The sequence below is a fragment of the Pelophylax lessonae genome (genome assembly GCF_965119305.1).
Source record: "Pelophylax lessonae genome assembly, chromosome: 2".
Taxonomy (NCBI): Eukaryota; Metazoa; Chordata; class Amphibia; order Anura; family Ranidae; genus Pelophylax; species Pelophylax lessonae.
This window is the reverse complement of record NC_138769.1, coordinates 559,541,339-559,685,517: the sequence shown is the minus strand read 5'-3', so window position 1 is coordinate 559,685,517 and position 144,179 is coordinate 559,541,339. Positions and strand designations below refer to the sequence as shown.

The following is a 144,179-nucleotide window of genomic DNA, read 5'->3' as shown; positions in this document are numbered from 1 at the left end:
CAGTGTGAACGGGGGCTCAGGCCACAATTTAGTCTGCTACATTTATTTGGTAAAAATATCCTCAACCAGTGTTTATTGTTTAGTCTGTGTGAAAGTTGTAGAGTCTACAAACTTAGAAACAGTGTGCATTTCTGGAAGATCAACAGGAATTTGTTTTTCTTGCAGGATGCTTAAAGAGACAAACAACTGAGAAACATGCATGAATTGCAGAAACGTACTGCGCGTGATTTTTTTTTTTTTTTTGTCGTGACATTCTGTAAACCTCAAAATGGGGCGAGGTGGGGAGCATGATCAAGTTGCAATACTGAGTAATGTCCAGTGGATGGCAGAGTTGAGCATGCAGATTCAACAAGCAAGGTTTTCTATGGGTTGGAGAACTTGGCACTCACATTCTGTAAATGTGTGCAACTTAAAGAGGAAGTAAAGTCTGCACTTTTTTTTTCGTACCTGCAAAGTAAATGCAAAATGTGCTAGTATGCGTCCCACATAGCTCCCAACTGTCCCTGATTTTGAGGGACTGTCCCTGATTTGAAACAAAGTCCCTCTGTCCCTCTGTCCCTCTTTCCTCCTCATTTGTCCCTCATTTTGGTCTAATCTTTATAGTTGTATATAAAATTCACTAGTTTATCTGTCAAAAAGTATTTTACAGTGCTCAAATTTAATCCAATTTCTAAATGACTCAATTTGTAAATTTCAAAAGCCAATATAAAGGAATAGTACTGGTAAAAAAAAAAAGCACATGTGGGCTTAATTAATATTTTTTTGTATAATTCTCTTTTAAGGGGGGCATGGCAGGGGGTGTGTCCTATGTGTGCATACTTTTGCTATATATAGGTGTCCCTCGTTTCCATCTCAGAAAGTTGGGAGGTATGCATCGCATACTAGTCCATTATGTGACAACACTTAAAGAGGATGTAAACTCCCCCAACAAAAATGAAAGAAAAAAAAAACCTGTAAGACAAAGGCATAATGAGCTAGTATGCATTGCATACTAGCTCATTATGAAATACTTACCTTAAAACAAAGCCCCCGCAGTGCCGTCCGCTCAGCTACAGGATTGGCCAGAGACGCGATTATATCACTCCCGCGCATGCGCACGGGAGCTGCCGTTCACGGCACAGGGCTCTGAAGGAAGGGCACGGGTGGTCGTTCCTTCAGAGCGCATGCGCCGATGACGTCATCGCCTGCATGCACTGTAAATATCTCCTAAATGGTGCATGTTTAGGAGATATTTATAGAACCTATAGGTAAGCCTTAATATAGGCTTACCTATAGGTAAAAGTGAGTTTACAACCACTTTAACAGCAAACAAAGCTGCGTCGTCCCTGCTGGAGGCCGCATCCATCTTCCCCCGTCTTCCTTCCGGGTCCGCGGACTTCTGCTGTACTACTGGCCGGAGCTGCGTGACGTCACTCCTGGGCATGCGCGCAGGAGCTGCCGGTCACAGCACAGGGCTCTGAAGAAACGGCACAGGCGGCCATTCTTTTGAAGTCATTGGCTGCATGCTATGAAAATATCTCCTACACGGTGCAAGTTTAGGAGATATTTACAGTACCTATATGTAAGCCTTATCATAGGCTTTCCTATAGGTACAAATTATAAAGGTAAGTTTACAACCACTTTAGGTGGATCATTTCATGAGCATATCAGTTTGACGACTCCAGTAAGGAGTCAGACTTTATAAATTTGTTTTTTATTTTTGTATTTGCACAGAACTCCGTATTCTTCTACAGTAGTGCAAACAAGTCGATTGCCTGGGAGTTCCTTCTAGAATGAGAATGAAGAAAGACTTTCCAAGTTTACCTAAGAACCAATATCAACTATGTTTATGGACTGTAAATGCTTTCTAGAACCATTGCTCAAGTGCCTTCTAAGTGTAGATCTTTGTTCACGAAATCAATAAAGTAATTCAAGCTGCTGCAGATCTGTTCTCATTTTCACGGCTAAAATTTAGCTTCTTTTCTTTTTTTTTCTAATACATGGTCTTTTGCTGCCATGTAATGCTTTATGTATTTTTTAGTGCATTTTCAGTTTTGCAGAAACACACTACAGTCCATTGAACATGGTTTCCTATGGGTCACGTTCACATCTGTGCATTTTATGGAAGGAACCTGGGACTTTTTTCTGGTTTTTGGTTCCTCGACGTCCTCACAAACAGTGCAGGGCTATGAACCCTGCTCTGATCTTGATGACATCATTACAATAGACCAGTGGAGTGTGGGGGAGCAGAAATTTTAGGGCCTGGTTTATCTGCGAGGGGGGGGGGGGGAGATGATCAATTAAGAAAATCTCCTTTTATTTTTCTCCTAGGCGTAAATGAGCAACTAACTGTCGTAGTGCGGGCACAGCCCCATTGCAAGGGATACATTTTTGAATGTTTTTATCCAGGGCTGGGCTTTCAGGGCCTATTAAAAGTGAATGGTCTTAACATAATGCACATAAACACACACATAGGTATTGTGAGGTGAATACAGAATGTAGCCTGTCACACAAATGGCACACTTGCCATTTAGCCATAGCTTCTAACTGTCCCTGATTTCGAGGGACTGTCCCTAATATGGAACAGTCCTGCTTTCCTCCTCATTTGTCCCTTATTTTGGTCTGATCTGTAAAGTTGTAAATAAAATGTACTTTTTATCTTTCAAAAAGTGTTTCCCAGTGCAAAACCTTTCATCCAATTTCTAAATTACTGAATGTGTACATTTTCAAAGCCAATATAAAGGTATATTGGGTGTACAAAAAAGCACTTATGGGTTTAACATTTTTTTTGCATAAAGGGGGTGTGTCCTATGCCTAACTAGTTTTGCTGATAGGTGTCTCTCGTTCCTCTCTCAAAAAGTTGGGAGGTATGGTTTAGCTTCTGTGCATGGAGCTCTGGCATTTATTCAGGCCCGGCGCTACCAGTAAGGAAAATTAAGCAGCCGCCTAGGGAGCCCTGCCGCTGGTTTCCCTACTCAGTCCCCCTCTCCCGAGTCCCGCCGCCTGTGCTGTGCAGCCACCCTGGACCATCACTAAGTGTAGGCGCCGTGGCAGCACTGAGGAACAGACCTGATGTCACGGTCTCCCGAGTCCTGACAGTCTCCGGACAGTGACAGAACAAAGGTGGTCCGCGCCTCTATGATCAGTGACAGACAGGTCACAGTATTTGACCTGTCTGTCTCTCTCGCAAGAAACTCTCTAGTGCCAGTCCAGCTTTGGAAGTGGTAATCGTCTGATTCGTCCATCCCTGGCCGGTCCTTCCCATCAGCTCTGCCCTTTTCCCCTCCCCAGCAGCAGAGCAGAGTCACGTAATGTGACATTCCGATCAGTGGTGCGGGGTCATTACCTGGCTGGAGGTTGTGTGTGTGTCAGCTGGAGCCTGGAGGACTTTGAGCCTGGACTGGAGACACCACTGAGGCAGGCAGGGTTTGTGCTTGGAGAGTGGAGACAGAGAGAGAACCCTTGGCAGCAGAGCCCTGGTGTTGAGTGAACAGTAAAGAACACAGTAAGTTTCTTAAACTGACTGTATAGTGTGTATACTCCTCAAATGTGTGATGTTATCTCATCCCCCCCCTTCCTTCATTCCCCCCTCCCTTCCTCCTCCTCCCTCCCCTCCTCCTTCTCTACCCCCTCCTCCTTCTCCCCCCTCCTCCTCCTCCTCCTCCTTCCTCCCCCCCCCCTCCTCCTCCTTCCTCTCCCTCCCTCCTCCTCCTTCCTCTACCTCCCTCCTCCTCCTTCCTCTCCCTCCCTCCTCCCCTCCTCCTTCCTCTCCCCCCTCCTCCTCCTCCCCTCCTCCTTCCTCTCAGCAAAGACACAGTGCTTCTGAGCTGTTTAAATAAGGCAGCCTGTTTGCCAATTACTGCAATTAGTGTGCTCTAGGTTAACCCTTTAGATTGCAGATTCATGACAGCACATTAGGGTGCTCAGGAAGCATTCCTAACATTGCCCCCCCCCCTTAAGGGCAACCTCCGGGTGCCCAACAAACTGCTTTTCTGAGGATGGGCAAGAAAAAACGCCTGGATCAGGTCTGCGGCATGAATGTTACTCTCAGGTTCCCAGGAATTCTCTTCCGGCCCATAACCCTTCCATTTAATAAGGGACTGAAACTGGTTACCTCTTTTACGGCAATCAAGTACAGCCTCAACTTCGTACTCCATGTCGCCATCCACCATCACTGGTTCCGGAGGTTCAGGGCTTCTGCCGGGGAAAGCGTCGGGAACCACGGGTTTTAAAAGAGTGACATGGAACACAGGATGGATCCGTAGGGTATCAGGTAAGGATAACTCATAGGACACGGCATTGAGTCTTCTTTTAACGGGGAATGGGCCGATAAACCTGGGAGCCAACTTCTTGGATGGGCAGGCCAAGCGGAGGTTAGCTGTGGATAAAAAGACCTGGTCACCTGGTTGGAGAATCAGTTCTCCCCTCTTTTTCCCATCAAAGATTCTTTTGGACGCTATCTGAGCCTTGACCAAGGTGTCCTGCAGAAGTTTGTTGTTACTCGTGAAGACGTCAATGGTGACCTGAACTGCGGGCACTCCGGAATCAGATGGGAAGTCGGGCAGAAAGGAAGGATGAAAACCATAATTGGCAAAGAAGGGAGATTGCCCGGTAACGGAATGTCGTGAATTATTAAAGGCAAATTCCGCAAATGGTAGTAATGCTACCCAGTCGTCCTGGACGAAGGTGGTAAAGCACCGGAGATATTGTTCCAGGGTCTGGTTCGTCCTCTCTGTTTGCCCGTTCATCTGCGGGTGGTAATCTGAGGACATAGATAATTAAATTTTTAGTAGCTTACACAAGGCCCTCCTAAAGTGAGACGTGAACTGTACCCCTCTGTCCGAGATAATGTTCGTGGGTACCCCGTGGAGTCGCACGATCTCCCTAATGAAGACTTCTGCAGTTTCTTTAGCAGAGGGGGTACCTTTGAGGGGTAGAAAGCGGGCCATCTTAGTAAGCCGGTCTACAACCACAAAAATGGCGGAGCACCCGGCCGAAGGTGGAAGTTCCACGATAAAGTCCATGGCGATAGTTTGCCAGGGCCGGTCAGGGATTGGGAGTGGTCTGAGGAGACCCCACGCCTTACATCTGGTGGTTTTACTCCTGGAGCAAGAAACACAGGAAGACACATAACTTCTGCAGTCTTTTTCCATCTCAGGCCACCAGAAGGTGCATTGCATGAGGTCAAGGGTCCTATGAACGCCAAAATGGCCAGCCAGAGGGTGGTAATGGCAGGCAGCTAGAACCGAAACTCTGACTCCCTCCGGGACAAAGATTTTGTCCTTAGCCCACAACAAACCATCCTTGCGTGACAGGGGTATCCCAGGTGGACCGGAAATGTTGGCAGAGGCTTGCTCAAGATGGGATTTCAGGCTAGTGAGCAGGAGCAGGAAGTTTTTCTCTGACAGGGTAGTGTCAGGTACCAAATCTTCTTTAGGATTATCAAACATCCGGGACAGGGCATCCGGTTTGACATTTTTCGACCGGGGCCGATAGGCGATATGGAACGAGAATCTGGAGAAGAAGAGTGCCCATCGGGCCTGGCGGGGTCTAAGACGCTTTGCAGATCTTAAGTACTCAAGGTTCTTATGATCGGTAAATATAAGAATCGGGTGTGATGCTCCTTCCAGTAGATATCTCCACTCTTTGAGAGCGGCTTTGATAGCCAGGAGTTCCCGGTCCCCGACATCATAGTTTTTCTCCGCGGGAGAGTTTCCGGGAAAAGAAGCTATTGGGTGAGTTAAGTCTCTAGTTCCCTGTCTTTGGGAGATGACTGCCCCGACCGCAACTTCCGATGCGTCTACCTCCAGGAGATAGGGTAAGGCAGGATCCGGGTGACTCAAGATAGGGGCAAAATGGTAAAGAGGTAAAATGTTTTTTAAGAACCGAGAAGGCAGACTGAGCTTCTGGGGTCCACTGGAAGCGGACGTTCTTCTTAGTAAGGTGAGTAATAGGGGCTATGATGTTAGAGAACCCCTTAATGAACCTCCTATAAAAATTGGCATAGCCAACGAAGCGCTGTACTCCCTTTTTGTCTGATGGAGGTGGCCAGTCCAGAATGGCAGAGACCTTCTGAGGATCCATCTCTATTCCTTCTGTGGAAATTATTAACCCCAGAAACGGGATACTGTTCTGCTCAAAAACGCACTTCTCGGCCTTGGCGTAGAGACCATGCTGGCGAAGGCGACCGAGGACATTTCGAACGTGCTGCTCTAGGGATGTTGAGAAGATTATAATGTCATCCAAGTATACGATGACGAAGATATCCAACCAATCCCTGAAGATGTCGTTCACAAAGTGTTGGAACGTGGCAGGAGCATTACAAAGGCCAAATGGCATTACCAGGTATTCGAAATGTCCGAATCTAGTGCGGAAAGCAGTCTTCCATTCTTCGCCCTCTCGGATGCGCACCAAGTTGTACGCCCCACGAAGATCCAGCTTAGTAAACAGGATGGCAGATCTGAGTCTCTGAAACAGTTTGGTGACTAGAGGAAGGGGATAACGGTTTTTAATAGTAACTTTATTTAAATCCCTATAATCGATGCAGGGACGGAGGGTGTGATCCTTCTTCTCTACGAAGAAGATACCTGCCCCTGCTGGAGAGGTAGAGGGACGGATGAACCCCTTCTTCAGACTTTCGTCTACATAGTCCTTTAGGACGTCCAGCTCACGTTCAGAAAATGGGTAAATCCGGCCGAACGGGATTTCGGCTCCTGGGAGCAAGTCGATGTGGCAGTCATATGGACGGTGGGGGGGCAAGGTCTCTGCTCCCCGTTTGCTGAATACATCCAGAAAATCATGGTATGCTTTGGGCACCACAGAACATACATCAGGTTCAGATTCAAGACAGAACAGAGTCTTGGGGAATTCAGGAGGAGCGGGTAGACAGGAATTCTTGCAGTAAAGAGATGGGAACTGGATGGTGCCTGTGATCCAATTGACTTGCGGGTTATGTGCTTGCAACCACAGTAATCCCAGGATAATGGGAAATAAGGGGGATGTGATAACATCCAGGCTAATCAGTTCCTTATGGCCGGAGGAGGAGACCATAGGAAGGGGAAAAGTTTCTTGGGTCACGGGCCCGGATTTGATGTGAGAGCCATCAGCCAGGAAGATGGTGAGGTCCTGGGTCTTGAGCCGGAGAGGTACGCCATGTTGCAGGGCAAGTGAGCGATCAATGAAACAACGGCAGGCTCCCGAGTCAATGATTGCGGTAACTGGGATGGGTGCTTCCGGAAGCTGTAATGACACAGGAAAGGCTAGGTGGGAGGAACTGGCAACAGATGCCACACAACTGGATGGTGAGGCCGGCATGAACTTATGGTATTTTGCCGGGCAGGAGCGCACATAGTGGCCAGCTTCACCACAATACAGGCACAGGTTACCCAACTGGCGACGTTGTCTCTCCTCCGGGGACAAAGCAGGCAGTATGATCCCAAGTTGTATAGGTTCAGGCCTATCTGAGGCGACTCCAGCGGGAGCGGGGTTGGTAGGAGCTGACCCAGCAGAAGAAAAGTATGCAGGAGGAGCAACTTGTGGTAGCGTCCAGGCTGGTCTGAACTGCTGCAGAGATCGTTCTGCTCTGCGATCCCGTAGCCACTGGTCGATTTGAATGGCCTGGGAAATCAAATCTTCCAAGGCGTCGGGGACACCTACCCGCGCCAGCTCGTCCTTCAGTCCTTCCGACAAGCCGAGACGGAACTGATACCGGAGTGCTGCTTCGTTCCAGGACGTATCGGAACTGAGGCGGCAGAAGTCAGTGACGTAGTCTTCTACAGGCCTGCGACCCTGCTGAAGAACATGAAGCGCAGCTTCTGCGGTGGAGGTCATCATAGAGCTGTGCCATGGCCTCAAAAAAGGACCGTAAGGAGTTTAAATGGGGGCTGCCCTCTTCAAGGAGCCGATGAGCCCAGGACTGGGGTTCGCCTAGGAGCAGGGAGATAACAAACCCCACCTTGGTGGTCTCCAAAGAAAAGGTTTGAGGCTGCAGGGAGAAATACAGCTGGCAGGCGTTGCGAAAGGCGCGGAATTTACCGCGATCCCCGGAATATTTTTCGGGAGCAGGAACTCGAGGTTCTGGTGGCAGCATCACTACGGTAGGGCCAGAAGCAGGTCCAGAGGGTGCTGCAGCAGGAGAGGAAGCAGATAATACAGGAGGATCCCCCTGAAGTGTCGTAGAGCGCAGCTGTTCCTCTAGCTGTGTGTAGCCGTCTTGAAGCGACTTTACGGTTTGAGACAGGGATGCGAGGTGTTGGCAGATCTCTTCCAACGGTGAGCCCGCACTGGATTTGCATGTTTTCCGCATCGCACCAGTGTGAACTGAGCCTAGTGTGTATTGCTGCGCATTTTATTCCAAAAAGTTTAAATTAATTGTTTAATGTACTGCAACACAACACCTGTCAACATGTGACAATATATGTGTTGCAGTGTGCAGTGTTGTGAATAGGCCCTTACATATATAGATTGATTTTTAAAATGCCATTCAGTTTCAATTGCAGTTCACATATGGAATTGTCTGATGTCAATGAGCCTTGTAGTGAAAGGGTGTGAGAATGAAAAGCTGGAATCTTCACAGCTGGACTTCTGGTCTATTCAGAGCTCCACGAGCTTCGATTGAGAAATTGAAAACCAGCAACCAAGTTAAAAAAAGATTGCATCCAATCAGCTGCAGCCACATTTTTGGAATTCTGGCTAGGTTTACATCTATGCGTTTTGTAGTGCATTTGAAGATCTGCCGAAATGCTCTTTGGTTCATTCACCTTGTTTCCTACGGGTCTCATTCACATCTGTGCAGTTCCCTCCAATTCAGGGATTCCCAAACTACGGCCCTGCAGCTGTTGCAGAACTACACATCCCATGAGGCATTGTAAAACTCTGACATTCAAATGCATGACTAGGCATGATGGGAATTGTAGTTCCTAGAGGGCTGTAGTTTGGGAATCCCTGCGGGAGTCCAATATATTTTCTGGAAAGGTGCAGGGACATTTTTTACACGCAGCACAGTGCATTTTTGGCTTCATAGACTTCAATGGAATTACATCAAAAACACATATACCTGCATTTATTTTTTTTGGGGGGGGTTTGCTTTGCTTTCCCGCATGACAACAGACATCTCCTCCGAGCAACAGCAACACATAACTTTCCATTGGCCAAAATGCAAAAAGCATTAAAAGCTAAACAGAAACGCATATAACACATGCAAAACAAGCCACAGAAAGTTATCACCTGCACATGCATAGATGCAATCCTAACCTGAGAGAATTCAGATTCATAATACTTTATTAATCCCAAAGGAAAATGTTTGCGACACGGCCACACTCAACAAAGACAACACAAGATCACAGCAATAAACAGACATGACACAACAAAATTACCAATAACAACAATTAGAACCAATAAACTATTAAAACTATACTCCAATAAACCATCCATACTATTAAAATACAACATAGAATAAATAACACTGATTAAAAAATAACAGAAAATCTAACTACCAAAATGCAAAAAATTACCCCAAATAATAATAAACATAATTACAATGTACTATAAAATGTGTGTATTCGTATGTATTTGCGTGCATTGAGGCTTAAATTACTGACCAAAAATGCAGATTTTTATATTTTGTTCTTACTGAACAATGCACAGCGCTTGTTTACGCGCCTGTGTGCACAGGCACATTACAATTAACCACTTTACCGCTGCTCACTGGAGCTCTACTGCGGCAAAGTGGCTCGATAACGTCTGGCGACGTAGACCTACGTCGCCAGACATTCCCCTCTCTTGGCGGTGCGCGCGTCGCCGGAGGCTAGCTCCCGCTGTATTCAGTCACAGCGGGAGTCGGGCCAGGGGAGGAGCGGCGGTGATCACCGCCGCTCTTCCCCGATCGTCGGGGAATCGAGTGTGGAGATCCGCCCGCTTGTGTAAACAAAGCGGGCGGATCTCCTAAGTGACAGACAGGGTCAGATTGCAAGGTTCAGCATAGCTGAACCTGCGATCTGTCCCTGTGTCACTCAGTCCCCTCCCCCACACATGTCAGTAAGCACCAGGCATACATTAACCCCTTGATCACCAATAAAAATTAACCCCTTCCCTGCCAGTGTCATTTTTACAGTAACAGTGCATATGTATAGCACTGATTACTGTAGTAATGTCACTGGTACCCCCAAAAGTGTCAAAAATGTCAGTCAAGGGTCCGATCTGTCCGCCGCAATGTCGCAGTCCCGCAAAAAAAATCGCAGATCGCCGCCATTACTCGTTAAAAAAAAAAACCACCAAAAACGACAGAAATCTTTCCCTTAGTTAGTAAACGCAATAACTTTTGCGCAAACCAATCAAAATACGCTTATTGCGATTTTTTTTACCAAAAATATGTAGCAGAAAACAAATTGGCCTAAAATGATAAAAAATTTAGATTTTTACATTTTTTTGGGGGGGGGGGAATTTCATATAAAAAAATGTGAAAAATATTGTTATTTTTTCAAAATTGTCGCTCTTTTTTTGTTTATAGTGCAAAAAGTAAAAATCGCACAGGTGATCAAATACCACCAAAAGAAAGCTCTGTTTGTGGGGAAAAAAGGACGTAAATTTAGTTTGGGTACGGCGTTGCATGACCGTGCAATTGTCAGTTAAAGTCGCACAGTGCCGAATCGCAAAAAGTGGCCCAGACGTAAGACAGCAAAATCCTCCGGTGGTAAAGTGGTTAATGGGCTGTATTTTAGCTCATAAAAAAAAAAAAAAAAAAAAAAAAACTGTACTGAGCTTTTATCGTGTGCAAGAGGCCTAAACCAGATAGCGAGAATCTCTGGTCGCTGGATACTTTTGAACACCCGCCTTATACCCCTGTGTGGGGTGGGTGTTTCTGGTGAGTGAGTTTTTTTACCAGAAGGATCACCCAGCACCTCACCGTCCAGCACGGGTCACTCCTTAAAGCTATTTTTAGAGTGTTGTCACTTACTATTTATTTTTTGGGATTTTTTGGGATTTTTTCACATTGTATTTAGTCACTGCATGTGGCATAGAGACATTTAATCGACATTGGACTGTCTATGAATATATCCGTTGTATTTTTTATCTTATATTTGATTGGCACTTTATTGCACCTAAATACCACAGTGTGTGGTATAGTTGGGAGATTTCACGTGCACTCTAGCACTTTTTTTGATATGCACTTTTAGAATTGCACTATTATAGTCAATAATATTTGTTTTATTCTTGATTCTTCTATAGATCCTAATCGAATATTTATCTGCACTTGTCACTTTATATGTTAAAGAGGAAGTAAACCCTCCTCAGGAAGTTGTACCTATAGGTAAGCCTATGTTAAGGCTTACCTATAGGTACTGTAAATATCTCCTAAACATGTACCGTTTAGGAGATATTTACATTTGATGCAGCCAGTGACGTCACTGGCGCATGCGCTCTGAAGGAACGGCAGATGCCGTTCCTTCAGAGCCCTGTGCCGTGACCGTCGGCTCCCGCGCGCGTGCGCGGGAGTGACGTCACCGCGGCTCCGGCCAATCAAATGGCCGGATGCCGCGATCCCGGAAGACGGGCGACTGTACATGTCGCCCATCATAGAGGTAAGAGAGCGGCGCGGCGAGGGCTCGTTCTAAGGTAAGTATTTGATAATGAGCTAGTATGCGATGCATACTAGCTCATTATGTCTTTATCTTTCAGGATGTAAAGAAAAGAAAAAAAAAATTATCGGTTTACAACCTCTTTAAATACTTTTATATATTGAGTTTTATCACTGATATTTTATCACATTATATTTATATTTCTTAGCATTTTCTAATTTTAGGCAGCGCCACCACCCTACCTTCCTAAACCAGATTTAAATCGTCACCTCCTGCCCTCACAGAGGGCTCTTTATGTGTGTTACTAAGTATCAAAAATATATCCTGGCTAGGGTTGAGCGAACACCTAGATGTCCGTGTTCGACGGGTTCGGCCGAACTTTAAAAAAAAGTCCGGGTCCGTGTCCCGGACTTTTACCGAACTTTTCCCGGACACCGAACCCCATTGAAGTCAATGGGGACCCGAACTTTAAGGCACTAAAATGGCTCTAAAACACCAAAGGAAAGGGCTAGAGTGCTGCAAATGGCAGCAAAACGTAATTAAGAGCATGGCAAGTGCTCTGCAAACAAATGTGGATAGGGAAATAACTTAAAACAACAAAAAAAAAACAGAAAAATAAAACAATGTTCTTCTTCATCTCTGAAGGACGAGGCCCATATGGAGTAGGAGGGAGGTTGAGGTGGTGGTGGATGTGGCGGTGACATAGGCGTGCGCACAGGGTGTGCTGGGTGTGCCTGGGCACACCCTAATCACCTAGGGCACATAGCATTGCCAGTGAGGAGATGGGAAAGATCTCCCTGGGACCTGCTCTGCTCTATTTCTCCTTGCCTACAGGTACATGGCCCCGATACATTACTCTCCCTGCTGGCAAACACATGCATGTGTATTTCAACTTTGGGGTGCACACCTTAATGCAATAGGCTGCGCACACCTATGGGCGGTGTAGGTGGAAGCGGCGGTGGAGGAGGACCAGGGCCGGATTAACAGCATCATGGGCTTGGTGCTGAGGATTTTGAAGGGCCTTAAGGGCCATGCCTTGCCATGCACCCAGAGGAGGAAGGGTGCAGCCATGCATGCCTAATTCAACATGGGATGCTGTCTCTGAAGCCCATAAACACATCCATGCATCGCCAACTGTCCCTCCTTGTCCGGCCTTCACGCTGTGTGGGGAGGTTCTGAGGGTGCTGCCTGGGGAAGCGAGCATAGAAGCCAGACTTCTGTGTTTACAAGTGACAGAAGAGCGGTAACAGTGAATATGGCCAACCCGGGGCCTATATAAAAGGTAGGGGCCTGGAGCTGCAGCTCCAATAGCCCCTACATTAATCTGGCCCTGAGGAGGAGGACGAGGTAGCCAACACTGCTTCTTTTCAAAAATTTTAAATGAGGGTACACCCCAAAAGAGTGAGAAAGAGCAAAAATGGAACAATGGGTGGGTAAGGTCGGTATCCATTGCTATTCTGCATAAGGTACGGAAAAGTCCCGTGGGATCCATGCCTGGTTCATTTTAATGAATGTGAGCTTGTCCACATTGTCTCTGGACAGGCGGCTGCGCTTGTCTGTTATAACGCCCCCAGCCGTGCTAAATACCCGTTCAGATAATACACTGGCTGCAGGGCACGCCAGCACCTCCAAGGCGTAAAGGGCAAGCTCAAGCCATGTGCCCAATTTGGAGACCCAGAAGTTGAAGGGGGCAGACCCGTCATTCACTACATGTAGGCGTGTGCACACATACTGCTCCACCATGTTGGTAAAATGCTGCCTCCTGCTAAGACGTTCCATCTGAGCTGCTGGTGCTGCTGTTTGTTGTGGCGTGCTGACAAAGCTTTTCCACATTTCGGCCATGCTAACCCTGCCTTCTGAGGTGCTGGCGGTGCCCTGGTTGCGTTGGCGACCTCCTCCTCCTCCTCCTCTGCCTTGTGCTTCCACTGTGGCCCCGCTGTCAGATGGGAATGCCAGCAGCATGGCGTCTACCAGCGTGCGCTTGTACTCGCGCATCTTGCGATCGCGCTCCAGTGAGTGAATTAAGGACGGTACGTTGTCCTTGTAACGGGGATCCAGCAGCGTGGCCACCCAGTAATCAGCACAAGTTAGAATGTGGGCAACTCGGCGGTCGTTGTGGAGACACTGCAGCATGTAATCGCTCATGTGTGCCAGGCTGCCCAGAGGCAACGAAAGGCTGTCCTCTGTGGGAGGTGTATCGTCCGTGTCCTCTGTATCCCCCCAGCCACGCACCAGTGATGGCCATGAGCTGGCCTGGGTGCCACCCTGCTGTGAACATGGTTCCATCTCCTCCTCCAGCTCCTCCTCCTCCTCATCCTCCTCATCCTCCAGAACTGTGCCCCTGCTGGACAATTGCGTCCCTGGCGTTTGCGTGTGCAGGAACCCACCCTCGGAGCCCCTTGCGAATGACTGCCCTGAAAGCCTTGGAAATGTTACCTCTTCATCCTCCTCCTCCTCCTCATCCTGTGCCACATCCTCTTCCATCATCGCCCAAATTGTTTTTTCAAGGAGGCATAGAAGTGGGATAGTTAAGCTGAGAACGGCGTCATTGCCACTGGCCATGTTGGTGGAGTACTCAAAACAGCGCAACAAGGCACACAGGTCTCGCATGGAGGCCCAGTTAAATTAAATAGCGGAATAGAAAATATGATCCAAAAAAAGTGTATGTATATCACACGTACACAACCACACTGGGCCCCAATTACTATTGTTTGTACCCCTAAAAGGCTAGATGAGGAGTAGGGGGAGTATGGAACAGGCAGCACCCTCAAACCTTCAGAAGTATGAGATGAACCCCAACAACTTGGAAAGGTGGATCTCTCTCACACGTACCGACACAGACTATCCCGCAATTCAATTGATCCTCAAAGGTTTTTATTGAATAGCGGAATAGGAAATATGATCAAAAAAAGTGTATGTATCTCGCACGTACACAACCACACTAGGCCCCAATTACTATTGTTTGTACCCCTAAAAGGCTAGATGAGGAGTAGGGGGGGTATGGAACAGGCAGCACCCTCAAACCTTCAGAAGTATGAGATGAACCCCAACAACTTGGAAAGGTGGATCTCTCTCACACGTACCGACACAGACTATCCCCCAATTTAACTGATCCCCAAAGGTTTTTGATTAAATAGCGGAATAGAAAATATGATCCAAAAAAAAGTGTATGTATATCACACGTACACAACCACACTAGGCCCCAATTACTATTGTTTGTACCCCTAAAAGGTTAGATGAGGAGTAGGGGGGGTATGGAACAGGCAGCACCCTCAAACCTTCAGAAGTATGAGATGAACCCCAACAACTTGGAAAGGTGGATCTCTCTCACACGTACCGACACAGACTATCCCCCAATTTAACTGATCCCCAAAGGTTTTTGATTAAATAGCGGAATAGAAAATATGATCCCAAAAAAGTGTATGTATATCACACGTACACAACCACACTGGGCCCCAATTACTATTGTTTGTACCCCTAAAAGGCTAGATGAGGAGTAGGGGGAGTATGGAACAGGCAGCACCCTCAAACCTTCAGAAGTATGAGATGAACCCCAACAACTTGGAAAGGTGGATCTCTCTCACACGTACCAACACAGACTATCCCCCAATTTAACTGATCCCCAAAGGTTTTTGATTAAATAGCGGAATAGAAAATATGATCCAAAAAAAGTGTATGTATATCACACGTACACAACCACACTAGGCCCCAATTACTATTGTTTGTACCCCTAAAAGGCTAGATGAGGAGTAGGGGGAGTATGGAACAGGCAGCACCCTCAAACCTTCAGAAGTATGAGATGAACCCCAACAACTTGGAAAGGTGGATCTCTCTCACACGTACCGACACAGACTATCCCGCAATTCAATTGATCCTCAAAGGTTTTTATTGAATAGCGGAATAGGAAATATGATCAAAAAAAGTGTATGTATCTCGCACGTACACAACCACACTAGGCCCCAATTACTATTGTTTGTACCCCTAAAAGGCTAGATGAGGAGTAGGGGGGGTATGGAACAGGCAGCACCCTCAAACCTTCAGAAGTATGAGATGAACCCCAACAACTTGGAAAGGTGGATCTCTCTCACACGTACCAACACAGACTATCCCCCAATTTAACTGATCCCCAAAGGTTTTTGATTAAATAGCGGAATAGAAAATATGATCCCAAAAAAGTGTATGTATATCACACGTACACAACCACACTAGGCCCCAATTACTATTGTTTGTACCCCTAAAAGGCTAGGAGTAGGGGGAGTATGGAACAGGCAGCACCCTCAAACCTTCAGAAGTATGAGATGAACCCCAACAACTTGGAAAGGTGGATCTCTCTCACACGTACCAACACAGACTATCCCCCAATTTAACTGATCCCCAAAGGTTTTTGATTAAATAGCGGAATAGAAAATATGATCCCAAAAAAGTGTATGTATATCACACGTACACAACCACACTAGGCCCCAATTACTATTGTTTGTACCCCTAAAAGGCTAGGAGTAGGGGGAGTATGGAACAGGCAGCACCCTCAAACCTTCAGAAGTATGAGATGAACCCCAACAACTTGGAAAGGTGGATCTCTCTCACACGTACCAACACAGACTATCCCCCAATTTAACTGATCCCCAAAGGTTTTTGATTAAATAGCGGAATAGAAAATATGATCCCAAAAAAGTGTATGTATATCACACGTACACAACCACACTAGGCCCCAATTACTATTGTTTGTACCCCTAAAAGGCTAGGAGTAGGGGGAGTATGGAACAGGCAGCACCCTCAAACCTTCAGAAGTATGAGATGAACCCCAACAACTTGGAAAGGTGGATCTCTCTCACACGTACCAACACAGACTATCCCCCAATTTAACTGATCCCCAAAGGTTTTTGATTAAATAGCGGAATAGAAAATATGATCCCAAAAAAGTGTATGTATATCACACGTACACAACCACACTAGGCCCCAATTACTATTGTTTGTACCCCTAAAAGGCTAGGAGTAGGGGGAGTATGGAACAGGCAGCACCCTCAAACCTTCAGAAGTATGAGATGAACCCCAACAACTTGGAAAGGTGGATCTCTCTCACACGTACCAACACAGACTATCCCCCAATTTAACTGATCCCCAAAGGTTTTTGATTAAATAGCGGAATAGAAAATATGATCCCAAAAAAGTGTATGTATATCACACGTACACAACCACACTAGGCCCCAATTACTATTGTTTGTACCCCTAAAAGGCTAGGAGTAGGGGGAGTATGGAACAGGCAGCACCCTCAAACCTTCAGAAGTATGAGATGAACCCCAACAACTTGGAAAGGTGGATCTCTCTCACACGTACCAACACAGACTATCCCCCAATTTAACTGATCCCCAAAGGTTTTTGATTAAATAGCGGAATAGAAAATATGATCCCAAAAAAGTGTATGTATATCACACGTACACAACCACACTAGGCCCCAATTACTATTGTTTGTACCCCTAAAAGGCTAGGAGTAGGGGGAGTATGGAACAGGCAGCACCCTCAAACCTTCAGAAGTATGAGATGAACCCCAACAACTTGGAAAGGTGGATCTCTCTCACACGTACCAACACAGACTATCCCCCAATTTAACTGATCCCCAAAGGTTTTTGATTAAATAGCGGAATAGAAAATATGATCCCAAAAAAGTGTATGTATATCACACGTACACAACCACACTAGGCCCCAATTACTATTGTTTGTACCCCTAAAAGGCTAGGAGTAGGGGGAGTATGGAACAGGCAGCACCCTCAAACCTTCAGAAGTATGAGATGAACCCCAACAACTTGGAAAGGTGGATCTCTCTCACACGTACCAACACAGACTATCCCCCAATTTAACTGATCCCCAAAGGTTTTTGATTAAATAGCGGAATAGAAAATATGATCCCAAAAAAGTGTATGTATATCACACGTACACAACCACACTAGGCCCCAATTACTATTGTTTGTACCCCTAAAAGGCTAGGAGTAGGGGGAGTATGGAACAGGCAGCACCCTCAAACCTTCAGAAGTATGAGATGAACCCCAACAACTTGGAAAGGTGGATCTCTCTCACACGTACCAACACAGACTATCCCCCAATTTAACTGATCCCCAAAGGTTTTTGATTAAATAGCGGAATAGAAAATATGATCCCAAAAAAGTGTATGTATATCACACGTACACAACCACACTAGGCCCCAATTACTATTGTTTGTACCCCTAAAAGGCTAGGAGTAGGGGGAGTATGGAACAGGCAGCACCCTCAAACCTTCAGAAGTATGAGATGAACCCCAACAACTTGGAAAGGTGGATCTCTCTCACACGTACCAACACAGACTATCCCCCAATTTAACTGATCCCCAAAGGTTTTTGATTAAATAGCGGAATAGAAAATATGATCCCAAAAAAGTGTATGTATATCACACGTACACAACCACACTAGGCCCCAATTACTATTGTTTGTACCCCTAAAAGGCTAGGAGTAGGGGGAGTATGGAACAGGCAGCACCCTCAAACCTTCAGAAGTATGAGATGAACCCCAACAACTTGGAAAGGTGGATCTCTCTCACACGTACCAACACAGACTATCCCCCAATTTAACTGATCCCCAAAGGTTTTTGATTAAATAGCGGAATAGAAAATATGATCCCAAAAAAGTGTATGTATATCACACGTACACAACCACACTAGGCCCCAATTACTATTGTTTGTACCCCTAAAAGGCTAGGAGTAGGGGGAGTATGGAACAGGCAGCACCCTCAAACCTTCAGAAGTATGAGATGAACCCCAACAACTTGGAAAGGTGGATCTCTCTCACACGTACCAACACAGACTATCCCCCAATTTAACTGATCCCCAAAGGTTTTTGATTAAATAGCGGAATAGAAAATATGATCCCAAAAAAGTGTATGTATATCACACGTACACAACCACACTAGGCCCCAATTACTATTGTTTGTACCCCTAAAAGGCTAGGAGTAGGGGGAGTATGGAACAGGCAGTACCCTCAAACCTTCAGAAGTATGAGATGAACCCCAACAACTTGGAAAGGTGGATCTCTCTCACACGTACCAACACAGACTATCCCCCAATTTAACTGATCCCCAAAGGTTTTTGATTAAATAGCGGAATAGAAAATATGATCCCAAAAAAGTGTATGTATATCACACGTACACAACCACACTAGGCCCCAATTACTATTGTTTGTACCCCTAAAAGGCTAGGAGTAGGGGGAGTATGGAACAGGCAGCACCCTCAAACCTTCAGAAGTATGAGATGAACCCCAACAACTTGGAAAGGTGGATCTCTCTCACACGTACCAACACAGACTATCCCCCAATTTAACTGATCCCCAAAGGTTTTTGATTAAATAGCGGAATAGAAAATATGATCCCAAAAAAGTGTATGTATATCACACGTACACAACCACACTAGGCCCCAATTACTATTGTTTGTACCCCTAAAAGGCTAGATGAGGAGTAGGGGGAGTATGGAACAGGCAGCACCCTCAAACCTTCAGAAGTATGAGATTGTGTTCACTGTACCCCACAAAGATTGAGTTCACTGCACCCCACAATGATTGTGTTCACTGCACCCCACAAAGATTGTGTTCACTGCACCTCACAAAGATTGTGTTCACTGTACCCCCCAAAGATTGTGTTCACTGCACCCCACAAAGATTCTGTTCACTGTACCCCACAAAGATTGTGTTCACTGCACCCCAAAAAGATTCTGTTCACTGCACCCCAAAAAGGATGTTGTTCACTGCACCCCAAAAAGGATGTTGTTCACTCCACCCCAAAAAGATTGTGTTCACTGCACCCCACAAAGATTGTGTTCACTGCACCCCAAAAAGATTGTGTTCACTGCACCCCAAAAATGATTTTGTTCACTGCACCCCAAAAAGGATTTTGTTCACTGCACCCCAAAAAGGATGTTGTTCACTCCACCCCAAAAAGATTGTGTTCACTGCACCCCAAAAAGATTGTGTTCACTGCACCCCACAAAGGATTTTGTTCACTGCACCCCAAAAAGATTGTGTTCACTGCACCCCAAAAAGGATGTTGTTCACTGCACCCCAAAAAGGATTTTGTTCACTGCACCCCAAAAAGATTGTGTTCACTGCACCCCACAAAGGATTTTGTTCACTGCACCCCACAAAGATTGTGTTCACTGCACACCAAAAAGGATTGTGTTCACTGCACCCCAAAAAGATTTTGTTCACTGCACCCCAAAAAGATTGTGTTCACTGCAGCCCAAAAAGATTGTGTTCACTGCAGCCCAAAAAGATTGTGTTCACTGCAGCCCAAAAAGATTGTGTTCACTGCAGCCCAAAAAGATTGTGTTCACTGCAGCTCACACACAGAAAAATGGATGTGGATCACTGACACCTGCCTATCTCCAATCCCACACCACACAGCAATATCGATTGTAGTTTGTAGAACACAGTTTCCCTAAAATTCAGCAGACTCTGTCCCTAACAGGATTGAGAAGAGATCGTAGATCAGGATTGAGTGCAGACCCCACCCCCCACACAGCAATATCGATTGTAGTTTGTAGAAGACACTGACCCTATAATTCAGCAGACTCTATCCCTAAAATGCCTACAACTCGCCCTGCCTAAACACTCCGACCTGTCCCTCAATTCTATCCGGACACAAATGGTTTTTTCCTGCCTATCTTTCCCTAATCAGCAGCCAGCACGTTGATGTGTGCTCTGTCCCTGAATCTAAGCAGCATAATGACGCCGCTGCGGCTGCCTCGAACTTATAAAGACTTGGTCACATGCTTCAGACGGCCAATCACAGCTACTGAGACATTTGCAGGCATGGCTGGGATGGCTTAAGGCACACCAGTTAAACGATTGTTGATTGGCTGTTGAAAGCCCGCCATGAAAAGAGCGCCAAAGCATGCAAAACCCGGAAATAAAACGACCGAACACGGATTTTTACCCGAACATACAGTAAAGTGTCCGTGTCCGTGTTCGGGTACAAAAAATCCAATTATTCGGTACGAACACGAATAATACAGTCCGTGTTCGCTCAACACTAATCCTGGCAAATGATTAGGTATATGTAAACAAAATGCAGTTTATAAAATACTAAAACACTACAAATAATAGAGGCAGAGATACTTTAGTAAGACATTGTCCAATTTTTTTTTCTCACAGATATATAAATCATTATCAGGGGAGTCAATATGGACAGGAAAAGATAAAGATTTATGGCATACTGATTGGCCAGCTATCTGCCATTCAAAGCTAAATATAGTGAAATATTATGAAACTTTGTCATTTAGAATCTGAAAATAATTTGGTTCTTTTATTCTCTCAGTGTGTAAAAAATAATATTGATGTACAAAGCGAAGAAACCTGTATCATTTAGAAATCTATTTAATTAGTATTAAGTTTATTATCAGATTATTTAAAGCTAAACTCCCGGGATAAACAGATATTGTCTAAATACAAGAGGCATGCTAATTATTCCTTGAATTTTGATGTTCTTTGTGTATTTCTTCCAGATCTGTGCAGTAATTTAGTGTGAAACTCCCCTTCTGTACCGGAAGCTCCTGTGCTAAAGACCAGTCATTGCTGCTCTCTCTCCTTGTCCGGGGTGACTGGTCTTGTCTCCGCCCCCCTACTGTAGTTTTCTGCATGCAGTCTGTAGTGGGCGGGGTCTGCTGGATCCCTCCCACAACTCTTCTCTAGGCACAGGCTATGTACAGCACAGTGATGATATTTTTACTACTTTCACATAGTAATATCTGAGTTTGTAAAGGGATTTGGAGAACAAAAGGTGGATTTATATATTTTGTGGTTACTGAGGAATATATTTAAAATAAAGTTTTTTTGCCAGTTCAGTTCATCTTTAGGAGATAATTTGTAAATGGCATAGCTTTGCGTTAATGCAGTTGAAGTAGATATGGTATTTGTCCTGCCTTACAGAATGATCTGTTTTAAAATAAAAGCTGTGCTTCACTTCAAAAATATATTTGTGCTTATTATTATATACATGAGAAACATGATATCATTTTACTATCTTTTGGCATGCTAACAAAACAGAAGAAAGAAAGGTTAAGCACCCCTACTGTCACATGAATAAGACATGTCATGGGATAAGGTTGTGAGAGACTCACATGGGCTGTGAGCTGGGTGTGTGAGTATTAGTAGGTGGTGTTATGAAAGAATGAATGATGCAATACATGATGTGGTAGAAAAAAGTAAACGCAGACAAAGTTTAAGGAGTGAATAAAAGACTGGGGAAAAAGATAACTTGGATAGCTGCTATGGCGGTTGGATATTGGAAGATATAAAGACTTATGTGCATTTAGACCCAAGTATTTGTCATAATAGGGCTGATTTACTAAAACTGGAGAGTGCAAAGTCTGGTGCAGCTCTGCACAGAAACTCATCTTCCAGTTTTTTTTTTGTCAAAGCTAAGCGGTTGTAAAAAACATGCACGTTTTTTTTTTTTTCTTCTTTACCTGCATAGCAAAGACGTAATGTGCTAATATGCATCGAAATATGTAAATAGAAGCTGAGAGCAGCTTGCTACATATGCAAATGAAAACCAGAATATTAACCACTTAAGCCCCGGAAGATTTTACCCCCTTCCTGACCAGGGTTTTTTTTGCGATTTTTTACTGCGTGACTTTAACGGACAATTGCGCGGTCGTGCCTAAACGAATTTCACATCTTTTTTTTCCCACAAACAGAGCTTTCTTTTGGTGGTATTTGATCACCTGTGCGATTTTTTGATCATGCGCTATAAACAAAAAAAGAGCGTAAATTTTGCAAAAATAACAATATTTTCACTTTTTTTTATATGAAATTCCCCCCCAAAAAATGTAAAAATCTAAATTTTTTAACATTTTCGGCCAATTTGTTTTATGCTACATATGTTTGGTAAAAAAAATCGCAAAAAGCGTATTTTGATTGGTTTGCGCAAAAGTTATCGCGTTTACAAACAAAGGGAAAGATTTTTGTAATTTTTGGTGTTTTTTTTTTAACGAGTAATGGCGGCGATCTGCGTTTTTTTTTTGCGGTACTGCGACATTGCGGCAGACAGATCGGACCCTTGACTGACATTTTTGACACTTTTGGGGTTACCAGTGACATTACTGCAGTAATCAGTGCTATACATATGCACTGTTACTGTAAAAATGACACTGGCAGGGAAGGGGTTAACTGTATTGGAAAGGGAGGGGTTAAGTGTGTCCTAGGGGCGTGATTCTAACTGTAGTGGGACATGGCTACTAGTGTAAAAACAGAGATCAACGGTCCTACATAGTAGAACCATCTGATCTCCATTTTTACACAGGGGAGAATGACAGGCAGCTTGTTTACATAAGCCGCTCTGCCTTTCTCCCGCTCTACCGACGATCGTAGTGTGACTGGCGGACATCGGGTCCGCCGGTCACACGCCCGCACTCCTCCGTGAACGAGCCGAGGCAGGCGCGCGCCTCAGCGGGCGCGCGCTCGCCCGCTATTGGCTCAAAACTAAGTGAAAGGCGAGCGACGTAGATCTACGTCACTCTGCCTGGCCGGGGCTGACTGCCGCAGTAAATATACTGTGCGCAGTCGGAAACCGGTAAAGGGTTCATGCACACAGCCCCAAGAGGGCTGTATTCCGTCCAGTGCCTTCATAACATAATGTTGTTGTTTGCGGTTATGTGCCAGGGGTTCACTATACCCTATACCACTTATAGTGATGCACAAGGTGCTCTGGTAGATCCAGTGTCTTGCAGAAATATAAGGGTGCAGGTGGCCTTATGCTTAATCCATAAAGCAGGGAAGTATGAGGGGATAATAGACATTGCACACCACTAGCTCAACAGGGGAAAAGAGGTGTGAACAGACTTAGGCCCCTTTAACACATTACGGTCAGTTGGCGGACTCCGTTTATCTCAGCGGGGGATCGATCTGCCGATCCCCCTCTGAGCAGGCAGATGGCAGCTCTGTCTCCGCGCTGTGTGCGGAGACAGAGCTTTCAGGTCCCGCTGTTCTCTATGGGGGAATCGGATATGAACAGACCGTCTGTCCGTTCTCATCCGATCCGATCCGCTGGACGGATGGAAAATAGGGTTTCCATCCGTCCAGAGTTGACGGATCGGATCGGATGTCAACAGACATTTCTCCGCTGACATCCGATGCCCCATAAAGATGCATTGGGCATCTGTTCAAGTCCGCCCAAAAAAACGGACAGGCGGATCTGAACGGCCTGCCTGTGTGAAAGGGGCCTTATGCCCCGTACACACGTTCCGATAATCGTACGACAAAACTTACTTTCGACCTGATCTCACGATAATCTGATCATTAGTACACAGCTTTCGACAGCCGATCACAACAGTTGGTCCAACAAAATCTGAAGGGACGAACAGGAAAACTTCTGTCGTACGACATCTTCTCGAACGATAATCGTTTCGTCAGTACAGTATGCGTACGCTAAAAGTCGATCGACAAATACCACGCATGATCGGAAACAGTAAAATAATCCGCAGGGGTCAGACGTATATACATCACTTCCGATACGTAGCTGCGAAAAATACACTTGGTCAGTGAATCGTACGAAAAAAATCTGATGGTTTGTATGCAGAGTTGGTTTAGATTTTAGTAACATGCAACAATTTACGAAACATTAGTCTTACGATTATCGTACGATTATCGGAACGTGTGTACGGGGCATTAGCCTTGAGCTCCTCCTGAGCCCTGTCTCTGATTGTTTTTGGCTCGCCCATCTGGGTTTAATCATAGATATCAAATATGCTTAAGCAACTGCCTGTGCACTGACATACAATATCTCACAAAAGTGAGTATACCCCGCACATTTTTGTAAATATTTTATTATCTCTTTTCATGTGACAACACTGAAGAAATGACACTTTGCTGTAATGTAAAGTAGTGAGTGTACAGCTTGTATAACAGTGTAAATTTGCTGTCCCCTCAAAGTAACTCAACACACAGCCATTAATGTCTAAACCGCTGGCAAAAAGTGAGTACACCCCTAAGTGACAATGTCTAAATTGGGTCCAATTAGCCATTTTCCCTCCCCGGTGTCATTTGACTCGTTAGTGTTACAAGGTCTCAGGTGTGAATGGGGAGCAGGTATGTTAAATTTGGTGTTATCGCTCTCACTCTCTTATACTGGTCACTGGAAGTTCAACATGGCACATCAAGGCAAAGATTTGTTGCTCTGCATAAAGATGGCCTAGGCTATAAGAAGATTGCCAGGACCCTGAAACTGAGCCGCAGCACCGTGGCCAAGATCGTACAGCGGTTTACTAGGACAGGTTCCACTCAGAACAGGCCTCATCATGGTACACCAATGAAGCTGAATGCACATGCTCAACGCCATATCCAGAGGTTGTCTTTGGGAAATAGACATATGAGTGTTGCCAGCTTTGCTGCAGAGGTTGAAGGGGTGGGGGGATCAGCCTGTCAGTGCTCAGACCATATGCCGCACACTGCATCAAATTGCAAGGCTGTCATCCCAGAAGGAAGTTTCTTCTAAAGATGATACAAAAGAAAACAGTTTGCTGAAGACAAGCAGACTAAGGACATGGATTACTAGAGCCATGTCCTGTGGTCTGATGAGACCAAGATACACTTATCTGGTTCAGATGGTGTCAAGCATGTGTGGCAGCAACCAGGTGAGGAGTACAAAGGCAAGTGTGTCTTGCCTACAGTCAAGCATGGTGGTGGGAGTGTCATGGTCTGGGGCTGCATGAGTGCTGCCGGAACTGGGGAGCTACAGTTTATTGAGGGAACCATGAATGCCAACATGTACTGTGACATACTGAAGCAGAGCATGATCTCCTCCCTTCGGAGACTGGGCCGCAGGGCAGTATTCCAACATGATAACGACCCCAAACACACCTCCAAGATGACCACTGCCTTGCTAAAGAAGTCGAGGGTAAAGGTGATGGACTAGCCAAGCATGTCTCCAGACCTAAACCCTATTGAGCATCTGTGGGGCATCCTCAAACAGAAAGTGGAGGAGCGCAGGGTCTCTAACATCCACCAGCTCCCTGATGTCGTCATGGAGGAGTGGAAGAGGACTCCAGTGGCAACCTATAAAGCTCTGGTGAACTCCATGCCCAAGAGGGTTAAGGCAGTGCTGGAAAAGAATAGTAGCCACACAAAATATTGACACTTTGGGCCCAATTTGGACATTTTCACTTAGGGGTGTACTCACTTTTGTTGCCAGCAGTTTAGACATTAATGCCTGTGTGTTGAGTTATTTTGAGGGGACAGCAAATTTACAAGCTGTACACTCACTACTTTACATTGTAGCAAAGTGTCATTTCTTCAGTGTTGTCACATGAAAAGATATAATAAAATATTCACAAAAATGTGAGGGGTGTACCAGAAGCAGATGGTGTGCATTTGGCAGACATGGGAGTAAGTCACACATGTGCAAGTCACAAGCAAGTCTAAAGTCTTAACCTTCAAGTCTCAAGCAAGTCCCAAGTTACTGTGGCGAAAAGCAAGCAAGTCAAGTCAAGTCCCTGCTAAAAGTCAAGCAAGTCATTTGTTTTGGTCAAGTCACAAATCAAGCCAAAATACTGATCTACCCCAATTTTCACCTTTAAAACAGTTAAAAGTCAGTGGTCAGGAAAGGTTTTGTTTTATTTTCAACATTAACAAAACTGCTCAGTGCTTTTTTCTTGGCATATTAACTACTTGCCTTCTGTGCACTTAAACCCCCTTCCCATCCAGACCAATTTTTAGCTTTCAGCGCTCTCACACTTTGAATGACAATTGCGCGGTCATGCTACACTGTACCCATATAAAATTTTTATCATTTTTTTCACACAATAGAGCTTTCTTTTGGTGGCATTTAATCATCTCTGGGTTTTTTATTTTTTACAAAAAAAAAGAAAAAAGACAGAAAATTTTGAAAAAAAAAAAGTTTTTCTTATTTTTTGCGAGTAAATTTTGAAAATAAATACATTTTTCTCCTTCACTGATGTGCACTGATGAGGCGGCACTGATGGGCACTGATAGGCTGCACTGATGGGCACTGATGAGGTGGCACTTATGGGCACTGCTGAGGTGGCACTTATGGGCACTGATGAGGTGGCACTGATGAGGAGGTACTAATATGCCGCACTGATGAGCACTGATAGGCGGCACTGATGAGCACTGATAGGCGGCACTGCTGGGCACTGAGAGGTGGCACTGCTGGGCACTGAGAGGTGGCACTGACGGGCACTGAGAGGTGGCACTGATGGGCAGCACTGATGGGCACTGGCGGGCAGCACTGATGGGCACTGGCGGGCAGCACTGATGGGCACTGGCAGGTGGCACTGATGGGCACTGGCGGGTGGCACTGATGAGCACTGATGGGCAGCACCATCGGTGCCCACACTCAGTGCCCATAGTGCTGCCAGTCAGTGCTCATCAGTGCCTAGATGAGCAGGCACTGATGGGCACTGACTGGCAGCACTATGGGCACTGATTGTGTGCACTGATGGGGGGCACTGATGGTGGGCACTGTGGGCATTGAAGGTGTGTTTGGTGTACCTCTAGTAATCAGGGCACTGGTGATCGGTGCCCTGATTACTTTTTTCTGTGTCCCCGGCGCTGTGCAGCTCTCCCTCCTTCCTCACACGCAGGCTCTGTGTGAGGAAGGAGCGCCGGCGATGAGAGATGATCTCATATGTTTACATATGAGATCATCTCTCATTGGACGGCTTGATCACGTGGTGAATGGCCACTGTGATTGGCCATTCACCACGATCTGTGATCGGCTGTGTCCAAGGGACACGGCCGACACAGATTCTCCCCGATGCGCGCTCGCGGGAGCGCGCGGGGGGGGCATGTCACTGGGAGGCCGTTTAAAAACGGCCTCCCGAAAATTCGAGTCCGCGCTGCAGCCGTATATAGGCTGTAGCGCGGATGGCAGGTTAACCACTTGCCGACTGCCGTTAGTATGTTTACTGCGGCAGTCAGCCGCTCCTGGGCAAACCAACGTAGTACTACGTCTCTCGCCCAGGAGCCTGTAGGGGGCAAGCGCGCGCCGCCAGAGGCGCGCTCCCGCCCTCGTTCGTTCACGGGCATCCCCGCGGGAGTGACCGGCGGCTCCGATGTCTGCCGGCCACTTGCGATCCCGCTCAGGAGAGGGAGAAAGGCAGACAGCTGATGTAAACACAGCCGTCTGTCATTCTCCCTGATGTAAAGGCAGTGGCGGCTGGTGCTCAAAATTTTTGGGGGGACACAAACAGAAAAATGTAATAGGCATTGCTTTGCGGCAAAAAACGCTGTAAAAAATTGCGTGACTTTGAGGTCGCAAAAGTGTGAAAGGGGCCTTCAGTAATTAAGGTATAGTGTGCCCCCTTTCAATGCAGAGAGACCAGCGTGCCCCCTTTCAATGCAGAGTGACCAGCGTGCCCCCTTTCAATGCACAGTGACCAGCGTGCCCCCTTTCAATGCACAGTGACCAGCGTGCCCCCTATTAATGCACAGTGACCACCGTGCCCCCTTTCAATGCACAGTGACCAGCGTGCCCCCTGTATATGCACAGTGACCAGTGCGCCCTCTTTCAATGCAGTGACCAGTGTACATGCCCCCTTCAATGCAGTGACCAGCGTACATGCCCACTTCAATGCAGTGACCAGCATACATGCCCCCTTCAATGCAGAGATCAGCGTACATGCCCCAAATGCAGAGACCAGCATACATGCCCCCTTCAATGCAGTGACCAGTGTACATGCCCCCAATGCAGTGACCAGCATACATGCCCCCAATGCAGAGATCAGCGTACATGCCCCCAATGCAGTGACCAGCATATCATTCCCCCAATGCAGAGATCAGCCTACATGCCCCCAATGCAGTGACCAGCATACATGCCCCCAATGCAGTGACCAGCATACATGCCCCCAATGCAGAATCAGCGTGCGTGCCCCCAATGCAGTGACCAGCATACATTCCCCCAATGCAGAGACCAGCATACATGCCCCCTTCAATGCAGTGACCAGCATACCATTCCGCAGTGACCAGCATACATGCCCCCAATGCAGTGACCAGCATACATGCCCCCAATGCAGTGACCAGCATACATGCCCCCAATGCAGTGACCAGCATACATGCCCCTAATGCAGAGATCTGCGTGCGTGCCCCCTTCAATGCAGTGACCAGCATACATGCGCCCAATGTAGTGACCAGCATACATGCCCCCAATGTAGTGACCAGCATACATGCCCCCAATGCAGAGATCAGCGTGCGTGCCTCCAATGTAGTGACCAGCATACATTCCCCAATGCAGAGATCCGCGTGCGTGCCCCCAATGCAGTGACCAGCATACATGCCCCCAATGTAGTGACCAGCATACATGCCCCCAATGTAGTGACCAGCATACATGCCCCCAATGCAGAGATCAGCGTGCGTGCCCCCAATGTAGTGACCAGCATACATGCCCCCAATGCAGTGACCATCATACATGCCCCCAATGCAGAGATCAGCGTGTGTGCCCCCAATGCAGTGACCAGCATACATACCCCCAATGTAGTGACCAGCATACATGCCCCCAATGCAGAGATCAGCGTGCGTGCCCCCAATGTAGTGACCAGCATACATTCCCCCAATGCAGAGATCAGCGTGCGTGCCCCCAATGTAGTGACCAGCATACATGCCCCCAATACAGAGATCAGCGTGCGTGCCCCCAATGCAATGACCAGCATACATTCCCCCAATGCAGAGATCAGCGTGCGTGCCCCCAATGTAGTGACCAGCATACATTCCCCCAATGCAGAGATCAGCGTGCGTGCCCCCTTACTTACCTGGAGCAGCAGCAGCGGCGGGCGGCTTCTCCTCAGTCCCGGTGACCGGCTGCGCGTCTCCTCCAGTCCTTCCGCTTCCGCCTCCTCCTCAGCCAATGGCATGGGATTTGCCTTGCGGCCAATCAGGAAGCGCGTATTGGACGCGCTTCCTGATTGGCCAGGAGGAGGATCGGTGTGACAATAGCGAATTTTCATTCGCTATTGTCACACAATGGGTGGGCTCGGGACGCACAGCTCTGCGCCCCGGGTCCACCCTTTGCATCGCCTTATTAGAGCCTCTAGCTCTAATCAGGTGATGCAAAAAAAAAAAATCCCCATTGAACTTCATGCGTCCGGTGCCCCTGCATGCAGATTAGGGGGCCGGACGCATGGATGGGAGGTTGGTGCCCCTGCGCCCTAAGTACACCGGCCGCCACTGTGTAAAGGCAGAGACTATACGATCCTGCTATGTAGGATCGTATGTCTCTGTGGTTACATCACTATCCACGCCCCCCCCACAGTTAGAAACATGCCCCTAGGGATACATTTAACCCAATGATCACCAATAAAGTTAACCCCTTCCCTGCCAGTGTCATTTTGACAGTAACAGTGCATATTTATAGCACTGATTACTGTAGTAATGTCACTGATACCCCCAAAAGTGTCAAAAATGTGAGTCAAGGGTCCGATCTGTCTGCCGCAATGTCGCAGTCTCGCAAAAAAAATTGCAGATCGCCGCCATTCCTAGTTAAAAAAAAAAACAATAAAAATTACATAAATCTTTCCCGTAGTTAGTAAATGCAATAACTTTTGCGCAAACCAATCAAAATACGCTTATTGCAAATTTTTTTTACCAAAAATACGTAGCAGAAAACAAATTGGCCTAAAATGTTAAAAAATTTAGATTTTACATTTTTTTGGGGGAATTTCATATAAAATTTTTTAAAAAATATTGTTATTTTTTCAAAATTGTCACTCTTTTTTTGTTTATAGCGCAAAAAATAAAAATCGCACAGGTGATCAACTACCACCAAAAGAAAGCTCTGTTTGTGGAGAAAAAAAGGACGTTTCATTTGGGTACAGCGTTGCACGACCGCGCAATTTTCTATTAAAGTCACGCAGTGCCGAATCGCAAAATAGGCCCTGGTCTTTAAGCAGCCAAATCCTCCGGGGCTTAAGTGGTTAAAGAAACACTTTGAATGCCCAAACAGCTCAAAATCCTTCGTCCGGTCATGTTTTAACACCACAGTCACTAAAAACGTGTAAAGTATTTCCATTGTTAAACAGACAGTGTCCTAAAAATCAAACCACACTGAGGTGTTTTAAGTGACTGTGGTGTCAGAAACATAACAGGCACATTCATTTTGCTTTAACACATCTTGAGAAAATGCAAATATTTAATAACTTAAAAAAGTAAAGTCATTTCGAGTCATATGTCTCAAGTCAAAGCCAAGTCTCAAGTCATGAATACCAAGTCAAAGTCAAGTCGAGTCTTTTATTAATTTTAGTCAAGCAAGTCTCAAGTCCTCAAACTGGTGACTTAAGTCTGACTTAAGTCAAGTCATGTGACTCAAGTCCCCCACCTCTGGCATTTGGAGCATACCTATATGCACATGCTTTATGCAACCCTCAGCACATAATAGTGTAGATTTGCATCTTCTAATTGCTGTTTGAGGATAGCTGTACACAGCAGCTGTGGGTCCAGGGAAAAGTATACAACCGACCCACTGAGGGCAACCATAATGCTGATGCGGCCCGCAATAAAATGGAGTTTGTCGTCCCTGCTCTAAGGTAAAAAAGGTTGAGAAAGGCTGCTCTAATATAATAGCTTTGGAAAAGCCTTTAGAGTGCTTGCCCCTCTATCCTCCACAAGCATAAACAGATATGTTTGCCCCATGAGAAGTTTCAAGTTTTTACAATGATCTTGTGATTGCACCAAGATTCTGAATGTATATGTAAACAATATCTTGTGTTGCCTCCTAAATGATTGACACCACGCTGAGAGCAGCTGAGAGCGACAGATTTGGGGTGTACAGCCAGTGCTACTCATAAGGCCCCTTTCAAAACTGGCAGTTTTTCAGGCGGATCTGAACGGATGCCCCATGCATCCCTATGGGGCAGCGGATGTCAGCGGAGACATGTCCGCTGACATCTGATCCGATCCTGACGGTGAAATGCAGACGGATGGAAACCCTATTTTCTAGGGCTGTGCATCTTCACTTACCTCACGATTCGATGCGATTCCGATTATTAGGGTCGCGATTCGATACGATTCGATTCCGCGATGCATCACGATGCATCACGATTACTGCCCAATGCCCATGCCCAGCCCACTGCCCAATGGTTTTCAAAACTTTATCAAAAAAAACAAACAATCAAGCAGTCACAAATAAAAGAATCCTTTTTATTTTCATTTGCTTCAAAGGACACTTTCCTGGACCCTGTCATGGCCTGCAAGCCCTTCATACTTTAGTGCACTTGCACTGCAAACATATAGGAAGGTCTGAAAATGCAAACAGCATAGCAGAGACAGACAACAACACTAGTATTTTACTAGAAGTAACAGTAAAATTAGTAGAAAACTGTAGTAGTGCAGTTTACTGCTTCATAAAAGAAAATATTAATATAAGCCAGGCCTACCACCATTTAAAGTACAACTAAAGGCCAAACTTTTTGGATTTTGGATAAAGTTTGGCCTATAGTTGTACTTTAAGGCAAGCCAAGATAGAAGAAGCCAGCCAGCCAGCCAGCCAGCCAAGCTAATATTCTTGTGAAAATGGTCATCATAAATTCTCACAAAACATTATATATAAATCCTTTTATGTGAATATGCATTGCAATAAATTCCAGGTGTGCCATAACCTGTCCTCTACAAAACAGAGCACTTCCTGACTAGTAGCAAACATCAAGGGTGAACCTGGCAATAGTGCACTGCTGCATAACTTCCATGTTCACCGTGATGTTTGTTTCCCTCTGCAACTGCCAGTCAACTCAAGTGAGTTGATGGATTGGCTGCTAGAGGGGAGTTACAAATATAAGCTTTAAGCTTATCAATTCACTTATGTCACTTTTATGTCACTTACTTTACAGAAAACGTTACCTGTCCTGCAGAGAGTCTCTGTCTCTACCACGATTAAACCCAACTGAAGCCAAGCCAAAGCCACCATTAGAGGAAGGAAAACCCTTGACAGAGTAAATCATCAACTAAAGCTTAAACCTTGAGTAAATCTTCATGGGATCACAAAAAAACACACAACACGATTGTCTGCATCAGAATCATGAGAACTGAAGAAAGGTTTGGCATTGCCACACTGGTACAACTCAAGGCATATAGGTTAGGTCAGGTTTGTGTGTATTTGTGATCCAGTAAAGATTTAATCAAGGTTTTACGCTTCAATGTATGATTGATTTAATCTTTCAAGGATGTCCTTTCCTGTACCGTGGCTGCCTGGCTTGCCTTCAGTTGTCTAGATACACTTTTACCTTTAGTATTTGTTTGGTTGAGGGAACCCCCTACACTTGCTATTGCTACAGAGTACAACAGACCAGCAGACAGACATGCGTTGCAATAATTTCCAGGTGTGTGCCATAACCTGTCCTCTACAAAACAGAGCACTTCCTGACTAGTAGCAAATATCAAAGGTGAACCTGGCAATAGTGCACTGCTGCATAACTTCCATGTTCACCGTGATGTTTGTTTCCCCCTGCAACTGCCAGTCAACTCAAGTGAAGTGAGTTGATGGCTGCTAGAGGGGAGTTATACAAATATAAGCTTAAGCTTAAATAATTATCAATTCACTTATGTGAATGGACCATTTTTGAAAACAAGCCATTCTCCATCTCTCCAGTGCTAGAAAAGCTGTAAAAAATATAAAATGTTCCAGGTTCACTGCGATTGTGTTTGCCCCTGCCATTGCCAGTCAACTAAACACAGTGTGTGTGTGTGTGTGTGTGTGTCGTGACTACTCAAAAGCTTATACGCAGCCTCATCAGCATCAACTCCACACACACACACTATGTGTGTGTGTGTGTGTTGAGTTAATGCTAGAGCTGCGTTATAAGCTCTTGAGTTGTCACGACAGTCAGTCAGTCAGTCACGTTACAGAAAGAAAACTTTACCTGAACTGCACTGAGCAGCACTCTACCATGTCGATTACATCTGTAACTGAAGCCAAGCTAGCCAACAAGCCACCATTAGAGGAAGGAAAATCCTTGAGAGAATAAATTGTAAACTGAAGCTTAACCTTGAGGAAATCCTATGGGGGTCACATTCACAAACTCACAAATATAGTATATTACACAAGAATCCACAATTGGTGTTTGTGATCCAATAAGATAAGATTTACTCGAGGTTAAGCTTCAAATGTACAAGTTATTTCTCTCAATGATTTTCCTTCCTATAATGCTGCACCGTGGCTGGCTTGGTGTCAGTTGTCTAGAAGAAAATACACTTTAATATTATTTATTTGGTTGAGGGTTAAATGAACCCCTAGTACTTGCCTAGACACTTTTATTGTGAAGCAACGGAACGGATTATGGATTGGAAATGGACACATTGGAAAGGACAATCTTCAAAAACAAACCATCAGTGCTATAAAGCTATAAAACAAGACTGGTGATGTGACTGACTGGTGACTGGCGGCAGACTGAATTAGTAATTACTAATTCATTAAAAACATGAATTAGTAATTATTTCAGTGCTTAGCATTTGGAAACATGTAGGTTTTTCTGTAAGAACACTAGATGATCCACATGCTCAGGTTTAAGACTGCTTCTTTTCGCTGTTATAACATCTCCTGCAGTAGAGAAAACCCGCTCTGCAGATACACTTGTACCTGGGATACACAAGTATTGCTTTGACAGCTGAGAGAGGAGGGGGAATATGACCTCATGCTCACGCCACCATTTTAAAGGGTCCTCAGTGAGAGGCAGAGGTGGGGCTTTACAATATTTTTCCATTTCGTCTTCTGCCTTGGCATAGGGGGTCTTAGGTTCTATTGCACCATCAGTGAAAGACTGCCCCAGCAAAGTCATGAGCAGCGATGTTGTGGCCTTTTTTTTGGGAGGAGAATGGCTGTCCTCAATGGGTGTTGTTTCTTCTTCCACAGTTGCTTTTTCCCTAGGCACTTCATCCACATTTGTCCTTCTATTAGATGTAATCTGTGTGTTTGAACAAAAGATAATAGTATAAGAAGAGCTGAACTGACTAAGAGTGTGATTCATTGATGAGGTGTGGGAAACTGCACGGTAATCCATACCATACAGTTCCACTTCCCACACCGCATCAGTGAATCAGGGCATGTTATTACACAACACAATGTAGCTGAGCTTCTAGCTGTCTGGCAGGAAACATGATGAAATTCTAATTACCTCCAAAGATGCAGCCTCCTCAGTCACTCCTCTGTATATCTCCGATCTCTCCTCCTCTGTGAGAATAAAAGGCAGTCCTTTAAAGCGAGGATCCAGAGCAGAGGCTGTATGAAGGATCTTCTTCTCTGCCTCACTGCTGTACCTCTTCAGGAGATCTGTTTTGGTTGCATTCTTGATCTCATGGGTCATGGCTGTGTCTCCCATGATGTCTGTCATGCTCTGGAGCAGTTGTGCATTTAGAGGGGCAATGAGAGACACTGTTGGGTTGCGCTCTTCTGACATCAGCAAGGTTGCATCCTTCATTGGCTTTAATGCACTCACAGCGTCCTCTGCATTTGACACATCTGTTTCATTGAGAGTGCAGAGATCAGACTCTCCTTTTCTGACTTCTGGAGACAGCAAGGTGGCACAAACTGCAGGTTGTTGTTCTAAGAACCTCTCGACCATGTCATATGTGCTGTTCCATCTTGTTGGCACATCAGTTATTAGCTTATGATTCTTCAGGCCCGGACATTTCTGTTTCTCTTTTAGACAGTGGCTTGCTCTAGTGCTGCGATGGAAGAATGTGGATATTCGTCGCACTCTGGCGAGAAGCCTGGAGAGCGTGGCCCCTTTCAGTGCCCGCTGACATGCAAGATTGAGTGTATGGGCAAAACATTTAACATGAGGAAATTTACCAACTTGAGCTGCAACTATCATGTTCACCGCGTTGTCGGTCACAAGCACTACAGATTTATCAGACAGCTGCCATTCTTCCACAACATGAGACAGTAGCTCTGCCAGATGAGCACCTGTGTGAGACTCATAAATGGCTCTTGTTTGCAACACATGTGACAAGATCTGCCAGTCCTTAGTAATGTAATGTGCTGTTATTGTAACATAGGACTCCGTTGTGACTGACGTCCATGAATCACACGTTATTGCGACTCGACTGGCTTGGTTCATTGACGCAAGTACCTGAGCTTTGGTGTCGTGGTAGAGTGCAGGTATAACGTTTTCTGTAAAGTGCCTGCGTGATGGGATCTTATAACGTGGCTCTAGCGTCTTCACAAGGTAGCGAAACCCGGCGTTGTCCACAACTGAGTAAGGCCGTAGGTCCTTGGCGATGAAAGCTGCCACAGCTTCGGTTAGTTTCTTCCCTTTTTCTGAGTTGGGCGGATAAGTTGACAGTATGGCATCAATTCTTGGCTGATCTGGGTCTAGCAGTCTTTACTTGGCAGTGGTGGCACTGCTGGTGGCGACAGGTGTTACTAACTCAGAGTGAAAACGGCTAACATGGTTTTTCAAGTTCGTATTATTCCCTAGGTATTTAATTTTTGTGTGACAGGCTTTACATACGGCGTGTGTCTTGTCCAACTCACGCTTCCCTGTGTGTTCGTAAAATCCGAAATGTGCCCAGATGTTTGCTCTTAAAACGCTAGGTGCATTTTTTATCTCTCGATCTTTTTCTCCTTCTGCCATATTTACCACCATACTACCACGTATGTGACGGAGACGGATGACGTAAGTTGCCAAACTCTGTCAGTGTTTAAAAAAAAATAAAAAAAAAAAACTTGTAAACTAAGCGCAACAAATCAACCAAGCAACATCTTTCATAAAATATGACTGTCTGTCAGACTCCCTTCCTTGCATGCACTGAGCCAAAACCCCCGGGGCCCCCCCTTACCCCACAGCTGCCTGTGACAGTGACAGTGACACTGACAGAGACCCCCCCCCTCCCCCCACAGCTGAGCTGACTGCAGCCTGACACACTGACAGAGACCTGGGTGGATGTCCCACACCTTCCCCAATCCCCCACAGCACTGACAAACACTGAGAGTGAGTGAGTCCCCCCCCCTTGCCCAGACCCCCACACTGACAGAGACCTGGAAGTCCCACACCTTCACCAATCCCCCACAGCACTGACAAACACTTGAGTGAGAGTGAGTCCCACCCCTTGCCCAGACCCCCACACTGACAGAGACCTGGATGTCCCCCACACCTTCCCCAATCCCCCACAGCACTGACAAACACTGAGTGAGTCCCCCCCTTGCCCAGACCCCCATAGCTGACTGACACTGACAGAGACCCCCAGGCCCCCACTGACACTGACTGACCCCCCTGGCTGCCAGACTGCCACAGCAGAACAGTACCCCCGGGCCCCGACCGACCGTCCCCTGTCCCAGGCCCCCCCCCCCCATCACAGACATCCCCCAGAGATACAGACGAGAGACCCCCATGAATGATTACACAACTATTTGTTCGGATATACCTGCTGTGTGGGTTGTTGTGCACTGCATTGCAGAGGACAGGTGCTGTGCTGCTCTCTGGGCTCTGTGGCGGGCGGCTGGCGTCACTGGCAGTGGCGTGGCGGCTTGGCCTCCAGGGCCTGTCGGCTACGGTGAGGTGAGGTGAGGCTGGCGGCGCTGGCTGGCTGCGATGGGGACGCACTTGGGGCTCCTCGCTCCTGTGTGTGGACTCACTGGACTGGCGGCTTCTGGCTTGGATGGCTGGCTGGCTGGCTTCTAGGCCGCAGGTGGGACACCGATACACGCGGGGGATGTCTTGCTGCGCCTCGGCCCGGGTCAAAGAGGCAGAAGGGGAGGGGTGGAGCCTTTTTATTAAGCTCCCGCCACTAACCCACCAATCAGCTGCCGATCCTGCGATCTTGTGATTTTTTTTTCCCTTGCGCGATAGGGCGTGGCCGCAGCCCTACTATTTTCCATCCATCTGGCGGATCGGATGAGAACGGACAGGAGGTCCATTCTCATCCGATTCCCCCATATAGAACAGCGGGGATCTGACACCTCCGTCTCCGCACACAGAGCTGTCATCCGCCTGCTCAGCGAGGATCGGCGGATCGATCCCCCGCTGAGCAGAACGGAGTCCGCCGACAGAGCGGACAGGTGTGAAAGAGGCCTAACACTGTAAAGCACATATAGACCTTCTTTAATTAGTGAGGTCCATTCAAGCAGGTGGGGTGAAGGGCACTGCGGTGATCAGAGGCAATTACTGAAGAGTTTCTGGCGTATGGGACTGCAAACTTTTTTCCACGGACATTTAATAATTTATGGATGGACTGTATTTATATTTAAAAGAAAAAGAAATGGACTCACGTTAATTTATTACATATAGATGATTTTTACACTGTTTTCAGATATTTATTTATGCACTATAATTAGAAAGCATTTTAATGATGGTGAGAGCTGCACTTTTTTGTGCATAGATATCTAGTGTTTATAGAAACATTTGCAATGACAATGCACTATGGATATTTATTAGCATGCCTACCTATCTGAGCATTACAAGGTAGCAGAAAGTGTATGAGATAACCATTAAAAAGAACAGGTTCTACTATTATTTCTAAAGAGAAACATCTCCTGTACCTCTAAAATTAACTTGTTACTCAGAGTTAAAATGAAACCTGAAGTGGATCATTGCAGGGGCCTTTTTAGCCTCTGGTAAAGCAATGAAGCAATGAAGATTGCATAATACTCCTGAGTCACATTACACTGTATAATAACATCATGCATACTCAAAACCCCAAGCTGCTCTGCCTTAGTGCTTGTCCACGTCTCATTAATAATGGCTATTCTAGAATGGAGGAAGACTAGGCACTAACTGCTACAAGGGCTGCTTGCTGAGTAATGTATCTGAAATTCTTGGGAAGTAGAGAGACTGAGTTGGCCCCCTAAAGAATGTGCCGTTAATGTCACCATTATACTGTATGTGTATGATTAATTCAGATTTGGTGGAATTTCCTGTGTTCTTCCTTTGAAAATGCATTTTCTCTAAAGACTACATGTTCGCACCAAACAGGAACTTTTAAGTCTTATTACGAGTCTTGTCAGTTTAACTGTTGTGACATTGTGTGTTAACTGACATTCACTTATCATTTTGTAAAGATTTGATGATTATAATTTTACTTTCAAAATCCGGAAGCCACTATTTGAGAAACATCCTATACCAAGTGTTTCTCACTTTATATTTCTGTATATTATGTATGTTTTTTTTTGTTTTTTTTAAGTTTAATACTTTTTTTGAGTGAACACATTTCCGTTTATTTAGAGATGTAGAAAAATTCAACAATAAGTACAAAGCTGTATTATGAAGATGTACAGGATTAGCTAATTATTTGTAGAAATTTAACAGTGTAGAATAATTCAAAATGTTTCTGCAAGTATTGACAGTATAGTTAGGAGGATATAAAACATGGTGGATGAGCGGCCTAAATCCCTTCTATCATACTGATATGTCATCGGAAAGAAAGAAGAGGAGGGAGGAAGAGAAGGAGGAATGGGTCTAAGGGAAAGAAAAATAAATAAAATGACCACAATTTATCCAAGCCTAAAGGCCTGGCCGGCATCAAATGGAAGGAAGTGTAAACCAGGGGTACCAAACAGAAGAGTATTTTTGCAGAATGTTATGGTTTTCTGTAGATATATATTCGCCAGCACCAGTGTTGGGGTAGTTACTCAAAAAATGTAACTAGTTACTAGTTACTTCTGTAAATTGTAATGAGATTACTTTACTAGTTACTGCATTTGAAAAGTAACTTCACTACTTATTACTTTACTTTCCTCTTTCTTAATTGACCGTGTAGAAGAAGATACATGACACTCTTTCTGCATAGAGTTTATTGTATAAACACAGGCTTTGGGAAACATGAGAACAAAACCTGAAAAAACAGAATAAAACATAAAGTGCAACAAAAAGTCATAAACTTCATCCCTCTGTATTCTTCGAAATAACGATTGTATCGCACGGCTTGGGTAACGCAGGAAAGCGCGTTCCTATAGTCTAGTAAAGTAGTGTAGTTACCTCCTATAGCCTAGTAAATTAGTGTAGTTACCTCCTATAGCCTAGTAAAGTAGTGTAGTTACCTCCTATAGCCTAGTAAAGTAGTGTAGTTACCTCCTATAGCCTAGTAAAGTAGTGTAGTTACCAGTATTAGTATTGTAACTAGTTACTTTACTTAGTTACCAAAAAAAGTAATGTAGTTACTGTAATTAGTTACTTTGTAACTAGTTACCCCCAACACTGGTCAGCACACCAAGGATCTTGCAAAAGCAGTCCAAAAAGCTGAGAAGAAAAGCTAGAGATGATCACATCAAAAAAAATTTAGTGCAACGTTTCAGAGCCGTGCAGGACCTCTTCATCAGTACCCAGTACACAAGTGCCTACAAACCAGGAAGGTGTGCCATGGGAATATGAACTATGTTATGGTTTTCTAACTGTTTTTTTGCTTGAAAATGCTTTAAAATGTCCTTTCTCATAGTGTAAATGCACTTCTTACTACTCCAGTGTTCTACGTTGGCATGAATAAGTGACAGCAACATCTCACATCACAGGTATTCTCACATTGAGGAAGTGAAGGGTGTATCTGACCAGGTGCATTCAAGAAGGATGAGCTTTAGCTCCAACTTAAGTTCAGACCAAACCCAGAAACATACTCTCATATGTGCCAAACAGCAAACAATCAGCCATGGCCAGGACATTCCCCTGACATCATTGACCTAATATTACCTTATTTGGAAAAAGTCACTGCAAAGGCAGGGGTGGCATTGGTAAGGATCATCTTGGATAATGTATTAATATTGGATTAAGTATTGCACTTCTGCTCTATGTCATCTGAATATTTCTTCCCTATCCCCTCACAAGTAAACTATGAAACTACATAAATTCAAAATCCACTTCCAACTGAAGTTGACTCATTACTATCAATGTGCTTATTGGTAACTTTTACTGCTTTCAAAATGTGTAGCCCTGTCCATATTATTGTGATGATTCTTCTTTTTGTTCTCTTATTGTCTCCCCTAAATTATGAGCTGCTCTTAGAGTAAAACTATAGGCAAAACATTTTTCATTTTGGATAGAGCAAGGCAGGGTTATACCCTCTATCAATTTGTTTTGCAGAGATTTCACTTCCTGTCCCACAGCCAAACAGGAAATGAGACAAAGGGGGTCATTTACTAAAGCTGGACAGTGTAAAATGTTGTGCAGCTCTGCATAGAAACTAATCAGCTTCCAGGTTTTATTGTCAAAGCTTAATTGAACATGCTAAAGTTAGAAGATGATTGGCTACCAGGCACAGTTGTACCAGATTCTGAGTGCATTAGTTTTAGTAAATCTACCCCCAAATCCCTGCAAATTTAGGGAATTCCTTGGGGACCCCCAGGTCTCTAGAACTGGTGTCCCCATTTGGAAGATTTTCCCACTATGACTTTTCTGGGGACAACCCAAAATTTAAGTTGTTCTTCTACTTTCACTTTCAATGATAATGGTAAACAAGACAAATGGAAAGAGTGAATCTCCTTACTCGGAGCACAGATGGCAATAAAAACTGAAAGGTGTTCTAATCTATCTCTACTCTATCCAAATCTAAAAAAAAAAAAGTTTTGCCCTTAAGGCCCGTACACACGTAGCGATTGTCGGCCGTAAATATTCAGCCACCGACCGATCGGCCGATTGTCGGCTTGTTAGTATGATGCTTCCGACAACCGACTGCGACTTTTCGGCCGAACAGAATCTGGTGTGCAGGCTTTAAAATTTTTGTTGGCCAACACCAGAACGGCCGATTGTTCCTCAGTCAGTACAGAATTCGGCCAACAAACAGCAGATGAGCAAGACTGGGCATGCTCAGAGAAGAAAAAACACACGGAAAGTCAACCATCACATGATATCACTTCTGCAGTCGGCTGTTGTTGGCCGACAAAATTCGTGTGCAGTCTTTAGCACTTTTCAACCGACAGGACAGCACCGGACAAAAGACGGCCGATCATTTGGCCGACATTCGGTACGTGTGTACGGGGCTTTAGTTATACTTTAATCTTTACAACTCCGTCCTCCTGCTCTCTTGGAGTCTTGCTTTGGTGTGAAAAGTTTGCTCTGCTAGCCAGGTGTCTCCTGTGCACTCCTGATTAATTATTTCACAAGTATTACCCCATCTCAGTATACATTTAAACCACCCTTAGGGGAAAGCACAAATAGGGAGGCATTGGCAGCTATCATCTTGAATAAAATATTAATCATGGATTAAGTATTGCACATTTGCTCTACACTTCAAGTGATACTAGACACACACTGTTTAATTTACATTATTGCTTCTCTTTCTGTACGTGGATAATGGAACTCTAATTATTTTAATTTAAAAAAAAATGTCTAAGTACCTTTTTTCCTAATTGATATAGTTGTCTCATAACCCAGCTCTTTCCTAGTCTGTCTGCAGGGAAACAGTGGCAGGAGGAGTTTCTAGTCCTCTGCTGCTGGTCACATGTTCACAAAAACAGCCTTTGGAATACAGAGTAAAAATTAATAATTAATATCAATAAACTGTTTTAAATTGTTATACAAATATATATTTGAAAATTAAATCTTCATTATTTTTGGCAATAATATGGTGTGGGTGGATTTCTGTCAGTCACAGGCCCCCTCCAGCCCGTGTCCTAGAATAACAGGGAGATGAAGCCTCCATCAATCAAGATGTAATATCCCACCCCCATTGTATTTAGCTGGTTAGTGGGCATGGAGGAGGAGGGAGGAAGTGGGCTGGCATTTACCACTGTTTATACACCCACATGTGTGACTCCATAGTTACATGGGCTGCTCAGATGTGATCAAGGAGAAAATGCTCAGGGTAGAAATACACTGAAAATCTAGCATGTGCACTAGCTGTCAACACTGCTTTGCAAAATCCCCAACTGCAGTGGGGACATGGACAGGAAGGGGAGACAGAGAACAGCAGGATCAACCAGGTTTTTGGCAGAATACAGAAAACAAGTCTCATAGTGACTGAATTAGTATGAACCTCATGTAATACAGCATTTATTGATAGTTTTTAATGATGTAGGTTTAACCTCCTTGGCGGTCTGATTATGTCCAGATTTCTGTGCTAAAAGCAGTACATTCTTTTGCATGGAAATATGTTGTTTTAGATTTTAAAACTCACCTTGCCCTGCGATCCCCCGCCGCCCTCCCCCGCCGTCCTCCCCCACCTTCCTCCCGCTGTCTGCTCGGCCGATGCCGGCACCTGTCTTCCGGTTCTCTTCCCTGCGAGCGTTACGATGCAGGGGGGTGGAACTGGCGGTAAATTCAAAAGTGTAAATACACTAAATGACATGATACAAAGCTGTGATCCTAACGGATTACATTGTATCATGCCAATTCACCACAGGATTGCACCTGGTGACTTTTCCAGTGCCCTGCCTGTGCTTTCTCAGTTCTTTGTGCCTGGAAAATTGAGACGGACCATGGCGTCTAAAAAGAGTTCTTTTTGTGCAAAAGCACTTTTAGACGAACTGGAAAACAGTGTAAGCGAAACTGAGTTACTTGAAGAACTGAGCGATAGCGATTCGTGGGAAAATTCGTCATCAGGTACGGAAAGTGACGACAGCGACGATTCTGATGTCTCTTTCTGGCACATCGCTCCGTTAGAAATTATGAAGAATCATTTGATATCATTTGATATACTTCCCACAAGCTATGTGCCAGAAAGAGACATCAGAATCGTCGCTGTCATCACTTTCCATACCTGATGATGAATTTTCCCCCCAATTCGCTATCGCTTAGTTCTTCAAGTAACTCTGTTTCGCTGTCGCTGTTTTCCAGTTCATCTAAAAGCGCTTTTGCGCAAAAAGAACACTTTTTGGATGCCGTGGTTGTTCAAAATTTTCCAGGCACAAAGCACTGGAAAAGCACAGGCAGGGCACTGCAAAAGTCGCCAGGTGAAATCCTATGCTGAAATGGCATGATACAGTGTAATCCGTTAGGATCACAGCTTTGTATCAAGTTATTTGTGTATTTACACTTTTGAATTTGCCGTCGGTTCCACACCCCTGCGTCGCAACGCTCGCAGGGAAGGGAACCGTAAGGCAAGTGTCGGCAATCAGCCATGCACAGAGCAGGGAGAGAGTGTGAGGACGGCGGGGAGGACGGCGGATGACCCCAGGGAAGGTGAGTAACATTCTGGGGTAATCCCAAGTGTGGCTCGGGGTTACCGCTTTTGGTACTGCAAGTTAACCCCGAGCCACATTCAGGAATACCGCCAGGGAGGTTAATGACACTTTTAGCAAGATTCCACAGCAAACTACTTTGAAAAACACTAAACAGACTGCAGATGACCTGTTTCCCCAACCAGTTCTTTCATCTCTTACCTAGTCTGCTTCTTGAGTTCACTACTCTGCAACATGCGCTCTTACGTCCTCCCTACTTAAAATCTCTTTCCTTCACCCCTCCTCTCCGCCCCACAGCTTATATATTATATATATCATCCTAACTTCTGTCCTCTCTTATTACTGCACTCATCAACTCCTGCAAATTATGAACCCACCTCCTAATAAAGCATCTAGGACACTGGGGCATGTCCTTACATATAGGTTACATTCCAGTATTACCCCTTTTTCCCCCTCTGCTTCTCCCAACCCCTGACTCTTCATAAACTCAAAACCATAGCGCGCCAGGCTTTTCTGTTTTCCACTGCCTCCCAGAGCTTGCATAACTTCATGTTCATTGTTTCGATGATGCTATCTATCCACCTTGTTTTCTGTCATCCTCTTCTCCTTTTGAATTCCATGTTTCCCTGCATTACGGTCTTTTCCAATGAGTCTTCTCTTCGCATTAGGTGCCCAAAGTATTCAAGATTCAGCTTCATGATCTCTCCTTCCAGTGAATATTCAGGGTTGATTTCCTACAGGATTGAATGGTTTGATCTTCTTGCCATCCAAGGGGCTTTCTAAGGTCTTCTCCAACACCATAGTTCAAAATAGTTCAAAAGCATCAATTCTTCAGCATTCAGCCTTCCTTATGGTCCAACTTTCACAGCCTTAACACATATACAGTTGCACTAAACACAATACACTATATGGCACCCCAATGCACAGATGTGAATGCTCTGTGCATTGTGCAGCAATATGTTGTCAGTAAGGCTACATGTACACGGGACGTTTTAAAAAGTCCTTTGAACGCTGGAATTTAAAGGACGTTTAAAACGTCCGTGGTGTTGCATTTGCAGCCGCGTTTAGCGGGCGTTTGCGCTCAGATCCATTTTTAGAAGTCAAAAAATCATTCCCCTTTAAAATGAAAAAAAAAAAACGCAAGCGCTAAACGCGGGTGATCGCGTTCGATGGCGTTCGGTCGCGTTCGGTCGCGTTTTGCATTTGAGACGCCGGTAAACACACGTTCTGAACATCCTGAAAGCAAATGATTGCTTTCCAAAAAACGTCCCTGAACTCAACTGCCTCTAAATGACTGTAAACGACCCAGTGTACATAGAGGAGGGTTCAGGGGCTTTTGAAAAAAACGCCCAACTGCTCAAAAACGTCAGTTTACAAGTAGCAGTGTCAGTGGCGTACAAATAGGGGGGGCGGTCCGCCCCGGGTGCCACACATTAGGGGGGTCTCAGCGAGCACCAGGGTGACACCCGGGGCCGGCCGCAGGACTGCCTCTGCCGCTCGCTGACACAGGAGCGCAGAGGAGGAGAAACTGTATAGCAGAGAATGGGAGAGAGACTCACTTCGCTCACGAGCCCTGCATACACAGCGGGAAATGCTGAAGTTAACTCTGCTAGATAATGAGAAGGCGATTGGTTGCTAGGACCGCCTAGCAACCAATCACCGGCTCATTAACTAGCACTGTCAACTTCGGCATTTCCCGCTGACCGCTGTGTATGCAGGGCTCGTGAGCCTCTCTCCTATTCTCTGCATTGTAGAGGGGTTTCATTGGGGGGGGGGGGGGTCTGCATTGTAAAGGGGTTTTATTGGAGGGGGGGAGTTGTCTGCATTGTAAAGGGGTTTTATTGGGGGGGGGGGGTGTCTACATTGTAGAGGGGTTTTATTGGGGGGGGTCTGCATTGTAAAGGGGTTTTATTGGAGGGGGGGGGGGAGTTGTCTGCATTGTAAAGGGGTTTTATTGGGGGGGGGGGGTGTCTGCATTGTAGAGGGGTTTTATTGGGGGGGGTCTGCATTGTAGAGGGGTTTTATTGAGGGGGTGTCTGCATTGTAGAGGGGTTTTATTGGGGGGGGTCTGCATTGTAAAGGGGTTTTACTGGAGGGGGTGTCTGCATTGTAGAGGGGTTTTATTGGGGGGGGGGTCTGCATTGTAGTGGGGTTTTATTGGGGGGGGGTCTGCATTGTAGAGGGGTTTTATTGGGGGGGGGGTCTGCATTGTAAATGGGTTTTATTGGAGGGGGGGGGAGTTGTCTGCATTGTAAAGGGATTCTATTGGGGGGGCTTGTATTGTAAAGTGGTTCTATTGGGGGGGGGGTGCATTTTAGAGGGGTTCTATGGGGGGGGGGTGTATTGTAAAGGATTCTATTGGGGGGGTTTGTATTGTAAAGGGGTACTATTGGGGGTTTGTATTGTAAAGGGGTACTATTGGGGGTGTTTTTATGTAAAGGGGTTCTATTGGGGGGTTTGCATTGTAGAGGGGTTCTATTGGGGGGGGTTTGTATTGTAAAGGGGTTCTATTGGCGGGGGCTTTGTATTGTTAAGGGGTTCTATTGGGGGGCTGTATAATGTAAAGGGTTCTATTGAGGGGGGGCGAGGGCTATGTCATGTAAAGGGTTCTATTGGGGGGGTGTGGAAACTGTGTAATGTAAAGGGTTCTGTGGGGGGTGGGGGCTGTGTAATGTAAGGGGTTCTTTTGGGGGGCAGGGGCTGTGTAATGTGAAGGGTTCCATGGGGGAAGGGGGCTGTGTAATTTAAGGGGTTCTATTGGGGGACGGGGGCTGTATAATGGAAAAGGTTCTATGGGGGGCGGGAGCTGTGTAACATAAAGGTTTCCATGAGGGGGTGTGGGCTGTGTAATGTAAAGGGTTCCAATGGGGGGGCTGTGTAATGTAAAGGGTTCCAATGGGGGGGCTGTGTAATGTAAAGGGGTCCAGGGGTACGGGGGCTGTGTAATGTAAAGGGTTCCAATGGGGGATGCTGTGTAATGTAAAGGGTTCCAATGGGGGGACTGTGTAATGTAAAGGGGTCCAGGGGTACGGGGGCTGTGTAATGTAAAGGGGGTCTTCCTACATTTTACTCGCAGTTATTACTGCAGTCCTATAGATTTTTTTTCTGCATTTTCTGAAAGCGCACCAAAAGTCTTGCATGCTGCATCTTTGGTGCGCTTTCAGAAAACAGGAAAATAATTTTTTGGGGGGGAGCAACACCATGGTTTACTGCACCAGGTGACACCAACCCTAGTGACACCACTGGCAGTAGCACACAGTAAGTATGCCACTGCCAGTTACATGTATTTCTGTCTGGCGCCTCAAGTCAATTGGCGCCGTTTTTGCAGAGGAGGAGGGGCCTGGTCGCCGGGTCAATGTGCGGTTCGTTGCCTGCACGCCGGGGGGGGGGGGGGTGCCAGATATAGGATCCGCCCCGGGTGCCAAATGCTCTAGGTACGCCCCTGAGCAGTGTACATGAGGCCTAATAGTTCGGGTGCATTTTTTTTTATGATTTATTACATTTATTTTTAAATGCAACAAGAAAGAGTGTCTGATTTTTCTTTTTGTGTCCTCTAATCTTCTGCACAATAACACTTAGAACGAAAGAGGGAGGTAAATAGGAAATAAGCAATAGGAACCAGTTAGGTGGTGAAGACCTTATCATTGTGCTGCTTGCCTTTAATTGTCCAATCAGCAGGCTGGGGGTGGATGATTTGGCTGTCTGACACAAGACTGGCTACCCAGAGTAACAAATGCTTTATCTGTATTTTAACTGTGTATTTAGATGCAGGGTCACCGACAGGGGGGTACCACTGGGCATACAGGTGGGCCTGGACAGCAGGGGGATCAGTGCGGGGATCACTGATTCACACTGTACAGCCCACAGCACCTATGTGAATGAGCCCCAAGACCTCATTCACACACAGAACTTTATTTATTAACTCAATGCAATTTTATCTTTAAGATTTAGCATTCATTTTGTAAGTTATTTTATGTTTTAGGCCACTTATAATAATATTAATAAGTATTTTTAGTGAAAATGTGTTTTGATGTCCTGGGAGGGGGGGGGGGGTCAGATAAGCTGTATGGCCTTGTCATTTCTAACTACAGCCCTGTTTAGTTGTTTGCCTGTCAGCTTTTTTGCATGTAGACAGCATATGCCTTCATACTAAGTAGAAAATCAGCATCACTGTCCTATGAATTTTACAAGGTCAGTTACTGGGTCAGGGGATCATGCCTGATGAGATATTGACCATCTAAGTCACAGGTGTCAAACACAAGGCCCGCGGGCCAAATCCGGCCCTCCAGGCCATTTCATGTGGCCCTCACACCTCTCCTGCAGCTGCAGGAGAGTTCCAGCCCTCCTTTGGTCCTCCTCTAGACCCTGCACTTTCTGCTTCCCAGCAATGCCCCAGCTTCTTCCCAGCAGCAGCACAAGATAAGGGAGGGTGGGGAACTCTTGACTTCTGATGGTGGGGGGGGCTCTTAACATCTGATGTAAGAGGGGGTGGGGTGCCCTGGACAACTAATCTTACAGATTCAACCGGCCCTTTGAGGGCAATCATAATGTTGATGCAGCCCACAAAGAAATTTAGTTTGACACCCCTGATCTAAGTGGAAACACAAAAAATCTCAAATGCTGGAGAAAAAAATGTGGCCTGCCTGTTGGTCCTTGCACATACATAGGGATCTTCTTTCAGATTTGTTTCTGTGTAGCCACATGTAGCAATTACTAGCCCTGGTACTTTATACCTCTCAACAGAGGTAGGTACCTGTACTAAGGAAAGGAAGTGACGGTGTGATCTGGGTAAACCAGATTAGTGAGGAAAAAGGCTCATGTGGCCCACATCCCACTTCTGTTTTCTGATCAGTGCAGAGATGCAAAGATTACCTGGAATTAGGCATTTGACTCACACAGCATTAATTAGGTTTTTCTATATAATAAACTTGTTTAATAGAAAAATGTACACATTCTATAGGTACCCAGAGTTATGAGATGTTTATCATCCAATCCATGATTTTTCTTTGCATAGCAATGAGAAGAGACAAAATTAGTGCTTTTAGTATAAGTCATTAACTGGCTGTGCTGGATTTTCCAGTTGATCGCTTTTCTTACCCAGTATGACTCCATGCATGACTCCATGGACACTGGTGCAGTCACTGGCTCTCTGCTCTGCCCCTCTGTGCTGTGGAGGGGACAGGAGTGGCTGAGCCAGCTGCCGGTTCAGGCATCTGGGTGATTCCCAACATTAAAGTCAGGATCTCTCCAGAGCCTGGACCGGCTCTGTGACATCAGCTGAAAATAGGCTTTGGCCCGCTGTTGACTGAAAATGGGTCACATGAGTGCAAAACAAAATGCACTCTTGTGACCCACAGAGGAAGTAGGACCAAAAGAGCTTTGACCCTACTTCTCATTTAATGTCAGTGTATAGTTAGGATGACCAAGTGTCCCAGATTGCCCAGGACAGTCCCGCATTTTGCAGGTATGTACCAGGTCCCGGGCACCTTCATTCCGGGAATGAAAACAGTGTCTCGAATTGAAACGGACACAGGCGATGCAGCCGTTCGTGATTCTGCATCGATGCAGGTAACGGCTGCATCGATTGCAGATGACATCAACCTGGCATGCGATGCGGTGCCCTACCTCCCCTGGAGAAACACAGCTAGAGGTAGATAAAGCCCCCTCCCTTTCCTAGCTGGCCGCTTTCACAAAGGAGGAGCCGTGGGAGTTAGCTAGCCCTGTTTTCCCATCTCCTGCCACTGACATCCCCTCCTGGCTCCAGTGTTTAGCGTGTCTTACAGCCGTGGGAGCCCCTAGTGTCTTCCTCCTCAGTGTGTTACCGACATCAAGTACATTGAGGAACTAGTAGTTCCCTATGGCTGAATTTAGTTTTGTGCATGTGCTTTTACTATATTATGGGTTTTTTTATATGCAACTTTAGAGCCTTAGATATAAAAAGCATTTGTTTAATGTACAGTATCTCACAAAAGTGAGTACACCCCACACGTTTTTTTAAATATTTTATTATATCTTCATGTGACAACACTGAAGAAATGACACTTTGCTAAAATGTAAAGAAGTGAGTGTACAGCTTGTATAACAGTATACATTTGCTGTCCCCTCAAAATAACTCAACACACAGCCATTAATGTCTAAACCGTAGGCAACAAAAGTGAGTACACCCCTAAGTTGAAATGTCCAAATTGGGCCCAAAGTGTCAATATTTTATGTGGCCACCATTATTTTCCAGCACTGGCTTAATCCGCTTGGGCATGGAGTTCACCAGAGCTTCACAGGTTGCCACTGGAGTCCTCTTCCACTCCTCCATGATGACATGACAGAGCTGGTGGATGTTGGAGACCTTGCACTCCTCCACCTTCCTTTTGAGGATGCCCCACAGATGCTTAATAGCGTTTAGGTGTGGAGACATGCTTGGCCAGTCCATCACCTTTATCCTCAGCTTCTTTAGCAAAGCAGTGGTCATCTTGGAGGTGTGTTTGGGGTCGTTATCATGTTGGAATACTGCCCTGCGGCCCAGTCTCCGAAGGGAGGGGATCATGCTCTGCTTCAGTATGTCACAGTACATGTTGGCATTCATGGTTCCCTCAAACCATGACACTCCCACCACCATGCTTGACTGTAGGCAAAACACACTTGTCTTTGTACTCCTAACCTGGGTACCGCCACACACACTTGACACCATCTGAACCAAATAAGTGTATCTTGGTCTCATCAGACCACAGGACATGGTTCCAGTAATCCATGTCCTTAGTCTGCTTGTCTTCAGCAAACTGTTTGCGGACTTCATCTTAAGAAGAGGCTTCCTTCTGGGATGCAGTGTGCGACATATAGTCTGAGCACTGACACGCTGACCCCCCACCCCTTCAACCTCTACAGCAATGCTGGCAGCACTCATATGTCTATTTATCAAAGACAACTTCTGGATATGATGCTGATCATATGCACTCAACTCGTTTGGTTGACCATGGCGAGGCCTGTTCTGAGTGGAACCTGTCCTGTTTAACCACTGTATGGTCTTGGCCACTGTGCTGCAGCTCAGTTTCAGGGTTTTGGCAATCTTCTTATAGCCTAGGCTATAAGGCCTATCTTTATGTAGAGCAACAATACTTTTTTTCAGATTCTCAGGGAGTTTTTTGCCATGAGGTGCCATTTTGAACTTCCTGTGACCAGTATAAGAGTGAGAGTGATAACACCAAATTTAATACACCTGAGGAGACCATGACACCGGGGAGGGAAAATGGCTAATTGGGCCCAATTTGGACATGTTCACTTAGGGGTGTACTCACTTTTGTTGCCAGCGGTTTAGACATTGTTGGCTGTGTGTTGAGTTATTTTGAGGGGACAGCAAATTTACACTGTTATACAAGCTGCACACTCACTACTTTACATTGTAGCAAAATGTCATTTCTTCAGTGTTGTCACATGAAAAAATATATTAAAATATTTACAAAAATGTGAGGGGTGTACTCACTTTTGTGAGATACTGTATATATATATATATATATTAGATTTTCAAGACAAAATTCTCGTCACAGCTAGATCAGTCTAGGACAGAACATACCAGTAACATACGAGGTCATTTGACACCTGTACTGGTGTGACCTGATTAGTGCCTGCAGGAATTTTGTGTTTACAGGTATTACAGGTATGTTAAATAAGTTGTAATTAAAAATGTGGGTGATAAATTGCATTACATAACTGGATATATGGCCCTTTAAAGCAAAAGTAATTTTTTTTTTATTTTTTGCTTTTTTGATTTTGGGGGGAGCAGTGAGGTATTAAAACAACTTTGGTGTTTTTATTGTTGTCTTTGTCTTCTACAGGGAAATTCACTCTCCTTAGACCTCATGCACACATTTAGCCCCAGTTAAACTCTATAAGAATCTGACAGCTGCTGCAATGGGACTAAGCTGGGCTGGGTGGTCCCCTCAGCAGGACTTTGTTTAGGGCAATGAGCTCCCAGAAATTAATGCCCAAGCATTTGTCCCTGGCTGCACACTGCCCCAAATGTTCTTACCGCTAGGTACACTTGCCCAGCCCCATCCAGCCTCAGCAGCTGTGAGCTTCTCCTAGATTTTGACAGGCTGCAGGCAGCTGGATGGTGCTCCTGTGCCCTTCAGCCTGAGCTAAATAACACAACCCCATTAACTAGGTGCTAAATACTAGTGTGCATGAGGCCTAAATTATCTTGATCACCAAAGTTACCAGGAATAAAAGGGAAATCTTCCAATGGGGACACTTGTTCTTGTGGCACCTGTCTAAAAGCCCCCGAGATGGCCCAAAAATCTAGTCCTGCGAAATTGGATGAAATTCGAGCCATGGGTGGCAAAATTTGATTTAAAAATTGATAAGGCTGTGTGGAAAATGATATTCTATTCTATTTGGCAGCGCCAGGAGCCTTGGACACCTAATTGCAATGGAGATTCCTCCATTCATGTCATTAGCAAGGATGGGGGAATCAAACTGATTATTTTTTTTCCTCTCTTCCCGGCTGAATGACCGAAATTCAAGCCATCTATGCCTGCCTTAAGAGGGCATTTCCCTCACATGGGAAAGATTATCTTCCAACTTTCTGTTGAGCTTAACCGCTTCCATACAGAGCAGTTAGACCCCCTTCCTGCCCAGACCAATTTTCAGCTTTCAGCACTCTCACACTTTGAATGACAATTGCTCAGTCATGCTACACTGTAACCAAACAAAATTTTTATCATTTTTTTCACACAAATATAGCTTTCTTTTGGTGGTATTTGATCACAACTGGGTTTTTTTTTTCGTGATATAAGCATAAAAAGAGCAAAAATTTTGAAAAAAAAAACACTTTTTACTACCTATCACACTTTTGAAGGCCCTAGAGCACCAATACAATGGAAAAGTCCACAAAATGACCCCATTTTAGAAAGCAAACACTCCAACGTATATTTTATAAGGCATTATGGGTCGTTTGAACATGTCATTTTTTTCCACAAGTTTTTGGAAAATGTGGGAAAAAAATAAAAACTTTTTTTTTTTACACAAAGTTGTCAATTTATAGGATATTCCTAACACCTAGCATGTACACAGCAAAAATGACACCCCAAAATACATTCTGCCACTCCTCCTGAGTATGGCATGTGTGAAACTTTTTCACAGCCTAGCCATATAGAGGGGCCCAACATCCAAGGAGCACCATCATGCATCCTAGCCACTTGCCTAGGCCTATTTTTGACATTTGGTGTTTACAAGCTAAAATCAGTTGTTTTTGCTAGAAAACTACTCGGAACCCCCGAACATTATATATTTTTTTTTAGCAGAGACCCTAGAAAATAAAATGGAGATTATTGCAATATTTTTTATCACACCGTATTTGTGCAGCGGTCTTCCAAACGCAATTTTTTTGGAAAAAATTCACTTTTTTTAATATAATGTGAAAGATAATGTTACGTTGAGTAAATAGATACCCAACATGTCATGGCGTCAAAATTGCGCACGCTCACGGAATGGCGACAAACTTTGGTACTTAAAAATCCCCATAGGCGGCATTTTAAAAAATTCTACAGGTTGCCATCTCAGAGTTACAGAGGAGGTCTAGGGCTCAAATTATTGCTCTTGCTCTAACGATCGCGGCGATACCTCACATGTGTGGTTTGAACACCATTTACATATGTGGGCGGGGTTTCCGTATGCGTTCGCTTCTGCGCGCGAGCTCACGGGGATAGGGCGCTTTTTTTTTTTTTTTTTTTTTTACTATTTATTTTATTTATTATTTTTATTTTTACACCGTTTTTTAAAAAAAAATTTATAATTTTTATTTCTATTACAAGGAATGTAAACATTCCTTGTAATAGAAAAAGGCACGACAGGACCTCTTTTTTGTGAGATCTGGGGTCAAAAAGTCCTCAGATCTCACAAGTACACTAAAAGATATAAAAAAAAAAAAAAAATAAAAATAAAATAAAATGAAAAAAAAAAAAGGGACCTTTAAACCGGTTGCTAGGCAACGACGTTTGCCGTAGCTCCGGACCTCCAAGACCATAGAGTCTAGTGAGGGCAAGCTTGCCCTCACTCGACATCCTGTCTGTGAGGATCCGGGACCGGATCGTTTTCCCCGCTGCCGGCGGGTCCGGTAAGCGGGGAGAAGGACCTGGAAGGGTGATTCCGCTGCGAATCCGCCGCTGGGACCACCCTTATCGGAAAGCCAACCGTCCACCGTTTAAAAAAATACCAGGGTTATGGCAGCTATCTGCTACCATAAAAGCGGTATTTAGGTTTAAACGGAGGACGTATATAAACCTTTTTGGACTTGGACATGGTGGCTGCATGAAGGGTGACAGGTACTCGGGTACTTTGCTGGGCAGGTGACAGGCGGGTGACAGGTACTCTGGTACTGATGAGCAGGTGTCAGATACTCGAGTACTCCGATAGGCAGGTGTCAGGTACTCGGGTATTCTGATGGGCAGGTGACAGGCAGGTGATGGGTACTGATGAGTAGTACTGATAGGTGATACTCATACTGTACTGATGAGTACGGATGATCAGTACTGATACTGATAGATACTGATGGGTACTGATGAGTACTGATGGGTACTGATGAGCAGGTGGCAAGTACTCGGGTATTTCAGGTGTCAGGTACTCTGATGAGCAGGTGGAAGGTACTCGGGTACTCTGATGGGTAGGTGACAGGTACGCGGGTACTCTGATGGGTAGGTGACAGGTACTCGGGTACTCTGATGACGGGTACTCGGGTACTCCGATGACGGGTACTCGGGTACTCCGATGACAGGTACTCAAAGTACCCGAGTACCTGTCACCGGAGTACCCGAGTACCTGTCATCAGAGTACCCGAGTACCCGTCATCAGAGTACCCGAGTACCCATCATCAGAGTACCCGAGTACCTGTCATCAGAGTACCCGGGTACCCTTCATCAGAGTACCCAAGTACCCTTCATCAGAGTACCCGAGTACCTGTCATCAGAGTACCCGAATACCCGTCATCAGAGTACCCGAATACCCGTCATCAGAGTACCCGAATACCTGTCACCAGACCATCAGAGTACCCGAGTACTTCTCTGTATCCCATCAGAGTACCCGAGTACCTGTCACCTACCCATCAGAGTACCCGAGTACCTGTCACCAGCCCATCAGAGTACCCGAGTACCTGTCATCAGAGTACCTGATGGGCTGGTGACAGGTACTCGGGTACTTTGATGGACTAGTGACAGGTACTTTGATGGGTTAGTGACAGGTGCTCTTTATTGGGGGGGGGGGGGGCAATCAGTGTGTTTGGGGTGCACTGTAATTGGTAACTAGCTGTTACCACAATCTCCTCCTCACACAGGATCAGTGTGTGAGGAGGAGAACACGGTGATAGCTAGTTACCGTGTTCTCTGTTGACATTTGTGACCGGCTGTGATTGGACACAGCTGGTCACTTGGTAAAAAGCCAATTTCATTGGCCCTTTACCTAGATCGGGGATGGGCTCTGTCCGAGGGACGATCGCCGCGCTGCGCGCCACCGTCGGGGCGCGCATTGAGGAAGGAACGAGCGTCTCGCGCTGGAGCCGCTCATGTGATCGGCTGTGATTGACACAGCCGATCACGTGGTAAATCGTGATCGGGGTTGGGCTCAGTCCAAGGGACGAGCCTCACCCCCGATCGCCGCGCTGCGCGCCCGCGGGGGCGCGCAGTAGCGGCGAGACCGGGCAGACGTCATATGACAGCCGCCCGGATCGAGAAAGACTTCCTGCTGCCGTCATTTTACTATGGCGCGGTATGGAAGCAGTTAACAAGACACAGATGGCAACAAAAAAAAAAACCAACTGACCCTCCCCTACTCTGTCCAGAATGAAAAAAAGTTTTGGGTTTTAGATACACTTTTACTCTTGATATTTGACACATTTCACTATAGCCACATCACTGACATTCCTTCAATTATGGTCTTTCATTTTACTATTAAATGAGGGTCTTTAAAATAGTGAATGTCAAAAAGGTAATGATGGAATAATGAGAATCTAAAACCTAAAAGAAAAAACTGCAATATTGCAGCTTACCAGCCTTTAGACCAGGGGTCTCCAAACTATGGCCCTCCAGTTCTTTAGGAACTACAGTTCCCATCATGCCTAGCCATGTCTGTGAATGTGAATGTGAGTTTTACAATGCCTCATGTGATGTGTAATTCCGCAACAGCTGGATGGCCATAGTTTGGAGATCCCTGCCTTAGACGTGGGCTGAATTAGTTTTTTTTATAATTATTGAAGTTTTTCCTCTGTTTTCACCTGGTTATCTATCCTGCCAACATCTCACTTCCTGCCCTAGGGTGACAACACTTACTCACCCTACTTTATCTATGTAGAAGCAGTGTGGCCACCCTAGGACCAGACTTGTATTAGGACTGGAGAATACCTCTCCTGCTTAGTTTAGTATTATCCGCAAATACTGAGATTGTGCTGGATATTCCCTCCTCTAGGTCGTTTATAAATAAATTAAACAGGATTGTTCCCAGGACAAAACCTTGGGGGACCCCACTTTCCACACCCGCCCAATCTGAGTACTCCTCATTTATCACCACCCTGGATAAAATGGGGGGGGGGGGGTTTGATTGTAGTCCACAGAGAGAACAGGGGAAAAAGCTTAAGGATATTACTGCACTGCTGAACTGTTTATGAACTACACCACCCAGCAGGCCATTCGCTCCAGGGGAGAATTGTGGGAGAGACTATAAATAGATCTACTGAACAGGCGCACGCTCTCTTGCTTCCCGGGATCCATCGTGTGTGCATCGGCCCACCGCAGAGAGAGAGGACTGTAGCCTACTGCACACTACCCAGCTGTCTACAAACTCAGCCCAGGTGGGGCAGATGACACTTGGTACGTCGGGGACATCCCTGCAGCATTGCTGATCGAGTTGGAGTCAGCGGGACTCACGAAAACAGCAGAGCGCAGCCATCTCAATGTCTCACAGCGTAGAGAGTTGCCGTTGCCTGTTCTTCCAGAACTCATAAGTGGGACATCAGGATTGGTGAGAGAGCACCGGCTCAAAGCCCAGTTACCCAATTTCTACAGTTTCGCTGAAACACTGAACACAGTCACTCTACACTTGGATCCGTTAGTGGATCATCATAAATCAGAACCAGCTACCTTTCATTGCCTGTTTCACATTGCGCTACACTGGGGAATCATTTGTTCTTTGAGCTCCAACTGCTGGTGAAGATAACGGCAAGGCCTTGCATTCTGAATATTGCAACATCATTGCTTTTAAAGGGGACACATTACTGGTATCTAGATTTCCTCACCTCTCATTAGGATACAGGTACTATAGGCCGGCATGGGGTATTTCTCATAGCAATTTATAGCTTTCTGAGACATTCACTCACTTACTGTAGGATACAGTGTATATTGGTGTATTTACTTGTTACTATAACTGGTTATTAACTGTTCTTTAGTGTTATTTCAACTGAGCCTTCTTCTTGAGTAAAGCAAAACTAAAGAGTTAAAACCGATCTGCATTGTGTCAGTGTGTCATTTAAAGGTATACACAACATGTCTGAACCTAGAGTGTCAGGAGGGTTGGATGGTTTACAGGGTCAAGGCGGCACAGCAGAACATACAACTACAAGCAACCCCCAAGGGGGCAGTGCTACATGTACTGTATGAAGTAACAATACTACTTTTTTTTTTTTTTTGGTTGAAAATGTAATCTTTATTTGCATAAAAGATATACAAAAAACAATACTTTGAAGTAACAAAAAGCCCAATACACGCGAGTAGAAATTCGGCCGGGAAATTTCGTCCGACGACCGATCTGCCGATTTTCGGCTTGTTAGTATGGTGCTTCCGACAACCGATTCCGACTTTTCGGCCGAAAAAATCCTGGTGTGCAGGCTATATAATTTTTGTCGACCGTCAAAACACGTCCGATTTTCGTCTCACTAGTACAGATTTAGATGGGGAAAAATCTTATGAGCAAGACTAGGCATGCTCAGAGATGAAAGAACACAAAGAAAGCAATCCAACACATGACATCACTTCTGAAGTAGAATTCTGTAGTGCGGGAAAATTCGTGTGCAGTCTAGAGCACATTCCAACCAACAGACACCACTCTGGACAAAAGACGGACGACCGGTCGGCGGAAATTCGTTGCGTGTGTACGAGGCTTAAGAAACTCCTCCTGTGATGGTGGAGGGATGGTGATTACTGTTTACCTCCACCATCACAGTAGAAAACTCTCAATTGCTGAGCTCAGCTCTACTGTGTCAGGGTCGAAAAAGGTAGGAGGTTTGAGTCAGAGAAAGAGCTCACTCAGTAAAAGCTGGGAGTCTCATAGCAACATCCTAGCAACAAGGACAGATGGAATGATGGCATTTCTGGGTGTTTCTCAACCAGGCTTCAGGAGGTAAATGACCTACACCTACAGCCAAGGATTTTTTAAACTTTGATCAGAGCTACATAGTTTGTTTTTATCTACAGATACCCTTTGTCTGCATAGATCATTTTTAAATGTGTTCAAATTGGATCAATCTAAGTATGCATGTGTCATACATGTGGGACTGCTGATGAAGCAGAGAATCGCTGTAGTAGCTGCCGCTACTAAAGTTATTGCCGCTGTCTTCTGGGTCCTGTGCTGAGTGGAAGTCCCACTGCATAATGAATACAGGAGGTCTTTTTGACCCACAACAAAAATAAAAGGTGCCGCTCAAGGCTCCACCAGGTCCTCTTGCATGACAAACTGCTAGGAGTGCTGACAAGGACAGAGCTTTTCCCAGCTTGAAACATCCAGTAGATAAAAGAAGTCCTAAAAGTCAAACGTTACAGCAAAATCCTGTGAGGTGGTGTATGACAAACTCAGCCTGGGCTCCAACCAAGCCACACCACCAATGAGTTTCACTCTGCCCCAGCACTTAATCATGAATAAAGAGGATGTAAACCCTCACATATATCCAGTGAAGTGAATAGCCTGAGATGATACACAGAGATGAAACAAATCTCCATACATAAGTGTTATTTGTATATCTGCTCTCTTTAGCTTTCTACACTGTTTAGAAAGTTAACATTGTGTTAGAATTTCTTCTTCCTGTTCCAGCACTGGGTGTGGAGTCTTGGCATAAACTGTGTGACAGCTGATTGGAGAAAAGGCACACCCCCCCCTCCACATAGGCAGGGGGAAGGAAGAAACATGCAGAGCTGTGCTGTGAATAGACCAGCTCTCTATTAATATATCTCTATTCACTCACCCTACACAAATTTCAAGTTGCTTTAATCTCCTGTGTCAGAGAACTTGTCAGAAGTTATCATGCTGATAACCCGAGAAATGGAGCAGCAGAAAGTCATGGGTGTTAGTGCTTTGGAGAGAGAAAAGTAAACACTACAGATACATGTGCACAGGTCAAATTTCATGACTGGGGTTTACATCCACTTTAAGCTCTAGTGTGTCATGAAAGGCGTGGGAATGTAGCCTGGTTGGAGCCAGGCTGAGGCTGCCATACACTATCTCACAGGATTTTGCTGTGATGTGCGACTTTTAGGACTTCCTTTCCCTACAGGAGGTCACTTGGTGTGTTTACCTAGGATGGTCTAGTGCTCGGAAGTCCTGTTAATTTTATGATTTGTGGATTTATTCATAGTGGGTGAATGAGTGCTGTATACAGTGGAAGATGGTTCATTCCCAATAGGATTGAGCTCAGGCGTGTTCAGGTACTAATCATAATCTGTCTGAATTATCCCACCAGGATGCTGTCACTGTGGACCATCAATTAAAAGTGCCCTGCAGCTGCATGTGTACCAGGAATGTGTATATGCCTGGTTGTGTGGTAGGGAGGAATGCCTTGGCCGCTGATTATTGGCGGTCCGCAATGACCGCTTCCTGGCGGGATAGCACAGACGAGTTCAGACTAGTAAACAAACATGCCTGAGAATATCTGTGATTCCCAGTCATGTTAGAACAGGAAGGGGCCATCCCCAAACTGTTCCCACAAAGTTTGGAGCATGAAATTGTCCAAAATGTCTTGGTATGCTGACGTCTTAAAGAGGAAGTAAACCCTCCTCTACAACTTGTACCTATAGGTAAGCCTATGATAAGGCTTACCTATAGGTACTGTAAATATCTCCTAAACATGTACCATTTAGGAGATATTTACCTTACATGCAGCCAGTGACGTCACTGGCGCATGCGCTCTGAAGGAACGGCCGCTCGTGCCGTTCCTTCAGAGTCTCGTGCCGTGACTGTCGGCTCTCGCGCGCGGGAGTGACGTCACCGCGGCTCCGGCCAATCAGATGGCCGAATGCCGCGATCCCGGAAGACGGGCGACTGGACATGTCGCCCGTCATAAAGGTGAGTGAGCGGCACGGCGGGGGCTCGTTCTAAGGTAAGTATTGCATAATGAGCTAGTATGCGATGCATACTAGCTCATTATGTCTTTCTCTTGCAGGGTGAAAAAAAAAATGCACGGGTTTACAACCTCTTTAAGAGTTCCCTTCACTGGAACTAAGGGGCCAAGCCCAACCACTGAAAAACAACCCCACACCATAATCCCTTCTCCACCAAATGATTTGGACCAGTGCATAAAGCAAAGTCCATAAAGACATGGATGAGTGAGTTTGGGGTGGAAGAACTTCACTGGCCTGCACAGAGTCCTGACCTCAATCTGACAGAACTTTGGGATGAATTACTTTGAGCAAGACCTTTCTCCAACATCAGTTCCTGACCTCACAAATTTTCTTCTGGAAGAATGGTCAAACATTCCCATAGACACACTCCTAAACCTTGTGGACAGCCTTCCTAGAAGAGTTGAAGCTGTTATAGCTGCAAAGGGTGGGCCAACTCAATATTGAACCCTACAGACTAAGACTGGGATGCCATGAAAGTTCATGTACATGTAAAGGCAGGCATCCCAATACTTTCAACAATATAGTATATGTGCCACTGCCATACCTATAGGTCCACTGTGGAAGAAGAGATTCACTGTAGTAGGTGCTGCTACTACAGTGATTATCCCTGTCTTCTGAGCCACGTGCCCCTCCCCTGCTGCATAGTAACCTCATTGGGTTGCTTGCTCTGCATGGACACCATTCACAGAACGCCTTGTAATTTTCTTAATGAATACAAGGAGTTTCTTACTGGATGAGGTAGAGGGGTAGGGTGATGATGTTACCATCTCTAGAAAAAGCTTTGTTTTAAAAAATACAAGATATTCTATAGTGCTTATGTCAAGTGGGCAGCCTCCTGTTGTTACTATACAGAAGGGACATGAGACCTGGAAGTTAATGGCAAGTACTGTAATAGCAGTAACTACTACAGTGATTCCCAGCTTCCAGAGTGGTCCCTCAGGTATGGCACATGCACTGATCAGCCATAACATTATGGCTACACACCATAACCCACTGAGGCATGAACTCCACTGGACTTCTGGAGGTATCTGGCACCAAGCCGTCAGATCCTTTAAATCCTGTAAATTGTGAGGTGGGGCCTCCATGGATTAGACTTGTTTTTCCAGCACATCTTACAGATGCTCAATTGGATTTGGAAAATTTGGAGCTCAAGTCCACACCCCAAACTCGTTATTGTGTTCCTCAGACTATTCTTTCATTTATCAGACCAGGTTACCCTATTGGCCCAGTTCTGATGCTCATGCGCCCATTGTAGCCACTTTTTGCTGTGGCTACAGGTCGCCATGGGCACCCTGACCAGTCAACGGCTACACAGCCCCATACGCAAAAAACGACGTTGCCCTGTGTGTTTTGACATCTTTCGATTGGAACCAGTATTAAAGCAGAACTATAGGCACATTTTTTTTTTATTTTTGTATAGAGCAAGGGAGGTTTTTTTTTTGCCATATCTATCCCATTGCACAGATTTTACTTCACTTCCTGTCCCATAGCCAAACAGGAAGTGAGAGGGAATCCCTGCAAGTTAAGGAAATTCCTTGGGGACCTCCAGGTCCCCAGAACTAGTGTCCTCATTGGAAAATTTCCCCTCTATTACTTTTCTGGGGACAACCTAAAATTTGGGGATTTTGTTTTACTTTCACTTTCAGCCTGCGTTCACACTTGTGGGAATTAGGGATGCCACCTAATCCCTTTAATTCAGGACACATATTAACCACTTCTGGACCGGAAGGATTTGCCCCCTTAATGACCAGGCCATATTTTGTGATTCGGCACTGCGTTAATTTAACGGACAATTGCGCGGTCGTGCGACGCTGTACCCAAATTATATAGATGTTCTTTTTTTTCCCACAAATAGAGCTTTCTTTTGATGGTATTTGATCACCTGTGCGATTTTTATTTTTTGCGCTATAAGCAAAAAAAGAGCGACAATTCCGAAAAAAAAAAACAATAATTTTCACTTTCTGCTATATAACATTCCCAAAAAAAAAACATTTAAAAATCAAATTTTTTTAACATTCTAGGCCAATTTGTTTTCTGCTACATATTTTTGGTAGAAAAAATCGCAATAAGCGTATTTTGATTGGTTTGCGCAAAAGCTATCGCATCTACTATTTATGGAAAATATTTATGTCATTTTTATTGTTTTTTTTTTTTTTTTTACTAGTAATGGTGGTTATCTGTATTTTTCTGCGGGACTGCGACATTGCGGCGGACTGATCGGACCCCTAACTGACATTTTTGACACTTTTGGGGGGGACCAGTGACATTACTAAAGTAATCAGTGCTAAAAATATGCACTGTTACTGTAATAATGACAATGGCAGGAAAGGGGTTAACACTGTGGGTGATCAAGGGGTTAAATGTGAGCCTAGGGGAGCAGCTTCGGCTGGTGCTCAAAATTTTTGGGGGGCGCAAACAGAAAAATGTAATAGGCATTGCTTTGCGGCAAAATAAACCTTGTAAAAAATTGCGTGACTTTGAGGTCCCAAAAGTGTGAAAGGGGCCTTCAGTAATTAAGGTATAGTGTGCCCCCTTTCAATGCAGAGAGACCAGCGTGCCCCTTTTCAATGCAGAGAGACCAGCGTGCCCCCTTCTTAACAGTGACCAGCATACATGCCCCCTTACAATGCAGTGACCAGTGTACATGCCCCCTTTCAATGCAGTGACCAGCATACATGCCCCCTTCAATGCAGTGACCATCGTACATGCCCCCTTTCAATGTAGTGACCAGGATACATGCCCCTTTCAATGTAGTGGCCAGCATACATGCCCCCTTCAATGCAGTGACCAGCGTACATGCCCCCTTTCAATGTAGTGACCAGCGTACATGCCCCCTTCAATGCAGTGACCAGCGTACATGCCCCCTTTCAATGTAGTGACCAGTGTACATGCCCCTTTCAATATAGTGACCAGCGTACATGCCCCTTTCAATGTAGTGACCAGCATACATGCCCCTTTCAATGTAGTGACCAGCATACATGCCCCCTTCAATGTAGTGACCAGCGTACATGCCCCCTTCAATGTAGTGACCAGCATACATGCCCCTTTCAATGTAGTGACCAGCATACATGCCCCTTTCAATGTAGTGACCAGCGTACATGCCCCCTTCAATGTAGTGACCAGCGTACATGCCCACTTTCAATGTAGCGACCAGCATACATGCCCCTTTTATTGCAGAGACCAGCGTGTGTGCGTGCCCCCTTCAATGTAGTTTGCCGCCCCCCCCCCCAGACCAGTGCACTTACCTGGAGCCCTGGAGCAGTCCCAGCGTCGGCTTCTCTTCAGTCCCCCGGCGGCGCGTCTCCACGAGTCCTCCGGCTCCCGCCTCCTCCTCGGCCAATGGCATGGGGTTTGCCTTGCGGCCAATCAGGAAGCGCGTATCGGACACGCTCCCTGATTGGCCAGGAGGAGGATCTGTGTGACAATAGCGAATTTTTATTCGCTATTGTCACACAATGGGTGGGCTCAGGACGCACTGCTCTGCGCCCCAGGTCCACCCTTTGCATCGCCCTATTAGAGCCTCTGGCTCTAATCAGGTGATGCCAAAAAAAAAAGCCCCATTGAACTCCATGCGGCCGGTGCCCCTGCATGTAGATTAGGGGGCCGGACGCATGGATGGGGGGGGATGCGGCGCCCCTGCGCCCCCAACGAACCGGCCACCACTGTAGGGGAGTGATTCTAACTGTATGGGGGGTTGGGCTTTTGAAATGATCACAGAGACCTGTGATCCTATATGGAAGGATCACAAGCATTTTGTGATAATTCCAGAGAGAAGAACAGTCAGATGTGTTTACAACAGCTGACCGTCCTTCTCTCTTAGCGGAGAGCGATCGCGGCTGGCAGGTGGCAATTGGAGCCGCTTGCCCGTGCATCGGAGTCCCCGCTGACGGGTGGGGGAGGGAGCGTGCCGGCGGCGGCGGCATGCGCTCGCCCTCTAGCTGCAGGACGTGTACCTACGTCGGTTCGCGCAGGAGGGACTGCCTGCTGCAGTAAAACTGCGGCGGGCATTCCGGAAGCGGTTAATCACACAGGTTCTGTGTCTAATATGATTCACATAAGGCATTAAGTGGGTTTAATCAATCACAGAACCTGTGTAATTAATGTAAGTCCTGGTTTAAAGGGATGAGGTGGCAGCCCCTACTGCGAACATAGACATCGCTTGTGATTCACACCACATTGCTGTGCAGATCACATGCGATGTCTGTGCGATGCGAATTCAGCCATACATATACATGGCTGAACTCGCATCGCATTTGCATGAAAATGCTGCAGGACTCTTTTTTTTGACCAGCACTGGAATCAGATCGCATGGGTGTTCACAGCTATGTGATTCGATTCCTGCACCATTTGACAGTTTGCACTGCGATCTGCAAATCGATCTGGGGGTATCATTAACTATGTATTGACGCCCGCAGCGGTTTGCATAGGGCAGTGGGAACTGTCTGCGAGAGACGTGATGGGGAAACCCACACAGGAATCATGCTGGTTCCTGCATTGTATATGTGTGAACCCAGCCCTAATGATAATGATAAACAGCACAATTCGAGAGGTTAAATATATCCTTGATGGGGGCACAGACAGCAAAAAAAAAAAAAACTGACAGGGGTTCTAATCTCTACTCCATCCAAAACAGAAAAAATAAATAAAAGTTATACTTGAACTTTTTCAGCAATTTGAGCTATAGTAGCTATACTATTGGATTGGACTACAAGCCTTTGCCCCCACATGCATCAATGAGCCTTGGATGCCTTTTGCATGACCCTGTCACCAGTTCTCCTTCCATGGATTACTGTAGACTAGGAACATCCCACAAGAGCTGCAGTTTTGGAGTTGCTCTGACCCAGTCATGTAGCCATTACAATTAGGCCCTTGTCATCAGGGTCTGATAATTTGTCATGCTGTGTTGACTTTTTAAGTCTAAACCAGGCAAATTACTTTTTATGGGTATTGTCAGTGTTTCCATATTGTGTTTATACTGTTTAACCACTTAAGCCCCGGAGGATTTGGCTGCTAAAAGACCAGGGGGTTTTTTGCGATTTTTTACTGTGTGACTTTAACGGACAATTGTGCGGCCGTGCGACGCTGTACCTAAACGAATTTGACGTCCTTTTTTTCCCACAAACAGAACTTTCTTTTGGTGGTATTTGATCACCTGTGCGATTTTTTGATCATGCGCTATAAACAAAAAAAGAGCGTAAATTTTGCAAAAATAACACTATTTTTCACATTTTTTTATATGAAATTCCCCCCAAAAAAATGTAAAAATCAAAATTTTTTAACATTTTCGGCCAATTTGTTTTATGCTTCATATGTTTGGTAAAAAAAAATCGCAAAAAGCGTATTTTGATTGGTTTTCGCAAAAGTTATCGCGTTTACTAACAAAGGGAAAGATTTTTGTCATTTTTGGTGTTTTTTTTTTTAACGAGTAATGGCGGCGATCTGCGATTTTTTTTTTCGGTACTGCGACATTGCGGCGGACAGATCGGACCCTTGACTGACATTTTTGACAGTTTTGGGGGTACCAGTGACATTACTGCAGTAATCAGTGCTATACATATGCACTGTTACTGCAAAAATGACACTGGCAGGGAAGGGGTTAACTGTATTGGACAGGGAGGGGTTAAGTGTGTCCTAGGGGCGTGCTTCTAACTGTATAGGGACATGGCTATTGGTGTAAAAACAAAGATCAACAGTCCTACATAGTAGAACCGTCTGATCTTCATTTTTACACCAGGGAGAATGACGGGCGGCTTGTTTACATAAGCCGCTCCGCCTTTCTCCCTTCACCGGAGCGATCGCAGTGTGACCGGTGGACATCGGGTCCGCCGGTCACACGCACTGACTTGTCAGTGAACGAGCCGCGGTGGGCGCGCGCCTGCCCGCAATTGGCTCGCAAGTCAGTGACAGGCGAGTGACGTACCCATACGTCACTCTGCCTGGCCGGGGCTGACCGCCGCAGTATATAGTCGTGCGGCGGTCGGCAACCGGTTAACCACTTGCCTTCTGTGCACTTAAACCCCCTTCCCATCCAGACCAATTTTTAGCTTTCAGTGCTCTCACACTTTGAATGACAATTGCGCGGTCATGCTACACTGTACCCATATGAAATTTTTATCATTTTTTTTCACACTTTCTTTTGGTGGTATTTAATCATCTCTGGGTTTTTTATTTTCTACAAAAAAAAAAAGAAAAAAGACAGAAATTTTTGAAAAAAAAAAACGTTTTTCTTATTTTCTGCGAGTAAATTTTGAAAATAAATACATTTTTCTCCTTCACTGATGTGCGCTGATGAGGCGGCACTGATGGGCACTGATAGGCTGCACTAATGGGCACTGATGAGGTGGCACTTATGAGCACTGATGAGGTGGCACTTATGGGCACTGATGAGGTGGCACTGATGAGGAGGTACTAATATGCTGCACTGATGAGCACTGATAGGCGGCACTGATAGGCTGCACTGATGAGCACTGATAGGCGGCACTGCTGGGCACTGAGAGGTGGCACTGCTGGGCACTGCTGGGCACTGAGAGGTGGCACTGCTGGGCACTGAGAGGTGGCACTGACGGGCGGCACTGATGGGCACTGACAGGCGGCACTAATGGGCACTAACAGGCGGCACTGATGGGCACCAGCGGGTGGCACTGATTGACACTGACGGGTGGCACTGATGAGCACTGATGGGCGGCACTGATGGGCAGCACCATCAGTGCCCACACTCAGTGCCCATGGTGCTGCCAGTCAGTGCTCAGCAGTGCCTAGATGAGCAGGCACTGATGGGCACTGACTGGCAGCACTATGGGCACTGATTGTGGGCACTGATGGGGGGCACTGATGGCGGGCAATGTGGGCATTGATGGTGTGCAGTTAGTGTGTTTAGTGTACCTTTGTTGTAATCAGGGCACTGGTGATCAGTGCCCTGATTAAATTTTTCTTTGTCCCCGACGGCTGATCGGCTCTCTCCTTCCTCACACTGCAGGCTCTGTGTGAGGAAGGAGCGCTGGCGATGAGAGATGATCTCATATGTTTACATATGAGATCATCTCTCATTGGACGGTCCGATCACGTGGTAAATGGCCGCTGTGATTGGCCATTCACCACGATCTGTGATCGGCTGTGTCCAAGGGACACGGCCGACACAGATTTTCCCCGATGCGCGCTCTGGGGAGCCTGTGTCTGGGAGGCCGTGTAAAGACGGCCTCCCCAAAATGTGAGTCCGCGCTGCAGCCGTACTTCGGCTACAGCGCGGATGGGAGGTAGTTAACCACTTGCCTATTGGCCACTTCTACCCCCTTCCTGCTAGGCCAATTTTCATCTTTCAGCACTGTTGTACTTTAAATGACAATTGCGCAGTCATGCAACACTGTACCCATATGACATGTTCATCATTTTTGTTATACACAAATAGAGCTTTCTTTTGGTTGTATTTAAAGGAGATGTACAGCCAACGCTCATTTGGCTGTACATCTATGGGTCACAGGAGTGCAGTTTGTTCTGCACTTCTGTGACCCGTTTTCAGCAGAGAGTGGGCTGAAGTCCGCTCTCTTCTGACATCATAGAAGTCGGTCCAGGCTCTGCGTCATCACGCCCACTGAGTCGGTATCCGCCAGGTTCCTAGACCAACACCCGACTCAGACTCTCAGCGAGCCACTTCTGACATCATAGAAGTCGGTCCAGGCTCTGCGTCATCACGCCCATGGAGTCGGTATCCACCAGGTTCCTAGACCAACACCCGACTCAGACTCTCAGCGAGCCTCTTCTGACATCATAGAAGTCGGTCCAGGCTCTGTGTCATCACGCCCATGGAGTCGGGATCCGCCAGGTTCCTAGACCAACACCCGGCTCAGCCTCTCAGTGAGCCTCTTCTGACATCACAAAGTCGGTCTAGGCTCTGCGTCATCACGCCCATGGAGTCGGGATCCTCCAGGTTCCTAGACCAACACCCGGCTCAGAGTCTCAGCGAGCCTCTTCTGACATTATAGAAGTCGGTCCAGGCTCTGCGTCATCACACCCACGGAGTCGGGATCCACCAGGTTCCTAGACCAACACCCGGCTCGGCCCCTCAGAGAGCCTCTTCTGACATCATAGAAGTCGGTCCAGGCTCTGCATCATCACGCCCATGGAGCCAGGGTCCTCCAGGTTCCTAGACCAACACCCGGCTCAGAGTCTCAGCGAGCCTCTTCTGACATCATAGAAGTCGGTCCAGGCTCTGCGTCATCACGCCCACGGAGTCGGGATCCGCCAGGTGCCTAGACCGCCCCCGCGGCTCAGCCTCTCAGCGAGCCACTGAGAGCCTGAGCCAGCCACTCCCCACCCTTCCACAGCCCAGCGCTCCAGTAATAGGAGGGGGCAGAGCAGAGAGCTGCTTACTGACAGTTACCAGCTCTCTGCTTGGGTAGACGTCAGAACCGAGCAATCAGCAGTGTTTGACTGCTCAGTTCTCAGTGCCGAGGTGCTGGGGAACAGATGCTGCATCCACCTAAGTAAGTAAAATTCTCAAAAATTAAATAAAAACCATACTTCTCTTTTAATCCCCACTGTTTTTTTTTTTTTTTTTTTTGCTAAACAAACAAAAAAAGCTAAACATTTTCTAAAAAAAATGTTTTTCTTAGTTTCTGTTATAAAATTTAGCAAACAGGTAATTTTTCTCCTATACTAATGTGTGCTGAAGTTGCTGCTGCACTGATGGACACTAAAAGGCAGCACTGATGGACAGTGATAGGCTGCACTGATGAGGTGGCACTGATTGGCAGCACTAATGGACACTGAATGACAGCACTCATCGGCAGCAATGATGGGCACTGGCTGGCTATGATAGGCAACAATGATGGGCACTGATAGGCTGCACTGGTAAGGCGGCACTGATAAGCAGCACAGATGGGCACTGATAAGAGGGCACTGATTGGCAGCACTGATGGGCACTTATCGACAGCACTGATTGGCAGAAATGATGGGAACTGATAGACAGCATTGATGGGCACTGTTGGGGGCTGCACTGATTATCAGGACATTGATGATCAGTGCCCTGATTATCAGTGCAGATGTCCTCTTTTACACTGGCTAGTTACAGGCTCTCTCCTCTTCTCTCCTTACGCTGTAACGGGCAAGTGCGTTTGTATTGTGATCAGCTGTGATTGGACACAATATTAAGGAAAATAGTGCAGCGCTAAAAATGTGTGAGTAAATGTGCATGAAGTAAAACGTGAACAATCAAACCAAAATGCAAAAAATCAAAGTCCAGAATGTCCATAAAGTGTAAACTGTGACTTGAAAAAGGTGTTGACTCCAGCATGTGAAATAACTGCAACAAACGATAAATCCCACACCAAAGGAATAAAGGAATGAAGATGTGCTCACCAGATGGTATGGACCCAAAGTACTGTACAGCAAATGGGTCATACACGCTGTATATGTAGATGTCCTCGGTACCGAATAGGCAGGAACCTCAGCAGCGTCTCTGGATCATAGGTGGTGATGAATATCTTCCAGACCGGTCCGCACGGGAATGCCTAGGAGTCCCCACTCATGGGATTGTGGAGAGGGATAGACCAAAAGGACACCATAGCATAATACCGTATGGGCAATTTATTGGAAGATAAAGGAATACGCTTACAATTTCACAGGTGGTAAGAAGCATTCAGAAAAGATAGGCACTCATGATACTCCTAAAGCGTTTCCTTAAAAATAACATCCTCAAAGGAATTAGCCTTTTCTGAATGCTTCTTACCACCTGTGAAATTGTAAGTGTATTCCTTTATCCTCCAATAAATTGCCCATACGGTATTATGCTATGGTGTCCTTTTGGTCTATCCCTCTCCACAATCCCATGAGTGGGGACTCCTAGGCATTCCCGTGCGGACCGGTTTGGAAGATATTCATCACCACCTGTGATCCAGAGACGCTGCTGAGGTTCCTGCCTATTCGGTACCGAGGACATCTACATATACAGCGTGTATGACCCATTTGCTGTACAGTACTTTGGGTCCATACCATCTGGTGAGCACATCTTCATTCCTTTGGTGTGGGATTTATTGTTTGTTGCAGTTATTTCCCATGCTGGAGACAACACCTTTTTCAATACACAGTTTACACTTTATGGACGTTTTGGACTTTGATTTTTTGCATTTTGGTTTGATTGTTCACGTTTTACTTCGTGCACATTTACTCACACATTTTTAGCACTGCACTATTTTCCTTAATATTTTGATCACCATCACTGTCGGTTGGAGTCAGGCCCGGACTGGCCATAGGGCAGATCGGGCATATGCCCGGTGGGCCGAACAGTGCATGTCACTTCCGTGACCACCCCGACTTCCTCCGAGTCCCAAAGCAGCTGCTCGCTTGCCGCTGGCCTCTCCGCGGCCGATTCCGCAGAGAGGGCCGCGGCCGCATATTCTTCTTCTGGCCAGCCGGGTATGTATGTCCTAGGCCAGTCCCCACTCCCCACTGAGCAGCCGGGCTGATGCTGAGCCCAGCGCCGCTTACTGCGGCCGGCTCCGAGTCCGCAGCCATCCAGCCAGCTCAGGAGGGGTGGACCGTCCATGCAATTGGAAATGAGGGGTCAGGTGACTCGTGACTGAAGGGGGTGGAGCTAGAGGGGACCCCTTCTGAGTTCTGCTTTGTCGGGAAGCGGGAAGGAACAGCGACTCACTTTGCAGCACCAGCGCCGCACCACCCAAGGCCTGCCCTGCAAGGTAAGTGAAGTGACCACCCCTCAGCACTGCTACTAACCTCCCCTCAGCACTGCCACTAACCCCCACCCCACAGCATTGCCACTGACCACCCCCCTCAGCACTGCTACTGACCCCCCCTCAGCACTGCCACTAACCCCCACCCCACAGCACTGCCACTGACCACCCCCCTCAGCACTGCTACTGACCCCCCCCCCCCCCCCTCAGCACTGCCACTAACCCCCACCCCACAGCACTGCCACTGATTCCTCCCCCCTCAGCACTGACACTGATCCGATTCCCCCCAGCACTGCCACTGATCCAATCCCCCCCCCAGCCCTGTCACTGATCCGATTCCCCCCGGGCCCTGTCACTGATCTGATTCCTCCCCAGGCCCTGTCACTGATCCGATTCCCCCCGGGCCCTGTCACTGATCCGATTCCCCCTGGGCCCTGTCACTGATCCGATTCCCCCCTGGGCCCTGTCACTGATCCGATTCCCCCCTGGGCCCTGTCACTGATTCGATCCCCAGCCCTGTCACTGATCCGATCCCCCTACCCCAGCCCTGTCACTCATCTGATCCCCTCCCAACCCTGTCACTGATCCGATCCCCTCCCAGCCCTGTCACTGATCTGATTCCCCCCAGCCCTGTCACTGATCCAATCCCTCCCAGCCCTGTCACTGATCCGATTCCCCCCCCCAGCCCTGTCACTGATCCGATTCCCCCCCCCCCAGCCCTGTCACTGATCTGACCCCCCGCCCTGTCACTGATCCAATCCCCCCCAGCCCTGTCACTGATCCAATCCCCCCCTCCTAGCCCTGTCGCTGTCACTGATCCCATTCCCCCCAGTCCTGTCACTGATCCCATCTCCCCAACCCTGTCACTGATCCGATCACCCCAGCACTGCCACTGATCCCCCCAGCACTGTCATTGATTCCCCCCCCAGCACTGCCACTGATCCCCCCAGTACTGTCATTGACCCCCAGCCCCCAGCACTGCCACTGATCCCCCCAGTACTGTCATTGACCCCCAGCACTGCCACTGATCGCCCCAGTACTGTCATTGATCCCCCCCAGCCCTGTCACTGATCCGATCCCCCTACCCCCGCCCTGTCACTCATCTGATCCCCTCCCAGCCCTGTCACTGATCCGATCCCCTCCCAGCCCTGTCACTAATCTGATTCCCCCCAGCCCTGTCACTGATCCAATCCCCTCCCAGCCCTGTCACTGATCCAATTCCCCCCAGCCCTGTCACTGATCCGATTCCCCCCCCCCCAGCCCTGTCACTGATCCGATCCCCCCCCCAGCCCTGTCACTGATCTGACCCCCCCCGCCCTGTCACTGATCCAATCCCCCCCAGCCCTGTCACTGATCCAATCCCCCCCTCCTAGCCCTGTCGCTGTCACTGATCCCATCCCCCCCAGTCCTGTCACTGATCCCATCTCCCCAACCCTGTCACTGATCCGATCACCCCAGCACTGCCACTGATCCCCCCAGCACTGTCATTGATTCCCCCCCCAGCACTGCCACTGATCCCCCCAGTACTGTCATTGACCCCCAGCCCCCAGCACTGCCACTGATCCCCCCAGTACTGTCATTGACCCCCAGCACTGCCACTGATCCCCCCAGTACTGTCATTGACCCCCAGCACTGCCACTGATCGCCCCAGTACTGTCATTGATCCCCCCCAGCCCTGTCACTGATCCGATCCCCCTACCCCCGCCCTGTCACTCATCTGATCCCCTCCCAGCCCTGTCACTGATCCGATCCCCTCCCAGCCCTGTCACTGATCCAATCCCCTCCCAGCCCTGTCACTGATCCAATTCCCCCCAGCCCTGTCACTGATCCGATTCCCCCCCCCCCCAGCCCTGTCACTGATCCGATCCCCCCCCCAGCCCTGTCACTGATCTGACCCCCCCCGCCCTGTCACTGATCCAATCCCCCCCAGCCCTGTCACTGATCCAATCCCCCCCTCCTAGCCCTGTCGCTGTCACTGATCCCATCCCCCCCAGTCCTGTCACTGATCCCATCTCCCCAACCCTGTCACTGATCCGATCACCCCAGCACTGCCAATGATCCCCACAGTACTGTCATTGACCCCCCCAGCACTGCCACTGATCCCCCCAGTACTGTCATTGACCCCCAGCCCCCAGCACTGCCACTGATCGCCCCAGTACTGTCATTGATCCCCCCCAGTACTGATCCAATCCCTCCCCAGCTCTATCACTAATCCAATCCCCCCCCCAGCCCTGTCACTGATCCGACCCCCCCCCTAGCCCTGTCACTGATCCGATCCCCCTACCCCAGCCCTGTCACTGATCCGAACCCCCCCCAGCCCTGTCACTGATCCGATCCCCTCCCAGCCCTGTCACTGATCTGATTCCCTCCCAGCCCTGTCACTGATCCGATCCCTCCCTCCCAGCCCTGTCACTGATCCCCTCCCAGCCCTGTCACTGATCCGATCCCTCCCTCCCAGCCCTGTCACTGATCCGATCCCTCCCTCCGAGCCCTGTCACTGATCCGATCCCCTCCGAGCCCTGTCACTGATCCGATCCCTCCCCTCCCTCCCAGACCTGTCACTGATCCGATTCCCCCCCCCAGCCCTGTCACTGATTCGATCACCCCCCCCAGCCCTGTCACTGATCCAATCCCCCCCAGCCATGTCCCTGATCCGATCCCCCCCAGCCCTGTCACTGATCGGACCCCCCCCCCCAGCCCTGTCACTGATCAGACCCCCCCAGCCCTGTCACTGATCCGACCCCCCCCCAGCCCTGTCACTGATCCGAGCCCCCCAGCCCTGTCACTGATCCGATTCCCCCCAGCCCTGTCACTGATCCGATCCCCAGCACTGTCACTGATCTGATCCCCCCAGCACTGTCACTGATCCCCCCAGCACTGTCACTGATCTGATCCCCCCAGCACTGCCACTGACCCCCCCCAACACTGTCACTGATCCCATCCCTCCACCCAGCATGACCACTGATGCCACCCACCACCAGCACTGCCACTCATCCCATCCCCTCCATGCTACCACTCCTCCCCTCCCTCCATGCTGCCATTCCTCCCCTCCTTCCACACTGACACTACTCCCCTTTCCTCCCTCCCTCCCTCCATGCTGCCTCCCTCCACACGTCCTCCCCTCCACGCTGCCACTCCTCCCCTCCGTCCACACTGACAGTACTCCCCTTTCCTCCCTCCATGCTGCTCCCTCCACACTGCCTCCCCTCCCTCCACGCTGCCACTCCTCCCCCCCTCCACGTTGCCACTCCTCCCATCCCTTGCTCCACGCTGCCACTCCTCCCATCCCCTCGCTCGAAGCTGCCACTCCTCCCATCCCCTCGCTCCATGCTGCCATGCCTCCCATCCCCTCGCTCCACGCTGCCACTCCTCCCATCCCCTTGCTCCATGCTGCCATGCCTCCCATCCCCTCGCTCCACGCTGCCACTCCTCCCATCCCCTCCCTCCACGCTGCCACTTCTCCTATATCCCCCCTCTACATTGCCACTTTTCCCATCCCCTCCCTTCATGCTGCCACTCTTCCCATCCCCTCCCTCCATGCTGCCACTCTTCCCATCCCCTCCCTCCAAGCTGCCACTCGTCCCATCCCCTCCCTCCAAGCTGCCACTCCTCCCATCCCCTCCCTCCATGCTGCCACTCTTCCCATCCCCTCCCTCCATGCTGCCACTCCTCCCATCCCCTCCCTTCACTCTGCCACTCCTCCCATCCCCTCCCTCCACGCTGCCACTTCTCCCATCCCCTCCCTTTCACGCTGTCACTCATCCCATTCCCTCCCTCCATGCTGCCACTCATCCCACTCCCCAAGCACTGCCACTGATCCCATTCAATTCCCCCAAGCACTGCCACTCATCTCGTCCCCCCGCACAGCCACTGATTCCACCTTCCACATATTGTCACTCATCCTATCCCCACACTGCCACTTATTCCATCCTCCCTCCACACTGATCACATCCAATCCCCCCGACATACATTACACCCCCCCAGTACTGCCACTGACTCCATCCCCCCAGTACTGCCACTGACTCCATCCCCCCCAGCACTGCCACTGACTCCATCCCCCCAGCACTGCCACTGACTCCATCCCCCCAGCACTGCTCCATCCCCTCAGCACTGATACTGATTCCATCCCCCCACTGACTCCATCCCCTTAGCACTGCTACTGATACCATCCCCCCAGCACTGCTACTGATTCCATCCCCCCAGCACTGCCACTGATTCCATCCCCCCCAGTACTGCCACTGACTCCATCCCCCCCAGCACTGCCACTGACTCCATCCCCCCAGCACTGCCACTGACTCCATCCCCCCAGCACTGCTCCATCCCCTCAGCACTGATACTGATTCCATCCCCCCACTGACTCCATCCCCTTAGCACTGCTACTGATACCATCCCCCCAGCACTGCCACTGATTCCATCCCCCCCAGCACTGCCACTGATTCCATCCCCCCCAGCACTGCCACTGATTCCATCCTCCCCAGCACTGCCACTGATTCCATCCCCCCCAGTACTGCCACTGATTCCACCCCCCCCCCCCCCAGCACTGCCACTGATTCCATCCCCCCAGCACTGCCACTCAATTCACACCCCCCCTCCCCAACACTGCCACTCAATTCACACCCCCTTCCCAGCACTGCCACTTAATTCATACCCCCTCCCCCTCCCTCAGAACTGCCACTCATTCCTCACCCCCTCCCCAGCACTGCCACTCAATTCACCCCGCCCCCCAGTACTGCCACTGATTACACCTCCCCCCTCCCCAGCCCCCAGCCACCAATGGGTTAGTGCTAAAGATGTGCAGTAACCTCTAGCAATCAGTGAGCAGTGACTGTAGAAGTCATTATTTGTAATTTGGTTTAAATAAAAAAAAAAAAAAGGCTGCTCAGTCTAAAATACCCGGGCCTATTTTTTGTCCCAGTCCGGGCCTGGTTGGAGTGTTAGCAGCTTTATATTGTGTTTTACTTTACAGATTAGTTTTAAGTTAGCGCAGTTTATTCACATATTTTCCATGTGATTGGACACAGCCAATCACATGGTAAAGACCTGCTGTCATTTGTTCTTTACCCCGATAAGTACTGTGCTGTACCCTAGGGACACAGCTCACCACAATCACCGCACTGTGCGCCCCTCACAGCTAGAATGGGAGGACATCATATGACGCCCCCCCCAGAACTAGAGTGCAGTGGCGTAGCATGGGTTGTCAGCGCCCGGGGCAAGGTAAGTAATTTGCGCCCCCTACACAAACCTACTAGACCATTACACAGACCACTACACTGACCTAGCTGACCACTACAGAGACCTACCTTATTCCTACACTGACCTACCTGATTACTATACTGACACCTACACTGACCTACCTGACCACTACAGAGACCTACCTTATTCCTACACTGACCTACCTGATTACTATACTGACACCTACACAGACCTACTTGACCACTACACAGATCTACCTGATTACTGTACTGACATCTACACTGACCTACCTGACCACTACAGAGACCTACCTGATTCCTACACTAACCTACCTGATTTCTATACTGACACCTACAGAGACCTATCTGACACATATCTACCTGATTCCTGCACTAACAGACATGATCACTACACTGACCTACCTAATTACTATACTGACCCCTATACTGACATTCCTGATTCCTACACTGACCTACCTGACACCTTCACTGACCCCCCTACACTGACCCCACTACACTGACACCTTCACTGACCCCCCCTACAATGAACCCCATACACTGACCCCCCTTCACTGACCCCCCTACACTGATCCCCCATACACTTACACCTACACTGACCCCCCTACACTGACCCCCCCATACACTGACACCTACACTGACCCCCCCCTACATTGACCCCCCCAAAACACTGACACCTACACTGACCCCCCTACAGTGACACCTTGACTGACCCCCCCCATATACTGACACCCCCTATCCTGACACCTACATTGACCCTGCCATACACTCACACCTACATTGACCCCCCCTACACTGACACATACACTGACACCCCCCTACGCTGACTCCCCCCTTCACTGATTCCCCCCTACGCTGACTCCCCCTCCCCCCATGCTGACCCCCCCTCTACATTCCCACATACACTTACTCCCCTAATGACCCCCCTACACTGACCCAGACACTGACCCCCCCCCATACACTGACCCCCCCTATACTGACACCGACACTGACTCCCCCCTACACTGACACCTACACTAACCCCCCCTACACTGACACATACACTGACCCCCCATACACTGACCCCCCCTTACATTTCCACATACACTGACCCCCCCCCATACACTGACACCTACACTGACCTCTCCATACACTGACACCTATACTGACACCCCTACACTGACCTCCCCATACACTGACACCTTTACTGACGCCCCCTATACTGACCCCCCCCCCCACACTGACCCCTCTACATTCCCACATACACTGACCCCAGTACACTAACCCCCCTACACTGACACATACACTGACCCCCCCTACATTTCCACATACACTGACCCCCTACATTGACACCCCGTACACTGACCCCCACATACACTGACACCTATACTGACCCCCCCCCATACACTGGCCCCTACACTGACCCCCCCCTCCCTAAATTTCCACATACACTGACCCCCCCCTCTACACTGACACCTATACTGACACCCCCTACACTTACCCCCTCCCATGTCAACTTCTCTGGGCCCCCGGGGGTAGGCAGCACATCACTTACCTTGTTCTGTGTCCAAACACTGGTGGGGAGAGACAGCGCCCGGACACAGAGCATCTTCACCCACGACCAGCCCCGCCCCTGGCCGCACGTGACTCCTTCAGCGGTCCGCCGCTCATCCTGCACAGTCAGTCACGGAGCCAAGAGGAGGAGTGCGGGAGTGTGGGCGGGCGGGCCGCTGGACACTATGATCCTACAGATGGCGGGCGTGGGATGCGCCCCCCTAAATGCTGCGCCCGGTGCCAGTGGCCCCCCCAGCACCCCCCACCCTACGCCACTGCTAGAGTGGTCCCCCCAGCCATCATTTGACTATATTAGTTGTCTCCATTTTTGGAAGCAGTTGTCATTTTTCAGGTTGTCAGTCAGTGGCGGCCGGTGTATTGAGGGCGCAGGGGCGCCGCCCCCCCATCCATGGGTCCGGCCCCCTCATCTGCATGCAGGGCGCCGGACGCATGGAGCTTAATGGGTTTTTTTTTTTTAAATCACCTGGTTAGAGCCAGAGGCTCTAATAGGGTGATGCAAAGGGTGGAGACGGGGCGCAGAGCAATGCGCCCCGAGCCCACCCATTGTGTGACAATAGCGAATGAAAATTCACTATTGTCACACCGATCCTCCTCCTGGCCAATCATTAAGCACGTCCGATACGCGCTTCCTGATTGGCCACAAGGCAAACCCCATGCCATTGGCCGAGGAGGAGGCGGGAGCGGGAGTACTGGAGGAGACGCACCACTGGGGGACACAGTGAGGAGAAGGCGACGCCGGGACTGAAGAGAAGCCGCCGCCGGGACTGAAGAGAAGCCGCCGCCGCTCCAGGGCTCCAGGTAAGTGCACTGGTCTCGGGGGGGGCACACTGCATTGAAGGGGGCACGCACGCACGCTGGTCTCTGCATTGATGGGTGCACGGCACGCTGATCACTGCATTGATGGGGGCATGGCAAGCTGGTCACTGCATTGAAGGGGGTACGGCAAGCTGGTCACTGCATTGATGGGGGCACGGCAAGTTGGTCGCTGCATTGAAGGGGGCACAGCAAGCTGGTCACTGCATTGATGGGGGCACAGCAAGCTGGTCACTGCATTGAAGGGGGCACGGCAAGCTGGTCACTGCATTGATGGGGGGCATGCTGGTCACTGCATTGAATGGGGGCATGCTGTGGTAACTGCATTGAATGGGGGCACGCTGTAGTAACTCTGCATTGAATGGGGGCACGCTGAAGTAACTCTGCATTGATGGGGGCACACTATACTTTGATTACTAAAGACCCCTTTCACACTTTTGTGACCTCAAAGTCATGCAATTTTTTGACGCAAAGCAATGCCTATTCGATTTTTTCTGTTTGCGCCCCCCCAAAATTTTTGAGCACCAGCCGCCACTGTTGTCAGTAAAAACAAATGTGTTCTGTCAGTAAATCTTCCATGTTTATTCAGTAAAAAACGCTGCTGGAGGTTGGTAACACACTGATATCTATACAATCTATAGGTGGAATTCACTTCATCTACAAGCTGAGAGTCAGTGAGATCTCCACATTCCCCCAATTCAAGCAGCTGGCAGGAAGTTATGCTGGGAATGAGCAATCCTTATTCCTCCTGCGAACACACACTATGATTAATATCCCGATCATAGGAGGAGCGGGGCTTCCCAGCACGGGGCCACCCTAGGTACACACGTCAGTGGCAGTGCACTCTCAGCCGGGCGGGTCACATGACCGACGTGCAGTGCGGGGGCGGGAGGGGTGGAGCGCGCTCAGCCTCGCCATAAGTATCAGATCAGTGTGGAGAGCGGACGGTGCTGAGGAGCAACAGTTTGCTGAGAGAGTTTGTTGTAGGTGCGGCCCAGGTGGTAAGTGCGCCTAGTCCGGGGTAATGGCGGGGGTTGTTAGGACTTCATTACTACGCACTTCCTAAGGTGGACTTGTGCTTTATTTGTGTGCAGACAGAGCGGCAGGATGGCGGTGGAGGGAGGAATGAAGTGTGTCAAGTATCTCCTCTTTATCTTCAACTTTATATTTTGGGTAAGTGTCATCCCAACCCCCCACTTTCTTCACAGTCCTTGCCCCCCTCTTTCCTCACGCCCCCCCCCCCCTCACAGTCCTTGCCCCCCTCCCTTTCCTCACAGTCCTTGCCCCCCCCCCCCCCCCACTTTCCTCATAGTCCCTGCCCCCCCCCCCCCCCCCACTTTCCTCATAGTCCCGGCCAGATTGGAGTAAACAGACCACTGATTCCCCTCTACCCCTCATCATCACGTGACCAGCAGCCTGTCCTCTCTGCTCCTCCCTGGGAGATGCTGGCTAATCTACAACATATGTAAGTCTGCTCAGCCTCCCACACCCAGACAGGTATGGAGGAGCGCCTCCAGCAGCTGCTCAGCCTGCCAACGTCACATCGTGTCACCTCCTGCTCATGAAGCCATTCACTTATAGGGCGAACAACTAATTCAGAGTACACTAAATAAACATATAAGGAATTTATATTCTGAGTACACTCGGAGGGGATTCACTCCTGTAATGGCCATATGTGCGTCAACTTCTCCTCCCCTGTCAACGTGTGATTTGATCAAAGCAACCAAATACACAAAACCATCAAATAGTCATTACTTCCCTTCCAATTGACTTTGATCAAACTAAGTGGATCAGGCAGGGTGGCATTGTAATTGTTTTAAATCGATCAGCAGTGCTGAGATACTTTGTTTACAAATCAGATTGAGATTACATGGGGGAAACTGAGGCCATCGATAATATATACAAACAAAAGATTGTTTTTATAATGTATACAAACAATTGTTTTTATAATATATACAAACATAAGATTGTTTTTACTGATCAAAGTTTCCATTCTCTTGTGTGGCATATCGATCAAATTGGTTGCTGCCTATAGAACATTCTTATCGGAACTCAACTGTAAAATCAATCATGTATTGGGGGGGGGGGGGTGTGTGGCTGTTGTTGGATTGGAGCAGATGTGCATGCCTACCAATCAGCTTCTAACTTTTATTTATTTTTTTTCAAAGCTTGACTAAACAAGCTGGTTACTATTTGCATCTGCTCTACAATTTTTCAATAGATTTAAAAACCTTTTATGTATAGCCAGCACCCAGGGTAAGGAGGTAGAACTGCGCTTCCCCTGCTACCTTTTGTGTGATATAGAATGAGCCATACCACCCTGCGCCTATCCTGTCCCCTTTGGCTCCAGCTGCCCATGGTTGGTATGGGAGTATGCACTGCACATGTGTGGCCAGTTGCTTGCTTTCTAGTAGCTAGAAGGTAGTCGGTGATGGTGTAGCTGTCAGAGCACACATACGTTTGCGGATAGCTGGTTGCCAGTCACTGATCTGGAAAGTTTGGTAAGGGGATGCCTGTATCCCACCAGTGTTCCCATGGGGTAACTGCCCACCCCTTGTCCCAGCCCTGTAAATATCCCCTGCATCCTTTAGCCACTCTGGCTTGCCATCTATCTGATATAATTGTGTTGGGTTTTTTTTTTTTTTTTTTTATGGTTGGGTATTACCTTTACATAGCCCTAATAATGCACTGGGCTTTCCCAAAATTAAACGGAATGCAGTCCTGAAAGGTACTGTAACAAATTTTCTGTTAAAATGTTTTAATGCATGGATCCTTAAATGCCTCCAGCTTTTTTTTTTTTTTTTTTTTTGGTGAGAAAACGCAATCCAAAATGGGAGTAACTCCTATCGCCAAATGACACCCTAATAAGTTTCCACATTTTTTTTGCCTGCCTAAGTGTAAACAAGGGGTTGTGACCACTGGCGGAGCGTTCTGCTTTGACACATTTTACAGGCAAATCTGGTTCTTCAGGATGGAACTAAGCCCCGTCCCTTCAGAAGAGATGATCCAAGCTATAGTAGCACTTTACCCCTCTAAATCTGTCCAGCAACTAAAGCAGACTTTCATTCTAAAACAATCCTTTCCATTATTGCCATCCACCCCTCAAAGACCAACTCTGGGAATTAGATAAAATCTATGCTTGCAGTGGTGCTCTGCAAGTGTAGATATTTGCCAGCACACCACAAATCTTCATGTTGAGTCCAGGCAGCTTTATTGAAGTATGAGCACATGCAAAACGTATGTTTTGGAGTCATGCATGACCCCTTTGTCAGGCATGTGGTCTTATTTTAAAGTGATTTGGACTACTTGAAGATCTGTGGGGTCCTTGCATATATCTACACATTTGCATGCAGGCTCCAGTCTCCAGCTGGTGTCTGCTGCGGCACCCAGTATCTTGGAGCCTTTTTCAGGAATGTGTGCGATGGGAATATGGTTACCTGTACGGCAAGGGTTAAATGCTTAAGTCTGGGGTGCAGAAAATTTAGGCTGAATTGCCTACCCTGACTCCCTTTTCTAGGAAATGCCAGAGTTAGGGCAGCCACTCTGCTTCATCATGTACAATGTAGGAGTTTTACCCCAGCATTGTACATGTAGGAGTGCCTTAGAGAGGCTGGTTGCACTGCTGGAGGGAGGTGCAGGATACTAAACCGTGTTCATGCACCTAGTGTGCCTTTGTTTTTCTGGAAGTTGTGCCCCTGCGCCCCCCCCCCCCCCCCATGCCTCCACTCTAGTGTAGGTGAGAATGACATTATCCTGCCTCAACAACCTCCTGGGATATGCACATCAGATATCCCAGGAGGCATCAGAGGCCTAGCCACAGCACTGGAGGTGAACTTTGCAGCACAGTCAGGGCTGACTGTCTCCCTTTGACATGTAGGAGATGGTGGCACAGGATGTGGTGTACCTCTACAGAACAATGCTGGATATATTGGGTGAGTATGTTGAGCATTGAATCAGATGAAGTTTCTCCTTGAGTACCCATTCATAACCAAATCTGTCCTGGTGCTGATCTTTGAACTGCTACCAGTGCATTGAACATGCTTCTGGGTGTGGCTGATGTTTGGTCCCCCTTAAGAGTGCTGATATTCAGCTGGTCTTTACATCCATACCAGGGACATAAGTGACACTGGTGGACTAAAGCATGGGGCTTTCAGGCATTCCTCACTATAGGGCACAGTAGTACCATAGAGGCTGGTGGATCCAAATATAGAGCCTTTTAGACATCTGACATTAGGAGGATTAAATACTGAGGACTCTTCAGCAAGTTTTAGCTTATCAAGAGCATAAAGATGTCAGTTTGACAGCAAGTATTAAACATTTTCTTCATGGGCTGGCCCTAGTTGCGAGTTTTCCTTCTAGGACAGTCTGTTCAATGTACATTGCGTTAAGGCAGCCAATTCACTCTGTATGGGTCCTTCAAGTAGAAATGACCCTCATTGTTTGCCCAACAACGTACAGTCTTTACACTTTTGCTTTGGGGTGGCATTCAGGCTATGCACTGTATTATGTAGAAGCATGAGTACAGCTTTAATCTGTTCTACTTGCATTCGCTTGCTTTGATTAAAAAAAAATCGCACAACTTTACCTTCCCATTTGTGATGCATCTGGTGCACTGCCAATGTGTCCTAAAGGCCTCCTTGCCAGCATTGAGATGTGGGAATGAGGAGCTGTTGATGCCAGCCACACGGTCTGTATCAGGAGAAGATGCAGGCTGTTTTCCTAACGCCATTTATATGTATGGGAACTGGTTAGTAGTGAGAATTCTGATCCAGACAGTGGCATATGGGACTGGATTGTTTTATGTGGGGAACAATAGGACAGCAGAAGACTGGTAAAGCTGCTAACCTTGTTGGTGGCTCTTCTCTGTAGCGAGTTTAATGTGAATCAGTGGCTGGATTTCCACTTCAAAGCATTTACAATGATGCGATATAGCTATTCCGCTATTTATTTAAATGTTAGAAATGGCAAATTCCCCCTTCTCCACAAAATACAATACTTGGTTAACACTGACCATTCACCACAAACTTTGCAGAAGATTTATTAAAACTATAGAGTGCAAAATCTGGTGCAGCTCTACATAGAAATCATTCCCCTTCTAGGTTTTAAGCTCCATACTTGGGCGACTTTATGTTGTGACTTGGATGCAACTGGCTGTTGGCTTTGGCTGTTTAACTTTCGTATTGATAACCTAAGATGCAACTTTTTTTTTGGGGTACATTGAACTCTATGGCACTCCAGTTGCATGAAAGTCCCATCATGTAGCACAGGAACTCTCTGTGCCTTAAGTCGCATAGATTTGAATGGCTTCCATTGAAACATGAGCTGTGACTGTTTCCAAAGTTGCATGACCAGTGTGAATGGAGGCTTATTGAACAAGCTGAGGTTAGATGCTGATTACTATGCACAGCTGCACTAGATTGAGGGCTCCAGTTTTAGTAAATCTTACCCTTGTATACAAGCAGCATATTTTGTTCTTTGGTGCGCCTCTACTAGTCCTGTTTTGTTTGGAGGAATCTGAAAATACCGGTATTCCTAGCTTGTTGGTCACCTTTAGCTACTTCTCATTATTGCTGTGATCTATAAACATTACACATTTGACTTTACTTTTTATTGGGATTGCTAACAAATACAGTGAACAGTGAGTTTTATGAGCACACAATCACAGCTCCAGGACAACACTTGTATTGTATCCAGAATTATGATATGGAGGGAGGGGGGGGGGGGGGTAGTATTGAGGCCCAAGCATTGCCATTTTGAGTTGACTATTCAGTTGCTTTAAAACTAGTTAACAATGAAGCTTCCAGTCCTATATCCTGTGTATAGGAGGATCCCAATTACCAGACCAGATTAGAGAGTCATTGAGTGTGACTTGCAAGGAAAAGGGAGAGTGAATTTCCTAATCCTGTCTGCTCCTCCTGCCAACAGATTGGTGCTGTTTGGAAATCACATTGCTTGGGCTCCATTCAAACTTGTCATGTGCATGACAAATCACACAAGCCACAACCCATTCCTTTCAGTGGCACCTGTTAAAATTGGTGCGACCTAGAAAAGGCATATGTACTAATTGGTGTGACTTGGATCCCTTGAGTGTAAGTGCAAAGTTGCACTGAAATACATGCGACTTTGGAGACACACTGTGAATAGAGCCTAAAATGACTTCCTGTGCGTATATGCAGTTTCTTCATTGGCATACCATCTTTGTGGGACAGTACCTAATTTCCAGTGCAGCTGTGCATAGTAAGCCGACTTCTAGGTTTTATTGTCAAAGCTGAAATGTTAGCTCCACTTTCATGGGGGGGGGGGGGGAATTTTGCAAATAAAAAATATAAGCGTATACAATTGTTAACCAAGTCATGTTGTAATTGAGTGTTCTTAAATACCTTTTCCTTTTCAAAAAGCAGCTCTAATTTTTCAGTAAAATGCTGTCTACCTGGAGGCGTTCTCTACAGAGTCCCCCCCCCCCCCCAATGTACTTTCCTGCTTGTGATTGGCTCACTAATTTTGCCTAAAGTCCGCACTAAGATACAAATCAGATTTTGAACACCCCCTACAAGTGCTGCTTTTGGTGAGATGCACTCAAAATTAAATCACATCTAAAGGGGTGCAGACCTTGCTACTTTCCTCATTAGAACCCTGCAGGTGCAGCAGCTAATTGTAAAACCAGTCCCAGATTCTCAGCACATGGAAACAGGCAAATGGCTTTCTTTTTAGAATAACAAAAGGTTCCAGGAATGTGCTGCAAAGATTTTGTTAAAATCATTGCAAGGAAAAACCAGTGATGTTACTCTTTAACCACTTGCCCAGCAGCCAGCATAGTTTTACTGCGGCAGGTCGGCTCACGTGAAACAATGTACCTGTACGTCGCTTAGCGGGACCGCTAGTGGGGGTTGCGCGCTGATTGGCCACGGGGAGCCAATCAGTGGGTCCAGCAGCTGCGATGTCTTCCGGCCACCCGCGATCACCATTTTGTCTCCACAGGGAGCGGTCTGCCATTGTGAACATGGCAGATGGCTGTTCTGTCAGTAATGGAACGCAGCGATCCTGTGTTCCTCCTATTAGGAACACAAGTCTGTGTTCAGCAAGCCCATCCCCCACAGTTAGAAAGCACCCCCTAGGGACACATTTATCCTTGTTTGCCCCTTCCCTGCCAGCGTCATTAGTACAGTAACGGTGCATATTTTTTAGCAATGTCACTGGACCCCCCCCAAATGTCAGGTGTCCGATCTATTCGCAGTACTGCTAAAAATTGCTGATCGCTGCCATTACTAGTAAATAAAATGACAAATCGTTTCCCTAGTTTGTAGACGCAATAACTTTTGCACAAACCAATATACACTTATTGGGATTTTTTTTTTTTAAATATGTAGAATACAAATTGGCCTAAAATTTTATTAGGGAATGTTGTATAGCAGAAAGTAAATGTATACTTTTTTTTTTTTTGTTTTTTTTTTTTTTGTTTTATAGAGCAAAAATAAAAATCAAAGGTGAGCAAATGCTACCAAAAAGCTTTGATTTGTCGTAAAAAAAAAGACCTCAATTTTGATTGGGTGCAGTGTCGCTCGACCACGTAATTGTCAAAGTAACAGTGCTGTATTGCAAAAAAATGGGCCTGTCATTAAGGGGAAAACCTTCCGGTCAAGAAGTGGTTATTTGAACAAGCTGACTGGTCACTAAGCACAGCTGTACCAAATTCTGTGCACCAGGTTTAGTAAATGCTCTTGGTACACGTCTTGTGGGTTGAATTATAACGCTGTAATTGAACCCTAAGGATTGAGGACATGCATACTGCTAGTGCAAGGCATTGCAGACCTGTCCTTTAGTGTCACCATGGCACCCATAGTTGAATGCAATGAGGTGGTTATCAAGTCACTGCCAACCACTGAGACACAGGACCCTGCATGTCATGACTGGCCTGAAAATTTCAGAAAATAAGTATGTAAAGAGATCATCCCAAATACAGTAGTAACGGAGGGTTCTAAGCCTGGCATTGGGCTTTAAAGTGGGATTTCATCCAAGGCTTATTTCCCTGGGCTCACATCCACATGAGCTTTCTTTACACAGTTGGGGCAGTGGATGTAACTTGAACATTGTCTTTCCTGAAACTAGGCTCTTGACGACATGAGCAGAGAACAGGCATAGCTACCTAAAGTCCCTTTTGTAAACTCATGTCACTATTGGCAGCTTGGTGTTAGTTTTGTCCTATTCTAATCATGAACTATTCATAGTCAGGACTATTTCTTGGCACACTGTTTGATCTAGAGGGATCCAGTGCAATTTAGTAACATGCACTATATGACAATGTTAAGGTTACATATTGAAGACTGGAAGATGCTACCAACAGATGTTCTATTTTTCCTTAGAATGATTGCTCACTGATCACATGTCTATCAGGCGTGGTATGCTAGTAATAAAAATTACTTTGTGGTTAGTTTTTTATAGCCTAGCAGGGCTTGACAAATTTGCTTAGAATCTAGGAGCCAGTTTTGTAGATCGGCTGCCCAGAACCATTTCCAGAGCGTCAGCCAATTGGAATTGCTCACACCTGGTGCCAAAAAAGACCAAAAATTAGTGAATCAGATTCTGCAACCAGAAGTTGCATTTGGACAAGAACAACTTACTGTGCAGGCACCATGTGTTCCAACAACTGCTTTGCATTCCAATTCCTAATGTGACAGAACACAAAGCAGGGGCGGACATCTTCTTACACCCATGCAAGTCTTGAATTTTACATATAAACTCACCTTGGACTGAATAACAGTATTACAATTCTATTGTAATGTAGTAAATATAGTGAGAAACCTGCAGGCAGAAGGTGGCGACGGCCATCTTGGTAAACCCCACACTTCTCAGCGACAAACTGATTATATAGTGAAATAGACCATTTTGTTCAGTTGCAGTGAAATAGTCTTTCAGTCTGTAAGGTGAGTTTACTCCTAAAACTTAAAATTAAGACTTGTGTGGGTGTAAGATGGCTGCCGCTGCTTCCGGTTTTGTCACACTAGGAAACCTATTGGAACGCATAGCGCCTGCGCAGTAGTAAGTTCTTGTCTGAGCGTCACTTCAGATTGCAGAATCTGATGGGTAGCATTCTGATAGAACAGTGGCACTAATGAGGCTGCATTGAAAGGCAATACAGATGGGCTGCACTGAGATGGCACTCCCAGTGTACTCAGCGGCAGTAAGGAAAGGGCAACCAATTGAGCCCAGCTGTCAACCTGGGAAGATGTCGGATGGGCAGTGAGAGCAAGCCATGCTCATCACAGCACCGTCCACCAGAGGGCGGTCATTCGCACAGAGGAGCGTGTATCCCGGAAAGCTACGGCCTCAATTATCGGCCAGCCCAACGATAGTCTGCTTACCCGTGGGTGGGTCACATGGGAAGATCCTGACCACTGCTGCAGTGTAACCCAGGTGCCAGGATTTTACTTTCCAGTCGCCATTGCAACCTGGCGATTGGGTTTTGTTGAGCCCTGGCCTATAGGCAAAGAAGTACATTGGTACTTCTACCTCCACTAAGCTGTATTGGTAAAGAATACTATCAGTAGTTTTTCTGATTGTATGCTTCACTAGGTCTTTTGCTGACTACTTCCTGTATACTAGGGGCTGAGTGACAGAGCTTTCATACCACTACACTTGTGAGCAGCAGTGTTTGACACTTGAACTATAAAAAACCAGCTTCAGACTGCTGTGAAAAATTGCTCAGTGACTGGGAAACTGTCCCTGGGATTGCTACTTAAAAGCATTTTAATTGGCAGTAGTAATTCCCCCCCCCCCCCCCCCCCCGACAGCCAAGAGGCTAGGAGATGAATCCTCTGCTGCTCATGTGACAGGATGCAGGTTATCCATGATGGCCTGCCAAGTGATAGTTGGAGGTAGGTTTACCCAATTTTCCTAGCATTGGTAGTCTGACACCAGCTGCAATCTTTTGATGTGAGCAATAAAGTTGACGAATGACTTGCATTTAATCAATGAAAATATATGCAACATGCACAGAATCTTCCTGTGTGCTGTAAACTTCTGTTTAAAACACAAAATGAATGATTAACTAGTAAACATTTTGGAGTTAGAAGTAGGGTAGCGGACACATTTTATAAAATCATCTGGCATGTCCTATCTCACTGGGAAATGACTAGTGATGTATACAGCAGTATGTTTGTTGCTTTTTGTGTTATGGGGATATTTCATAAGTCAGTGTTGACAGACTTTCACACGACTCTGGTTAAACAGCAATCGATAAATGTTGCTACCCAACTTCCTTCTCTTTATGTAACCTAAAGTGGTGGGGGGGTTTGCATACTATGAACTTAATGCAAAAATTCTGAAGTGGTGTTAAACAAAGTTAGTACACTGTAAAATCTGCCTAAAAACAGAATGCGTTGATTTGCATAAATATTCACAAGGGATATACAAAATCTCAAGTGTTTAAACTTAGAAAATGTACCACAGTTGATCTTGAAATGGCAGCAACATGTCTCAAAGCTGGCAAAGTGGTACTGGCAAGGAAGAACATTTTTGCACTTAGGTTAATTGTCAACAGGCTAGTGACCTAATGTGGTATAAAGAGAGCCAGTGGTTCACCAGCCTAAACGGTTTACAAATTTTGATTTTTATTTTTCATATTTTTTTCATCAATCTAAAATTGTAAAGACTTAAATCATCTACAGTACATCAGAAGATTCCGAGCACCAGGGAAAAGGCCTAAACGCAATATTTGATGCCTGATCTTTGGGCCCTCAGAAGGCACTGCATTGAACACAGGCATGATTCTGTGATGGACATCACTGCATAGGCTCAGGAATACTCCATTACTCACCTGATCAGAATTAAAGGTACCCTCACCAGGATAGAAGGGGGGGGGGTGATATTGAGGGGGCTAGTGTACCGTATCTGTCTCATTGTGGGAATGGTGAGGAACACTGTATCCTTTGAGACCTTGGTGGATACAAGGGACCAACGGGACATGACGGCTCAACAAGCACCAGGACGCATTGGCAACTAGAATTAGGTGCCAGGTCTACACTGCAGCAAGTGTCTCTCCTGCAAGTGTGGGAGTCTCCCGCATGAGGCTCCATGACACTTGCAAGTGCCGCGTGATGTCCCAGCTGTCTTGTCAGCTGTGACAGAACAGAGCCAATGCTCCGTTCTGTCACAGGCGGAGTGATATCCAATGCACTCCACCTGTGATGAGACCAAGAGATGCAGGAAGCATCGGGTCGGCGTGCATCACTCCTCGCTCTCCACCAGCAGTAAGTCACATGTGCTAGGGGTGCAACTATCCACCAGCACATAATTGTAAATTTCCCAGCATGTGCAGTGTTTCTGACTCCTACCATCATGACCACTTCAAATCACTGAAGTGGTCATGGCTAGGGTTCCTTTAATATCTCCCGAAGTAAACAAAGTACACAGGTCAAATGCCGGGCAAATCAGCAGATTCATTAAAAACTGGCCGCCATTTGACCTGTGTATGGCAGCCGATCCGACAAAAGCCGGCCGTTCGGCATGCGTGGAAAACGACTTTTCTCTTACGTCCTCCGACAGTCGCCGCCTCTTCATATTCGTCACATATGGGGTATTAGACTTTGCTCCGAAGGAGTAGCTAGGCAACAGAATATGTTAACATTAAAGCTTTTAACATATCCCACCCTCAAGGGGTGGTCCCCTCAGTCAATACCCTCCTACTTCCTGCAACCATATCTCAGTTTTAATGTCTAGCTTGTCAGGAGTGGCTGGCTCTCTCTGTGCTGGGGCTTTGTGCCCCAGACTTTCTTCTTTCTTGATTTTTTTTGTTTGAGTTTTCTCTCTATCTTTACTTAGCTGTTCTTTTTGTCAGCATAAGTTAGTTCTTCGGATGAAGAGGATCATGCGGGCTGGGTCTCGGGCTGATCCCCCTGGTCGTGGGTCAGTGGCTTCCCAGCCTGCCATTGAGCGTTCAGCCAGGTAACGCTCCTGGCACAGTGAACGACCCATCCCTGTTCGGTGCAGGGATGATTGGTGAGGTGGCTACCTCACTGGACGCTGTGCGGTTTCTTAACCCCCATTCTGTGCGTCTTGTATGCGACTCTCCCTGCCTCATGTGCAGCGGCTTGTTCGCCTGTGCGGGTCCCCCACGCCACTGTGAGGTAAGTGTATCTATGTGGGGACCTGTCTGTCTGGGGGGGTGTCAGTCTGGGACTGTGTAACCTGCCTCTATTCACACTGTTTGTCTCCCTATCTCTCGGCTGCATGCTGTGGGCTGCAGGGGGGGGGGGGGGAGCTGTGTGACACTGTGTGTGTCAGCCTTGTCAGTGTGAAAAGCTGTGGGGCATGTTTTGTGGCATGTTTGGGCATTATACAGCGATCGCTGCAGCGATCTGACATGTTTTTTTATATACAGACATGTGTGCATTACTGTACTGTGGAGCGGCGGTTTCGGCGCCATTTTGCCTACACTCGCTCCGGCCGCATGTTCTACATGCATGGCGGCCATTTTCTTGTAGCCTCCCATAGGCTTTCATAGAGCGCCCTGGCAGCATCACTTCCTCTTCTCCAGGAACACCGATCGTGGCAGCGGCGAGGGTCTCCTCAGGTTATATCCTTCCTATCCATTGCCTGTGTCAGTTTTATTGTCCCTGTGGGGGTCTCATTGCGCTTGTGTGGTGCGGTGGGCCGCGCTTGTTAAAGGGGCAGTTAACCCTTTATTATCCGGCATTTGTTATAGGGGCAATGGATTCTCAGGAGGGCAAATTTCCTACCGCCTTGGTGGAAAGCCAGGGGACCGCTGTTTCCCCCCCCCCCCCCCCCCCAGGGGGGGATTTAGCCACTATTGTGGCTGGCTTTGCTGCTCAGGTGCAGATGCTGGTGGCTGCTCAATCTACTAAAAGACCCAGAGTTGCTCTTTCCTCTGATTCTGAGGGTGAAGGTGATGGGGTTGTTATGGCGGGGGCCTCCTTATCGGGGCCCCGCTCCTCCCTGGATCTAGTGGGGTCCGAGGTGGAGGCTAAAGTTGAAGGGGTTGATAATTCTCCCCCTGGCTCGCCTGAAGAGCTTGCAATCATGGATGAATTGATTGTTTTATGGAAGCAAACGCTGCGTTTGCAGGATGAAGTGTGTCCCCCCGCTGCCTTGGCGGCTTATGGGACGCAGAGAAAACGCAGGACGCTGCAGGTTTTTCCCTGCAATGATGATTTTCAGCGCGCTGTTAAGGAACAATGGCGCAATCTACGCAAACCTTTTGCTGTACAAAGTAGGTTCAAGCTGCGTTATCCTTTCTCGCCTTCCACTGATGAAAGGTGGTGTGTGCCACCCCCGGTGGATCACGCAATTGCGGTTTTGAACAAATCCACTGCGATTCCTGCAGAGGATTCCCCTGTGTTCCGTGATGCCACGGATAGGAGATTGGAGTCTCTTGCCCGTCATACTTATTCTGTTACGGGTTCTATGCTTAAGGCTCTGTTTGCCTCTCTCATGGCGGCCCAGGCGGTCGCAAGTTGAACGCAGATGCTTAGGCGCGTTCTAGTGGCCGATTCGGCCTCGCCGGCGACCCTGGATATGGTGGATCAAATCCACCAGGGTGTCATGTATCTGTGTGATGCGGACTTGGACCTAGTCCCGTTGGCTGCACGTGTGCACAGTGTGGCGGTGTTCTCGCCGCCTGGTTTGGTTGAAATGTTGGTCGGTGGACCAGTCTTCACGTAAGACCTTAGCCAATCTGCCTTATGATGGGTCTCGCCTTTTTGGGGAGTCCTTGCATGTGTTGATTAAGGGGATCACCGGAGGTAAGAGCACTCTCTTGCCCCATTTCCCCAAGGCTAAGGGGGCTTCTGGGAAGAAGCATGCTAATTTTCGGCCCCCTCAGGGGTCCTTTCGTGCCTTTCGGTCGCACTACAAGGGCAAACCGTTCAAAGGTCAAGGCTCTCAGAAGAAGCCCTGGTCTGGAAAACAGAAGTCCGGTCAATCCGGATCCGCAGCCCATAACAGTGCGGCCTGAAGGGGCGCCCTCACCCGGTTTTGGGGACGCTTGCTCGGTTTTCTTCAGCCCTGGTTGACCCGCGTGCGGGACAAATGGGTTCAGGAGATCGTTCGATCTGGTTACAAGATCGAGTTTCTCTCTCGGCCGGAGAGCAGATTTTTTCCCTCAAATCTTCAACTGTCTCCAGAGCGTTTACGGGACCTGCACCTGGCGGTGCGGGACCTGAGGGCTCAGGGAGTGGTAGTTCCGGTCCCTCATCGGGACAGGTTTCGGGGGTTTTATTCCAATCTGTTCACCGTTCCCAGAAAGGAGGGCAAGGTTCGTCCAATTCTGGACTTGAAGGCTCTGAACCGCTCTGTGCGGGTTCGCAAGTTCCGCATGGAATCCCTGCGGTCGGTGGTGGCTGCCCTGGTTCCGGGGGAATTCATGGCCTCCATCGATTTGAAGGATGCGTATCTTCACATCCCCATTTTCGAGGTTCACCAGAGGTTCCTTCGATTTGCCATTGCGGAGGATCACTACCAGTTCGTGGCGTTGCCTTTTGGTCTCGGCTCCGCGGTTCTTCACCAAGGTGCTTGCACCGGTTCTGGCATTGAGGGCCCAGGGCATTTCTGTCCTGGGGTATCTGGATGACATTCTGGTTCGGTCTGCGACCAGCCAGGGTCTGGAGAAGGACCTGTCTGTCACGATGCAAACTCTGCAGGAGTTTGGTTGGACGATAAATTTTCCAAAATCGACACTGAGTCCGTCGGTTCGTCTTCCCTACCTGGGAATGATTCTGGACTCGGTGCAGGCGAAGGTCTTCCTGCCGGAAGACAAACTCGGAACTCTTCAGGAGGAAGTCAGGTCCCTCAGGGACATTCCGCACTCGTCTCTGCGGACGTGCATGAGATGTCTGGGATTGATGGTCTCGGCCTTCGAGGCGATTCCCTTCGCCCAGTTTCACACGCGGGGTCTCCAAGCGGAGATCCTGTCCATGTGGGACGGGCGACCTCAATCTCTGGATCTTCAAATCTCGTTGAGTCATCGCACCAGAAGAGACCTTCTGTGGTGGCTCCAGTCCCCGATGGTGTCCGGGGGCAAGTCGTTTCGTCCTATCTCGTGGACGGTGATCACCACGGATGCCAGCCTGTCGGGCTGGGGTGGTGTTCTGAGCGTTCTGTCCGCCCAGGGAACTTGGTCGGAGAGGGAGTCTTCCCTTCCGATCAACGTTCTGGAATTGTGTGCGATAAATCGGTCTTCATCGCTGGACGGACCGGCTGCAGGGCTGCCCGGTTCGGGTGCAGACGGACAATGCCACGGCGGTGGCCTACATCAACCACCAAGGGGGCACCAGGAGTGCCCGAGCGGCTCGGGAAGTGGCCGACATTCTGTCTTGGGCCGAGACTCATGTCCCGGCGATAACGGCGGTTCACATTCCGGGGGTGGAGAACTGGCAGGCGGACTATCTGAGTCGCCAGACCCTGGATCAGGGGGAATGGTCTCTCCACCCGGCTGTCTTCCAGATGTTGTGCGCGAAGTGGGGTCTTCCAGATGTGGACCTGTTCGCGTCTCGTCTGAACAACAAGGTGAGAAGGTTCGTGGCAAGGACGCGTGACCCTCGGGCAGACGCGTCGGACGCGTTAGTGGCCCCGTGGCATCAGTACAAGCTGATGTACACGTTTCCACCGATTCAGTTGCTGTCCAGGTTCCTTCGCAGGTTACACTCGGAACGCAGCACGGTGATTCTTGTGGCACCGGACTGGCCTCGCCGGTCCTGGTACGCAGACCTCGTGAATCTGGCGGTCGACGCCCCGTGGCGTCTGCCTCTTCGAGACGATCTCCTGTCTCAAGGACCGATATACCATCCTGCTTTACAGTCTCTGGCTTTGACGGCCTGGCTGTTGAGACCGAGGTCCTGAAGGAGAAGGGTCTCTCCCCAGAGGTCGTTCATACTTTGATCAACGCGAGGAAATCTTCCTCGGGGAAGGTTTATTACCGTACTTGGAAGGCCTATTTTGCCTGGTGTGAGTCCAGGGGGTTTTCACCCCGCACGTACTCTGTTTCCCGAGTGCTGTCCTTCCTTCAAACGGGTGTCGATCAGCGTTTGGCGCTGGCTACGATAAAGGGTCAGGTGTCTGCGCTGGCCGTTCTGTTTCAACGTCCCGTGGCTTCCAACTCCTTGGTTGGCACTTTTGTTCAGGGTGTGCAGCATCTGGTTCCTCCTAGGAGGGATCCTTTGCCCCCTTGGGACTTGAATCTCGTTCTGTCTGTGTTGCAACGTGCTCCTTTTGAACAGATCAGGGAGATCTCGTTGTCTATGTTGTCCAAAAAGGTCGCCTTTTTGGTGGCGATCACTTCGGCTCGCAGAGTGTCGGAGCTGGCAGCTTTGTCCTGCAAGTCTCCCGTATCTGGTTGTTCATTTGGATAAGGTGGTCTTGCGACCTAATCCTTTTCTTCCGAAACGAGTTTCGGAATTCCATCTTAATGAGGATATTGTCTTGCCTTCGCTGTGCGCGAAGCCTAAGCATCCAAAGGAGGTGAGATTACATTCTCTGGATGTTGTTCGGGCGATAAGGGTTTACCTTAAATCGACTGATTTTTTTTGAAAGACGGACTCCTTGTTTGTTCTTCCAGAGGGTCCTCGGAAGGGCATGGCGGCTTCGGCCTCTACCATCGCCAAATGGATCAGGCAGACCATTGAACAGGCCTATGCCTTGCAGGGGAAGGTTCCCCCTGTGCCTGTGAAGGCGCACTCTACTAGATCTCTGAGTACGTCTTGGGCCTGTCGTCATGGGGCTTCTGTAGCCCAGGTGTGTAAGGCGGCGACTTGGTCGACCGTGCACACGTTCACAAAATTCTACAAAGTAGATGTTCAGGCATCGGCGGATGCTTCCTTTGGCCGCAAGGTTCTTAGTGCGGCAATTCCCTAGGGTCCCTTATTGGGGACCTCTGGCTGTTGGGATAAGTTTTTTTATCCCCTGGTTATTTGTCTTTTCCTGGGTTGTTGCTCCTGTTGAGCACTTGTTTTTCCTGTTGCCCAGCTGGTTTCCTTCCTTTGGTAAGGTTCCTTTCTTTGATGCGGAGACTGCGTTGCCTTTTCGGCGCGGATGCGTTTCCCACCTCTCATGTTTGCACTGCTTTGGGACGTCCCCATATGTGACGAATATGAAGAGGCGGCGACTGTCGGAGGACGTAAGAGAAAACAGAATTTTTGTAAAATCTTACCTGTAAAATTCCTTTCTCTGAGTCCCCTGACAGTCGCCGCCCCCGCCCCTCTTTTGGGGTTTGGTTGTATACTCTACTGCTATTCCACTAAAACTGAGATATGGTTGCAGGAAGTAGGAGGGTATTGACTGAGGGGACCACCCCTTGAGGGTGGGATATGTTAAAAGCTTTAATGTTAACATATTCTGTTGCCTAGCTACTCCTTCGGAGCAAAGTCTAATACCCCATATGTGACGAATATGAAGAGGCGGCGACTGTCGGAGGACTCAGAGAAAGGAATTTTACAGGTAAGATTTTACAAAAATTCCGTTTATTTTTTTTTTTTTTTTTTTGTTGCTGGCTCTAAAACTTCAAGAAAATTTGTCAAGCCCTGGGACATGAGCTAGGTTATGGCCTGCCTGTAGAGCTATTCTGCCTTGTTTCACATGGTATATCCTACTGAGGGGGTGCCCATTAGGGGAAACAACTCTGTAGTGTGTAGATAAATGGCTTATGAAGAGCTGCTGTACAGCATGTGGCCTGTGCTCACTTCATTATGAAACTTGTTCTCTGCCAAAGATGGGCTATTGTGAATTCTGCGGTTTGTAGATCTTATCTTTTTCTTCTTGGCATCCATTGGAGTGTTCATTACCTAGGAACTGCCTATTTCAATATTTACTAATGTGATAAAAAGCAGCTGGAGGGACTTCTGCTCTGCATTGCCTAGTCTGATTTCCTGGTTGGTTGTTGGTGGCATCTCGTTTTTAGTTTTTTCTCTGGACTTGGATGTGGTTATATTACTCATTATTTTTTTTTCTCGAGGGACACAGGATTTAGAGGCAACTGGGGATTTGATATCTGGGCCCCCCCACCCCTTACTGCTGATACTCTTAATGCCCCCTAATGAAATAATGCTTGTGACAGAATTAAAACCTTAAACTGTGATACAATAGTGACATAGTATTTATTCCTGAAATGAGTGAATCCGGTGTAAAATGTCTGGAATCGTCTGTATAATCTAGTCGTTAAAGTGGAGCTGGACAGCCGACAGCATTAACCAAGTGCAGAGCAAGAGGAAACTGGCTGTGAAGCTGCAAGATGCCAACACCCAATAACACTGTCACATGTGAGGCCACTGCTAGATTCCTGGACAGGAAAGTGCCCTAATAAGTCAGCAGCTACAGCATTTGTAGCTGCTGACTTTTTTTTTTTTTTTTTTTTGGGAGCCTGAAGCTCCTTCAGCAATATTTCCACCTCCGTACACAAATAACTGCTCAGTATATCAGGCAGCACATCCACGGTCTCCCCTATTTCCACCAACAGAACCATTCTCTATTCATCTTATGCCTCGTTTCCACTGAGCGGATCGGTTCGGGTCAGTACGGTACGCTAATTTGAGTGTTTCCATTATGAAAGTGGCCCATACAACCGAACCAAACCGCACCATTCCTGGTCCTGCTTCAGATGTAGGGCCATAGGAAATGGTACGGTAAGGTCAGGGCGGAGCTACTGGAGTCACACGATGGATTCCACTGATTGGCGGACAGGAAAACTTCAATGCTCACGTCAAATGAAAGGGCAAAACAAACACCTGGCCCGACTTGCAGTGGAAACGCTGACCTGAATAGACCGGACCATTCTAACCCTTCCTAACTGTACCGACCCGAACCGTTCCGCTCAGTGGAAACGAGGCAATTATTTACTTCCCTTCGGTACAAAACTGATATATTTTTGATACCAAACGCCCAAAGCAAATTTTATCTCCTTTCTCCCCAAATGCTAAATGAGATGTGCTGTCATGTTTCTGAATGTGGCCAGGAAATGGGTACATTGGTGAGAAACCTGATTTGCAGTACTGTAGTACCATTGCTATTCCATGATTTAACACTTCTATTCAGTAAATCTTTTCATTTAATACATTGTAGATGTTCTTGCTCTGCGCTCCCCACCCTCCCTTCCTGAAGCTGCTGTTCTTTAAATGCCTATTGGGGTGTTTAGTTGTGTAGTGTAAACCGCACAAGAGCTTTCAGATCTCTGCATGTGCTACTTTAAGCTAATGGTGCCACCCACCTTCACCCATTCATGTCTGAGTGGCTGTACACAGCTCCAGGACTTTCTGGGCAGTGTAGGAGCAGTGACTTTATACATAGACTGTTCAAGTACCACCTATACCTGCTCTTGACTCTTGTGCTCGGTTTTAACACAGCTGTACCGATTTCCACAATGAGAAGCACCCTATGCATAGAGGTGGGGGGTGAATGACATGGTCTTTCAGTCACAATGCTTTTCAGTGTGGGATCCAATAGTATGACTGCTATGAATAGAGCATACATGAGTTGGCTTCACAGAAGGCTGTCATCTCCGATTCCTAGGTCTGACTGGTTTAGGAGCTGATACTTTGATTCCTTCAGTAATCTAACATTCAAAATTATGTTTTGTTCATTGACTGGACACTGTTTCCTATCTTTTGACAGATGGGGTTATGCTGCTCATCCTAGGAGTAGGATACTAGGTGGAAATGGGTTAACAAAGCTTAAAGCGGAGTTCCACCCTAAAATTTGCCTCCATCTTCATGCCTGGGGTCACCTGAAAAACGGCTAATCGCAATTTATTTTTTTTTACTTGGTTTAGAAGAAAATATACTCGCCTTACTTCCTCTTCCTCCCCTCGGCAGCCACGGAGATTCGTCACTTCCTGGCTTGCAATGGTTCCTGGGATCTGAACGTCATCGCTCCCAGGAATCAATGCGCCTGCACCGGCCCGACGTCTGTTCCGGTTCAGGCGCTGTCATACCTTGCTAAACAGCTTCTGGGCATGCCCAGAAGCTTTGCAGGGATGACGCTGCGGCACCGGAAGTAATGGCGGGGTCGGTGCAGTGCATCGTGGGACCGAATAAGACGGAAGAGGACACAGAAGAGGATCGTGCTGGCTTCAAGCTGCCCACACCTGAGATGGCAGCGCTGGACAATTACTTTTTCAAGGTAAGTATTTCTTCTAAAAGGTAAGTGCAACTCGGGACAGATCAGAGGCTAGCCACTGTGGAATGTGACTGTCCTGGGGGTATTTTTATTAAAAAGCTTTCCCAGGGTGGAACTCCGCTTAACTAGTGTACCTCCGGCCTGCAGCACCCTACATTCCTAGATGGGGGGGGGGGGGGGGGGTGACCTGCCTGGAGTTGTGCCTGCCCGGTTCCAAGGTGTGGTGAGTAGTACGCAGGGCCCACCCCTCTGGAGTTGGGTTATGCATTCTGACACTGCTGGTCTCAAAACTGAGATCCTACAGCAGGAAGTAGGAGTATACCACCTGGGACTGCTCTATAGATGTAGTTAAGCTTTGTTAACCCTTTTCCACCTAGTGTCCTACTTCTTCTGTCAAAGAAGATATGAAGCTGTGTCTGTCGAACATCAGAGAAAAGGATTTTAGGCAAGTTTTTTTTTTTTTTTTTTGGAAGCCTTTGAAATGAGACCCTAAATCTTTCACTCTTTACATAGCTATAGAGGCTCATGTGATGCCAGTAGTCCTGTGGTGAAGTTGCTGTTCTAAGGCTCGTGATATGAGGCCAGATCACAATTCATGTTGTCCTCCCCTCCCAAAATGTAGCACACTATAATTTTGGCTTCCTTTAGGCTAAGTTCACATGTAGGCTTTTTGGGGAGTTTTTCTGCTCTAGGATCAGCTCAAAAAACGCCCAACAAGACAAATCCTATTCATTTCAACGGCCCCTGTTCACATATGAGCGTTTTGACGTTTTCAGCAAAACTCCCAACACTCAAAGTACATGAGCTTCTTTTTGGGCAGATTACAGGTGTTTCATTTTTTTTCCATTGGCACTAGTCAACCTAAAAACGCCTGTAAATAGCAACTCCAAGATGTGAACGTAGCCTTAGCATTAAGGGACAGTTCATTTCTTTGCTACTATTGGCACCATACATGTTCAATCTACCTGAACTATGTAATAGGACATGCCCATATGTAAAGACAGATGCCCCCTCCCCACCCCCCAACTGTTTTTCTTCCCCCCCCCCCAGCGTCGAAGAGGTCTTCATTCAACCCCCCCCCCAAACTTTTTAAAGGTGTCTGTAAAGTCTAGTTTTGTTTAAAAGTTCAACTTGCCTGCTATGCAGTGGATTTGCAGAGTGGTCCGGATCCTCTTCTCCGGTCCCTCTTCACTACTCCTGGCCCCTCCCTCCTGTCAAGTGCAACCACAGCAAGCTGTTTGCTATGGAGGTAGCTGAGCTGCAGCTCCATGTCCCTCTCCTAATTGGCAAGAGGAGTTCCAAGTATAGGGGGGCTGCTGCACAGAGAAGGCTTTTTATCTTGATGCATAGAATGCATCAAGATAAAGTTCTGCCTTTACAACCCCTTAATTTTGATAGCTTTTTGAACTTTGACTGTAGAAGTATTTGGTATCTAGGTATTAGAATTGCTGGTATTAACCTTTAATTTGTACCACTAGTAATGAACGTTTTGAAATGCTACTCACATTTATGTATAGCCATAATGTTTTGGCTTGCACAGGTGCAGGCTTATTGACCAAATTTTGATTTCTTGTATCTCAAATACTTCATGTTTCTAGTAGTATCTGAGTCTGCCCACTATGTATTGCAAGGGGAACTTATTCTCCCAGTTTGACACTTCATATAGCAGAAAGCATGAGAATTCATTGGAAAATTACAGGAATACAGTAGATTCTGTGCTGAAGGGTAAATGGAAACAGAATTTTAGTAGCAATCTCCACTTTTAATTGTAGAGTAGTCTTGCAAACCGAGCATGGAGTCCCTGGCATCACTCAAGGGCCACACATTTCTCTTCCAAAAAATACTCACTGGCCACCTATGTGCTAGACACGTGTAATTTCATTAATTACAAATTCATTTTCACTATGCAATGCCACATATTCATTTGGGAGCATCCAAATGAACAAAAGACTTGACGAATGTGTACAAAAACAGCAAGAACCTAAAATTCAACCTATGAGTTTAAGGAATTGATTACATTCTGATTTAATTTTTGTATTTTCTTTCCGTCTTTTGGTTATCGCTGAATATAAAGAAACTGAATGAATTTGGAGTTCGTATTTCTTTTGTATATATTCAAATTAGTTTGCTTTTAGGATGGGCAGTTAGTGTGATCTTTGCTCAATGAGCTTACCCCTTATTCCCCTTGTGTATTCTTCTGTCACTGCATTCCATCCAGAGTCCAGACAGTGTGTGGTGGGCTGGAGGCATGGTTTTCTTGGATTTGTTTATGAATACAACTACCAATATCCGAACGAAGGGTCCAAGCCCAAAATGCCATCTAAACTAATGGAATGGAACGAATGATCCAATAAACAAAATACATTTTTCTGTAGTGCATGTCTATTAGGTAAATTTTGCTACTACTGGGTTGGACCTCCAGTTTGAGATGTGAGCTTTGTGAGATGGTGCATTATCCTGCTGGAAGGAGCCATCAGAAGATGGGTACACTAGTCATAAAGGGATGGACATGGTCAGCAACAATACTTGGTTAGGCCATGGTGTTTAAATGATGCTAAATTGGTACTAGGGCCCAAACTGTGTGTGTGGGGGTTGGGTGTCCCTTCCTTCCTTCCTTCCTTCCTTCCTTCTCTGAGGTCAGGCAGCTATTACTGTAGGGTCCTTATAGCCTGACAAAGAGCACACAATTTCTGCTCTAACCAGAAAATGCTACTAAACCGCACACGCTGATCACTCATTTTAACAACTTGATTTGATTCTCATTCTTACAAATTGCTATTGAGGACTGGTTTCCATAACGTGCAGAAAGGAATATGACTGCGTTTGTCACATGAGCAGAATGTGATTAGCCAGAAGGCCCACAGATAAGAACTGTATCATTCCTCCTTGAAAACTGGTCATACCACTTCAATAGGATGATTATCTGCTACATTGTTCTGTATAAAAGACTCGTGAAATTGTAAATCATTACGTAACTGTTTTTTTTTTTTCATGCAAACTGTAGTTTAAAAAATGGGGCTTTAAGAACAAAGCAACCAGGCAGATTACAGCTGTGACTGTGGCAGGAATTAAAAATGGTAATGAACCTTCACATAAGGCCACTGCTATGGCCCTCCACAAAACAGAACTATATTCTGAAAGGAGCTTCCACTAATTCTTGCTGAGTCCAAGAGCAGCAAGTGGGTGTGGTTACTGAAAGCTAGTGACATCACTTCCAGGGAGGGGCACTGTTTCTGTGTAGCCAGTGGGCGTATACAGAATGGGAGGAGCTGATCATAGGTTCCCACCCAGTGTTCTCTCATCAGTAAGGATGGATTGTACATCCTAATTCATAAGAAAATGAAGAGGTGGTACACGTATACAATATAGCTGTGCTTTAAATGAAGACTACCATAGGAGAAGGAAGCTGGACACAGGGGGACTGTTAGTGTAACTGGAAGGGCTCTGGGGTCTCGGCTCAGATGGATGGAAGTCGCACTCTAAATTGCAATAGTGGAAACGTAGAGTAAAGCTCCATTTCCACTAGTGCGACTTTGGACAGTCACATAAGTCACAGCCCATTCACTTCTACAACACCCGTTCCCATCTATGCAACTTTGAAAAGGTGCCTGGACTACTTGGGAGTGCGACTTTACACACTGGATCAATGTTGCATCAAAGTTGCAATAGTGGAAACGTAGACTGAGGCCCCTTTCACTCTGCAACTTAGGGCTGCAAAGTTCCTTGATTTGACAAGTCTCTCTCCATGATTTCCAATGAGTAAAGTTTAATATCTGTGCGACTTCAGTTGCAACGACTCAAAGTAGTTCCTGCACTACTTTGGTCTGATTTTGATGCGTTTTGAGGGCCAAAGACATGGGCATTGCTTCAAGTCCAGTTGAAATCACAGGAAAATCGTGTGAAAAGGGCCTTAAGCTCAGTTTCCACTAGTGCGACTAATCAATGGCACCCGTTCCGTCTATGCCACCTAAAAAAAAAAAGGTACCTGCACTACTTTCATGCGACTTTTGATGTGACTTTGATCCAACTTTACACTCTCTGGATCAAAAGTTGCATTATAAATAACAGTGGAAACAGACTAGCTTTTTCCAATAGTGGGACTTTGAAAATATATCTGCATTACTTGAATGCGACTTTTGATGCGTCTGAGTGCAGCTTTGATCCAACTTTACACTCTGAATCAGTCGCATCAAAGTCAGATGGGAACGGGTTCCATTGAAATCAATGGGCTGTGACTTGTCATGCGACTTTGTCTAGTCGGAAAACTGAGCTTTAGGCCCCATGCACACGGGACGTTTTTAACGCCGCTGTAAGCAGCGTCAGGCGTTTTCTTTTTGCAGCCTAAAAAACGCCCCTCCATGTTATTCTATGGCCTCATGCACACTCAGACGTTTTTGAGCTGTAAGTGGCTTAGACGTTTTTAGGCTGCAACAAGAACCCACCACCTGCGCGTTCTGAGGACCAGCGTTACAGCGTTAAAAACGCCTGACGCTGCTAAAAGCTGAATAACTTTGCTATAACGTTGCTTAACGTGCGTTAAGCCACGTTATACGTTTTTTTTTCTTCCATTCAAAATCAATGGTTCCCTATGGGATCCTATTGATTTGAATGGAGGTCGCACCGCAACACCGCAAGTCGGATCCGACTTGCGGGGTGACTTGCGCTGTGGGAATCTTGAGGGGGAACTCCACGCCAAAATGGGAAAAAAACGGCGTGGGGTCCCCCCCAGGGTTCCAAACCAGGCCCTTCGGGTCTGTTATGGAATTTGAGGGTAGCCCCATGCCGAAAAAACGGCATGGGGTCCCCCCCAAAATCCATACCAGACCCTTAACCGAGCATGCAGCCCGGCAGGCCAGGAAAGGGGAGGGGACGAGCGAGCGGCCCCACCCCCCCTGGACCACACCAGTTCACATGCCCTCAACATGGGGGGTGTTGGTGCTTTGGGGCAGGGGGAGCTCTGCACCCCCCACCTCAAAGCACCTTGCCCCCATGTTGATGAGGACAAGGGCCTCATCCCCACAACCCTGGCCGGTGGTTGTGGGGGTCTGCGGGCAGGGGGCTCATCGGAATCTGGAAGCCCCCTTTAAGAAGGGGGCACCCCAGATCCCGGACCCCCTCCCTATGTGAATGGGTATGGGGTACACTGTACCCCTACCCATTCACCCCATAAAAGGCAGTGTATGGAAATAACGACAAGAGACGTTTTGGAAAGTTTATTAAAAATCTTCATCCGACTCTTCTTGTCTTCTCCTCTCCGGGGTCTTCTCCGGGGTCTTCTGCTCTTTTGCTGTCCGCCCTTCTTGTCTTCTCCTCTCCGGGGTCTTCTGCTCTTTTGCTGTCCCCCTCTTCTTGTGTTCTTCTCTCCGGGGTCTTCTGCTGTCCTCTCTTCTTTTCTTCTCCTCTCCGGTCTTCTGCTCTTTTGCTGTCGGCTGTCTTCTTCCTCCGGTCCTCCTCCGACGACGTCTCCGCTGATTATGCCTATCTCCGGTCTCTTCAGCTTATTATATAGCCATTAGGGGCGTGGCCCCGATGACGTCATCTGGAGGCCCCGCCCCCTCATGTCACATATGACGTCATCTGTGACATGAGGGGGCGGGGCCTCCAGATGACGTCATCGGGGCCACGCCCCTAATGGCTATATAATAAGCTGAAGAGACCGGAGATAGGCATAATCAGCGGAGACGTCGTCGGAGGAGGACCGGAGGAAGAAGACAGCCGACAGCAAAAGAGCAGAAGACCGGAGAGGAGAAGAAAAGAAGAGAGGACAGCAGAAGAGGGGACAGCAGAAGACCCCGGAGAGAAGAACACAAGAAGAGGGGGACAGCAAAAGAGCAGAAGACCCCGGAGAGGAGAAGACAAGAAGGGCGGACAGCAAAAGAGCAGAAGACCCCGGAGAGGAGAAGACAAGAGTCGGATGAAGATTTTTAATAAACTTTCCAAAACGTCTCTTGTCGTTATTTCCATACACTGCCTTTTATGGGGTGAATGGGTAGGGGTACAGTGTACCCCATACCCATTCACATAGGGAGGGGGTCCGGGATCTGGGGTGCCCCCTTCTTAAAGGGGGCTTCCAGATTCCGATGAGCCCCCTGCCCGCAGACCCCCACAACCACCGGCCAGGGTTGTGGGGATGAGGCCCTTGTCCTCATCAACATGGGGGCAAGGTGCTTTGAGGTGGGGGGTGCAGAGCTCCCCCTGCCCCAAAGCACCAACACCCCCCCATGTTGAGGGCATGTGGCCTGGTGTGGTCCAGGGGGGGTGGGGCCGCTCGCTCGTCCCCTCCCCTTTCCTGGCCTGCCGGGCTGCATGCTCGGATAAGGGTTTGGTATGGATTTTGGGGGTGACCCCATGCCGTTTTTTCGGCATGGGGCTACCCTCAAATTCCATAACAGACCCGAAGGGCCTGGTTTGGAACCCTGGGGGGGACCCCCACGCCGTTTTTTTCCCATTTTGGCGTGGAGTTCCCCCTCAAGATTCTCACAGCGCAAGTCGCCCTGCAAGTCGGATCCGACTTGCGGTGTTGCGGTGCGACCTCCATTCAAATCAATAGGCTCCCATAGGGAACCATTGATTTTGAATGGAAGAAAAAAAAACGCTGCTAAAAGCAACGTGGCAAAACGTGCAATAACGCCAATGGAAAAAGCTACTGAAAGCACGTTTTTACAGCTGCTTTTTCCGGCGTCAGAACTAACTTTGACGTACGTTTTTTCTAACGCCCTGTGTGCATGGGGCCTTAGTCTGTTTCTACTATTGTTTGTTTGTTTTGTTTTTTTTTTAGTGCAACTTTGATCCAGAGTATAAAGTTGGATCAAAGCTGCACTTGGTCTCACTCTAACTTGCACAACAAGAGTCGCACTAGTGAAAATATAGCCACTAGGCTAGAATGATGTTGAAGTGCGACTTTGATCCAGAGTGTAAAGTTAGCTCAAAGCTGCTCTGTCACTCTAGCCTAGTGGCTATGTTTCCACTAGTGCGACTCTTAAGTTGTGCAATTTTGAGAGACTGAGTGCAGCTTTGGATCAAAGTTGCACTCTAAATCACAATAGTGGAAACTTGGACTAAGCTCTGTTTCCACTAGTGTGACTTGCCATACGACTTTGGACAGTCGCATAAGTCACAGCCCATTGATATCTGACTTTGAAAAGGTACCTGCATTACTTTGATGCGTCTGATCCAGAGTGTAAAGTTGGATCGAAGCTGCACTCATCGCATCAAAGTAGTGCAGGCACCTTTTCAGTTGCTTGATTTTCAAAAGTGGCATAGATGGGGAACGGGTGCCATTGAAATCAATAGGCTGTGAGTTGCCATGCGCCTTAATGTATCTAAAGTCTCATGACAAGTCTTACTAGTGAAAATGGAGCCTAAAACTCATTACTCGCATGTAATGAGCAATAGGAATATGTATCCTTCATATATTGCGTTGCTCACGTGATCCTTTGTACTGTATCATTCTTCATTCACCCCCCCCCCCGCCCTCAATTAAGCGTACATTGATTGGCTTGCACAAAAGTTGATGTAGTCAAGCTATGAATATATTTATGGCAGCGACTTGGCGGGATTGCGATATTGCGGCAGACAAACTGGGCATTACGTTTCTTTGGTACACGACCCCAATTGTCACTTTAAGTAAAGCTGTGCCTTATCACAAAGTGGCCCGTCATAAAGGGGGTAACACCTGGGGTGAAAGTGTTTAAAGCAGAACACTGATACCACAAATTTATGATTAGCTAACAAACTTGTATAAAATACACGTTTTTACGGTTTTTATGAGAAGGTCAAGTTGAAAATATGACGACATCACTTCAAAAGGGAACCGCTTCAGCCGAGCAGGAGAGAGGTCTCATCCTGCCTTCCCACTCTTCACAAACTAGAGTTCCCATCATACCAAAGTTATTGTAGTGCATGTGGGTGGGTACACTGAGGCGGTGTACTCACCGGCTTGTAAATGAAATCGGGCCCCTATAGTCTCCAGCCTCACTCACTGACGCAAAGCAGGACTAGATAAATCGCTTATTTTTGTCCTGTAGGTTTGCTGGTCTCAGAACAGTACCTGGTTTGATGTGTGAATCATGACTTCCCCACACACTGAAAAGGAGAAACTTTAGGGCAGGGGTGTCAAACTCAACTTAATCGAGGGCCGCATCAGCAATATGATTGCCCTCAAGGGGGCCGGTTTTATCTGTAAGACTAGGTGTCCAGAGCACCCCATCCCCTTTACATAAGGCGTCCACCCTCCCTTACATTACAGTGCACCACCCTTACCTTGTGGTGCTGCTTGGAAGAAGCTAGGGGCATTGATGGAAAGCACAAGGGTCTGGAGGAGGGATGGAGTTCTCCTGCAGCTGCAGGAGAGGTGCGAGGCCACATAAAATGGCCTGGAAGGCCAGATTTAGCCCGCTGGCCTTGTTTGACACATGCTCTAGGGAATGCCAGCTTCACTCGGTGACGAGCTGACAAGTTCTCCTAGCATTTAACCCCATACATACTGGGCAATCGCAGGCATGGGGGTACAGATCTCACTAGTGACATAGGAAGGCATTACAGCCCAGACTTGAGATCAGTAACTGTGCTGATCATCCAAAACACACAGGGGGAGATGTTCTGTATAACCAGAGAAGGGGGGGGGGGGGGGGGGACTGAGCGGGGACATGACAAGACCAGTGGAATGCAAGGCATAGCATCCTGTGGTCTTGCAAACTGGAAACCACAGGGAATCCAATCCATTATATTAACTCCCCAAATCAGGGACTGGAAAATTTTGCATTTCATTTGGAAATAAAGACTCCAGAGTCTGGAGGAAGAGTGCAGGGGCAGAGTCCCAAGTTGTATGCCTTCCAGTGAAGTACAGAACACTTTCAAATACCAGTTATTGGTGTTAATCTGGCATCTTGTGTGAATTTCTTTAATTTTCTGGCAAACCCTATCAACTGGCAGCCTAATTTTCCAGTTTTCACTGACTTGCAAGATGGGTAAACTGTTCTAAAGTGACTGGCCTTCATCTGAACAGCCTGCTGCCAGAGGGCTTCAAAGGGTTGGCCCTTTCAGCATAGCAAGGGAAGTTTATACTTTCAAATCTGTGATTTCTAGAATATTGCATCTTTACAATGTTGCAAACTCCAAGTCCCTCCTCAAGAATGCTGGTTGTTCACAAAGACCAATGTAAACACAGGATAATGTGGAGAATGTTAGTGGGCAATGGGTTCAGTGCTGAAGAGAGGATCTGTCTCGTCAGTCTTGCTATTTAAGAGAATTTGGCATGAAAACACTCTGCAGTCACCAAAATTGGAATAAAAAGGCTAGACCAGGGATCCTCCAAACTACGGCCCTCTAGCTTTTGCAGAACTACACATCCCATGAAGCACTGGATAACTGGCATTCAGACATGACTAGGCATGATGGGAATTGCAGTTCCTGAACTAGAGGGCCCTAGTTTGAAAACCCCCCCCCCCCCCCCCCGGCTAGATTAACCTTTGCTGAGGAGCATGATTTGTGGACAGAACTAGTCCAAAGTTCACTTTAGTGATAAAAGCAAGTTTAATTTAATTTGGGTCTGATGTCTGTTGTCAAACTGGGGAAAGACTGAATGAAACCAAGGTGTGAAGAGGGAAGTGTTGTGGTTTGGGTGATATTTTCTGCAGCAGGAGTTGGGCCTCTTATACAGCTACATAGCAGAGTGAATGCAAATGTTTATCAGTGCCTTCCCTGTGTATCCCCAAATCAGCCAGCAATGTTTCATGCATGACCATATGCCCCCTGTCACTGCAAAATGGGTAAAACTGTTCCTTGAACCTGAAAACATTGAATTTTATTGTCCTGATCTAAACCCAACAGAATCTCTAAAAATCCTTGGCAACAAAGTTATGGCCAAGAAACCCACTAGTCACTGAACTGTGAAAGGCTGTTGTTGTAGTGGAACAAAATCATACCAGAGCAACAGACTAGTGATGTCCTGTGGCTGCAAGCAAAGGCCTGTACACTTCCTCATAGTTGTGATCTTCCCCTGTGCTACAGTCATTGCTGTTCTCGGAACAGCTTTTAAAAATGACCAATATTTTGTAGAAAACAGTTATAGCATTGTATAGCCACTACAAAAATGCAAATATTACAAGATTTCTTAACAATTAAGTGTTAAAGTCTCTAATTTTCATCAGTGTTAGATGGATGTGTATTTTCTCACCTGCAAGGATTGGGAACTTGCCTGTGAAGATCGGTTTACAGTGCATGTTCAAGTGTAGAATTCCCAATGAAATGAGAATCGGACACCCCTTATTTTTATGAAAACACGGTGCCAAGTTCATGTGTTCACTCAGAAAAAATCAGCTGTGACATGTATGCTGCATGGGGCTTGCTAATACACAATTGAAGCTTCTTTCTAAGGCTGCATACCTTGGTGTTCATTAGGATGTAATTTTGGATAGCAAGCCTTATTATCTAGGGTAGTAATGCTAGACAGCATAGCCAGGTCCTGAGGATTCTGGCCTTTGTGCAGTTGAGCAAAACATGGTTTGGGACTCTTCCCAGCTTGGTCTTGGACAATGTAAGGATGTTACAATCCATTTGGATAGGCAGATGGCACAATAAGTTTGTAAGAATAGTTTCTTATTGATGGATACAATATTTTACTTGGATGATCTAGCTATAATATGAAAGCTGTGCCAAAAAAACTAGCAGAAGACCAAGGATTGGTCACCAATATTACCTGTAGGCTTCCTATAGTTAAAACTTACCCCAGGACAGACTTGTGGACCATCTTGGTAGAGAAGCAACTTTGCTTTCTCTTGTCAGACCTACAACCCTGGTGATTCGTGGTTTAATGAAACCATGACTAGTAGGAAGGAAGTGAATCTTTGGCAGAAGGAAAGGTGGAGGATCCAGAATGATCACTAGGCAAGGGCCTATCCTGAATGCAATGAAAAAGGTCTGCTAAATATTGGGTGTCTCAAAGGGGGTGTGGTTTAATGGTCAGATGACTTGCATAGTGCAGAATGTGAGAATGTTAAATGGGGAATCTACAGTGCAGAGTATGTGTGCAGGACTGTCATGTACGTGGGTTTTTCTTTTGCCTAGGCAAACCACGAAGTAACTAAAGATGTAAACCCTTTAAAACGAGCATTTGTAAATGCATAGGAAGGTATATTTTAAACAGGAGCAGCATGAGGTTTAAGAGCCGGTTAACACTGAGGCGACACGACTTGTGCAGCATGTCTTCGGAGCGACTTGCAGGGACTTCACATAATGGAAGTTTATGCAAGTCGCTCCGAGGTCGCCCCCAAAGTAGTACAGGACCCCTTTTCTAAGTCGGAGCGACTTGTGTCGCTCCTATTAGAACGGGTCCTGTAGCGGTAAATGGACCGCAAGGGAGCGTGACTTGTCAGGCTGACAAGTGGCGCTAGTGTGAACCGACTCTAAAGTCAATGATTGGAAGAAAGTTTCACTCAAAAAGTGGAAGTTCACCTTTTTACCAAATCTGTAACGTGATCTTCCACTGGCTGCATTGGCATTTGCGTGAGGTGTCCAAACCTGAACACTTGCGAAAGAAGTCAATACTACTCTAAAGCTCTTCAACAAAGTGACCTCATTCCATATGTTTGTGCTGCTAGTGTTGTAATGATCCTTAACATTTTATGCCACAGGCAGTCTTCAGTTACTGTGCTTTCTCAGTCTAAAGTGGCTGTGTATGTTGGAGCAACTTAATCAAAACGTCTATTGAAGTCGCATGCAAGCCACAGTTCAGTCACACGACTTTCTGGTGGCGGCAGTGTCAACCGAGCCATGAGCTGACTGGCTACCATGCACAGCTTTCTCTGGTTTTAGGAAACTTAACCTCTGACTTCATGAGGGGGAAATAATATTCTATAATTTCTGGTAATTGAAAATGCAAAAAATGGGGAAAGGATTAAAATGCATTCACTATGCAGATGACTTTAATGAAACCTAATGTCTGTTTTATTGCCCCTGGTCTCGTGACATCCATAAAAACCCTTCCTATGCAGCAGGACCTGGCTGTTTTTTGGCGGGTTTAATAACTTTTCACATCAGTGTAGGTGTGCCTAAAAATGCTAGAGGGCTTTTTTACATGATTTCTCAACAAAAAGCATGGATGGGTGGGTGTTTGCTTAGATCATTACTAAATAAAATGGCGTGTTTGGTTTGTGGTGCTCAGGTTTTTAGTTCCCCCTTTAAAACTTCAGTGTATAAGCTTATGACCTTTTTGTTTTCGTCAAATTGGGGAAAGATCAGGTGTACCTCCTGGACAAGGTAGGATACAAATCTCCATTTTTTTTTTTTTATGTGCAATCAGTCTGAAGATATCCTGCAAAAGGACGATTGTGACTGCCACTGCTCCTCTTGCTGGCCTGTGTGAATGATGGATACTGTCAAGGCATATAGAAAATTGTGGGGGCTGTTTTTTTTTTTTTTCTCTTCTAACTTAATTCTCCATTGTGCCACCATTGTGCCAGCAAGTGATATCTGGTATAATCCTTGGTGATTCTAAAAGCTTTCTTTTGTTTAGTCATAGGGGTCATATCACAAAGGGTTAAATAACCGCTACTAAATTGTGGTAAAATACTGCGTATGATAACAATTGTGTAAGTATTAAATTAAAATGTTGCATTAAATACCAAATGCGGTCTTCATTAGTAGTAATCACCACATTATTTAATGCTGTAATTTACCGCATTGAGCTGGTTACGAAGGAGCAGGCCGGGAAGCCGGCTGCTGCATCTTAAAGGGATAATTCCTCAGCTGTCAGCCCTGCTGAGCTGAATATGGTGGGGGGGGGGGAGCAGACAGTTAAAAATGAAAACCAGTAAGGCTGGAAGGGATATATACCCAGTCTATACTAGGCCCTTTAAATTCTGGTGGGGTTCTCCTTAAAATCCATACCAAACAGCATGGGGTTCCCCAAAATCTATGCCAGACCCTTATCTTAGCATTCAGGTCAGGAAAGCTCTGCCTTCTTACCCCCCCTTCGCATATTGTCTCAATGTTGATGGGGGTAAAGGGCTGGTTGTGGGTGCGGGCAGGGCGGTTAACAGAATCTGCAAGCCGCCTTTAACCCGTGACTGAGTATGGGTTACAAAGTGTGTCAAAGTAATCGACAGGTTTTTGACAATTCCTTTATTAACCAGTTAAGGCCCAGGCCTTTCTGACATTTGTTGTTTACAATTTTAAATTAGTATTTTTTGCTTGAAAAATACTTGGCACCCCCAAATACATATTTTCAGAGACCCGAGAGAATAAAGTGGCAGTGTTTCAGGCGCAATTTGAGGAAGATTTTTCATAAATTATACAATTGTGCCAATTTTATGGTTTTGTTAATGTGAAAACTGTTACACCGCTTAAATTAATATCTAATGTGTCATGCTTTAAAATTGCACATGCTCGTTGAATGGCAACGTACTGTACTTCTCCCTAGGCGATGCTTTAAAACATTTTTTTACACGTTACCTGTTTTATAGTTGGAGCGAGAAGTTCTAGCACTAGACCTCAACGATCGCAGCAATACCTCACGTGTAGTTTGAACACCTTTTTACATATGTGGGCGCGATTTGCGTATGCGTTCGGTTCTGTGTGCGAGCTCGGCGGGAAGGGGCGATTTTTAGATTACTTTTTACACTGTCCCTTAAAGTGTTCCTACAAGGAATGTAAACATCCCTTGTAATAGAAACAAAACATGACAGGTCCTCTTTATTGCAAGATCCTGGGTCAAAGACCTCAGACCATACATTTTACACTTAAAAGCAATGTCTTTTTACATTTACAAATTAAAAAACATGGCCCTTTTTTAAGGCCGTCAGGCGGAAGTGATGTCAGACGTCGCTCCGGTCCTCCAAGGGCATAGAGTGGGGGCCATCTTGCCCTCACTCAACGTCTGCTAATCACTCCACAGGATCAGATTGTTTCTGCCGCTACCGACTGCTCTGGCAAGCGGGGAAGGAGGGAGCACCTCTCCCTCTAGCCATAAGTGATCCCATGGCGAAGTGAGGATCGCCCACTGGTTAAAACTTTGAAAAGGCAGCTGGTATATAACCTCAAAATGACATGGGTTAAGTGTTCTTCCCCATGTAAATTTATCAATCGCACAGCTGGCTGCTTACTGCAGGCTCTGACATTTGACAGTTGTTTAGGTAAGCGGTTGGGCCTCCTGGCAACATCACCAGGTGGCCCTGCCCCTTGTGACATCGGTGACCCAGCATGCTGCGGCTCTGAATGCTCAGCCCTGCTGTCTTACCTCATTGGCTCACTAGCTGTAATTGACAGCAGTAGGAGCCATTTCTCCCACTGCCCTCAGCCAGTGAGTCCCCAGAGAGCCGAGGCTCTTGTGCACGTCACTGGTTTGAGATGGGGGCTCAAGTGAGTAGTGGGGGGGCTGCTGGTTTTTACTGTGTATTTGTGTATATATTTGAGAAAGTAGCCTCTACCATATTTAAGTCAGTGGGGCTGATTTTACTGTTCAAAATTGAATTGAAAACCTCCAGTATCTGTTCACTTCATGTGTGAAAAAATTCCGGTCTTCTCTGAATTTGGAAGTCACCATGGCTACAATTTGAGTGGGTTCTCAACTTTTTTTTATTTTTTTTTTTTAGTAAACCATCCCTTGCGTTGGATGGAAAGTTGCATGAAATGCCGTTAAATTCCAAGTCATACTTCCTTATTGATAGTGGAGAGATTAGAACACCACCCATCAGGTTTTTATTGCCGTCTGTGCCCCCATTGGTGAGATTCACCCTATTGATTTGTCCTGTCTACCATTATTGAAAGTGAAAACCCCAAGTTTTCCCCAGAATAGTAAGAGGGGAATCTTCCAATGGAAACACTAGTTCTGGTGACCCAGGGGTCCCCAAGAATTTTCCTTTGCAGGGATTTCCTCACTTCCTGTTTGGCTATGGGACAGGAAGTGAGAGGAAATCTCTGCAGTGAGACAGGTGGCAAAAATCTGACAGGTATAACCCTCTCGATCGATCCAAAAATGGGAGGGAGAGGGACATAACACGGCTTCATTACAGTAAAGATATGTTGCCTCCACCTTTGAACAAGCCATTACTGTGTGTCCTTAGTGGGTTGTTGGTAGAGCAAGGGCGTGTGCCACCCCATGTAACATTAACTTTTTTTTTTTTATTTATAGATAAGGCTGTAGGTAAATAGTTTGCAAAGTATTGGGCGTTACCATATAGTGGTACTTGGTAATATAGCAGTACCAGTCTCGTATGTCAGACTGCATGTTTTCTTTCTTCACATCTAGGGAACTATTGTAATTTCACTTGGGTTTTAAGACAATCATGTAATCTAAAACGCACAATAGAAAAAAAACAGCTGTTGTCTCTGCACTTGTTCAATCTAGAAATGTTCTCCGCATTACTTTTCCACCAGATGTCCTCTGCCTTCTGTGTTAAATAACTGCCTGCACTAATCAACCTGCTTTCTCCGAGCCTGCACTTGCATGGACCTGCCTTTTTTTTTTTTTTTTTTTTTTTTTTCGGATCCAACTTTGAAAAAGCCGTTGCGCGCGCGCGCCTACCCCCCCCCCCCCCAAGAGTATGGCATGGATTTTGAGGAGAAACTCCACAATATTAACCACTTGCTGACCACCCACAGTAATACTGCGGCAGTGCAGCTCCCCTGGGTCCAGTCACATGGTACTACGTGACTGGAGGTGAGGCGCTTTCGTTGGCGCTCGCACGCCACACTCCCGCTGTGTTTAGACACAACAGGAGTAAGGCCGGGGGAGGAAAGGCGGCGATTTGCTTTGTATGTAAACAAAGCAGGCAGATGTTCTCACTGACAGGCAGGGACAGATCAGCAGTTTCAGCTATGCTGAAAATGCGATCTGTGCCTGTCACAGAACTCTCCCCCACTTCAGTAGGCATACATTTAACCCCTTGATCACCCAAGTATGAATCCCTTCCCTGCCAGTATCATTGCAGTAACAGTGCATATTTTTAGCACTGATTACTGTAGTAATGTCACTGGTCCCCCAAGTGTCAAATGTCAGGGGTCGGATCTCCACAGCAATGTCGCAGTCCTGCAAAACATGGGGGGGGGGGGGGTGGGCTTATCTAGTTTATGACCAACTGTCATTCAAAGTACAACAGTTCTGACTCAGTACATAGAGCCAATCAATTGTATTGTACCTCGAGGACCATGAAGATATGAGTTAACAGTGACCAAAATTAGCTTTTCTCTAGCGCTCATTGACAGACGTAGTCCTTGGTGATGCACCACCTTCGGGTTATGTTGCCTCCACAGGAGCAGGACTAGACAGGAAAAAAAAGCTCTGGCCACACCCCAGGGGCAGTCCCAGAGGGTATATCCTCTCTCTCTCTGCCTCAGCAAATCAGTTATTTTCTGTCTAGTTAGGAGTAAGGACCTAGATACCTTGCTGGGATCTTAGGTCCTGGCAAGAATTTTTTCTTAAAGGATTTTTTAGACAGCTTTTTTTCTCCAGTGTTCCTGTGAGATCTTCAAGCAAGAAAGCTGAACTGGGCGACGGGCTGGATGTTGAGATCCGGTGGTCACCCCAGTTCAGCCTACGAGCGCGTGCAGGCCATAGCTCCGCGCTGGGTCGGCCGCGACTAAGTCCCATTAAAGGACTGTCCACGCGAGTTAAACGTCTCGCTGAAACGCCAAAGACCACGGCGTCCGTATCGGTCGACAGCCCTCCCGCCCCGGTGGAGAGGGGTATTGTCAGGAGTTGGTGCCCGCCTGTTCCGGTATGGTGAGTAGTATGTTCCCCCTTTCCCCCTGACGGGTTTTGTGGTGAACGCGGGCCCCTCTCTGTATGGTAAGATAGAGTCCCTTTCTATCCTACAACATGACACAGATCCTCCTACTTTGAGTGTGATTTTATGTGTGCAAAAAGCCAGGAGGCTTGGTTTGGGAGCTAACAATCTAATTGTATACATGTTTAAAGATGTAATCTGTGGCATTCTGGGAATCTTATGGGTTAAGAATAAGCTACCTACCAGTCAGAAGCCACGGACATGTAGACTGCCTTCCTAATCAGATCTCCAGCTATTAGCAGGCCTCCCGAACGGCCATGCGGTCCGCCAGGGCCGGTACCGCCAACCACGCCATATCCCCATGCAGAGAGAGTGTTGTGTGCCCTGCAGCACACCGCTATTCAGTACGGGCCGCCGCCATTTTTTTTGCTGGATCGCACGAGCCGCCATTTTGGCGTAGCCTCGTGTCTCCAGCATGGGGGCGGCCATGTTTGAGGTGATCCAAACACCTCGTGGAGCTTGGGGGAGGCGCCGGAAGGCGTACAGAGGGGCGGAGCCGCCTCCTTTTTTCCTGGGCAGCCAGCCAAAAGACTTCCTGTTTGTCAAGACAGCGCTGTAACCTGTTGCAGTTAAACTCTGAGCATCAAGTGGTGAGCCTGGGGGTCTATCTCTATCTCTCTCTCTCGATCGATAGGGATCCCTAGCAGGTAACACTAAGGGGCTTTTGTGGCGCTGGGGGTCGGGAAAAAAAAAAAGTGTTATTTTTGAATTATATTATCCAGGAAGTAACTGGAATTATCATGGACCCTGCCACACATATTCCCCCACCTGTTTCCCTCGAGGGGGCCACGGGACCCGCCGGTGCACAGAGTATAGAGTCATTTACAGCAATTTTGGAGTCTATGGTGGCTCGGGTGGAGGCGGCCTGTCAGGGACGGGGGTCAAGGAAGCGACCCCCGCCTACCCCTATACCATCTGACACCTCTGATTCAGATTCGGAGGTGGTCACGGCAATTGCAGGTTCCTCTGCAAGGGCTGTTATCCCAGGTAAAGCCCCCTCAGACAGTGAGGAGGACGCTTCTTCTCCTGCTATTATTCAGGAAGAAGCATTGGTGGACGCACTAGTTGTGGCAGTGCAGGAAACCTTAAAACTTGAGGCTTTACCGGCAGAGGCAACTGAAACAGATTCCTTTTGGTACTAATAAGCCCATCAAGACGATGAAGGCTTTTCCTGTACCTAAATGTTTCGGTAATCAGATTAAAGGAGAATGGGAGCATTCTAAACGTACCTTTACTATTTCCAAGCGTATTGCTAGACGCTATCCGTTTGAGGAATCCATCATTAAGAAATGGACGGTACCACCAGTCGTGGATCCGCCTATTTCCAGGCTGAATAAAGCCACGGTTATTCCAGTGGAGGACACTTCGTCCTTTAAGGATCCGGTGGATCGAAAGATGGAAGCAGAGTCCCGCACCATCTTCTCTCTGATAGGGTCAGCTTTTAGACCAGTAATTGTTATTGGTCTAGTTTCCCAGACACTTACGGAATGGGCGAAAATGGTACGCCAAGATCTTAGGGGAAAAGATATTCCCCAGGAGACATCTGATTTGATGGAACAGATTATACAAGGGCTACAGTTTATCTGTGACGCAGCCTTGGACACTACTCCCTTATTAGGGCATGCATCTAAGACAGCGGTGATCCTCAGACGTGTGCTGTGGTTAAAATGCTGGTCAGCTGACCTAGGTTCCAAGAAGACCTTGACAAATCTCCCCTTTCAGGGGAATCGTCTATTTGGGGCCAACCTAGATGAAATCATTAAGGATGCCACTGGGGGCAAGAGCACTTTTTTGCCACAGGCTGCTAAAGCTAAGGGACCTCGCAACAAGCGAGGACCTTTCTTTACCGCCCATAAAGGGCGCCCGGCTGGTACTAGCGGGAAAGGCAAGACTCCTCCAGGAGGGTTCAAGAAGGGGACCAACCCAGCCAAACCCGAAGCAAAGGAGTACACAGCCTGAAGGTGCGCCCCCACCCGGTTTCAGGGTGGGGGGACGTTTTCACCGGTATTCAGGACATTAGATCGAGCATCAACCACTACTACCGGTGTGATTCTTCCCTTCCAACATTTAAGTTCTACAGGAAGCGGTAGTTACCGTTCCCTGAATAGATCTTTTCCTTTACCTTTTCCCAAGATTAGTCCCGATACCTCACAGGAATCGGATCTGGTTGACCAGATAGGCCAAGTAGCCTCTAGTCGGGTGACTTCGGTCCCTGAGGTTCAACCAGAAAAGATCACCTTTCCTGATAACTATCAGGTATCTGATAAATGTGTGGGAACAGAAAACGACCAGACTTTCTCGGATGGTCGGGGCCAGATACCTCTAGGGACGCCTGGTTCAGATTCAATCAGCGCCAGTGGTCCTAGAAATTCTAGGCTGGCCTCCTCAAGCCGGCCTGGCCGACTTGGACATGTTAGTCGTACACGTTCCGTGGGAACTTCGTCTCAGGGAGTGTCTGTGGTCTCAAGGACCAATTTACCATCATGCTTTACAGTCGCTGGGTTTAATGGCCTGGCCATTGAGACCCAAGTACTGAAGGACAGAGGTTTGTCAGCTTCAGTCATTCCTACCCTTATTAAAGCAAGGAAAGCGACTTCCAGCAAAGTCTATTATCACACATGGAAAACTTATATTGCGTGGTGCGAATCTTTAGGATTTCCTCCACGTACCTATTCGGTGTCTCGAATATTGGCCTTTTTGCAACAAGGGGTTGAGCAGAAGCTAGCCTTGAGCACCATCAAGGGTCAAGTTTCAGCATTAGCAATCTTCTTTCAGAAGCCTTTAGCTACCAAATCCTTGGTGCGGAATTTCATCCAGGGGGTGCGGCACCTGGCTCCTCCAGTCCGTGCGCCCTTACCGCCTTGGGATCTTAATTTGGTTTTGTCGGTTCTACAGAAACCTCCCTTTGAAAACATCAGGGAGATTCCCTTGCTTACTTTATCCCAGAAGGTGGCCTTCTTGGTGGCTATTACTTCTGCTCGCAGGGTGTCAGAACTGGCTGCATTATCAGGCCAGTCACCATACCTAGTGATTCATAGGGATAAGGTAGTACTTCATCCTAAGCCATCTTTTCTTCCCTGATTCTTCATCTGAATGAAGATATTGTACTACCTTCCTTGTGTCCTCAGCCCAAGCATCATCGGGAACATGCGTTGCATTCCTTAGATGTGGTTCGGGCAATCAGGGTATACCTGAAAGCTACGGAATCATTCCGTAAGACGGATTCACTTTTTGTGATCACGGATGGCCCCAGAAAGGGTTTGCCTGCATCTGCCGCGACCATTGCCAAATGGATTAGACAAACGGTGGTACAGGCTTATTCTATTAAGGGTCAGAGTCCTCCGTTCCCTGTTAGGGCGCACTCCACTCGAGCGCTCAGTACTTCCTGGGCCTTTCGCCATCAGGCGTCAGTGGTCCAGGTATGTAAGGCGGCCACCTGGTCGTCGGTACATACCTTTACAAAGTTCTATAAAATTGATGTGACGGCATCGGCGGATGCCTCATTTGGCCGCAAGGTTTTGCAGGCCGCAATTTGAGGAGACCGGTGGTCTACCTCGAGGGTTTTTTCTGTTTGAAAGAAAAAAAAAAAAAAAAATTTTTTCTCTTTTTTTTGTTGAGTCTCATCATTAAGGATGAGCATGGTAAACTTCTAGTTGGCACCGGTTGGGCCTTCTAGATTGGGATTTGATTTCCATTTTCCCACCCCTCAGTTGTGATACTGCTCTGGGACGTCCCGAAGGTGGTGTATCACCGAGGACTACGTCTGTCAATGAGCGCTAGAGAAAAATGGATTTTTGTAAAATCTTACCGTAAAATCCTTTTCTCTTAGCTCATTGACAGACGTAGTCCCCGCCCCTCTGTTTTTTGAGTTGGGTTAAAATCTCTAAAGACTGCTTTTTCACATAACTGATTTGCTGAGGCAGAGAGAGAGGATATACCCTCTGGGACTGCCCCTGGGGTGTGGCCAGAGCTTTTAATTTCCTGTCTAGTCCTGCTCCTGTGGAGGCAACATAACCCGAAGGTGGTGTATCACCGAGGACTACGTCTGTCAATGAGCTAAGAGAAAAGGATTTTACGGTAAGATTTTACAAAAATCCATTTATTGGTCTGCGGTTCTCCTTTTTTCACTTTCCGTCACAAGCTTGGGAGGGATAAAGGTGAGTTGCTCAACTGCAAGCTTGGGAGGGATAAAGGTGAGTTGCTCAACTGCAGAAGACTTCAGCCCTGCCAGGCAAGATTATGCTATGTGGCAAAGTTTGTAAACTAAACTGGATAGACAAATGCATATAATTTGGCAGGTAAAAGGACCGTTGAAGTGTTTTGGAGAACAATGCTTTTTGGTGGCACTTGGGTTTGAACATTTGTGGGGCTAGTCATGTTCAGCAGTATCCTTTAATTTGTACTGAGCTTGGGGAAAGTGTGTAGATGTGCTATAACATTTTTTTTGTCCTTTTTTTTTTTTTTTTTTTTTTTTTTTCTTGTCCAAAGTACTAGTTAAATAAAAAACAATCCTAGGTACATTGGTGAAGTTAACTGTTTGTGTGGTGGGTTTTTTTGTTGGTTGATTACCCTTCTCTTCCTGTCCCATAGCCAAAACAGGAAGTGAGGAAATCACTGTTTGCCACAGAACTAGTGTATATCCATTAGAAAATGTTTATTTTCTGGGGACAATTAGGCATTTTTCATTTACTGACACACAGCTCCATATCTTCTTGACTCTTGGGTTTATGCCCTCCAAAGGAGTAGGACACTAGGCAGAAAAGTTTTGACTACACCTATAGGGACGTCCCAGGGGGTATACTCCCACTTCCTGCTATAGCTCATTGGTGTGTTTTTTTTTTTTTTTTTTCCCCCCAAATCTTTTCTTTGTAGTTCTCACAGGAACCAATTGATTGTAGTTCTCACAGGAGCAGGAAATTAACTGCCGGACTGGGCGATGCACTTGATATCCTAGATCCTTACCATCTGGCCAGCGAGTCGACCTTGGTTCTGCGCTGGGTTGGTCGCAACATAGCCCCACTGGATGGGAGCTGGTGGGCTAGTTAAACGCCTTGTGAAGTCTCATAGCCTGTTGCCCACAGCACCCCCATTCCAAGATAGTGCTGTGGTGCCCGCCTGGTCCCAAGGTGTTTAGTGTTCTTCTCTCCCCTCCCCCCCCCCCCCCTCCTCCTGTGGTGCTCAGGATGGACGTGGGCCTCTCCCTGGGTTGGTCAGACCCCTGTGTGCCCTTCCTTCCCACCTAACGCCCCCCCTGACTATCAGTGGCCCTCTGTGGACCACCCCATTCACCCATGTCTAGCTCCCCCCCCCCCGGGCAGCAATTTTGTTTTCGGGGGGTGCGCCACCAGTTGCACAAACGTGGTTTTTAGGGGTCCCTGGCAGGGTCCTCTTTTTTTTTTTTTTTTTTGTCCAAATGTACCTGGGGGTCCTAGGAGCCACATGTGCTGCATGGAGCCGCCATTTTGGCGTGGATGGTTGCCGCACATACCAGCAGCCTTTTGTCTTTCCCGTTGCTATCACAGGTCGTCATATTTTTGATGTCCATGGAGCAGTGGATCGGCAATGAGCCTCTAGTGGCAGTTGGTTAAACTTTCTCTCTAATCGCCGCACAGCGTGCAGCCTGACACGCTGGCTCTGCATTTGAGTGAGGGGTGGTAAGTGCCTGTGGGTTCTAAACGGCTCCCTCTTTCTGCTGTAGCAGTATCTGGTGCGTTGAGACTTGTGGTACCGCTGATGCAGCGGTTGGGGCTACTTTTTAACAGCAATTTTTACACTTTGCTAACACCCCAGGTTAACCCATGGAGTTCTGGAGCATGTCGCCACCTGACCCCCTCTGAGGCTGCGAGATCCCAGTTCACCTTGTCTGCTATGACAGCGGTCCTGCAGTCGCTAGTGTCAAGGTAGATATGGCTCCCCTAAAGGACGGGCAAAAAGCATTGTCCGCCTCACCTGCATCCTTTGTCTCCTCAGATTGTCTGTCAAGTCAGTGGGGTTCCCCAAAACGCACTGTCGGTGTCCCTAAACACTTTGCGAGAAGGTATCCTTTTGAAGAGTCCCTGTTAAAGAAACTGACAGTGCCACCTGTAGGGGCTAAATCTCTGCTCGCTTTTTTTTTTTTTTTTTCCATGGCCAGTTCCACTTTTTTTTTTTTTCTTGTGGGAAATCACTTGTTTAATTATGTCTTCCATAGAAGCTCCAAAGGCTTACTGGTGGGTAAGGGTACACTGGTTCCATAGACTACAGGAGTAAAGAGTCCCGTCGCAAACGTGGCGCTTTCTTCTTGGCTCACAAGCAGTCCTTTCGTTCTTCGGTATCTAAAGGACCAGGGATCAAAATCTGCCCGTAACACCACAGCGGGTTCCAAGAGGGCTCGGCCTGGTAAGTCTAGAGCGGGTCCCTCCAGGCAGAAGTGGGATTGTCTGCAGTCCCAAAGGGGTGCCCTCACCAGTATCTGGGGTGGCGGGACATTCACTTTCCAGATCTGTGGATCTCATTGATTTAAGACAAATGGGTCCACGAGTTTCTTCAGTCCGGTTACAAGGACGAGTTTTGGTCCTTGCCTTCCAACCTGCATTTGTCCCCAGATCGCCTGCGAAGCCTTCTGGGGGGTGATAACAGGACCTGCTTTCACAGGGGGTCATTGAATTGGAACACTTTCAGGAGTTTTATTTAAACCCATTTACTGTCCCCCCCCCCCCCCCCCCCCCCAGGTAGGAAGACTAGGTCTGTCCAATCCTAGACCTCAAGGCCTTGAACCAACCACTTTGTGCAAGTTCAGAAATTTTGAATGTAGTCTATTTGCACAGTGATGGCATCTCTTCATCAAGGGGATTTCCTGGCCTCTTATCGATATCAAGGCTGCTTATCTTATCTCAATGTCAGGCATCAGCATTTCCTTAGCTTTGCTGTGAGCGTGGAGCACTATCAATTAGTGGTGTTACTTTTTGGTCGCTCCTCGGGTGTTGACAAGTTTTGGCCCCGGTGTTAGCATGAAGGCAGAAGGGGATTGGGGTACTTGGTCGTTCCCCTTCTGCATTCAGAGTCTCCAAATGGCTTGAGAAAGTCTGGACATTTCGGTGTGAACTTTCCAGGAGTTTGGATGGAAACTGAATTTCCAAATATCTGTTCTGGTCCTGTCCACCAAACTGGACATGGCTTCTGCCCAGGTGTTTCTGAGGTGAAACTTAAACTGCAGAATGCAATACAGCTTCTGTCCAACCAGCAGTCCTCTCTCAGGACTTGCAAGTGCTGGGTCTGATGGTTTCCACCTACAAGACGGTTCAGTTTGCTCAGATCATACAACAGGAGGTTCTGGCGAAATAGAACAAGAACCCAGTCTCTAGACAATCTGATCCTGTTGAGCCAGGGTACGAGGGCATCCCTGATTGGTGGCTCCACTATCCAGCGCTTCAACAGGGAAAATCTTTTCTCCCCTGTACTGGACAGTGGTCACCAGATGCTAGCCTGTCCGGGTGGTGAGGTGTCTTAGGCACAGATTGCGCTCAGGGAGTTCGGACTCTGAAGGAGTCCAGCCTGCCGATCAATATCCTGGAAAATCATGCTCTGCTTGACGCAATGGACTGATTGCCTGCTGGGTGCGTTTGGTAAGGATCCAATCGGACAATGCCACGGCTGTGGCATATGTAAATGGAAGGGGGCACCAGGAGTGCCTTACTGGCCCAGAAATTAGCCGGCATTCTACGTTAGGTGCAACGGTTCATTCTGGCCATCTCTGCTGTGGATAATCCAGGGGTGGAAGTCTGGCACGCGAACTACCTCAGTCTGTTGGATCAGGGAGAATAGTGTCTCCACCAGGTGTTTCATTAACTGTCTCCGGTGGGGCACTCCGATGTTAACCTCGTGTCTCGACAGGAAGGTGCAGAGGTTCGTAAGTAAGGTCTCAGGATCCTCTGGCTGACGCTACAGATGCTCTGGTGGCTCCTTGGGGGTCAGTATCTGATGTAAGCATTTCCTGACTCCTCTGCCAAGACTCCTGCGAAGAATCAAGGCACAAGGTATTCCGGTCATCTTAGTGGCTCTGGACTGGCCTTGCAGGTCCTGGTAAGCAGACCAAGGGTTGGTCGCCCATGTTCCTGCAGACTCCTCTCAGAAGATTTGTTAGCTCAAGGGCTGATCTTCCATCCTGCTTTAGTCGATGGCTTTAGCGGTGTGGCTATTGAAAGCCAGGTGCTGAAGGATAGAGGGGTGTCTGAATCAGTGATTCCTATGCTGTTAAAAGCTAGGAAATCTACTTCTAGCAAGATCTAACATTACCCCCCCCCCATTCTTTATATTTTTTGGATGGTTTCTCTGAAGAGGCGTAGATCAGCATTTGGCCTTGGGTACCATTTTTTTATATAAAGGCCAGATTTCGGTCTTGGCAAATATATTTTTCAGCGCCCGTTGGCCACAAATTCCCTGGTTCACACTTTTTGTTCAGGGGATTTGCCAACTGGTTCCCCCAGTAAGGTCTCTGTTGCCTCCATGGGACCTCATTTTGGTGCTGTCAGTTCTTCCGACACCACCTTTTGAAAATATCTGAGATTCCTGTTTACTGTGTTATGGAAATTTTCTACTCTCCTCACTTATCCACTTAATCAGTCTAATAAGTGATTATAACCATTTTTGCCTATAAAATAATCTAGCCAATGTTGTTGAGGCTATTACTATTAGAATAAATAATGAATAACTGCTAAAAATAAAGATCTTATTTATTTTACAGAAAATAAACTTTAGATGAATCAATTATGACATGGATGATAAAATCTTAAACAGTGATCTTTACAAATAGTGTTGCAAATGGACAAAGTCGCACAGAACAATACACGAGACAAAGGACACATTACAAGACAAAAATTACTCCACACACAGAATTTCTACATTCCAATCTTGTGTCTTAAGCCTCGTACACACGCACCGATTGTTGGCCGTCTTTTGTCCAGTGTTTTGTTGGTTGAAATGTGCTCTAGACTGCACACAAATTTTTCGGCCAACAACCAACTGCAGAAGTGATGTCATGTTCTGATCTACTTTTCGTGTTTTTTCTTCTCTGAGCATGCCCAGTCTTGATCATTTTTGTCTGCCGAAATCTGTACTGACTGAGGAACAATCGGCCGTTCTGCTGACGGCCAACAAATTTTATAGCATGCACACTAGATTTTGTTCGGCCGAAAAGTCTGTCGGTTGTCGGAAGCATCTTACTAACAAGCTGACAATCGGACGTTGGCCGAAAATTTACGGCCAACAATCGGTGCGTGTGTACGGGGCTTTAGTCAATGCAATAGAGAATTAGACCCCAGCTTGGGCTTATATTGACACATAACCACCCCTCAGTCAAAACGACCCCCACCCTTAGCATACCATTTATGGTCAAGGATTTCCTGCTCCTCAACCCCTCCCTTCCCAATACAGTCACTAAACCAGATGGTCAGCATCTTACAGAATGTTAATTCGTCTTCCTTTATGGTTCACCCAGCCCCCAGCTAGGTTTGATGTGGGAAGGAATGGGGAAATTACTTGGTCAATACATCTAAACACTCCTAGTGAAACCAAAACCCCCCTCCCCCTTAGCAACCATATGTTAGCAGTAGAAGAGGAATTGGCCCAGCTGTGTATGGCACCCATTTTGTGTATCAGAATGTCCCCACAGCATTTCACTGTTAGTCATAATAATCAGAATAATGTCCATTTCGGGTAAAAAAACAAATTCAATAATTCTATTACAACTGTCACAGGTGGCTATTAATGCTGGGTGTCGGAGTTGGCTGCGCTGTCTTGTCCAGCTTACCTTGTGGTTCAAAGTGGTGCTTTGTCCTGGTCAGGCGTTTCTGCTACGTTTGCCTCTGGTTTAAAATTAAGACACTGTTGCCTTCATTGTGGCCTAGGCATTCTAAAGAGATTGCCTGAACCACATCCAAATGTAAGGCAATTGGGGTGTATCTGGCCATGACTGAGTCGTTCTAAAAAACTGGATTCTTTGTCCTTAAGGATGGTCCCTGTAAGGGGTTGGCTGTGACTATTTCCAGTTGGTGCAGGCCTACTCCATTAAGGGTCAGGTTCCTCCCTTTCCCTGTTAAGGCGCATTCACGAGGGTGCTTGGTGCCTCCAGGGCCTTCTGTCGTCAGGCATCAATGACACAGGTTTGAAAGGCGGCTACCTGGTCGTCCATGCACTCTTTTCAAAAATTCTATAAGGTGGAGGTATTGGCATCTGCCGATGCTGATTTTGGCCGAAAGGTTTTTGCAGGCTGCTGTTGGTAGAGGATTGGTCCTCTTTCAGGGTGGTGTGTGTTGTTTTTTTTTTTTTTTTTATATTTTGGTTAGTCATGTTGGATTTGCTGTACCATTCTTACTGCATATTCTACAGAGTAATTCAGCCCCCTCTATCCGCCTTGGCTCACTGACAGCAACAGGAGCCAATGGCACCCTGCTGCATAAAGATGGGACTCAGGTATTCGCACTGCTGCACACAAGGTTTTTTTTTATCTTTATGCATAGAATGCCTTAAGATAAAGCCTTCTGACTTTAGAACTAGGGATGATCGAACGGTTCGGGTTGACCATCGGTTCGACCTGAACATTAGCTGTTCGATATTCGGCCGAATTCCGAACTTTTTGCTGACAAAGTTTGCAATTCGGGAACCAGAACCGACCAAAATGCAATGGGACAGGAACTGGGCTTTAAAAGCCTGTGATTGGACCAGAACCATCAGTAAAAGCCAATTGAGGGGGCAGGAGGATGCTAGGAATGTGATTGGAGTGACTTGGGGGTCCAGAGGCCAATCCATAGTGAATACGCCCACAGTATATAAGATAGCCCCGCCAAATCTCTAGCATTGTAATACAGGGATGTGGAAGCAGTTCTGTTACTCCTGCTTCAAGTGTCATTTAGCAATTATTAGTGTGGGGAAAGGGAAATCTAGTGTAGTAAGGGTACCATTTTCCACTATAGTTAGATTCAATCTAGTTTCTGTAGGGAAAGTGTTAAGTGTCAGGGTTACTGTAGTGTAGGGTTAACTGACTGACTGCTATGGCAGGGTGACCAAACTCTTCCATGTCAGGGTGACCGCCATAGAAAGAAAAGATCGTTTGTATTAGAATTGCAATAGAGCAGGATAGTGGCTTCGCTATTTTCACACCTGGCCGTTTTTGTTGCAGGCGTTTATTGGGCTTTTTTGTGGACGTCTTTGGAGGCAGGCATGACATCTGAACTTCTGTGTAGGGGTATATATACACACAATGTATGTAGCTTCGCTCCTATCACGTATGTATGTATGTGTGTGTATGTATATATATATATATATATATATATATATATATATATATATATATATATATATATATATATATATATATATATATATATATATATATATATATATATATATATATACACGTGTGATAGGAGCGAAGCTACATACATTGTTTGTGTATATATATATACCCCTATACAGAAGTTCAGATGTCATGCCTGCCTCCAAAGACGTCCACAAAAAAGCCCAATAAACGCCTGCAACAAAAAACGGCCGGGTGTGAAAATAGCAGAGCCACTATCCTGCTCTACTGCAATTCTAATACAATCTTTTTTTTTTCTGGTTCTGGACGTGCTACAGAGCTGAAACTTCACAGGTACTTTTTAGACCCCCCCCCCCCCCCCCCACACTAAATCCAAAGATTTTTTTTTAAAATTTGCTCTCTATCAAAAATGACAGTTTTTTAGAACTTTTTTTTTTGGGGTGATGGTCCCTAGGGCATGACCCAGAACCCTAGGCACTTTTTAGGGGCATATATTGGGTTTTAGGGCTTCAAAATGGTGGTTTTGATTACCAAAGTTCAGGTCCCATTGATTTCAATGGGGTTCTGAAATCCGGGTCGAACTTTTGGAAGTTCGGGTGTTCTGGTCGAACCGAACTTTGCAAAAGTTCGATCATCCCTATTTAGAACCACCTTTTTTAAAGGTAGTGTAGCAAAGCCTGTATTAAAAAACACCACTTTTAAATATGAATTGCAAAGACCTTTTTTAGCACAGGGACACAGCAGTGTTGGGCAGTGCAATCCAGTGAGCTTTGTTTAGCATGTCTGCATTTTATTGCACCTCACCTTTTGGGATAATAAGAAACTATTTTTCTATGTGCTTTGTGTATATCCTCACTATGTGCTTTGTGTATCGCCTCACTATATTGTATCTTTCCTTAGATCTGTGGCATTGCTCTCATAGGACTGGGCATCTACGTGCAGATTTATCTAAACAAAACGCTGACCATAAGCAGTGTTTCAGCATCAGGAGCGCCTATCGTTCTTATTGCGGTTGGGGTCATCATCTTCTTCATTTCATTCTTTGGATGCTGTGGAGCTGCAAAGGAGAACTACTGCATGGTGACCACGGTAAGATCATATATCATGTAGATTTAATGTCGATTTTTAAATACGATGGTCTTTAAAAAAAATAATTTATTTCCGTTTACCAGTTTGCTGTTCTGCTGGGTATAATCTTCCTGATTGAAATAGCTGCTGCAATTGCTGGATATGTTTTTCGCAATAAGGTAAGCCATACACAGAATATTTAATCAGTGAGGTTCCTATTAAAAAAATAAAAATAAAAAAAAAATAAAAAATCCAAGGAACTAGCTAGTGTTCACTAAAATTGCTCTCTATTGTAGGTTCAAGATGTCTTCAGAGATTCCTTAAATGAAAGCATTAGCAAATATAACAATTCAAAGCCAGCCAGGGATGCAATAGATGACATTCAGAAAACTGTGAGTATTCATACTACATGTAATACAAGTGTGGGGTTGTGTGTGGGTGGTTTTTAGTATAGAAAAAATGCTAATGGTCTCCTCTTCACTTAACTTGAATTATGTGCCACAGGAGTTTTAAACACTTTTCGTTTGACCATTCTCAGTAGGTGACAGCATTCCATTTCTCGCAACTTCACATATGTAGGTTTGCTAAATTTCAGACGGCCAATGTTTTTATGATCTGATGTAATCAGGGGGTGCACTTGTAATGCTCTCTGCTACAGTGAAACAAGTAAAATAAGCACATTTTTGTTTAGGCAAGTACTGTGTAGTAAAATCTGTCCTAAAATAGCTTTGTAAAATGTTGCTGCTTGCAGCATGCTTCAACCTGGATGCACAGCTGTTGATCACCTTGCATCTTAGGGACAGCATTATGTTAAAAGCCAGTAAACCTACTAGACAGATATATACGAGCTTAGGACTTTACAACTAAAACTTTCATTGTGTAGGGCAGTGATGGCGAACCTATGGGACGTGTGCCACAACTGGCACACAGAGCCCTCTCTGGGCACGCCAGCTATACTGAGAAGCTGTGGCAAGGAGAAGCGAGCGTGGGCTGTCAGCTTATTTCCCACCGCTCGCTCCCCCCCCCCCCCTTCTGTTAAGCAGCGTTGGATGGACCGAGCCGTGCTCGCAGAGATTGCAGCCCACTATACTTCCTCCTGCCTCCCCATTGGCTGCAGCCAGGGACCAATGAGGAGCTTGACAAGTGCACCATGGGACATGTAGTCCTGGAAGACTATGGGTTCATTTTAATGTCCACTCGGAGACAGTCATTGCTGCAAGGGAGAGAGACTGGGGCAACACACTGGGAGCCATGGTACAGAGGCTGTGAGGATACCACCCCTGCAGTGCCAGTTGCAGGTGTCGCCACGGGCAACTGAGAATGAGTAAACATCTGTTTGGAGCAAGCGTTGTTGCTGGGATTGGTTATAGGCTGCTTATCTGTGGCTGTTACTAATTGCAGTGTTGGCACTTTGAAAAAAAAGCTGGTTTTTGTGACACACTTTGGGCACTCGGGCTCAAAGGTTCCCCCCCCCCCCCCCCCCAACAGAGTACCTAAAATGGACATTTAAGACCCAGAGCAGATAGAGTGATTTTCTTCTAGCCATTAGAATTTGGTAGGCTTTGGGTTTCTGGTTACTGTTCATACTGATTGGGCATTAGAATATCTTTATGGAGAAAAATAAACTTCCTACACTCAGGCAATCAAAGTACCTACTCCCTGTTTATAGGTCACTCAACAGTACAGTACCCTCAGATTTGTAGATTTTCTCTTGCTTGCTTCACAGAAGGTCTTGCTGTCGGACTTAAACCCAGGTCCATCCCCTAATCTTTGACACCAACGCAGATTGTTCATTCGTTACCGGTAACCTCATCGGCACACTCGGCCCTCATTCACATTGAATGCCGTTTTGAAATCGTGGGACTTCATCTGAAATTGCAGTTTCAAAGCCACATGTCAGTGCGACTTTGGAGACATCTGTGTGGCTTCATGCACAGATGGCTATGCTAGTGGCAACCAAAGTCTCCTAAAGTAGAGCAAGCGTACTATTTCAAATAGACGCAACACCGCAAAGTCAGCATTGCACTTTGATCAGTGCCATTGCCAATAGGGTTTGACTTGCCAAGTGATTTGACCTGTAAAATCGCATGACCAGTTGCTCCAATGTAAAAGGAGGGCTGACGGGCCTTTTTTAAATACTTTATAATCTGTTGTCAAAAACTAGTAGTTTTAAAACTACATTACTTTAAATATGGAAAGGTTGGGAGACAAGGATTTCGGGCACTAAATTTTCATAAAATTAATTTTTATTAAACACTTTAAAAACGTCTAATAATACAAGCAGATGAAAAATCTACATTGAGCATAAGACCGAAAACGGTCGACAGTATGCGATACAATATTGCATGAGGTACTGGACCTTCATATAGTATGAGAACAAATGTGTACAGAACAAGTTGTATTGTGCATAGATCCAAAGTGATATACTTCAGAGCAGACAGAGTCTGCCGGCGGATACCTCGATGCTCAAGGTGCCAGTCAGCAGGGTCGGCTGAAGTTTACAGTAGATACATAGTATACATTACTTGTGACAGTTTGCTCAACATGTTTCGCCTTCTTGATGAAAGCTTCATCTGGAGCTTACTAATTGCTTTGTCTGTACATTGTATATTCTGAACTCTTTTGATAATATAACGAGGAGGACTAAGACGGTCACAGAGCTCATAAATTGGGGAGCCGATATTCACATGGAGTGTAAATACAAACGCTCCTGTATGTTTGTGTCGGTCCTGCAGAATACTTTGTTTAGGTAGGGATAATTAGACCTGCCTTGTAAGTGGCAGACACCTGTTGAGCTATATTCCGTCACAAGAGTCCTCCCCGGATGGGGAACTTTAAAGTTCACTTGTAAACAATCCATAGTTCAAACCATAATTCTCTTTTCTCCTCACGATCTATGATCAGGTGCACTCTTCCTTTTTGGACCTCATTCATATGGACACTATCAAACTTGCGTTTAGGATAATTTTTTTTTTTAACTTTAATGCATGTAAACATGGCTAATCCTGCTTTAGGTCACTTACACTTGGCGTCTAGCCACTATGCCTGTTAAAGCAGAGTGCCACCCTAATTTTACACTTTGCTGATTCCACCATTGATTGGTATGCTAAAGAATAATTGGGCATTTCAAATTTTTTTGGGGCACCTTATTTTCAGAGAATACATTTGTTCAACTTCCTCCCTTCTTTCCCCCCAACCCCCCCCCCCCCCACTGCGGCCGCAGCCACGGACGTTATTTTCGGCTTTGCATTGCATCCTGGGAGATGTCGTCAATCCCAGGAGGCAATGGGCATGGCCGGCCACTCTGATTGCCGATCGTAAACTACAGGGCATGCGCAAGATTTTGATCGGCATTCTGGGTAGCCAGGAAGAGGACACATCGGCTTCAGACGCCCACACTGGAGATGGCCGTGCTCTGCAATCAATTTTAAAGTGAAGAAATGATCTGCAATCAAGTACTGTAATCTGTGAATAGTGTTAATGTAATTGGCCTTATGTTAGGATTAAAGGATTATTTTTATCTTCAAGTATTTTCTGCCGGAACTCCGCTTAAGTGTCTAGGAGGCCTAGGTGCATCATCCAACCCTGCAGCCTGTCTGTACAGCATTCAGTTGCAGCCTAGCAGAGACTGAGTGGTATACTCATTTTTGGAGCGCAATGTGTTCAGGGACAAAGCCTGAAATGCAAAATTGGGATTCAGAGCTCCTCTTATGCTCACAACCTGGCACTGTCAACTGACAAATTCAAATAGCCTCAAGCCACTCCTGCTCAAGCTACTCTGCTTATTTGGAGTAAGTCATCATCCACTTAAAGAGAAAACAACTGTTGCTAGGGCCACTTGACAGAACTGCTTCTTCAATGGGTCCTTTTTGAACCACCCTCTAACATTTGCATTCATATTTGCTTATTTTCATAATGGGCGAATTCAAAAGCCTTTTTTTTTTTTTTTTTTTTTTACATGGGGTTTAGCTTTTACACCTCGTTCCCACCATGGTGCAGAAGGGTCAGTTTTTTGCATGTGTCCTGCAAGGGCACAAAGAAACCATTGTTCTGTGACCTGTTCTCACTTCTACATTGCTATCGCATGTAGAATTTTTTTTTTTTTGCACAGGAATCTGCAACGTGTGCAGTTTTCTGCATGTGGGGGGGGTTTAGAGAAACTGACATGACTTCAACATTGGTATGAACAGGGCATATAATTGACACCCATGGAAACTGATGACGTGTATAAAGACTCACACATGAAAACTTAACAGGTTTCATGCATGTATGGCGTGAACTGGACCTTAGGGCCTCATTTACACCATATGTCCAAGAGAAACTGATGTAAACTAGTCTCTGGAATTAAAACTGATGGAAACAGGTTTCGCTAGCAGTTTCTTTGGGTTTTATGAATGTTGCAGATAACATCCACATGGGATACTAATGTGGTGTGAACAGTGCACATGGAGAACATGTGGGGGTCTTTTTTTTTTTTTTTTTTTTTTCTCCCCATAACAAAATTCAGGAATCTGTGTCGAACATGCACTTTTATGCATGTATACATTTGTAAACCTGTAAATTAAGCTTGGACACATGTATACATTATAGTTTGCCCCGTTTAAACGCAAGTATTTTACTGATCATTATGTAGGAACTTTTCTCCTAGAAAACGTATGTAATAACCTTTAGTAAGAAAAAAGTGTGGCCGTGTGAATGAAGCCTAAAGACTTCAGTTAAGATCTGTGCTTTTACCTCACCTAAACTGAATGTTGACTGGCACTTAACCAAGCAGTCGGTACTCATTACCCACTTGTCTACCGGGGCAGCTTTGTACATTTTTGAACATGTTAACCTGCATATTTAACCCCCACCATTATTTGAATGGGACTATTTGTAGGTTCGGTGGTGGGAGACTTAATTGCTTAGGGTGTGCTTTACCAGCTGTTTGGGCATGCTGACCTGTGATTTCTTCCTGGACGGTCTGTCAGTGGGGGGAATGCATATAGACATAATGGGGGGGGGGGAGGGGGGCGCAGAGAGATGCAGGCACAGTCTGTTAAATTGAGGGGCTTGTAGTCGCAAGGATGTGGTGAGGTTGGAGGTGAGGGCAGTGGAGTAAGTTTGGGTGGGTTTGGAGTGGAGGATGTGTAGGCACAATGACGGGGTGGCATGCTGACCTGCGACACTCTTCCAAGTACAGAGTAGGATGTGGTTGAGAACCTGGCTTATCTTTGAGCCCCCCACTGCCAGAAGCAGCCCCCCACTGCCAGAAGCAGCATATCTCCAGCTGTTTCTCCGCCCTTCATTCCAGTATGTTTCCCAAATAGCCTGGTATAGCCTGCATTCCTGCTTCTCCTCCAGAATTCTCATACAACTAACAAGAATGGGGAGCATCTGCCAACCTCTTCCTGGCAGCCACTGCTAGACCAGGCAGAAAAATAGGGTGACTTGAGTGGTGGTGCAAGGGTGTGTGCTGGGAGAAGGCAAGGAATTTGAGCAGCAGGTGGTGCCAGTGTGCCTTTTGGCATTGGCTCCCTGCAAGGGTCCCTGTGGGTCAAGTGGGTGGGCTTGTGAAGGTTGGCAGTGACTTGGCAGCAGTTATATATATATATATATATATATATATATATATATATATATATATATGGTTCATGTAGGCATTCCAGCAGCATGTGTATGCAGCTGTCTGGTTTGCAAAGGTGGTGGGTCAGAAACTGGTTACAGCATGGCATAAAATGTGGGCATGGTCCAACAGAGCATAAGTCTCTACTGGAGGCAGAATCCCTAGTTGGATTTCTCCCACTTTTCCTAATGCTTTAATGGGCATCATTGATGGCAGAATGTTGGGATAGTATGAGTGGCATGGAGAAGGTAATTTGTGTAGGGTGTTAAAAAAAAAAAAAAATGTTCCCTTTTAAAGGATTTCTGTAAATCTTCTCCTAATGGCATAAGTAGGATATGTTGTCAGATGCAGACGACGTAACCATCGTGAGTACAATTTGAGTGGTTATGTAAAATCTTATAAAGGAAACTTGCTGATAGAAATGTGTTTGCTGCCATTTCTGATCTTATGAAAATACATGCAGAGGTGCTGTGAACCTTCTACACCACTACAGATGCCTGACCCCAGTCGTCTCCTTCTCCAAGCCGGGGGACACTTGTGTGATGGAATAGTCACAAAGTTAATTCCGTTCAGAAATTGAAAAACCTTATGCCAGCCATAGATGGCTCAACTTTCTGCTGGTTCAGCAGGGAGTGGACGAATTTCGATCCCTCTGTGGGCAAGCATACAAAACCAAAAAGGGGTTCATTCTTGCATACAAACTTGATGTAAGGGATGACCAATTTAAAGACTTGTCCACTATAACAAACGTTGGCCTTTAACCACTTTGTGTCTAAAACATTAATATCCTGCTGGCTGTTGCTCTGCCTCTGTGTGACCCTTTGGTAGAAGCTGCACAAGTCTGTACACCGGGCAGTGTGGGAACTCTTGGCAGAGGGTAAACTTGCTGGTTGCTGTGCTTCAGTGTGACCCTTAAAGACAGTATTACAAAGCTGGTGTCGTGTGGTTTTTTTTTTTTTTTTTGACCTCTTTTGTAACTGACTATACTCCAGAATTTAGTCATCTGCAATATGGAATGTGATCTCTCGGGTAAAGGGACCCTGAAATGTAAAATGCACCTTAACGCAAACTACTGAACTGTAGATCACTGGCCTAAATTGAGAGGGTGGGGCCCAGGAGTTCAACTCAGAAGTTGAGTTGATGTGCCTAAAGGTTCCTGAAACTCCATAAACCTGTCAATTAAGGGGGGGGGTCCATTGCTTTCTAGAAAAACTGGTTAAGGGACCAGTGTGTTGGCAGCTTCGAGGATGGATTATTTTCACTTCATGTTGATGGCATCTGTAAATATCAGACGATATGGTTTTATATTCTCAAACAAATTCAAGGTCAGAAGGTCGATTGCAGGTCATATGCACCTGTGACATTTTAAGATGTGGGACAATTCAAAATTCACTCTGTTGCCTTGGGACAGTAGCCCAAAGCCAGTCTACACAGGCCCTTTTCAGTTTCTTTCACCTTCTAATCTGAATACTTAAAATTGCTAAAAGTATGGGATTCTTAGTTTTTGTTTTTTGTTCTTTTCCAGTTCCATTGCTGTGGTGCCAATAGCTCCAGTGACTGGAATAACTATCCTCCTTTTAAAGGCAGCGGCACATTTCCTGACACATGTTGCAAAGTCGTTGTAGCTGACTGTGGCAAGAATGCAAGCAACATTTATACTGTGGTAAGTTATACATAACACATTTTGGTAATGCTTGATACAGGCTTGAAGAAAATCTGCGTTTTTAAAACCTCGCATCATAAAATACTGACAACTGTATTTACATTTTTACTTTTGTTTGCTCAAAACAATGCACTGATTGTGTACAAATACATATTTCAGAGCCGGTTCACACTGCCTCGACCTCTAAGTCGCCTCATAGGGGGCGACTTGTTAGCGCGACTTCAGCGTATTCAGCGCGACTTGTATGATAGACGACTTTGTATTTGGCCAATCAGAATATGATGGTTCTGGGTCATGCTCAATCACACAAAAAAAGTTCTTAAATTGTCGTTTTTGATAGAGAGCCAATTATTGAAAAATTTCTTTGGATTTAGTGTCTGGGGGGTCTAAAGTGTACCTGTGAAGTTTCAGCTCTGTAGCATGTCCAGAACCAGGAAAAAAAGATCATTTTTCTTATTTTTAGTAGCACAGGCATAGGGCTCCTCTCCACCTGGGCGTTTTTGTTGCAGGCATTTTTTGGGTGTCTTTGGAGGCAGGCATGCCTCCAAAGACGCCCAAAAAATGCCCGATAAATGCCTGCAACAAACGCCCAGGTAGAGAGGAGCCCTATGCCTGTGCTACTAAAAATTCTAAGAAAAATGAGCTTTCTGGTTCAGGACCATTTTAATGGAAAGTCGGATCACAAGTCGCTTCAAATAAGATAAGGAGGCGACTCCCATTGAAGTCTATGGGACAAGTCGCCTCAAAGTAGTACATGACCCTTTTCAGAAGTCGGAGCGACTTCAGTAGTGCCAATTAAGACGGCACTCATTGATTAACATTGCTTTTGTTATGTCAAGCAACTTGAGGGCACACAAGTAGCGGCAGTGTGAATGGACTCTCAGGGTCATGTCAGCAGCATGTGCTACATTTAACTACTTGTGTGGTGCTTTATAAATGAGATTGAAAAACCCTGTGTACATTACTGCCTTTTTATAAGCAATATAAATGGCCATGGCCATAACTGAGTGTCCTTTAAGAAAAAAAAAAAAAAAATGCAAAATATACAGCCTCCATCAAAAATTTGAGAGCTTAAAGTGATTGTATAGTCTTGTGTTGCACTCTCTCACGTTCCTGCTTTCGCGCTCCTTCCTAACTGACAGCCGCAGATGCCGATGGCGCCGCGGCTGTCTCAGCCAATCAGAGTCCCAGACAGCTGAGGTACTAGTGGACATTGCTGGAGAGGGAAGAGGTTCAGGTAAGTATTGGGGGGTGCTGGGAAGGCTGCTACACCCAGGTTTTTTTCTTAATGCTTGGAATGCATTAAGATAAAAAGCTTGACTTTACAACTCATACAAAAATGTTGTATTGGTGTGTTAAGTCAAGACAATACAGATCCTTTGCTTTATTGAGGTAACTACTTGTTCAACCAGGTTAATGGCACATAGCTGCTTGCACTGAACAGTGTTAACCTCATTTATGGTGTTAAACAGTGAACATGAGAAACAAATGGGTGCTGTGCTCAAAACTCTACACTATGTATGAGGGAGGGTATTGTATAAAAATAAATCCTTAAATACATATACAATCTTGGTAAAAATATATATTCCAGTCTGACCATATAATACACTGCCTGGCCAAAAAGTCGCTCTATTTAGTTGATTTTGATTACGGCAAGCATTCAATCTGGCATTGATTTGATAAGCTTCTGCAAAGTCACAAGATTTATTTCTGTCCAGTGCTGTATTAATTTTTCACCAAGATCTTGTATTTATGGGCGCATCGGACCTCTGCGCAAAGCCTTTTCCAGCCCATCCCAAAGATTCCCAATGGGGTTAAGTTCTGGACTCTGTGGTGGCCAATCCATGTGTGAAAATGTCTCATGCTCCCTGAACCACTTTCACAATTTGAGCCTGATGAATCCTGGCATTGGCATTTTGTAATATGCCAATCAGGGAAGAAAAATCCTTTGCTGGAATAACCTGGTCATTCAGTATATTCAGGTAGTCACCTGACCTCATTCTTTGGGCACATGCACTAACTATCTAGTCTAGTCGGAGAGTTGCTGCATGATAAGTTAGTGGCTTAGTTAGTTCCAGGTGGTGAATTTTTTTTTTTTTTTTTTGATTAACAATTTTAATCACTGAACTACACATCAGTCCATGTCCTCTAAAATCGCACTTTCAACAATTTGTGCTGTAGATCTATAACATGCCTCCAATAACCATTCTGTGCTCTCTTCTTTTCCTGCACTCACCAAAATGCCATGACCCCTTTAAATTAAAGTGGAACTTTATACCCATAACTTGATGTTCTATAGCAAGGAACATGCATTCCACATGACTTGTACGACCAAAATGAGTGTGTGCAGTAAATTGCCTCCAGCATTGTTGGTTGTTCTTGCTGGAGGCTGCCATTTAAGCTCAGCCCCTGAACAGCAGTAATTTTAAAGTGGAAATAAACCCATTAATTTACTGATTTCAAAAACCATTCCATTCCTAGAATGCTGGAGTTGCTAAATGTCACATTTGCTTGTGTCCTCAACCGAGCGGTCAATCAAATGGCTGGTGTCATAACTAATCACATGTGCACCACCATGGCATTTACAGCCAAGGAAACTGCTTCTATTTGATCTGCAAAGGATAGGATGGTTTAATGCAGCCTTAAAGCAGATTGGCCTCTACAAACTTGGCAGTGCCTAAAAATGGAGAGCAACTGTGCATGTGCTGAAAAGGGGTAAGACAATGTTTCTGGATTTTAAACTATATATGCACTTTTTAGTTTACATAGCTATACCTGCGAAAGGGATCAGCCTAAATGATCTAGCAGGGCCCTAACTTTCTAACTAAGTTTCACTTTAAGCGGGACAAAAACCATTTTGTTCCATCATTCTATCACTTCACCCAGTTACTGTTACAAACTACTTCCCCTCTGAGTTCATGTTAATCATCCCAGGGAAATCAACCATCAGTTTACTGAAAGTAATGAGAACCACTCAAAAGTGCGTACTTTTAAAAATGTCATTTGCCAGCATCCATCATGGGTCTCGTATGAAAACATTCCAGGTTCCTGCTTGCCCTACTTACTCTATCCCCTAGTGTGCATTCCACACACTGGAAGGGACATAGGCAGAAAATGTCAGTTAATGGCCTCGCCTATGCATTTTGTCAGGTCTAAACCCCCCCCCATAAGCCCTTTACCAGGCACACGTTCTAGTAGTAGCAAACATGTCTTGCAGCCATAACCTGTATGTAATTTTTTGTTCTTGAAGTTACGTTTGCTTAAGTGCATTTCTTACCCTCATACAGGGATGTGTTCAGGGTATCGATGATTGGATGAAAACGTATGTAGGCATCATTGCTGGAGTCGCCCTGGGAATTGCGTTCTTTGAGGTCAGTATTTAACACTTGCAGGAATTGCATACATTTTTTTTTTTTTTTGTTTATCCTTTTACGGTCAGTTCTAGGAATTTTCCCTCCTACCCCAGATTAAAAATTTGTATTAGTAGGCAGAAAATTGTGTTCTATGATTTTTCAAATGTTGTTAATATGCTCTACACTGGTGTTGCCAAAAAAAATGGCTGTAGCTAAATGAGTCATCAGGCACTGCCTGAAATCCTGTGGGGCCAACTGAAAGTGACAACCACTGCTGCGATGTCTCTTCAGCTAACCCATGATTCTCTTGAGAAAGGGGGAGGGGGTATGAATATTGACATGGAATACCTCCAATCAAACAATATAGTATAGTGTAAATCACACTCTTAAATCAAAAGGAATTTTCCAGAGTCTACAACATAAACTCTTTTCAGACACCAGTGATGAAATCAGGTACCACTCTAGATCTTTTCCCTAAATCAGGGGTCTCCAAACATTAACAATGGGCCAATTTACTGTCCTTCAGAATTACAGGGACCAGACTGCGGCCATTAAGTGTAGAAAAGAGCCTGATGTCAGTGTGAATAAACCATGCCCTATCTTTGGTGTCAGTAGAAGGAATTGAGCCCCATCATTGGTGTCATTGGGCCCCATTGTTCGCATCATTGAGGAATTCTGCACCTTGGTGTCAGAGGATGAAAATGGTGCCCCGATGACAGGATAAAAGTAAGCAAAGGGCTGCAGTATGGAGACCACTGCTCTAAAGGCAATACTGGGTGAGAAACGTGCATTCCACCACATGACCATTAAATCTACTCACCCTCCTCTGACCTAATGATAAAATTGGGTCAAACCACGCTCTTTGCTCTGGGGGGGGGGGCTGATGTGGCTGCAGGGGGTGGATCTCTTCCACGATCCTCAATACCATAGAAGGCTCAAATATACATGTCGCATATAAGAAAAGGAACCAATAGTGCTTATTTTTAATAAATATAAAAACACTCCCTGAACTAATGGGACAAAAATATGGCAGCATGATGTCATTGATGCATGACTTTGCCCCTAATAGTAATCCTGCATCAATGACGTCACGCTGCCATTCTGATACTGCTGGGTTGAGCGTTGAGAGACCAGTCCATGCATATTAACAGTGCACATGCATTGAATTGAAGCTGATTTATCCTATTTTTTTTTATTCTGCTTTAAATGCAGTAAGCACGATTTGGTTTTCTTCTGACATGCAGTACTGTGCGAATTTTTTTTTTTTTTTTTCCCTAGGCAGGTGGGAAAATGCAGGTGGGAAAATGCTTTAAACTAAATGCTTAGAAATGGTGTTTAATTTACATTTTGTTAATAAAAATTAAAGTAAATTAAGATATCCAAATCTATATTTGGTGCCACCCTTTACCTTCAAAACAGCATTTAATTCTAGGTAAACAGCATTTAATTCTAGGTAAACTTGCAGAGTTTTGAAGGAATGCGGCATGTAAGTTGTTCCAAACATCTTAAAGAACTAACCAGGCCTACTACCTCAAATCCTTTGGCCCTTTTATGTAATCCCAGGCAGACTTGAGATCGGGGCTCTGTGGGTGTCAAACCTTCCTTTCCAGGACTCCTTGTTCTTTACACTGAAGATGGCTGTTAATGGCATTGGCTGTATGCTTGGGGTTCTTCTGCTGCAGGATAAATTTGGGGCCAATTACACCCCTCCCCCCTCAGCATTGAGGATGCCATTTGATCCTGGCCAAGTCCAACTCATTTGCAGAAACTCCAGAAATCTCCAAATCCATGGGTTCGCAGAAGGTCTGGACAGTGGTACAATGAGTGTCTGCAGGCAATAGTGGAGAATGGTGGAGGTACCTTGTAAGCTTGAGGCTGCATTTCTGCAAATAAGGTTGGTGATTTGGTCAGGATCAATGGTGTCCTTAATCCTGAGATTGGGAGATGCTTATCCATACGATTGGGGAGGGGTTATTGGCCCCAAATTCTGTAGCAGGACAATGAAGATATTAATGGCATTGGCTGTACGTTTGGTGTCAGTTTAAAGGTGGAGTTCTGAAAGTGATGGTTTGGCCCTTATCGCCCATATCCTGTTTCTTCATGCAATTCAAGACAGACTTTGAGGCAGCCTACATCCACAGAAGATTGGTGGTTTTGTTCTGCAAGATGTTTGAAACAACCTGAGAGTTCCTTCAAAAACTTATGTATAGAAGAAATGTGGTTTTGAAGGCAAAGGGTAGTCATACCAAATAATTTTTTCTTTCACTTTCCAATTTTAATTGATAAAAAAAAATGCTGTACATTAAGAATGCTTTCAGACATAGAAGTGTTAATAGTTCTCAACACTCTCCTAAAACTTTTGCACAGTACTGTATATTCCTTGTGTGGTATTAAGTGCCGGTTCACATTTGTGCGATTGTGGAGATCGCATGTAATTCGCGCTGCTCCTAAATTACATGCGATCTCATGTGTGGTGTGAATTTCAGCCATACTTTGTATGGCTGAATTCGCAACGCATCCGCAATAAACACGCACATGAGCCTTTTTCATCCACAGCAGAATCGGATTGTATAGTGGTTCACACTAGTGCGATCCGATTCTGTGCGAACTTGCAGATCCCACTGCGATCGCAACTGGGGGTGTCGACCTTTAATTGATGCCCCCTGCGTATCTCATATGGCAGTGTGAACTGCCAGAGGTGCTGATGCGATGCGGAATCACGCTGCATATTCGTAGCGTTCCCGCATTGCACAAATGTGAACCGCACAAATGTGAACCGGGACTAAGTGAGGATTGTGGAAGAGATCAATCTCCTGCAGCCACATCTGCCCTCCAATGATAAGATGTCAAACATTGCTTTTTGCCCTTGCCAGGGCTGAGGAGGTGAGCAGATTTGTCATGTGGTGAAATGCATGTTTCTCACCTGGTATTTCATTAGAGAATTAGATACTCGGAGTTTATCACTGGGGTCTGGAAGTTGGTTTAGGATCATACAGAAATAGAAGTCCTAAAGCCAATATTAGACATGTTAAGAGGCATCCTTTAGGATTAAGGATAGTGCTACGCCATACTTGCGTTTTCCTTACACTAGGAGTGGATTTGTCTAATTTTGTGTTGTCTGCAACCCAGTCTTTTGTATTTTGAAAGGGACTGCGCAGTATGGTTTTTGAATACCCCCTAAAAACATTCTGCTTTATCTGAATGCAGACCCACTGAGTACTGTTGCCACTCTTGGCTCTGCTTTCCAAGGTGAGGTGGCCCCTTGGGTTGTATGCTAGGGCTCTTGTAGAGTCGTGCAGGGGAAAGTCAGGCCTAAAGTGGCTGTAAACCCACTTTGTATTAACACAGGGGATTGCCTGAAAATCTCTCCTGTGTGCTTAAAAAAAAAAAAAATGCTTCCGTATACCTGATTTCCAAGCAGTGATTGCGTGACCACCTGCCGTTTCCTTTTCTGATCTGACAGAAGCAGCGGAAGGGGCTTAGAATCCTCTGACGTCAGTCGAGAGGAGCATGTGGTCACGTGACCTGCACTTGCAAAAGTATACAGAGGTGCTTTTTTTTTTTTTTTTTTTTTTTTTTTTTTTTTTTATAGGGTTTTTTCACTCCTATCTTTGTAAATTCTCACAGGAACAAAAATCAATTGCCCGACTGGATGATCCAGAGGGTCTGGATTATCCACAGCTCCCCAGGGCATGTGGGAACTGGGTTGAGCAGGGCTCCCAGCGGCTGAGGCTGCGTCTGAGGCGCCGGTGCTGTTTGGCACCCACAGGCTCTCCAAAGCAGTGAGGGTGTTCCCTTTTCAGCTTAACATTGTCACAACAGTGGGGTTGCAATGGGGTTGTCCCAACACGCAGTGGTTCAAAAGTGCTTTTTGCTTGCGGTGTCCTTATGAGGATTAAATGCGTTAAAGGTGGACATTCCCACCTGTTGTGGACTCGTCGGTTTCCAGGTTAAATTAAGAACAGGAATAGAGGGAAAATCCTCCAGTTGGGGACACTTTGGAGGGATTTCCCCTCACTTCTATTTTGGCAAGGAGACAGAAGTGAAGAAAATTTACCCAATGGGGCAACGAGGGCAAGCCCAAAAATAAACCTGATGGTGGGTATAACGCCTATCACTCGCATGCATTTCCTTTTATGGGTATCTGCAGAGCTAGCACAAATATTCAGTATCTGATATCTTGTGTGCCATCTACCTGTTTAATTTTTAATTTTCATTTTTTTTTCTTTTTCTCCCCAGATCTTGGGCATAGTCTTTGCTTGCTGCTTGATGAAGGGCATTCGCAGTGGATATGAAGTGATGTGACCTGACGCCTTGCACAGGATTATGCCGTGATGTCACTTCCCCATATTACCATGTTAAGACACAAATCAGCATTTGCTCTCTTCCCTGTTGTGAACACATTTGCACAAGCCATTCTATGATCTGAAATGGCACAGCATGTCACTTCTGTGTGAATCTGGTTACAAAAAAGTTTTTATATGTATTTGTCATTGAGTTTGTATAGCTGTTGCTTTACTCTGCTTTTTTTTTTTTTTTTTTTTGAAGAATTTTGTTGCTGTAATTTAGTCTAAATGTTTTACAAGAGTAAGATTTTTGCTGGTATGCGTAAAGGAGCTTGAGGTCAGGCAGTTGTCATATGAACTTGTTTTTAAAACTTTCTCTGAGTGGTATTTGAAAATAATTTATGAAAATTAAAATTGAGCTTGGCTTTAGGAAACTTGCAAGCAGATTGCTACATTCCTTCAGTGCCTTATAATCTGTACCAGCCTCACTACAAAGGAAATTTTGGGTTTCTGGTGCAGAAAATCTGTATAAATGTATGTAGTCTATGTGCCATAAGCAATGCCAAGGGAAATGTATTGTATTCAAAGTTGGCAAGTACATTTACAGTTCTGATTTCCATTTTCTACAAAGCACAAAATGTAAATGCCAAGAATAAAGTGATATAACGGCCTTTCTCTGTTTGACTGGTTCCTGATTAATAGCCGCCTTTTTTTTTTCCTTCGGTATGTTCTTTATACTGATTTACAGACTTATCTTCTATGTATTGGAATTTTAGCTATAAAGTGGTTTTAAACTTGCATATATCCAGTGAAGTGACTGACCCCAGGTGATACACAGGAATGAAACAATTCTCCTACATAAGTTGTACCTATTTACCTGCAGCTATCTGCTTAAAGTGCTGTTATGAAGCTTGTCAGTTCAGAAAAGGGGGGGGGGTGTGAGAGCTGAAGTTAACTTGCAGTGCTTAGTGAAGAGACCTGACTGTAGGGAGAAGACACACCCCCTCCACACAGGCACAGAGCTGTGGCTGTCAATCTGCTGGAGGTCCCTCCCCGGTCACTTTTTTTTTTTCTGTCAGGAAACTTGTCAGTGATTCATGCTGATTGCAGAGGATTGAAGCAACATACAAATGACACTTGGTGCTCTTAATTGAGACAAGCACACTATAGAGGGATATGCTTTGATCCTATTTCATGTCTGAGGTTTACAACCACTCTAATGCCTGGTACACACCACCCGAGGAAATGGTCGGCTCTGCAGGACCTGGTCCTTCTGTTGAACAGCATGCTTAAAAACCAGCATCAGATTAGTGCTCGAAGAACATGGTGGGAGGTGGTTCCCCCCAACAGAACACAATAGCAGACCTGGGGAGATCGATGTACTGACATTGCTTATGATAGGCCCGTCATACATGGGTGGATTTCTGAAAGAATTTTCTTTTGAAAATCATAACTAAGAATTTTAATTTTGCACTCTTAGTGGGCAACAGCACCGGATGGTTTTTCGTGTGGCCATTAAATTGTGTGATCAGGCATGTTGGGAAATTTTTGAAAACCAATTTCTAATCAATGATGGTAGAATGGTGCGAGGAAATGGAAATGCTCATGCGCTTTGACTTGGAAAGATCAGATTCTGAGCCACATTCTTTCTTTTCTGTGACAACATGAGGGTAAATGGAAGGCTAGACTGGTTGAGTTTTGTAATCCAAATGGTGCCACCACTTATTTTACCAAACTAAGTTTCAGATTTCTCTTACGTCCTCTGACAGTCACCGCCC

At 46.4% G+C, this 144,179-nt stretch overlaps 1 protein-coding gene across 1 annotated transcript; it reads left to right on the top strand.

The window, feature by feature from the left end:
- The first annotated feature begins 79,115 nt into the window (after positions 1-79,115).
- On the top strand, positions 79,116-142,458 carry CD63 (CD63 molecule). The gene is made up of 8 exons (XM_082246896.1): positions 79,116-79,235; positions 79,329-79,407; positions 127,327-127,515; positions 127,599-127,673; positions 127,791-127,886; positions 134,625-134,762; positions 138,050-138,133; positions 142,355-142,458. The coding sequence occupies exons 2-8, from the start codon at positions 79,342-79,344 to the stop codon at positions 142,418-142,420; spliced, it is 714 nt and encodes a 237-aa protein (XP_082103022.1). The 5' UTR covers positions 79,116-79,235; positions 79,329-79,341; the 3' UTR covers positions 142,421-142,458.
- The last annotated feature ends 1,721 nt before the right edge of the window (positions 142,459-144,179 follow it).

What these genes read in the sequence shown, in the direction of transcription:
- CD63 (XM_082246896.1), top strand. Translation starts at nt 79,342, where the DNA reads ATGGCGGTGGAGGGAGGAATGAAGTGTGTCAAGTATCTCCTCTTTATC. An exon ending in TCTTCAACTTTATATTTTGG is followed by an intron (nt 79,408 to 127,326) that starts GTAAGTGTCATC and finishes ATCTTTCCTTAG; the next exon opens with ATCTGTGGCATTGCTCTCAT. An exon ending in GATATGTTTTTCGCAATAAG is followed by an intron (nt 127,674 to 127,790) that starts GTAAGCCATACA and finishes TCTCTATTGTAG; the next exon opens with GTTCAAGATGTCTTCAGAGA.